This window comes from Manis javanica, chromosome 3 (assembly GCF_040802235.1).
Source record: "Manis javanica isolate MJ-LG chromosome 3, MJ_LKY, whole genome shotgun sequence".
In the NCBI taxonomy this organism is placed as follows: domain Eukaryota; kingdom Metazoa; phylum Chordata; class Mammalia; order Pholidota; family Manidae; genus Manis; species Manis javanica.
Window position 1 is genome coordinate 178625351 of NC_133158.1, and position 111533 is coordinate 178736883.

At 45.9% G+C, this 111533-nt stretch overlaps 1 protein-coding gene and 2 long non-coding RNA genes across 14 annotated transcripts; 1 reads left to right on the forward strand and 2 right to left on the reverse strand.

Moving 5' to 3' along the window:
• Positions 1 to 13518: 13518 nt before the first annotated feature.
• On the reverse strand, positions 13519 to 17172 carry LOC118973895 (uncharacterized). 2 transcript variants are annotated; one of them, XR_012129557.1, is made up of 4 exons: positions 16828 to 17172; positions 16126 to 16239; positions 15187 to 15798; positions 13520 to 14325 (listed from the first exon to the last, which is right to left on the reverse strand). It is a non-coding gene; the product is annotated as an uncharacterized lncRNA (long non-coding RNA). The 2 variants fall into 2 exon arrangements; XR_005063416.2 differs by having other exon boundaries at positions 13519 to 15798; positions 16828 to 17168.
• A 5248-nt stretch (positions 17173 to 22420) lies between these two features.
• Positions 22421 to 88713, reverse strand: GASK1A (golgi associated kinase 1A). Of its 11 annotated transcripts, XR_012129560.1 has the most exons (7): positions 72797 to 82428; positions 45876 to 47147; positions 34442 to 34596; positions 33710 to 33779; positions 31784 to 31931; positions 29657 to 29730; positions 25408 to 25496 (listed from the first exon to the last, which is right to left on the reverse strand). XR_012129560.1 is itself a non-coding variant. In XM_073232462.1 (5 exons), exons 1-5 carry the CDS (start codon positions 88391 to 88393, stop codon positions 22706 to 22708), a joined length of 1713 nt encoding a protein of 570 aa, XP_073088563.1. In that variant the 5' UTR covers positions 88394 to 88713; the 3' UTR covers positions 22421 to 22705. The 11 variants fall into 11 exon arrangements, 6 of the variants coding, with proteins under 6 accessions (XP_073088563.1, XP_017495459.2, XP_073088566.1 ...); XR_012129559.1 differs by having other exon boundaries at positions 33710 to 34596; positions 72797 to 82427; XM_073232462.1 differs by lacking the exons at positions 29657 to 29730; positions 31784 to 31931; positions 33710 to 33779; positions 34442 to 34596; positions 72797 to 82428 and adding exons at positions 22421 to 22916; positions 23547 to 23650; positions 88391 to 88713 and having other exon boundaries at positions 25374 to 25496.
• A 156-nt stretch (positions 88714 to 88869) lies between these two features.
• LOC108383475 (uncharacterized) lies at positions 88870 to 104332 on the forward strand. The gene is made up of 3 exons (XR_001849789.3): positions 88870 to 88929; positions 103143 to 103283; positions 104193 to 104332. It is a non-coding gene; the product is annotated as an uncharacterized lncRNA (long non-coding RNA).
• The last annotated feature ends 7201 nt before the right edge of the window (positions 104333 to 111533 follow it).

Here is a 111533-nt window from a genome sequence, read left to right on the forward strand (position 1 = left end):
GGTGACAAGACAAGCCCTACTTTGGTAGTTGTAGGGGCCACTTTGGCTTGAAGCCCCATAGGAGCCATTAACTTTTGAGCTAACCCACAGTTACAGTTCCAGGGATCCCTCAGGGTCATGCCCAGTTACAGGAATTCTCACACTCGGAAGCTGACAGCTGTGCAGTCCCACCAGATATTCCATTCTTCAGTCCAGATGTCATTTATCAGAGGGCATTTTTACCATCAGCAGTTTTGCTGTATGCCATACCTGACATACCACATTTATCTGGTTTCTGTGGAAACAACTGGAAAGTTAACCCAAGATCAAATTTGTCCTTAGAGAAGGAGGAAGAGTTTTAGCCTTTTCTTTATAAGAAGACCCTGATGCAGGCCTGACTCTTGTGACAGACAGCAGGAAAGAGGGTAGAGTCTCAGGCTGTGGCTTAGTTCTGTGAGGCTCGTGCCAGGCTGGCCAGGACTCATCTGTGAGACAGATGTCCTGATCGCTGTGCTTGTCCCATGGTGGATTCAAAGCGGGGGTGAGTGGCACATTTCATAGTCACCAGGTGCCTCCATGACATGCCTTCTGCTTAGAATATCCTTCTCGTTGACTGTCCCCTCCATCTACCACCATCTCACACTGCCGTGTTAATCCATACATAAAGATTTGTTTCAGTCAGAAGTCTTAGATACTGCTGGTGTGTGGGTAAAATGGTGTAACCACTTGGAGAACCATTTGGCAATTTCTTCTAATGCTGAACATGTAACTACCCTGTATCTCAGCAATTCCATTTCTAGATACATACCCAAGAGACGTGGGTGCTTACATCATCAAAAAGACACTTATAAAATATTCATAGCTCTAGCCAAAAACTGGGAACAACCCAAATGTCCAAGAACACGATGTAAAGGACACAGTAATTAAAAGAGAAATGGACCACGGATATATGCAGCAACATAAATCTCACAGACATAATATTGAGTGAAAGAAGCCAGGCCAAGAGAATATATACTGTATGATTCCATCTACATGAAGGCCTAAAACAAGAGAGCAAATCTAACACCCAAAATATATAAAGAGTTTATGCATGTCAACAAACAAAAAGCAAATAACGCAATTGAAAAACGGGCAGAGGATCTGAACAGACACTTCTCTAAAGAAGAAATTCAGATGGCCAACAGGCACATGAAAAAACGCTCCACATTGCTAATCATCAGAGAAATGCAAATGAAAATCACAATGAGATATCACCTCACACCAGTTAGGATGGCCACCATTCAGAAGACAGACAACAACAAATGTTGGCGAGGATGTGGAGGAAGGGGAACCCTCCTACACTGCTGGTGTAAATGTAAACTAGTTCAACCATTGTGGAAAGCAGTATGGAGGTTCCTCAAAAGACTAAAAATAGAAATACCGTTTGACCCAGGAATCCCACTCCTAGGAATTTACCCTAAGAATGCAGGAGCCCACTTTGAAAAAGAAATATGTACCCCTATGTTTATCGCAGCACTATTTACAATAGCCAAGAAATGGAAGCAACCTAAGTGTCTATCAATAGATGAATGGACAAGTACCAAATGATTTCACTCATCTGTGGGTCATAAGAACAAAGCAAAAACTGAAGGAACAAAACAGCAGCAGAATCACAGAACCCAAGAATGGACTAACAGTTGCCAAGGAGAAAGGGACTGGGGGTGGGGGGCGGTGGGAAGGGAAGGAGAAGGGGAATAAGGGGCATTACGATTAGCATACATAATGTAGGGGGTTGGGGGCCACAGGGAAGGCAGTATAAACAGAGAAGACAAGTAGTGATTCTATAGCATCTTACTACGCTGATGGACAGTGTATGTGGGGGGAACTTGATAATGGGGGGAGTCTACTAACCATAATGTTGCTCATGTAATTGTACATTAATGATACCAAAATTTTAAAAAATTTTAAAAAGAAAGCAAATCTATAGCAATAGAATTCAGAATCGTGGTTACTGGGAAGGAGGGAGAGGCTGAGATGGATGCAAGGGGACTTGGGAAGTTGGAAATGTCTTGGTCTGAGTGGTGGTTGCACAGGGGCTAGCCAGGTCAGTAGTCATCAGCTTACCTTGAGGTAAGTGTGCTTAACACACTTTGCAATGTGATATTATGCCTCAAAAAAGAAAAACTTGGCTTAAGGGGTAACTTATAGAAATTCTAGTGTTTGTCTCCTGCATCTCCATGGTAATTAGCCTGCCACATCCCCTGAGCCCCAGCTCTGCTGCCCTGTCATGGCCTCCTGGAAGGCACCCAGGTCCTGCACAGAGTTACCCCCAAACTGGAAGCTCAGTGTATTTGTATTGGGGTATTTGTGTCTGGAGGGAGCTCCATGGGTGATTCATTGGCTCGGTGGAACAATGGGTTTCTGCCTGTGTTCAGATCGTTTTCTACAATTTGAAATCCTACTTCATGTGAAACTTTGTTCTGGTTATTTTTTCTTTTAATGTAACACAGATACTTTGCCATGTCTCTGAACATCATTCTTTGAAAACAAGATTCTGGTTGGCTATGGAATAATTCCCCTGTGTGGACTCACTATGATGTCAGTGACCTTTCCCCAGGTTCCAGCATCTGTTTAGTGGCAGGAGCCTGGCTCCATGGCGAGTGGCCCAGCTCAGGCCACCCTCTGGCAGCACTGAGTATTAAAAACTCTTCTTTTGTTGCTTTTTTTAAAAAAATATATTTCTTTTATTGATGTTTGTGAATTTATGTTGAAATGCACAGGTCTTCAGTGTAGAGTTCCATGAGCTTGACAGGTTACTTCTGTGTCTCCCATATCTCCTACAAGATGTAGATTATTTCCGTCATATGCATATTTGCAGGTTTTTAAATTCCAGAAATGTAGTAGGCAAGGACTGCTTCTTTGATAAGGCATAGGAGTTAGTATAACACATTTGACATTAAGGGTATTAACATTTCTTGATCCATTTTAAATCATCACGTTGCCCCATCCGAGAGTCAGGTGCAGACTGGCAGGAGAGCCTGTGGGCTGGGGCCTGGAATGCTCAGGGAGCTCCTCTGGGAAGCCCACCACTGTAACCAACGGCCCCTAGACCACATCCCCAGAGCCCTGGGTGTCCTCTGCCCACCGTGAGTCAGCTCTGAGGATACCTCACTGGCTGTAGATGTGATGGCAGCAAGCCAGCACCAGGCCTAGAGGTGAGCAGTCACAGAAACCCCAGCCTGCAGCAGACACCTCAGAGGTGGTCCTTAGCCCATCTCTGGCCACCCCCACTGGGCCATCCCAGTGTGGACAGGCTCTCCAGGTGCACCCGCCCACGCCCCAGGTGTTACTGGACAGCGCACGTGGCCCCACAGCTGATGGAGGGCCCCTGCTGTCAGTGCCCCCACCCTCCAAGACAGCAGGGCAGTTTCAGGTCCCCATCAATCCTCTTCTAGATGTGGGGTAGGTGGACAGGGGGCAAAATCCTGCCACCACCATTGGGCTCTGCAAGGTGTGGCCCTGCACCCTCCCTGTCCACAGAATTGACAGTGACGGCCTGGCCAGGCCCCCATGGCTGGCAACAGAGGCCGAGAACCAAGGCCGCGTCAACATGCAGGAAGGTGCTGGGGGTCTCCCCTTGGGAGCTGTGCTGGCCGCGGTGCCCCAGGACGTTCACAGCAGCAGAATAGGGCTGGTGACAGGCAGCTCAGGCCACGGTGAGCCTGCAGGGCCAAGTGGGTGGGCCGGGTGAGTTCCTTAAAGGGTTGTGGTCTTAAGGCTCCTGTGATTTTTATGTTTACATTTTTTGTGTGTGGGGGTTTTGTTACTTTGATACATGAATTTTTTAAAGCCAAATTCTAATTAACACTTTTTAAAAATCCCTCCATTCTAAATGTCAGTACAGTCAGAAAGCTGTTTCTATGTATCTTTTTAAAAATGACTTTCATTTCTCTTCTCAAAAAAAAACTCCATGAAGTCACACACAACTAATTTAGAATTTGAGATAATGCCATCCTGGATTTGGGAATGAAAAGTACAAAAAGTGCAAAAAGATGTCCTTGCCTTCTGGGAGCTAACAGCTAGTGGAAATCATCAAATGATCTGTTTTTGAATTTTGTACTGTCAAAATTCACAGACTCAGGTCAGCCTTTTTCTAGAATGCTAAGATTTAACAGAGAAAAATATAGGGCATCCAGTTAAACTTGAATTTCACATAAATGTTTGGCAACACCACGCAGTATTTGTCAACACTACCCTTTTTCAATTAGTGTAAAATGGGAGAAGGGAGATTTGTTGTATAACCACGAGATTAATAATCCCCCCAACCCTCCCATTCCACGTGGAAATGCAGAGACACTACTAGTGGAGGAAAGAATCTATCATCCTCGACTGCAGTAAGATATAGCAACAATACCAAATACCAGCAAAGGTACAGGGAAAGAGGATCTCTTGCATACATTGGTGATAGGAATGTAAAGTGGTACTCTGGGAAGAGTTAGCAGTTTCTGAAGAAATTACACATATACTTACCATATTACCATGAAATTGCATTCTGGACATTTACCCCAAAGAAATGAAAATTATGTTCACACAAAAACAAGTGCATGAATGTTCAGAGCAGCTTTAATTGTAACCAAAAGCTAGAAATAACCAGATGTCCACCAGTGACACTGTGCCCACTGTAACACATCTAACCGTGGAGTACTACTCAGGAATGAAAAGGAACAGGCTCTTGTTGGTAAAGGCAGCAACTTGGGTTAATTTGAAGGGCACTGTGCTAAGTGAAAAAAGCCAGTCTCAAAAGCTTACATACTACGTGATTGCATTTATAACATTTATATATAGGTACATAACATAATGTATCTCTGTAGAGATAAGAAGAGATTTTTACTTGGCAAAGATTAGGGATGGGAGACAGTAAAAGGGGTAAGCATGACTATACAGGGGTAGCAGGAGGGAGATATTTGTGGTGTTGGACCAGTTCTGTATCTTGAACACTGTGATGACTAATGAATCTCTGCACGTGATAAAATCATGGAGCCATGCACATACATTATGCCAGTGTCAAGTTCATCACTTTTTTTTTTTTTGAGAGCGCATCTCTCATATTTATTGATCAAATGGTTGTTAACAACAATAAAATTCAGTATAGGGGGATCAACGCTCAATGTACAATCATTAATCCATCTCAAGCCTAATTCTCGTCAGTCTCCAATCTTCTGAAGCATAACGAACAAGTTCTTACATGGTGAATGAATTCTTACATAGTGAATAAATTCTTACATGGTGAACAGTACAAGGGCAGTCATCACAGAAACTTTCGGTTTTGATCATGCAATATGTCAAGTTCATCATTTTGATATTGTACTATAATTATGGAAGATGTAACCCTGGGGGAAAATGGATGAAAGATATACAAGGAACTCCCTATACTATCTGTATACTATCTTTGCAACTACAGTTGACCATTTAGCAGCACAGGTTTGAACTGCATAGATCCACTTATATGTAGATTTTAAAAACAAATACAGTGAATAGTTTTTTGGAAATTTGTGACAATTTGAAAAGCCATTTTCTCTATCTTAAAGATTATCATATTAATATAATAAGTATATATACATGTACAAAATATGTGCTAATCAACTGTTATCTGGTAAGGCAGTAGGCTATTAATTAAGTTTTGTGATAGAAGTTACATGTGGATTTTTTATTGTGCTGGGGGGTCAGCACCCCATCCCCTGCATCATTCAAGGGTCAACTTTACTGTGAATTTATAATTATTTTTAAATAAAAGGTTTTTAAAAACTCTGGCAGGGCCAGAGGAGTGGGCTCCAGGCTAAGCCTCAAGGAACAGTTCTGAGAACTCCATAGTCTTGGAGGTGGAGGCTGCTGCTGGAGCTGTGAGTTCAGGAACCACAAGTTGATCTGGGGTCCAGGGACCAGGGTGCTGCTGTCACTCTCACAGCTGAAGCCACCATCAGAACCACCTCCTAGGCATCACAGCGCTGGTGACACAGTCCTGGGGTTGGAGCTCAGCACTACCTCTGCTGCAGCTGCCTCCCAGGACCTGAACTTGGAAAATGACACTGGAAGCTGCTGCAGAAAACCTTTCATCTATACCACTCTGCCTGAGAATTGAAAATAGCAGAAAGGCAAAGGAAGACATCCTTCCCCTCACCTCCTTCCAACGCTCCCATGAGTGCATTTAGAATCTCACTTGCATCGCGAGCCCAGCTGCAAGGGAGTCCAGGTAACAGCGTGTGTAGCTTGTCAGCCTTGGCAGTGCAGGAAGGCTTCCTAGAAGGAGGATGGTGTGGGACTTGGGCAACCAATCCCTGACATCCACCACAGTCACCCATCAGGACTAGATGTGTCTTTGTATGGGGACAGAGCTTCCAAGTTGCAGGGCAGAGAAAGAATACAACCATTCTTTCCCCATGTGAAAATCATCCAAGATGCCTGGATCCTACCCCACTATATGTGTGAGAACTTGTTTTAAATGAAAGCAGTAGTCATGACAATAAGGCAATCAGATACCAAGAAGCATTTACCTGATTTCCCTTTACACACTGGCCAACCTGCTCCTGCTCTGTGCACCCAAGGGGATGCACGGTGCACCACTCACCTGGAGACAGAAATTGAGGCCCTTTCCTGGCATTATGCAGGGTCTGCAGTATATATGACACTTTTGGAAAACGCTAGGAAGACATACACACAAGAAACTTGAAAGAACTCCTCATATCCATCAGTTTTAACTGACTTCACTTCTGTGCCTCCCACCCTCCAGAACTCTCTGCACTTCTGCCTGCCCCCTGGGAATAGGGCATGGCTGTAATGGACCTCTCTCTCCACCTTCTTTCTCCTGGCCTCCAGCCCTCAGAATGCCAACAGTTCCCCAGGAGTCTTGTAGTAGGAGTGGATCCCACAGTGGGGTTTTATTTTATTTTTTTGTTGTCTTTTGTGTTTTTTTTTAATTTTGGTATTATTAATGTACAATTACATGAGCAACATTATCATTACTACACTCCCCCTATTATCAAGTCCCCACCACATACCCCATTACACTCACTGTCCATCAGTGTAGTAAGATGCTATAGAATCACTACTTGTCCTCTCTGTGTTGTACTGCCGTCCCCGTATCTCCCCCCACTACATTATGTGTGCTAACCATAATACCCCCTTTCCCCCCTTATCCCTCCCTTCCCACCATCTTCCCCAGTCCCTTTCCCTTTGGTAACTGTTAGTTCATTCTTGGGTTCTGTGAGTCTGCTGCTGTTTTGTTCTTTCAGTTTTCTCTTTGTTCTTATGCTCCACAGATGAGTGAAATCATTTAGTACTTGTCTTTCTCTGCCTGGCTTATTTCACTGAGCATAATACCCTCCAGCTCCATCCATGTTGTAGCAAATGATAGGATTTGTTTTCTTCTTATGGCTGAATAATATTCCATTGTGTATATGTACCACGTCTTCTTTATCCATTCATCTACTGATGAACACTTAGGTTGCTTCCATTTCTTGGCTATTGTAAATAGTGCTGCGATAAACATAGGGGTGCATATGTTTTTTTCAAACTGGGCTGCTGCATTCTTAGGGTAAATTCCTAGGAGTGGGATTCCTGGGTCAAATGGTATTTCTATTTTTAGTTTTTTGAGGAACCTCCATACTGCTTTCCACAACAGTTGAACTAATTTACATTCCCACGAGCACTGAAGGAGGGTTCCCCTTTTTCCACATCCTCGCCAACATTTCTTGTTGTTTGTCTTTTGAATGTTGGCCACCCTAACTGGTGTGAGGTGATATCTCATTGTGGTTTTGATTTGCATTTCTCTGATGATTAGCGATGTGGAGCATCTTTTTGTGTGCCTGTTGGCCATCTGAATTTCTTCCTTGGAAAACTGTCTGCTCAGCTCCTCTGCCCATTTTTTAATTGGCTTATTTGCTTTTTGTTTGTTGAGATGCCTGAGCTCTGTATGTATTTTAGATGTCAACCCCTTATGGGATATGTCATTTATGAATATATTCTCCCATACTGTAAGATGCCTTTTTGTTCTATTGATGGGGTTCTTTGCTGTAGTCCCACTTGCTCATTTTTGCTTTGGTTTCCCTTGCCTGGGGAGATACGTTCATGAAGAAGTTGCTCATGTTTATGTCCAAGAGATTTTTGCCTATGTTTTTTTCTAAGAGTTTTATGGTTTCATGACTTACATTCAGGTCTTTGATCCATTTTTAGTTTACTTTTGTATAAGGGGTTAGACAGTAATCCAGTTTCATTCTCTTCCATGTAGCTGTCCAGTTTTGCCAACACTAGCTGTTGAAGAGGCTGTCATTTCCCCATTGTATATCCTTGGCTCCTCTACCATATATTAATTGAACATATATGCTTGGGTTTGTATCTGGGCTCTGTAGTCTGTTCCATTGGTCTGTGGGTCTGTTCTTGTGCCAGTACCAAATTGTCTTGATTACTGTGGCTTTGTAGTAGAGTTTGAAGTTGGGGAGCATAATTTCCCCCACTTTATTCTTCCTTATCAGGATTGCTTTGGCTATCCGGGGTCTTTTGTGGTTACACATGAATTTTAGAACTATTTGCTCTAGTTCATTGAAGAATGCTGGTGGTATTTTGAAAGGAATTGCACTGAATCTGTAGATTGCTTTAGGCAGGATGGCGATTTTGACAATATTAATTCTTCCTATCCATGAGCACTGGATGTGTTTCCATTTATTGGTGTCTTCTTTAATTTGTCTCATAAGTGTCTTGTAGTTTTAAGAGTATAGGTCTTTCACTTCCTTGGTCAGGTTTATTCCTAGGTATTTTATTCTTTTTGATGCAATTGTGAATGGAATTGTTTTCCTGATTTCTCTTTCTGCTAGTTCAGCATTAATGTATAGGAATGCAACAGATTTCTGTGTATTAATTTTGTATCCCACATTTTCCTGAATTGAGATATTAGTTCTAGTAGTTTTGGAGTAGATTCTTTAGGATTTTTTAGGTACAGTATCATGTCATCTGCAAAGAGGGACAGTTTGACTTCTTCCTTGCCAATCTGGATGCCTTTTATTTCTTTGTGTTGTCTGATTGCCATGGCTAGGACCTCCAGAACTATGTTGAATAAAAGTGGGGAGAGTGGGCATCCTTGTCTTGTTCCCTATCTTAAAGGAAAAGCTTTCATCTTCTTGCTGTTAAGTATAATGTTGACTATGGGTTTGTCATATATGGCCTTTATTATATTGAGGTACTTGCCTTCTATACCCATTTTGTTGAGAGTTTTTATCATCAATGGATGTTGAATTTTGTCGAATGCTTTTTTAGCATCTTTGGAAATGATCATGTGGTTTTTGTCCAATTTTTGTTGATCTAGTGGAGGATGGATGATCTTTCTGATGTATTTTTTAATTCAGTTTGCTAATATTTTGTTGAGTATTTTTGCATCTATGTTCATCAGGGATATTGGTCTGTAATTTTCTTGTTTTGTGGTGTCTTTGCCTGGTTTTGGTATTAGAGTGATGTTGGCCTTGTAGAATGAGTTTTGGAGTACTCCCTCCTCTTCTACTTTTTGGAAAACTAAGGAGGATGGCTATTAGATCTTCACTAAATGTTTTATAAAATTCAGTAGTGAAACCATCTGGTCCAGGAGTTTTGTTCTTAGGTAGTTTTTTGATTACCAGTTCAATTTCTTTGCTGGTATTTGGTCTATTCAAATTTTCTGTTTCTTCTTGGGTCAGCCTTGGATGGTTGTATTTTTCTAGAAAATTGTCCATTTCTTCTAGGTTATCCAGTTTGTTACCATATAATTTTTTGTGATATTCTCTCATAATTCTTTGTATTTCTGTGGTATCCATAGTTGTTTTTCCTTTCTTGTTTCTGACTTTATGTGTGTAGACTTTTTTTCTTGATAAGTCTGGCTAGGGGTTTATCTATTTTGTTTATTTTCTTAAAGAACCAGCTCCTGCTTTCATTGATTCTATTGTTTTATTCTTCTCAATTTTATTTATTTATGCTTTAATCTTTATTATGTCTTTCCTTCTACTGACTTTGGGCCTCATTTGTTCCTTCTTTTGTAGTTTCATTAATTGTGAGTTTAGACTGTTCATTTGGGATTGTTCTTTCCTGAGGTAGGCCTGTATTGCAATATATTTCCCTCTTAGCACAGCCTTCACTGCATCCCACAGATTTTGCAGTATTGAATTATTGTTGTCATTTGTCTCCATATATTCCTTGATCTCTGTTTTTATTTGGTCATTGATCCACTGATTATTTAGGAGCACATTATTAAGCCTGCATGTGTTTGAGGGCTTTTTCATTTTCTTTGAGTAATTTATTTCTAGTTTCATACCTTCATGATCTGAGAAGCTGGTTGGTACAATTTCAGTCTTTTTGAATTTACTGAGGTTCTTTTTGTGGCCTAGTATATCATCTATTCTTGAAAATGTTCCATGTGCGCTTGAGAAGAATGTGTCTCCTGTTACTTTTGGATGGAGTGTTCTGTAGATGTCTGTTAGGTCCATCTGTTCTAATACATTGTTCAGTGCCTCTGTCTCTTTATTAATTTTCTGTCTGGTTGATCAGTCCTTTGGAGTGAGTGGTGTGTTGAAGTCTCCTAAAATGAATGCATTGCATTCTATTTCCCTCTTTAATTCTGTTAGTATTTGTTTTACATATTTAGGTGATCCTGTGTTGACTGCACAGATATTTATAATAGTTATATCCTCTTGTTGGACTGAGCCCTTTATCATTATGTAATGTCCTTCTTTATCTCTTGTGACTTTCTTTGTTTTGAAGTCTATTTTGTCTGATACAAGTACTACAACTCCTGCTTTTTTCTCACTATTTGTTGCATGAAATATCTTTTTCCATCCATTTGCATTTAGTCTGTGTATGTCTTTGGGTTTGAAGTGAGTCTCTTGTAGGCAGCATATATATAGGTCTTGTTTTTTTATCTATTCAGTGACTCTTTGTGTTTTGATTGGTGCATTCAGACCATTTAAATTTAGGGTGATTATTGATAGGTATGTACTTATTGCCATTGTAGGTGTTAGATTCATGGTTACCAAAGGTTCAAGGGTAATTCCCTTACTATCTAACAGTCTAATTTAACTCACTTAGTATGCTATTAGAAACACAACCTAAAGATTCTTTTTTTTTTCCTCCTTTTTCTCCCTCCTCCATTCTTTGTATGTTATGATTCATTTTCTATAGTCTTTGTCTATCCCTTGGGTGACATCTATTTAGCCTTAAGAATACTTCCATCTATAGGTGTCCCTCCAAAATGCACTGTAGAGGTGGTTTGTGGGAGCGATGACAAGTAGTGCGGGCTTGGTGCACCTGATCTATGGCCTTGCAGAGACTATAAGGGGAAAATATGGGGGAGAGAAACCGGTGCATGGCTTCCGGCCCAATGTATAGAAACTGATGAATTTTGGATATGATATTTCTGCCTTGGGCTTGGGGGAGGGCAATTCGTCCCCCAAGATATATCCATCCCTGATCTCCCAACATCCCCCCTTGATGTAGTAGCAGTCTCCGTTCATCATCGGGGTATTGGAGCAATAGAGAGGGGGAAAGAAACAGCACACAGGGTTGCCCCAACTTGGATGTTAATTTTTGGGACATGGCATCTGCCAATGCATTACCTCTGGTTACTGGATCGTTTCCAGTGTGATGTCCCTTACAATGCACAATGGCTACTTCCTTGGGGTCCTGTAGGGCCTGTAGCAGGTGGCTGATAGCCCTGCCGTTGATGATTGGGGTTCCCTTAGTGGTAAGGAAGCCCCTTTCCAAATTTCAGCATGAGTGTGTGTAACTAGGAAGGCATATTTAGAGTCAGTATAAATTGTGGCCCTCTTCCCAGCTGCCAGCTGTAACGCCTGGGTAAGAGCCACTAATTTGGCTTTCTAGGAGGTGGTCCCAGATGGGAGTAGGTTTGCTTCTATCACCTGTGACAGAGTCACCACTGCATAGGCCGCCCTTCACACCCTGTTATTCCCCTTCACCAAGCTTCCATCTATGAAAAAGGTCAAGTCAGGGTCCTCATGAGGCACGTCTTGTAGGCCCTCTCTAGGTTTCCTAAGAGCCTCTATAATCTCTACACAGGAATGAGTGGGCTGATCCACCTGATCGCTGACAGGAAGCAAGGAAGCTAGGTTAAGGGGTGGAGAGACTTGTAGGGTTACCTGCGGATGCTCAATGAATAGAAGATGGAATTCTTATACTCTTCAAGGACTCAAGGAGGCCAGGGATTTATGACTCAAAAGATCCTGTAACTGGTGTGGGGAATACACAGTAATGGGCTGTTGGAGAGTTAATTTCAGGGCTTCTCGGGCCAAACTTCCCGCAGCTGCCAGTGATTGGAGGCAAGGCTGCCACCCCCTGGTGGTGGTATCCAACTGTTTGGAGAGAAAGGCAACGGGACAGCACCCCAGCCCCACTGGCTGTACCAGCACTCCGGTGGCCACCCCTGCCCTCTCTGCTGTATATAGGGTAAAGGGCTTAGTTAAGTCAGGGAGCATCAATGGGGGGGATGAGAGCAACACATCCCACAACTGATTGAAAGCAGAAGCTACCTCAGTGGATGAAGTTAGCAGCCCAGTAGGAGTCTCTGTGGCAGCCGCATAGAGCAGTCTGGCCAGAAGGGCAAAGTTAGGCACCCAGTGTCTGAAAAACCCCACCAATTCTAGAAAGGATAGTATCTCGGCTCCTGAAGTAGGTGGCAGGAGAGTTTTAATCACAGCTGTTTGGTCCGCCGTCAGGGCTTTAGTGGTGGGAGTTAGAGCCAGCCCGAGGTATGTAACTTGGGGTAGAGGCAGCTGTGCTTTGGCAGGAGATACTCTGTATCCCATGTCTGCCAGGAAATTAATAAGGGATGTGGTGTCCAGGACTGAGGCCTCCTTTGAGGGGCTGCAAAGCAAAAGATCATGCACGTATTAGAGGAGAGTACTCTCACCTGTTGAATGTCGCGAGAGGTCCTCTGCCAGGGCCTGCCCAAAAAGATGGGGGCTATCTCTAAAACCTTGAGGTAGAACTGTCCAGGTTAATTGTCTAGACCAATGGGTGTCAGGGTCCTCCCACGTGAAGGCAAATAACGGCTGCGAGTCTGAGTGGAGAGGTATAGTGAAAAAGGCATCTTTAAGGTCTAGTACAGTAAAATGAGAGGTACCAGAAGGGACTTGAGACAGAAGAGTATATGGGTTAGGCACTACTGGGTGTAAGGGAATAACAGCCTCGTTAATTATTCGGGGTTCCTGAACAAGGCGATATGCTCCAGAAGGCTTTTTTACCGGCAAGATGGGAGTATTGCATGGAGAGTTAGTCAGTACTAAAAGCCCCTGCAAGAGCAGACGATTAACAATAGACTGTAGTCCCCTTCAATGAGCCTGCAAAATAGGAAATTGAGGCCAAGAGGGGAAGCGGGATGGGTCTTGAAGGCATATTAAAACTGGGGTGTGGTGGGTTGCCACCACAGGGGTGGAGATGTCCCACACGACCAGATTGACAGCAGTCCAGAAGTCGGGAGACTCAGGTTACCGTCATCTAACTCTCCTTCACCAACCAAAGCAATGAGGGAGTTTCTGGCATCCTGTAAGCATTTAAAAGGTGGGAGGGAAATAGAGGCTCCTAACTTATAGTGCAAATCCCATCCTAACAGGGGGGTAGGACAGAAAGGCATGACCAGAAAGGAATGGGTAAACAGGATGCCTTGGAAGGTGCAGGCCACCAGGCCCATCTCTAAAGGCTTGGAGAGGGTTCCCATGACCCCAACTATGGAGACCTTGGCAGGGTTCAAAGGCCCTTTAAAGAAGGGGAGAACAGAATAGGTAGCCCCCGTGTCCACCAAGAAGGAGATGGGCTTACCCACTACCCACAGCTTGGCTCTGGGCTCGGCAAGGGTGATCGGGGTGTCCAAGTCCAGGTGTCTTCAATCTTCAAGGATGCCCAGCAGGTCTGAAGGGCAGTCCTTTGAGGGCGTCTACCCCCTGCGGAGCTCTGCTGCCAGAGGAGGACCACCCCCAAGTGGACAGTCTACTTTCCAATGACCTCGCTTACCGCAGCTGGGGCACGGTCTCGTCGGTCTGTGTGGTTGGTTGGAGCACTTCCATGCCCAGTGCCCTCGTTCGCCACACCGAAAGCAAGGGCCCGGAGGTTTGAGTCGATCTTCAGGGACACCCAGATGATCTCCAAGAGCCGGCCACAGAGCAGCTGTTATGGCAAGAGTCTGTTCTGCCATTCGGGCAGCTGACCTCCTCTCGTTCTCATCCTCTCAGGGGTCTGGGGACCATCCTCAGCCTTTTTCAGCTTGTGCCTGATGTCGGGAGCTGACTGAGTTATAAAATGCATGGCCGGGAGAGAGGAACCTAACGCTGAGGCCGGGTCAATCTACAAACCAGAAGAGAAGGGGAACAAGATGGTGGAGAAACTGGAAGAGAAGGGGAACAAAATGGTGGAGAAACCAGAAGAGAAGGAGAACGAGGTTGTGGAGAAACCGGAGGAGAAGGGGAACAAGATGGAGGAGAGAAACATTGAGGAAGGGAGCTGGCCTCCGCGGTGGGCCTGGAGGAGCAGGAAGGGGGGTAGCCGAGATCCTCCGCCGAGTCCATCAGAGAAGAGCCTCCCAGTCATAGGAGGGGTAGAGATCGGTGGTCTTTGGCGGAGGCCTAGGCTAACAAAACTTGGGAAGGAGCACACTTAACACACATATCTGGGCGGGTGCACAGAGTCCAAAAAGCCTGCACATAAGGGGTTTCACCCCACTTTCTACTCCGGTGGCAAAAATTAGTTAAGTCGGTGAGGAAGCCAACATCGAAAGTTCCCTCAGGGGGCCAGCGAGACTGGTTGTCCAAGGGATATTGAGGCCCAGCTTGAGAGCAAAGGAAGACCAGCCTGTTTGTGAACTTCCTGGGACAAACAGAGCAGCCAAATTAGAAATGAGACACCGCAGTGGGGTCTGAGCCTCTGCTTTTGAGGGCTGGTTCTCCATGTCTGCGCCACTCCCCAACTAATCCCACTGAGAGGAGCACCCAGCATCCCAAGCATGCCAAGTCAGGGGAGACGTCCTGGGAGCCTGGGTGAGGGACATCTCCCACACTGCAGGGCCAGGGGCGGGCCGGATGCCCACAGAGGGTGGGGGGGATGCCCAAGGGGCCGGATGCCCCCACCTGGATATAGCTATGATTTTGGACGGACCAGGTGAAATGGAGTTAGGAAGGGAAGCAGACCAGGGGAAACTGAGGGACTCACCAGAAAATAGTCCATGCAGCAGAGAGCAGGCTGAGGTCCCGGGTCAGGGAAGGAGGGGTCAGGGCCACCGGTGGCCAGTTGGTGCCCCCACTCACACTCTCTCCCGGGTTTCGGTACCAAATGTAAGATAAATTCTAGCCAAAATAAGCAGGCAAAGAGAGGCAACAAAGGGCCAGGCAGTTTATTTGAACACAATTCCCGGGCAAGGTTTCCCAGTCTCCAGAAATGGAGGCTGGGAAAGTTACACTCAGCAGGGCAGGCAGCAAGTTTTTAAAGAAAGCAGGGGTAGGGGGAGCAAAGGTGTACAGTGGCGCAGGGATTGGCTCGCCTAGGGTACGTGGGGTCTCTCATTGGCCTTTAGCCAGGTACTGGAAAGTTACCACTACTCTTCTAGTTTGGGGGAAGGGCTCTAGTTAGGAATGTTGTCCGATCAGGCTCTGGAATGTTGTCAGACCGGAACGTGTTGGTCTCTTTGCCTTGTTTGGTGAGGCCTGAGCTTGTCCAGCAGGCTCACCTCTTCCCCTGGTGCTCCCAGCCTTACAATTTGATTCAGTTCTTATGGTATAAACAGCCTTGTTTTTGAATGTTAACATCTTCTCATGTCCAGATAAGCTGATGATGAATGTATAAAAGAGCTACAGATTAGAGTTTGAGAACCACTGTTAATAGGATTGTTTTATTAAAATAAGTGTTAGTTTATGCCTCTAAATAATTTCAGTACATAAAAACTGAGTATCTGATAGAGCCCGGACAGGAGCACCACCATTTTGAATAAGCCCACCTGCCGTCTCAGAGAGACCTGAGAGTCATCTTACTAAGGCTAGGAGCATTTTCCCAAGCCGCAGGCCCGCCTTTTCCCACAAGCCCACCCCGCCCCTCACAATCCTGGCCATAAAAAGCCTCTTAGCCTGTAGGGGGCGCCTTCTTTGTTCTGCTCACCGGAACAGACAGGTCCCTCTCAGGTTTGGACTGTTGAGTTCGCGTCCCTTCTCTTCCTTTCATCTGGCGCTGAAATCCGGGAGCGGGAGCCGAGAGCAGGGGCAGTTCTGCAGCCTGGGAGGCAGTGGGCAGGGGCAGCTGGTCCCGGGCCGACTCCCAGATCCCGAGGGCCTTCTGCGTCACGTCCCATTTCCCTCCCGGCTGCACCCCACACCCCTCACCCCGTGAACTCCAGCTGGGGACCACCCTGCCAGACCTCGATCTGCACACCCACCATCAGGCACTAATCCATCGCCGTTCCCAGGAGGGTGGCTCTGGCCTCGTCGGGTTTTTCTTGGCTCCCAGAGAAGGCCGACCCACCGACCCCCTTCCCTTCTGTGTTTAACCTTTCGTTCTCGCCCGTCCTCTGTGTTCTGCCTTCGAGAACACCGGGACAGAGGGGGGCGCCTGCACTCTGACTGGGGGCTGCCCCCTCTCAGCGCACAGGACAAGCCCGTCCGCTCCGGGAGACCGTGGACTCTGGGGGCGGTGGGGAAGCCGGTTGCAGGGAGACGTCCCGGCGGCCTGTTTCCTGACCTCGGCCACTTTCCTCGCCCTCCCTCCATGGGCAGTTCTCCCCCAGACACTGGGGACATCCCCCTCAGCAGTCCCCTATGGAGTCTTTCCCAGTTGGAATTAAAGGGAGACATTAAACCAAAAAACCTGATGCTTCCTCCACTTCCGTGTGGCCCCAGCACACACTGGTGACAGGCCGCGCTGGCGAGCGGAGGGCGCGTTCAATTTCCAGATGCTCCGAGATCCCGGTAACTTCCTCCGAGGCTCCCTGTGTCCAAGCCTTCGCCATCCTCCGCCGCCACCCTCCCTTGGTTCCTCTCTTCTCTCTTCAAATTGTTCTCACTGAACAAACCCCCTAAGTCTTCCACCGAACAAAAACTCTCTAAAGTTCTCACCGGCGACCAAAACTCCCCTCCCCCTCCCCTGACAGCACTGTGCCTTTACCCCTGTTCCCTCCGTGGACGAGCTCGACCCTCCGTATTCCCTTCCTCCTCCTCCTCCCCAACAGCCTCAGCAAAGTCCGAATCCCGCCCCGCCGTGGGCCCCCCCGAACACCCCGCCCCCTCCTCCTCTCTGATACCCTCGACCAGGCCGCCTCTTCTAACCCAGCCCCCTCTCCAAACCCGCCCTTCCCATGCCCCAGACACGTTCCTGCCCTCTCTCCTCCCTCCCAGCACCCCCCAGGCCGCTCCTCGCCCTCTCCCGCCCCTCCAGGAGGCAGCATGCACTGAAAGGCCCGTTCACGTTTGCGTCTCCTTTTCACTTAATGATCTGGAGTGTACCGAACAAAAGATGGGGTCCTTCTCAGAAAAACCCATTGAGTTCAGGAAAGAGTTCCTCCGCATTACTCAAATGTATGACCTCACTTGTATGACCTCACTGGGGGGAACATTCACCTCATCCTCACATCTACCCTCACGGATGACAAGAGGGAATGCATCATGCTGATGAGTTGCACCGCTAGCACCCTGCTAATCATGCTCCAGCAGCTTAAGCCGTCCCCAAGTAGACATACAACTTGATGACTCTAGAACAGCAAGTCCTGACCAGCCCTTTATGAACCGCCTTCCAGAGGCCATGGTCAAATACGCAAACAAAAGTCCTAACCTTCCTGAGTGTCTTTTTCTCCTACACCCCCACTTCATTTCCCAGTCTTACCCAGATATTCATAAAAAGCTCCAAAAATTAGAAAATGGACCCCAAACACCCCAAAAAGAGCTTGTAGACCTTGTCTTTAAAGTTTTCAACAACTGGGATGAAAAACAAAAAACTAAGAAAGAAAAAGAGGCTAAAACAGTATCAGATCTGGCCTTACTAGTTCGACCTCCCGCTGACAAGCCTGCAAAGGTTCCACCCCACACCCACCTAGCAAAGTGTTTTCACTGTGGCAATCCCAGCCACTGGGCAAAATGCCCTAATTCCAGGCCTTCCTGCAAAGCCATGTCCGAATAGCAGAAAATGGGGTCACTGGAAAATGGATTTTCCCCTAGGGAAGTCAGCCCCTCCCTTGAGTTCTCTCCCTCCAGGCGACTGGACACACCTAGAGAGGACATGGTGGCCCTCAGGCCTTATCTTCAGCGACCCATTGACACTGCCCAGGTCCCAAGGCCCCCTCCAGGACGACACCAGCAGATCCACAGGTAACAGTGGTGGTAGCCAGAAGGCAAGGTTCTTTTCTGGTTGACATGGGGCCAACCTCTCTGTGCTTACTGAATATTCGGGATCTTTGCTCCCCTCCTCTCTGTCAGTTGTTGGGATGTACGGCTTAGTAGAAACACCAGCCCAAACCCCTCCTTCATGTTGTTCCTTGGGCCATGTTACTTTCACTCACTCCTTTCTGGTAATCCCCCACTGCCCACCCCACTTCTGGGAAGGGACATCCTCCACCACGTGGGGGCGTCCTTACTCATTCCCTCACGTCCCTCGGAATCCTCCCTCATTTTCCCATTCATACCCCCTAAAGAGACCTGATAATATTCAATGGTGAAACTCTAGAGGTGTTCTCGTTAAACCAGGATTAAGGTGAAGATACTTGCTGTTACTGCTATTATTCAACTTCCCTCCAGAGATCCCAACCAAAAAAAATAATTGAGGTTATTCATACACATACAGATGTGTACACATATTTGTGAAATAAAAATGCAAAATCGTCACTACTTGAAAAGATTATTTTCTACCTAAAACTCTAAGATATACATTGAAAAATCTATTGAGAAAAAAAAATCAAGAAAAATAACTCATTCTCAGTAAAAGTAAAAATTACAAACTATCTTTAAAATGAGCTTATCTTTTGAAGAAAACTTTAAAATATTACTGGAAGTTATCAAAAAATAAAAATAAGCAGATTGATAAACCATGTTTCTCCCTAAATGAGAGCACTCAATATTGCCAATAAGTCAGATACCTACTAATTAACCTATAAATCCATTTCAATCCCAGCGGAAACAGCAATGGGATTCTGAAGACTGGTTGGGAGGAGGGATGGCAGCTTCATAGAATGACACTATTAAAGAAAAAAAAAACTTAAAGAATTAAAGTAGAATAAAAGGATGAGAACTTGCCCTACCATATAGCAAAATAATAAAATAACTTTAAAACAGTGTCACGTTGATGCAGAGACTGAAAAAAAATATATCAGTGGAACAGAAGAGAGTTCACAGATGGACCTGGGCACATGAGAGTTTAGTTTAAGGTTTTCATAGTCAGTGATTCTGTAACATCTTTCTACATTGATAGACAGTAACCACACTAGAGGGGCTGAGGATTTAATAATATGGGTAAACTGTTAAGCCACTGTGTTGTACATTTGAAACCAATATAAGATTGTATATTAACAATACTTCAGTAAGAAAAAGAGTTTCATATCAGTAGAGAGAGTAGGCTATTGAATAATGATGTTGGAGCAGCTGACTGCCGGGGGCCATGCTGCTCAAGCTGTGTAGCGAAGCTCCAGCTGGAGGAGACCCCCACAAAGCAGGAGCCTTTGCAGCTGGCTCCCCCTATTACCCACCTGGATTTGGTTATTCTCCATTATACTATTGGCTTTGCTTTTGCTTGCATTTTTGCCAAAGACTAAGCTAACCTTTGCTAAGCAGCATGGAAAGGAAGAGAACATAAACTTCCCAGAAGCTTTTTGGGACAGTGCTCCTGAAGAATAGAACACACAGAGGCCAGATGGTGATCTTGGCATGGAATACCAAAACCTGCAGTCAGTTAGTCAAACATTGACCGCCCCATCCCCACCTAAGTGGGAATGCCCCCCTTTTACTTATAATGCTAGTGAGATTAGTGATGAAGAGTTTTATAGGAAAATTAGAGAAATAGAATTATGAGAGATTACTGAATAGAATAACCCTGACACTTGATCAATCTTCTCATGTTTTCTTCCCTCTGCTACTTCTATAGTTTTTCTTCTTCCTTCCTAATTACAGCCCTTTACTAGAATTCATGCCTATACGTGAAATTACCAAGTACCATAATTCTTTCAAGTGGTAAAGATACCTCAACACAAGTGCTGGGCCTGGAAGCCATGGAGCATAAATCTGCAAAGAAGTGAAAAGCTAACCTTTATGAAGAATATTGCTTCTTTCTCACTTACCAGCTTTACATCTCCCTGTATGACCCCAGAAGATGGCTGGTTAGCCAGAGACGGGTAAGATTCCTCAAGGGAGGAACAACCTAAGACAGGCACAGTCACAGGGGGGCTATCAGGTGAGAAAATGGGGGCCAACAGAGTTGAGGCTTAGAACCTCACCCCCCAAGTGTTGAGAGAAATTGTCTGCACCAGTGGATGTTTTGTTGCCCTTGTCTAGCTTGGATTAATACCTAGTCTATAGGCAAGGACCTGATCATCTACACTTGCCTTCTTACAGCACTAAATCAAGCTTTTTATCTTTATCTTGCATCTACCCACAATAGAATAAATATTATGAGGGGATAAAGTGTACCCATTGCATTAAAAATATAGATGATGATACCTGCCTAGCTAACTGTAGCAGTAGGTGACCTATATTTCACCCTGAGCTGGTAGACTCCATAGTCACTGCTACATACTGCATGCTTCTGCAGTCACATGCACTACTTAGAAACTGCATTGCATAGAAATGTAAAACACGATAGAGTACATGTTTCTAGGAAAAGTTTCAGTCAAGGAACAGAAAATGATCACCTGTCTAACACTTGACCAACCATGAATAGATTAGAAAGAAGAAGAAAAAAAGCTTGCCTATACCCATTAATCAACTGCCTATACCAATTAATCAACAGAACAATAAAAAATCATATCCTTGTGCAAAATGGTATAAAAAAAGCTGTCATCGGCACTTTGTCGAGAGACCACCTCCATCTGACTCTGTGTCCTGTCTCTCTGTGCGCCAACTCCGTCTCATCCTTTCGGGCTTCACACCCCCTGCGGGAGCTGGACTCCAGCAGCTGACTATCAATTTGGGGAAAAATAAAACTTCAGTTAGATCCTTACACCATTCTTAAATATAAATTTTATGTGGATTTACAATGAATGTAAATGAAATATATAAATACTAGAACAAAACAGGAGATTATTTCAATAATCCTGAAATAGTGACAGCCTAAGAAGGCATGAAACTCAGATTTGAAGGGAAAGATAAACATTTGACTAAATGAAAATTAAAAAATTAAAATTTGGCACTTAGCAAAAAACCTCCATAAACAAAGTCAAGAAACAAATGACAGGCTGGAAGAAAAGATTTACAACACAACTAATAGGGAAAAGATTGATTACAGTAATTAGAGTCTAAGATCTCTAACAAATTAAGAAAGAAAGAACAAACAACTAAAATGAAAAAAACTTCACAGAAAGTAAAATACAAATGATTAGTAAATGAGTGGAAAGATAACATCATAAGCTATTAAGGAAATGCAGTTTTAAAAACAGGTTTCCCTATCAGATGAATAAAAGCAGAAAGTCTGTAGCAAGTGTTGGGTGAGGTATAGGGAAAACAGTCCCCTCCCCTCTTGGTAGGGGTATAAATTGACACCACCGTTTGGAAGGGCAATTTGGCAGTTTCTCTCAAAATAAAGAATACACACCCTGTGATGCAAGAAAATCTAGCCAGCAGAAATACTTGCACATCATGCAGAGATGTTCATGGCAGCATTGTTTGTAATTGGTGAAAATTTGGAGCCACCTAACTGTTCAAAACAAGAGTAGCTATATTAAATATGACACCTCCCTGCTTTGGAATTCCACACAGTCATCAATAAGAATTGAGTCAATCCAGATGGCTGATACAGCATATAGTAAATACAGTAGTGTAAAAATAGTGATTTGACAAACAGATGATCCTACTTTCATGTTTTAATTTGCATGTAGTGTGAATGTGAATAAAATACACACCTCTACGTGTTACTGGGATTTTCACTTTATCTTCATATGACTATTATTTATGAATTTGTTTATAGTATCAGGTATTGCTTTTCTAACTCTTAAAAAAAAGTAACTGAATAAGAATTGAACATTTAAAGCTGTTAAAGACAAAATGCTTATAGTGTTTCATTTCTTAGACCTGAGTCTACTTTCAGCCAGAGCAGTTCTGAGCCAGAGGTACAATTCTATGAAGATCCTTTATCAGGCTCATCTTGTGTATGTGGGTGGGCATGCATACATGCCATTTACATGTACACACACACACACACAGTTGTCCAGCTCTGCATATGCAGGTGGGATGCACAATTTTACAGTTATCTGAAGCAGTTCATAGAACATTCTTGAATGCATTTATTGGTGCAAGGGAGTAAATAGCCAGAACTGAGAAGTTAGAAAGGAATGTGGTGATACTGAAAATCCACAACCACCTTCACCATTCCAAGCAGATGACACATGCCATGACCTTCACGGTGCCCTTCTGGTTTCTAGCTTGTCCCATTTGTCTTGATGATGGGTGAACCCCAGGAAATGTGACCATCAGGATGGGTGGCAACCCACTCAGGCTGTGTTGTGATGCGCCCCACGAGCGAGGAGAGCGCCCCGCCTGGGCAGTGGCGCAGCTCACAGGTCTCCATCCCTGAAGAGCGTCAGGTTGTGCTTCCGGATGTATCCTAGTAGGACTTGTGCCCGCCGCTCCAGGGTCTGAAGAGCCTGCTTCAGCCCCTGTTGCCCGCCTTGGCTTTCCCAGAACACCGGGTCCGTCTGCAGCGACTTGAGCAGCATATTCTGTAGACACCCTGATGCAAGAATCTTCACAACAGACTCAGGAAACCTGGAGGAGGTCCCCCGAGCCCCATAACAAAAGGAAAAGCAGAAGTGATCTCAGAGTTCCCACAACAGGGGAAGCCAGATGGCCAGAATGTGTGCACCTGGGAACCCTGGCAGAGTCAGCCTGCAGGGTCATCAGGAGACCCTTCCTCCTCTGATGTGAAAGCAGGCAAGGGAGAGAGCTGTCAGATGGGGCCCATCCTACAGAGAAGCCAGGAGAGTCAACTGCCATCCTGGGGGAAATGCCTGCTGCTCTGCTTGGAAAGACCAGAAAGAGCCTAGGAAGGATAAGCTCCCTGACAAGAGGAAGCAGGGTTGGTAGGCTTCCAGGCTAGCCCCCCCAGCGGGGGCAAGGGAAGGCCTGGCCTGCCCATACCTCAGCTGGGCAGCTGGTGGTCTGTGGGGCCAGGAGGCCCTCGGTATTGGGGGTGGGGCCCTCCATCCAGGAGTTGAAAGGCCTGCTGGCTGTATCCCCTCTCAGCTTCCCCAGGGCACTCCACCACTCCTGAGGCTCAGATTCAACAACTTTTGTCTTATGAGCTACCGACTTCTCAGGAGCCACTGAGTCCCATGATCTACAACAGGATCATCAAGCCTCAATCCCTGAACCTCTACCCACCCCCTTGACCCTCACCCATCTATGCCTTTCAGCAGCCGAAAGTTCAGCTTGTCCTCAGGGTGCTGAAGGTTGCCAGCATTATCGATGTAGACCAGATGGGAAGGATCGCTGTTCCGGACCTCAGGCAAGAAGATGGAGAGAGAGGTGGGTACAGGTACAGCCCAGCTGCTGCCCATGGACTCCATCAGGGCTGAAGGGCCTTGGAAGCCCTGAGTTGTGAGTCCCACAATCCACCCTGATACTTGCCCAGATGGTCCCTGAGCACTGGGCAGTTAGCTCCCTGTATGCTGGTGCTGTGCTCAGCACCTCCAGGCACCATCTCAGTGACCTTCCCAACAGCCTTAGAGGTGGGCCACTAGTGTTAAACCCATTTTACAGAAACAGAGGCACAAAGAAGTTTGGTAATTTGAATATAGTCACACCGCTAATAAGAAGCTGGCTGGTGCACCAAGCCACAGCACCATCCTATGACATTGCAAGGCAGAGGGACTGGTTTCTCTTCTGGTGGTTGCAGGGGTGAGGGCCTGGGGGAATTGGCAGGTACAGAGGTAGCCCGCCGATCTGGGCTGCTGCTTCAGGGTGCATCACGCATACACACACTCAGATGCATGCTAAGCCTGTGCCCCACGCCTGGGCAAATCCCCTGAGCATCACCGAGAGCACGCAGGACCGACCTCCCTCCTCACGTAGTACTGACACTCCATCCCCATAGGAGAAGAGTTTGGTGCTTCCTAAACCTCCTCAAAACTAAAATCAGCAACAGGGAATTCTCTCACCCCTTAGAAATATGGTGTGATCGTGAACGGGAGGCCATCTCTCCCAGCTCCCTACTCCTACCCCTATGTACACTTGCTATTCCACTACATTCTCCAAGATTCCACGGTAACTTCCCATAATTCTCTCCAGCAAGCTAGGCTGGCTTGGTCTCCAGGACCCCAGCTTCCCCACTTTCTGCCTCTTCTCCCACCTCACCTACACACACATCAGGTATCATCTATTTCTTAAAGCATGATGATACCCTTCTCCAGTAACTGTCCTACGGGATCTGTGAAATGGCTGCCGCCAGAAGTAAGTGATGGATGTAAAAGCCTTAAGTCCCCCAGGGGTATTTGCCTTTTACCAGGGAAAGAAGAAATGGCTCTGGAGGCAAGGGCTGGAGAATTGTCACCACCAGCTGCAGCCTGCCTGAAATTCATCCCGGGCCGCCATGCTGAGAGCTAGCCTCCCAGAGCACTGGCTAGGGTGAGGCGGTGGGGACCCTGGGCCCCCTGGAGAAGACGGAGAAGCCCTTCCCTAGAGCGGCACCTTGTGCAGGAAAGAGAGCTATTCTGCCACACCAGCCCTTCTCTCTGATGGCCCTGGCACATCGCTTGGGCTCTCGTTTGAACAGGAGGTAGCACAGTATTTCTCTGATCAGCATCGGCCTGGAGCCATCAGGGTCCAGAGAGGGATCGCTGCCACTGCCACCAACCACGTGGCCCTGGAAGCTCCCTTCCTTGCTGCAGACCACGCTCCACATTTACTGGCATGGTGAGGACAGCTGGCTGGACACATCGTTCTCATGCACTGCTTCCAGGAGCCCCAGGGGCTCCCTGGAGTCTTGGGGACAGTGAAATTGGTGAAAATGGCTCCAGCCCCCACCCCGCACCCACCTCAACAGCTTTCTCAAAGCCCCACTTTCATCAGTTTTAGGTATCCTGGCTTCCTGGAAACATTACTACAGGGTTCTGCTGCCTGAAAGAACCACATTGGGAAACCCCAGTGCCAGAAGATCTCTGACATTAACAGCATCTTGTGACAGAGACAGGAAGGCCTGGGTCTCGGGTGACAGGGGGGACGCACCAGGATGTGGACCAGTCGCAGCTCGCCTGGGTTCTGGCATTTCTCTCGGAGCCTCTCTTCAACACACGGGTCGGAGGGCTCGGGCTCAAAGCCGCAGCAGTAGCGGTCTAGGCGGTCATGGACCTGCGGGGATACCAGTTCTCTGAGGGTTGTGGACGGTGCCTGCCCCCGCCAGGCGCGCTCGCAGGCCGCCTGACCCCAGAGCCATGTGCTGGCGGCAGCCCTCCTGCCCGCCGCCTGCTCCGCTCTGCTACTTCTCCCGCGGTGATGGGCCTTCTGCCCAGCCCCTCTGGCCGGCCTGCCCTGCACACCAGGAGCTGTTCACTCACGCCCCGGGCCAGCACGGGTCTCCGCCAGTACCCCCTGTTCAGTGTACGCCCTGCTCCTGGACTCTGGCCTGGAGCAACGGAGCCACACGCCACTGGCCTTCAGGCTGCCTGGACCACCCCCTGGACTCCGCTTTCCTCAAGCAGGAAGGCACTGGGGATTCCTCCCCTCTGGGGTGAGAGCCCCTCACTGGCTGTCTCCAGGGCTCCTGGTAGGCAGCCTTCCCTTTCAAGCCTGAGTCAAAGTTGCGGAAGAAGAAGGCATTTCCCTTATGCGCTCATTTTCACTGGGTGCCTTAAGTGGAAATCTCAAGTGCAACGTCAGATCAGTTCTGAGGAGCCCTGCCTCCCGTCCTCTGTGTACACACGCACATAACACACACGGCATTTTAGAGTGTCAGAGGATTCCCATAACAGCACTTGCCACTCACCTGCTCCAGGAGCTTTCTTCGAAGGAAGGGGTTACAGCCTGCAGGGCAGGAATTAAGTAGAAATGTTGACCCACCCCAGCCCTGACCTATGTGAGGATGTGATCTGCTGTGTATATCAAGGACAGAGGGGTCAAGGAAGGAGAGGCCCAGAAACAGAGGTGGCAGAGACCTCTGGAGGAGGCAGGGAGGGTCTTGCTGTGGGGAGAAAGACAGGAAATGGTTAAGAGCGGAAGGGGAAGGTGGTCTGGAAGAGGCTGGGAGCTGCCCGGAAGTGGAGGAGAGAGAAGGCAGGGTGGGCCGCAGAGAGGCCCCGTCACCCAGGCGGCGAGCTGGAGAGGGTGCTCTCTTTTTCCTCTTGGGAAGGAAACTTGCTTTGATCTAATGCCTTGGAAGTGCTACGGCAAGGTGAGATCTAAGGACGGCCGGGTGTGGGGGGACGCCCTGTGCATGGGACAAGAGGAAAAACCCATTTGTTGCTGTGGAAGGAAGGAAAGGGAGGAGGCGGGTAGAGAAGTGAAGCAGGAAGCAGCAGGAGGCCACAGCGGGGTGTGAGAGGTGCCCTTCGTGACCCCCCTACCTTCCAGGGAAGGTGCTGTCCTCATGAAATGCTTGGTGGTCCTAGGGGAAGGGGCTGAGCTTTGAGTTCAGGCTGGGTGTGGGGCAAATCAAAACAGTACTCATGGCAGGAGGTACAGGAGGAGTCAGCTGCCTGGGGTTCGTCCTGTCCTAGGAAGGGCTCCAGACCCTCATGGGTTGTGGGACCAGGGGTTTGAATCATCTCCTTAAATCTCCGGGTGGTGGCAAAGTTGCAGGAGAGGAAGGCCTCAGGGCCCCCTGGGCTGAGTCACTCAGGATGATGAATCACACGGGTGCCTCTCTCAGGATGCAAAATGCATCCAGCTCCTGAAAGAGCCTGTGTGGAGAAGACCCAGCACAGAGGCCCAGGGTCCACCCTTGCCATCCACTTCAGGAGGCCTGAGAAAACCACTGGAGAGCAAGGTGCCAGCCTGGGAGCCTAGAAACCAGCGCCAGGCAACATGCTCTGCTTGGGGCAACTGTCTGGACCAAGCCAAAGGGCCCAGAGTCAGGGTAAGGGTGAGGGCAAGTCAGGGAGGAGAGAGCACCGTGCAGGAAGCCAGAGGGTACCAAGCTGATGATGAACCCCAGAAAGGGAGCATCTGCTCCATCTGTCAGTTCTCAGGGGCGTCCTGTGATTTGCTCTGCTGCATGCTGGGCTCTGGCAGGATCTCAGACACCCTCTCCCGTGGGGGTGGGGTGATGCAGAACAGCCAGGGCTTCCCCTAAGCAAATATGGCTGTCATTTTGATCCCATAAAGCAATGACCCAGTGTCTCTCCCTCAGAGATGATTATGATGACATGGTATAAGAAGAATGTATTTGGTCTTTGTCCCCATTCCTGGCAGTTCCTAAAACCTTTGGATTTTCCTGACAGATAGAAGTATCTTTTGTTATTCATAATAAGCCCCTTTGACCATATCTGAGTTTATGCTAGTAAGGTGACTCAGGGGAACCCCTAGATAGCTTCAGGATGGGGGCTGGTCACCAGAAAGACCAGTGAATTGAGGTAGGGAACTTTTAGCCCGCCCCTCAGCTCCAGGAAGTGTAGGGGAGCTAGAGATTGGTTATAAAAACTCTCCAACAATGAGATTTGGCGAGTTTGCAGGTTGGTGAACACACTTGTGTGCCAGGAGGGTGGTGCACGCCCAACTCTACAGGGACATAAGTTCCTGTGCTTGAGACCCTCCTGGGTCTCACCCTATATATACCTCTTCATCTGGCTGTTCATTTGTATCCTTATAATAATAAACCAGTAAATGTAAATAGTGTTTCCCTGAGTTCTGTGAGACAAGCAAGTCATCAAAATACAGTCATACAGCTCCAGATTCATTGCCATGTGGTCAGAAGTACAGGAGGCCTAAGACTTACAATTGGCATCTGAAGTTGGGGCAGTCTTATGGGACTGGACCGTTTAACCTGTGGGACCTGACACTGACTCCAGATGGTTAGTATCTGAATTGACTGTTGGACACCAGTTGGTGTTGGAGCCTTGGTTGGTATCAGGAGCAAACATCACTCAGATGATCACCACCACTATTACTGCCATCTCTATTGCGTTCACTCCTCACTGGAGCATTGCAGGGTAGACATTATTGTCCCCATTTTACACATGGAGGCCTCATTATTATCCGCATTTTACACTGACCTCAGACATGCCCAGGGTCATAAATGAAAAAGCAGTCCAGCTGAGATTTGGATCAAGGTCTGCCTGCCTCTCTGTTATCCTGCCTTGCCTGAAGATCAGGAAGAATGAGCCAGTTACAGAGGTCAGGGGAGGTCTTCATCATTACTCAGCATGGGACTAATTAATTTGGCTTCAGCCTTGGTAACAAAGACTGGAGAATACCTTCTAAAACTATGAAGGAGGAAAAGGAAGAATGGGGAGACTCAGGGCCCATCCTCCTCAGTGACAAGTGCGGAGGCCGTGGTGGGCGTGGTGATGTTTGGATGGTCCCTATCTGTCTTCTGTGGTCACTTCTCAGCCAACCTGGGCAGTTCGGCTTTTGCCAGCACCACCATCCTATTTCCTCTTTCCACTTGCAGCCAACCCCTCTCCACACAGGGGTCGGGGGACACAATTTACCAGGATGCAAACCCCACCAAAGCCACTCTCAATCCACTCAGCCCCAGTTCGACGTTGGCCAATAAAAGGTCTTGTTCCATTTCCATATCCCTTTGTAGGAAAATTCTCATATGTTCTAAAGAAATACAAAGTTGGCTTACTTTAGCACAAATAAGAATATACCTATTGTTCAATCAACCCTCAAATCCAGACATCCAGAAATGAGACCGTGTTAAACAGTCCCACCTATTGTCCCCAAACATTACTTTCTCTGTTTTACAATAGTCAGTCATGGAAAATCACTCCTTGGGCCTAGACTGCCACCCCAAACAGGCTGAGGGCATGTCTATGAGGCCACAGCAGGTGGTCCAGGGGCTGTGGGCCAAGGACATCCAAGGGCACTACTGGGAAAGGCACGTTAGCCCAGCCACCAAAATGCGCAAAGCCCAGCGGGCTGGTCCAGCTTGGCCAGGCTCCTGCAGCAAGCCCATTAACCGGCCCCGAGGTAGACCGCCACTACTTTGGCCACCTGGACTTCAGGTTATCACAGTCATAAGTAACAGAAAACCCTGACTGAAATGGCTTTAACCATAACAAAAATTAAGATTCTGTACAGCAGGAAGTCTTGAGAATAGGGCAGGCTGGGGAGACCTAGCAGCTCCTCATTGTAATGGTGAGGACTCGGGTGCCTTTCTGCTTTCCACTCACACCCACAATGTTAACAACATCCCAGTGCTGTCTCAGGAAGCCTGCAGGTGGCCACTGGGGTGGGGGTGTTTCCTTATTCGTGTCCAGAGAGGAGACAAGAGAACAGGAACCTCTCCCCACCTTGGAGTGACGCCCTCCCCTCCAGCCTGATCAGCCCTGATGGGGACATGCGCTCACCCCGGCCTGGGGAAGACGGTCATGCTCTGATCCTTGAATCCAGGAACAGGCGGAAGGTGAATCACATAAGGGTTCTGTGTAGAAAGAGTGCAGAGTGACCAGCTGGTCCGCTGCAGCGCCAAAGCCCTGTCTCACACTACCAATAAAGGTGTTGACTGGGATGGAGCTAAGGACAGAACCTTGCTGCGTGCCACCAGAGACCCCAGCCCTCCAACTGGTTTTAAATCTACCCGAAGCCTTTCTCACACCCCCTGTATTTCTCCATAGAGTCCTTGAACTTAGGGAGATCCTACCCCAAGCTTTCCTATACATCCCATCCTTAGAGGAGCCACCCCCAAGGCTGCCCACACAGTGGGTTAGTGCAGAGGTTGGCAAATGTTTTCTCTACAGGACCAGAGAGTAAATATTTTAGAATTTGGAGGCCATAGAGTCTCTGTCACAACTAGCCAAATTTGCCTCTTTAATGCATAGTGTATGAATTACAGATAACATGCAAACAAATGGGAATGACTGTATTACAAAAATGTTATTCATATTCACCACAAATGAAAAAAATTGAAATTCGTATACTTCAAATGTGCCATAAAATATTATTCTTTTGATCTTTTTCAACCACTTAAACATGCTAAGACCATTCTTAGCTCATGGGCTCTACAAAGACAGGGAGAAGGGTAAATTTGGCCTGCACAGTGGGCCCTGTTTGACACCCTAGTTAGGAGCCCAGATGGACCTGTGGCTGAGTTGTGCCTCCAGTACGTTCTAGTTATGTGACCTGAGGAAGTTATTGAACCTCACTGCACCTCAGTTTTCCCATCAACAAAATGGGGTGATGATATTCCCGTGGGGCTGTGCTGACACCCACATAGGGTGATGATCCCTGTAAGCAGGGGGTGGTTGCTATGGAGAGCCCACAGTTATGCCAGCTCTGGGAGGGACAGACCCAAACACCTTGAGGAATTTCGGTGGTCTCCCAGCCCCCAGGAAGCTCTGGCCTTACCCAATGCTACAAGCCAGAGAATTGGAGTTTGAAACAAGGTAAGTGCTACAGAAGAGAGTACCCCTCTCATGTACATGCAGGTCTGGTTTCTGGAATGTGGGCATACCTGTGAGACAGGCACCCACCTGTTGATTCTTGTGGCTGGGAGAGTAAATACCAGAGCAGGTCTAGCAAGACTGAAATACAATGACTGCTCTGCATCTGCTTTATCTGGATGCACAGCCAGCCAAGGAACTCCTTCCTCCTGCCCAGCCCTCCCAAGCCCGTCTCCCTGCCACTCTGTGCAGGCTTCAACTTGCAGCAGTGTTTGTTTCCAGAGGAAGCTACAGGAAATAATGGCTTACACTCCTGGCTTCCCAAACTCTGTAACCATTTGGATGTTTAACAGGAAGGGCCTGACTGGGCCCAGTTGCCAGTTTGATTATTTTGTCACACCTTCTGGTTAGTTTTTTCCACCAAAGAGAAATTCAGCCTACACAGCAGCAGACTAGCAGCCAAACAAAACCAAGATTGAATTTCATTTGCTTCAGGGTTTGATTCTTTTCACTTTGTTCAAAAAAATGAGACATAACCAAAAAAAAATGATGCAAACCTTTGCAGTTTTGGTTTTCTGACCAGCACAGAAATGTTGCATAATCCTGATTTGAAGTCGTTCACTTTCACTTGAGCAGTTGTAAAGCCCTTACTTTGTACAAGGTAAAGCCACTTACTAAGGCCACTCTGAGTGCTTCACACACCCTGTCATTAGCTCTTCCAGCAGCCATGAGATAAATACCGTTATTACCCCCATTTCAAAACTGAGGAAACCAAGTCACAGAGGCTGGGTAATGTGCCTAAGGGGGTCCCACAGCAAGGAAGTGGTGCCCGGACACAAACCAGGGCAGTATGGCCCCGACCACTGAGTCGGACTCTGTGGCACTCATGTGTTCTCTGGCATCAGAGAGTCCAAGCTTCTCACTGGTAAAGATAAAGACATGGCTCAGTCTGATGCCCAGCACCCAGCCCTTGTTTAGTACAGAGACATAGTTGAGGTTTTTTGAGTCAAAGAATGGATGAGAAGCACATGGCTGGCTGACAGCGAAAGGTTTTGGTGTTGTGGGTGAAATTGCAGTATTTCCAAAATCTCTCACCTGGCTTTAGGGCATCTCCATACAGTGGGTGTTTCCAGGAGGTGGAGAGTAGTCATCCATCTCGATATGAATAGGTAATTATCAGGGCAAGGGGGCTTATCTGGACTAGAGAGGTTGGGTGGGGGGGGGTTCTTCTGCAGCCTGGTCACTAGAGAACATGGGAGCAGAAATGGATAACTGATTGTAAGAAATAAAATTTATTTCTACCTTTGACTAATTTCAGTTTCAAAGGTATTTTGCCCTAGGATTTTCCTCCTAGAGTTACATCTGGTGGTAGTCAGCAGGACCTCTGAACTGGGATTCTGTCTACATGGGTGTAAGATAAATTCTAGCCCGAATAAGCAGGCAAAGAGAGGCAACAAAGGGCCAGGTAATTTATTTAAATACCCCCGGGTGAGGTTCTATGGCCTTCTTGCCGGAGGCCAGAGAAGTCACGCCCGGTTAGGGAGGTGGGGCCCTTATAAGGGATTAGGAGGGGGAGGAGTGGGCAAGCTATCCTAAGGGGTGTTGAGAGGTACGATTGGCTAAAGGTGACATAATAGTCAACTAGAAACTTTTTTCTTTCCAAGAGGGAGGAGGCTGACATCCGGGTCCCAGTTGGCACATCAGGATGGAATTCAGGGAGAGCTGTCCCCTTTCCATATACGGCACGGACTTTGGGGTCTGGTCTGTTCTCCCCCTATGGTATCTCTCTGCTCTGTTTGCATGTCCTTGTTTTCCCTTCTCCAGCCTAACATTCCAGCCTTTTGGTCATAATGGGCGATGACTCAATCTGGCTACTTCCGGCTGACAAGGGGCGTTTTGAGGGTTTGAGGCTGGTATTAGGCTGAAGGAGGGGGTTCAGTGGGAAGAGATGCATAATGGTGAAGTAACATCTGGTTGGTGGCGACTTGGGTCATCTGGGTTAGCTGCTGTTGGAGGAACCTGGGGACACAAGGGGCAACTAAGAGTAAACCACAAACTGTTATTAAGGTGCCCAGTAAGGGCATTTAGCCAGGCTGTTATGGAGGACTGGAATTCTGGATCGAGTTTACATCTCAATGTATTGGGACTAGTATTGGGATTTAGTATAGATAAGACTGCATTATTGAAACAATACTTTTCTCTAAAATCACCCTTATTTTTATTAGAAGTAGCTAGATTAAGAAAAAAATTAACAGTTGGCTTTATTATTTGCATAAGTACAGCAAGAAGAGCAATTGATTACATAGGCTCTTTTAAATATGCTTTCCTGGAACTTTTTGTAAGGAATTTCAGATTGAACTTTTAAGGGCCTCTTGAGGCCAGAAAGCCAAGCCAGACTTGCGATCAGGTTGTGCCTGCAGTACCTGTACATTTGGGTGAATTCCTCTCTTCTTGAGGTTCCTGCACCTGCCAGGAAGTGACCTTCCTTACTCACCTGGTAAGGCTGCTGGAAACTCTGTAAGCAAGGTACCAGGCCAGTTTTTCCAAGGGGCTTTGTTGGCTCCATAAAGTCAATCTTAGTTCCTTAAAGCTGTCTGTTCATATCTGAGTTTACACAGGTGTCTCTCAGGTATGACGTTCCAGTCAAAGCCTTGGTAGTATAACCAGGGTTTTTAATTGGTCCTCTTACAAGGAATGAAGGTTCTTATTGAACTTATGCAAATAAACATACTGCCATGAAACATAAAAATAGTCACTGAGAGTTTTTAAATTCTGGAGGGATCAGGCTGAGAGAAAGATAAAGTTTCAATTCTGCTTATAGAGACAGTCATTTACTAAACTGTTGTCAGCTTAAGAGAAAAAGCTTAAAACACTTTATCAACAACATTTGAAACAAAAAGCCACAAAACCATCTTCTTTAGCTTACTTAATTTTATGTAACCAATACCTGTTCTGCTGAAATCTAGTTCTTTACTAGTGTAGGAATAATAAAACAGTGACTATAAATGGCAAAAGACTTACAAATGACTGTGGTTAAAGATCTGATGAGAGCTTACTGTAAGACAGTTGACATAAGGAAATTCTGATATTTCTGTAACACAAAACATTCAGTAACAGTTTAGCATCATTCTTTTTGACAGTGCTTTCCAGGTAATTAAGCAGGTAATTATATATCAGATAAATAAGCCAAATTAGCTAAATACTTTCTCCAATGAGAAAAAAATTCCTCTGACATGTTCCAGGGGCCCTCTGGAAAATATCAGAGTCAACTAGAGGCAAAAGCACCTTTTTTGAATTTGATTTTGGGAAGTTGTTAAAAGAAAGTTTTAAGGCACTTGCTTAAATAGGATTATAGGTTGCTATGAAGCAACACTTATCCAATTAACTAGAATGACAACAAAGTACCTCAAAGGCAAATAAAGGTTGCAGAGTTGTTATCAAAGTCTTAAAAGATTTAGTAGATAACATTGACTTAAATGACTTTAGGTAAACTTAGGCAGCTGATAACAACAAGGACATGCACCAACCCCCTCCCCCACCCCCGACTCCCCGCCAAACTCAAATTTGCACCCATGCTTAACATTTTCTACTAGATACTCTGGAAGTTCCAGAATGCTCAATCTTCACAATCGCTTGTTTTTAAAGAAAATTTTTTTCATTTATACACTTAGACACACAAACGTACAAACTGAGATACAACGACTACAGTCAGCAACACTTTTTTCATAAAAACATATACACAGATAGACAAACCGATACAAAGACTTGAGTCACTGATATCCTATTGCCGTCTCTCTTCTCAGCTTCTTGTCTGTGGCTTCTGGAACTAGAGGGCGGGAGGGGCGTGTTCCGGTGGGGGAAGAGGGCGGTGAAGGTGGAAGGAGAGGGGGGTGGGGTGGTGCAGCCACCTGAAGAGGAGAGCAGGACAATGGCATGGTTGAGAATGCAGGAATTTAAGATGGAGGTGACACATGGGAAGACAAAGGACTTAGAGACGGTGGTGGAGAGACGGGGAGGGGATCACAAGCTGAGGGAGGCGGGCGACTGAGGTTTTCTGGCGAATCTGAACCTGAGTTATAGAACACTTAACATAAAGGTTTTGACAGGAGTGCAAAGTCCAAAAAAACCTGCACATGTGGGATTTCATTCTACTTTCTGCTCTGGTGGCAATAATTAGTTAAGTCGGTGAGGAGGCTAAAATCAAAAGTTCCCTCAGGGGGCCACCGAAATTGGTTGTCCAAGGGATACTGAGGCCCGGCCTCAGAGCAAAGGAAGACTAACTTCCGTTTGCAAATTTCCCGGGACAAACAGAGAGTAGCCAGATTAGAAATGAGACACCACAGCGGGGTCTGAGCCTCTGCTTTCATGGGCTGGTTTCCCATGTCTGCATTCACTTCCCAAAAAAATATCCCGCTGAGAGGAGCACGAAGGGGGCAAGATAAAAGCCACGGCCTGGCAGGACTTGAGCATCCCCCCAACCACAGCTCCCCAGTGGGAGGAAAGGAGTCGGAGCAGGGAGGGAGTATAAGCCCAGGACTGCTAAACAACCAGCTCTAGTCATCTGCACAGGTCTACACATGGCATGGTGTGCTGGATATTAGGGAAATGGAACAGTAAAACCTGCAAGCGGGTCCCTGCAGTCGGCTCCACTGGGACAAAAGAAAAGCAAGTGCTTTTTGAAAGTCTTAAAGGGACAGGAGCCTCACAGATGGATGGAAGTGTCCCGGCACACTTGGCCCAGCTCCTGGGAATCCCGGGGAAATTCAGGTGCTGCATTCCCCTGGAAGGCAGCACAGCTCTGAAGCCCCTCACAGTGATAAACAGCCTCCCATCCATTCCCCCTCCAGTGCAGCCCTGCCATATCAGGGGAGCAGCCAGAGAGCAGCCGTGCCCACAGCAGCTGCCCAGAGCCATCTCCGAAGCTGCCGAGGCCAGAACCAGAGGCCCTGCCAGTGTGCACAGACAGAGGAAGCCAGGACAGGGTGCCATGGGTCATGATTCCCACAGGAGAGCACACCTGGCATGCCTGCCCTCCCCACAGGGCTCTGGGGTGCCCCGATGGCTGCTCCACCCACAGTGGCTCAGGAAATAAAACTGGAAGCTGCTCCGAGGAAGGCAAGGTGACCATCAAGCAGGAAGGGGCTTTTTCCTCCCAGCTAACACACAGGCCAACTGCCCACAACCATCTCTATAGCCATGAAAAGGCAGAAGAATGTGATGCAGTCCAGAATCACCCAGACAACCCCTGAGAGGAAACCTGGAGAGATAGATTTAACCAATCTTCCTGAAAAAGAATTCAAAATAAAGGTCATAACCATGCTGATGGACCTGCAGAGAAATATGGAAGAGCTAAAGGATCAAGGTAGGTGGGAGAATACAGAAACAAAATAATCTCTGAAAAGACTTAAGAGCAGACCAGAGGAGGTGCCAGGGGCCGTTAATGGAATAGAAATCAGAGAACAGGAACACAGAGAAGCTGAGGCAGAGAGAGATAAAAGGATCTCCTGGAATGAAAGAATATTAAGAGAACTGTGTGACCAATCCAAATGGAATAATATTCGCATTATAGGGGTACCAGGAGAAGAAGAGAGAGAAAAAGGGATAGAAAGTGTCTTTGAAGAAATAATTGCTGAAAACTTCAACAAACTGGGGGAGGAAATAGTCTCTCAGACCATGGAAGCACACAGAACTCCCAACACAGTGGACCCAAGGAGGACACCACCAAGACACATAATAATTAAAATGGCAAAGATCAACTACAAGGACAGAGTATTAAAGGCAGCCAGAGAGAGAAAAGATCACCTACAAAGGAAAACCCATCAGGCTATCATCAGACTTATCAACAGAAACCTTACAGGCCAGAAGAGAATGGCATAATATATTTAATGCAATGAAACAGAAGGGCCTTGAACAAAGAACACTATATCCAGTACAATAATCATTTAAATATGAAGGAGGGATTAAATAATTCCCAGACAAGCAAAAGTTGAGGGAATTTGCCTTTCACAAACCACTTCTACAGGATATTTTAAAGGGACTGTTCTGTATGGAAGCATTCCTAAGGCTAAATAGATGTCACCAGAGAAAATAAAATCACAGCAAAGAAAGCAGACCAACCAAATACTAACTAAAGGCAAAAAATAAAATCAGCTACTCACATAAGCAGTCAAAGGAAACACAAAAGAGCACAGAATAAAACACCTAACGTATAAAGAATGGAGGGGAGAGAATAAGAAGGGAGAGAAATAAAAAATCATCAGACTGTGCTTATAATAGCTTAATAAGCTTGTTAAGTTAGATGGTTAGATAGTAAAGAAGCCTGCAATGGCAATAAGTACATATCTTTCAATAATCACCTGAAATGTAAATGGACTGAATGCACCAATCAAAAGACATGGAGTAACAGAATGGATGAAAAAACAAGACCTGTCTATATGCTGCTTACAAGAGACTCACCTCAAACCCAAAGACATGCACAGACTAAAAGTGAAGGGATGGAAAAAGTTATTTCATGCAAACAACAAGGAGAAAAATGCAGGTGCTGCAGTACTAGTATCAGACAAAATAGACTTCAAAACAAAGAAAGTAACAAGAAATAAAGAAGGACATTACATAATGATAAAGGGGTCAGTCCAACAAGAGGATATAACCATTATAAATATATATGCACCCAATACAGGAGCACCAACATATGTGAAACAAATACTAACAGAATTAAAGGAGGAAATTGAATGTTATGCATTCATTTTAGGAGACTTCAACACACCACTCACTCCAAAGGACAGATCACCAAACAGAAAGTAAGTAAGGACACAGAGACACTGAACAACACACTAGAACAGATGGACCTAATAGACATCTACAGAACTCAACACCCAAAAGCAACAGGATGCACATTCTTCTCAAGTGCACATGGAACATTTTCCAGAATAGACCACATACTAGGCCACAAAAAGATTGAAATTCTACCAACCAACTTCTCAGATCACAAAGGGATAAAACTAGAAATAAATTGTATGAAGAAAGCTAAAAGGCTCACAAACACATGGAGGCTTAACAACATGTTCCTAAATAATCAATGGATCAATGACCAAATTAAAATAGAGATCAAGCAATATATGGAGACAAATGACAATAACAGTACAAAGCCCCAACTTCTGTGGGACCCAGCGAAAGCAGTTCTAAGAGGAAAGTACATAGCAATCCAGGTCTATTTAAAGAAGGAAGAACAATCCCAAATGAATATCTAAAGTCACAATTATTGAAATTGGAAAAAGAAGAACAAATGAGGCCTAAAATCAGCAGTAGGAGGGACATAATGAAGATCAGAGAAGAAATAAATAAAATGGAGAAGAATAAAACAATAGAAAAAATCAATGAAGCCAAGAGCTGGTTCTTTGAGAAAATAAACAAAATAGATAAACCACTAGCCAGACTTATTAAGGGAAAAAGAGAATCTACACACATCAACAGAATCAGAAACGAGAAAGGAAAAATCATGACACAGAAATACAAAGAATCTTTTGAGAATACTATGAGAATTTATATTCTAACAAGCTGGAAAACCTAGAAGAAATGGAAAACTTCCTAGAAAAACACAACCTTGCAAGACTGACCAAGGAAGAAACAGCAAATCTAAACAGACCAATTACCAGTAATGAAATTGAAGTGGTAATAAAAAAAGCTACCAAAGAGCAAAACCCCCTGGCCAGATGGATTTACCATGGAATTTTATCAGACATACAGAGAAGACATAATACCCATTCTCCTTAAAGTTTTCCAAAAAATAGAAAAGGAGGGAATACTTCCAGACTCATTCTATGAAGCCAGCATCACACTAATACCAAAACCAGGCAAAGATCCCACCAAAAAAGAAAATTACCAACCAATATCCCTGATGAACATAGATGCAAAAATACTCAACAAAATATTAGCACAGTGAATTCAAAAATAAGTCAAAGGATCACACACCATGACCAAGTGGGATTCATCCCAGGGATGCAAGGATGGTACAACATTTGAAAATCCATCAACATCATCCACCACATCAACAAAAAGGACAAAAACCACATGATCATCTCCATAGATGCTGAAAAAGCATTCAACAAAATTCAACATCTATTCATGATAATAACTATCAACAAAATGGATATAGAGGGCACATACCTCAACATAATAAAGGCCATATATGATAAACCCACAGCCAACATCATACTGAACAGCAAGAAGCTGAAAGCTTTTCCTCTAAGATCAGGAACAAGACAGGGATGCCCACTCTCCCCACTGTTATTCAACATAGTACTAGAGGTCCTAGCCACAGCAATCAGACAAAACAAATACAAGCAATCCAGATTGGTAAGGAAAAACTCAAATTGTCACTATTTGCAGATGACGTGATATTGTACATAAAAAACCCTGAAGACTCCACTCCAAAACTACTAGAACTGATATTGGAATACAGCAAAGTTGCAGGATACAAAATTAACACACAGAAATCTGTGGCTTTCCTATACACCAACAATGAACCAATAGAAAGAGAAATCAGGAAAACAATTCCATTCATAATTGCATCAAAAAGAATAAAATACCTAGGAATAAACCTAACCAAAGAAGTGAAAACTACAAGACACTCTTAAGAGAAATTAAAGAGGACACTAACAAATGGAAACTCAGCCCAGGCTCTTGGCTACGAAGTATTAATATTGTCAAAATGGCCATCCTGACCAAAGCAATCTACAGATTCAAAGCAATCCTTATCAAATTACCAACAGTATTCTTCAATGAACTGAAACAAACAGTTCTAAAATTCATATGGAACCACCAAAGACCCTGAATAGCCAAAGCAATCCTGAGAAGGAAGAATAAAGTGGGGGGATCTCACTCCCAACTTCAAGCTCTACTACAAAGCCACAGTAATCAAGACAATTTGGTACTGGTACAAGAACAGAGCCACAGACCAGCAGAACAGAACAGAGACTCCAGACATTAACCCAAACATATATGGCCAATTAATATATGATAAAGGAGCCATGAACATACAATGGGGAAATGACAGCCTCTTCAACAGTTGGTGTTGGCAAAACTAGACAGATACATGTAAGAGAATGAAACTGGATCACTGTCTAACCCCATACACAAAAGTAAAGTCAAAATGGATCAAAGACCTGAATGTATGTCATGCTACCATAAAACTCCTAGAAAAAACATAGGCAAAAATCTCTTGGACATAAACATGAGCGACTTCTTCATGAACATATCTCCCTGGGCAAGGGAAACAAAAGCAAAAATGAACAAGTGGGACTGTATCAAGCTGAAAAGCTTCTGTACAGCAAAGGACACCACCAGTAGAACACAAAGGCATCCTACAGTATGGGAGAATATATTCATAAATGACATATCTGATAAAGGGTTGACATCCAAAATATATAAAGAGCTCACACACCTCAACAAACAAAAAGCAAATAATCCAATTAAAAAAATGGTCAGAGGAGCTGAACAGACACTTCTCCAAAGAAGAAATTCAGATGGCCAACAGACACATGAAAAGATGCTCCACATCACTAGTTATCAGAGAAATGCAAATTAAAACCACAATGAGATGTCACCTCACACCAGTTAGGATCGCCACCATCCAAAAGGCAAACAACAACACAAGTTGTCGAGGTTGTGGAGAAAGGGGAATCCTCCTACACTGCTGGTGGGAATGTAAATTAGTTCAATCATTGTGGAAAGCAGTATGGAAGTTCCTGAAAAAGCTCAAAATAGACATACCATTTGACCCAGGAATTCCACTTCTAGGAATTTACTCTAAGAATACAGCAGCCCAATTTGAAAAAGACAGATGCACCCCTATGTTTATTGCAGCACTATTTTCAATAGCCAAGAAATGGAAGCAACCTAAATGTCCATCAGTAGATGAATGGATAAAGAAGATGTGGTACATATACACAATGGAATATTATTCAGCCATAAGAAGAAAACAAATGCTACCATTTGCAACAACATGGATGGAGCTAGAGGGTATTATGCTCAGTGAAATAAGCCAGGTGGAGAAATACACATATCAAATGATTTTACTCATCTGTGGAGTATAAGAACAAAGAAAAAACTGAAGGAACAAAACAGCAGCAGAATCACAGAACCCACGAAAGGACTAAAAGTTACCAAAGGGAAAGGGACTAGGGAAGGTGGGTGGGAAGGGAGGGATTAGGTGGGGAACGAAAGGGGGCATTATGATTAGCATGTATAATGTGGGGGGCATGGGGAGAGCTGTACAACACAGAGAAGACATGTAGTGATTCTATAGCATCTTACTACACAGATGGACAGTGACTGTAATGGGGTTTGTCACGTGGGACTTGGTGATGGTGGGAGTCTAGTAAACATAATGTTCCTTATGTAATTGTAGATTAATGATACCAAAAAAAAAATCTAGACAGAGACTGGACGAGGGTGAGCTGGAGAAGCGGAGGGACGCAGCCTCCACCAGGGTGGGTGGGGCACACGCACCCTCTGAGAGCATGCGCCTCCTGCGGTGTGTGCACCATGGCCACTCCCTGGCCTGATTAATTTGTTTTCTGTTGCGGAATAACAAACACCAGGAGCTTAGTGGCTTAAAAGTACACATTTACTACCTCACAGTTTCTGGGGGTCAGTAGTCCACCAAATTTTTGCCAGGTTCTCTGCTCCAGGTCTTGCCAGGCTGAACTCAGTGTCAGCCATGGCTACATCTCATCTGTAGCTCCTCCTAAGCTCATTCAAGTTATGGGCAGAAAGCATTCCTTGCGGTTGAACAACTAGGTCTCCAGGGACTTCAGGGTCTTCCTAGAGGCCCCCTTTCCTACAGGCAGTTCATAGTATGGCTGTTTACTTTTTTGCCAGCAGGAATATCTCAGCTGTGTCATCTTCATTGAAAGACTCTCATAATAAAGTCAGGCCCACCCAGGACATTCCGTTTTGATTAACTCAAGGTTGACTGACTGGTGACCTTATCACAGCAGTGATATTCCACCATATTCAGAGGTCCCACCCATACTCAAGGGTGGGCTAAATGCTATAGGGGTGGAAATTTGGGAGACCATCTTAAAATTCTGCCCATCATACCTCACCCTAATTGAGGTCCCACTCTTAAATATATGTAAAGATGCTCAATGTCACCTCTAAATACCATTGTCCAACCAGGAATCACTCTTTTCTAGCTGGATGCACCATCTGTGAAATGGGGAGGAATGCAGCTCCTATCCTGGGTCTGTTGCAGGACTTAAATGAGGTCCTGTGTTAAATGAGGTTTGTATCAGGCAGACAGGTGTAGGCACATCATAGAGGGCAGCTACTCTTAGATTTAGTGTCTCTGGCTGGAAGCCAGAGGTGTCCCATATGGCAACAGATCTGGGCTCCTCATTAACTGATGGAACACCTGATGTCCTAGGGAGACTGAGCCAGAGGAGGAACACATGGACTGAAGCCATAAATTTTGACTCAAAATAAGGAATGCACACAAGTTCACAAATGACTGAAAGGGATTTCCCAGGAAGAGAATGAATAAATACCACCCAGAAGAGACTCAAGAAATTATTTTTCCAGAGTCAGTTAAGTACAGTAAAGAGTGCCAACGCCATGTACTCTCGGGCCAGACTGACCTGGATTACATCCCAGCAGAGACACTTAAGGCTGTGCCCATGGGCGCGTCCTTAGACCTCAGTTTCCTCATCTGTAGAATGGACCTGAGTACTGTCTGCTTTCTATGGCTGTTAGGCATTAACACATGCAAAATGCTGGAACAATGCCTGATGTGGAGGAGGTCAGACAATGTTAGATATTGTCACCTGTCCTGAAAGTTCATTCCTACCAGAAGACAAGGGCTCAGCAAGTGGTTGCCATGTTGTTTTCTACCTCTGTGATTTTATTGAGACCCCTAACAAAATGTAGAAAGTCTTGAGATTCTTTTTGATCTAGAGGAAGTGGTACTTAAGGAATCAGAACACAGCAACACCTGGACAGGAGGTCATACAGAGACCCAGAAAGTTCATACACTCATTTGCTCATATATTCATTTTCTCATCCATTCATTTGCTCATTCATTCATTCACGCATCCATTCATTTGCTCATTCATTCACTCACGCATCTATTCATTTGCTCATTCATTCACTCATGCATCCATCCGAGTAAGACCAGTTTCTCACTGATCCAGTCAGGAGCGATGGGCTCTCTGTTGGTTTTACTCCTTCCTATGACACAGCAGCAGGTGGGGTGGGAGGGCACCCACTCACTGTCAGTACTTCACCTTTCTTAAAGAAACCAGTTCGTTAATTGAGAGCGCTGCACTGATTGTACTGGGCTGCCATAATGCCGACGTTTCTGACTTGTCATTCATTCTGAGGAGCAGATGCCATTAGTATCCCACCACAACCTCCTGGTGTTTGGCTGGCCAGCACGGGGCAGGCGGGGTTGGTGGGGCAGGCTGCAGCACCAGGATCTCACCACCCTCACAAGCAGTCTCAGCCAATGACAACTGGGGGTTAGTGGGTTAGCAGCCCAGCTGCTTTGCCCTTGGATGAGATAATCTGATGCATGTTCTACACACTCCCTCAAAGGTCTTAGCAGGATTGAGCCCCAGCAGCCCACAGCAGTGTCTGGAAACCATATAGAGTGTATGCGGGTGTATGGTTCATGTGAATCGTGTGCACACATATGTGTGACTATGGCACGTGTGGTCATATAAAGTTCATAAGTGTACTGTGTTTGGGGCGTGTAGCTGATTTGGATATTGTCCAACAAATATTTGCTTCTCTTCCCCTTCCTCTCTGGGCAGAGCCTACTTTCCATTCCTTACATTGGGCTTTGCCATTGACTCACTCTGGCAATAGAATACTAGCAGAAGTGACACTGGCAGAGGCCTGAGACGTGCAGCTCAGCTGAGCTCTTGGGTGCCCTCCATTCCCTATGAGGAGAGTTTGTACAGTAGTGTTGTCCCCAGCCCAGGCTCCACTGTCCAGTGGGTAATGAAAAGCAGACCTGAACCAACCCACTGCTGGGAGCCAAGCTCAGTTCAGCCCAGCTGAACCACAAACCTTGGAGCAAGACATAAGGAGCTGGTATTCTAAGCTTTTATGAAAGAGTTTGGAGAGGTGTGTTATGCAGCATTATTATAGCAATCACTAACACAGAGTGTTATATGGGATTTGCAATGCATGGGGTATGATCTATTGGGAGCACAATAAATGTGTATGTGTGCAGTGTTTGTATATTTTGTGTCTGGGTAAATGGTGTGCACATGTGTGTGACTATGCTGTGATACACAACACAAAAACAAGGGTTTATACTGGATAAAACAAAACAAACAAGCAAGCATGCCACAGAGAAGCTGCAAGTGGAAACCACACCCAGGCCCCAGGCAGGAGGCACCTTGGGTTCCGGGGCTGGGAAACCCACATTCTGAAGCCCTGCCTCTCTCCAACTTGCCAGTGGCTTCTAGGAAGGCAGCATCAGCCAGACAAGGGTGTTTGACTTGACTGATGTTCAGCAAACCAGGGAAGAGGTGGCTTTGGAAGGATCCCACACTACAACTCCAGAAGATGGACAGAGGGGCTCTGTCTGGGGCTTTGCAAGGAGGTGCTTCTGATCACAAGGTCTCGGGGCATCCTCACAGGTCCCTTTTTCCTGCCATCATTCATGACCAGCTTAATGGTGGCTCTGTGATAAAGAGGGCAGGCTCTGGAGTCAGACCACCTAGGCAGTGTCTTGGCTCCAGCAGCCAACCTTGGGCAAGTAACTTAACCTCTCTGAGCCTCAATTTCTCAACTTTAAAATAGGGATAAATGAAGTGTATCACTTATAAAGTTGCTGTGAGGATTGCATGAGTCAATTCCTATAAAGCACTGGGACAGTGCCTGCTTATTACTAAGTGTACACCACCTACCAGGCACCATATTAAGTACATTACACAAATGAGCTGCATGCAGAAACCACACAAGGGCAGTGTTATCACTGACATAGGCTAGGCTCCCCCAGAGACAGACCTTAAGACAAAGATTCAAGGGGAAGCAGTTTATTTGTGAGCTAATCCAAAAACACAAGCAGGGATCAGGGAAGTAAACAGGTGGGTAATGGAGACTTAGTCCTGGCAGGGACTCTGAGAGACACAGAGCACAGGCATTAAGGAGCCACCCCAGCCAGGGAGCTGAGCCTTTTACCACCAGCTCCTATCAGTCACTGCAGGCTGTTCCTGGAAGTAGCATGACCAGCCTTCCCTGTTTGCCCAGGACTATAAGTCTTGTGGTCTGGGAAGCCCCTCCATTCCAACCAGATGTCTGGTCCCACTATCTGGATTGCATTAATTCCTAAGCACCCAGCCTGTCGCACACAGGGCAGGGCAGACTCAGGGCCCAGTGCAAACCTGCAGATGCATGTGCTGGCAATTAGGAGCTGCTGCACATTAAATGGGGATGATGTAAGGACACCCAGCCCCATGGTGTGAGAGCAATGAAGCTCAAGCAAAGTAACCTGCTCAGTTTCATACAGTGGGGAGCAGCCTGGGGCAAGGGGTTCAAGCCCAGGTACATCTGATGCTGAAGCCCATGAGGATCACAAGGCTCCATCTCCTCTTTCCACAAAGCAGCCACGGAGACACAGAGCAGGGAAGCTGGAAGCACCACAGGAGACCAGCTGGGCCCGTGACTGGAAACAAACAGCCACACACTGACACGAACCAGACACATGTCAGACAATAAGGAGGCAGGCCTGTGGCCAAACAGAGAGCACTGTAGCCTCTGAAGGGGCAGCGGGCACTCAGCTCAGGCTGCTTACCACACACGGGAATGGAGGCCTAGTCAATGTTTCAAAGGAGGCCGGATTTTATGGGGAATCTCCAAAGTATTACATATTGTCTACGAATTTCTAAAACATATTGTGAAACAACCACATGTGGAGCAAATAATGGTATATCAGCCCCTGGCCGCTGGTTGTGGTCCTGAATCTTGTCCTACAGCTCATCCACTCACCCTAGTAGATGAATCTAAGGGCTAGCACACCACTGGATTAAGAAAAAGGCAGAAAAAATAACAGAAACAGGTGTTGGTGGTCAAAAGACAAGGACTCAGGGGAGACAGCCACCACCCATCCTCATTAACCCTGAATTTCCCCTCTCTGCTACTCTCCACCCTGCTGCCCACGCCCAACCCCACCTACCTGCAGCAGGAAGTCAAAGAGTGCCAGACGTGCCCACTCGGTGTGCTGGATACCTAGGCCTGGGGCCTGGCCCAGCCAGCTGCAGCCACGGGCCAGCAGGGCCTGGTACTGCAGCCAGCCCAAGGCCAGAGAGTTCTGGTCATCCTCCGGGTCACCCAGGTGCCGCACATCGGGTGCCCACCAGATGACAGGCCTTGCGCTGCCATCTGTGTAGCGGTAGGGCAGCAGGGAGCTGTGGAAGCTCCGGGCCACCGCAGGTAGGCTCCGGTGAAGCCCCAGCACACGGTCCACATGGAAGGACAAGACCTCGGACAGGTCCCCAGGCCTCTTGATCAGACCACAGAGCCCCTGGGAGCAGAGCTGGCTGAGCCCAGGAGACACGTCCTGAAGGGCACCCTCCGCAGAGAAGCTGACTTGCAGCACCTGCCCATGGCCGGGGACCCTGGCTTTGCCTACTACCTCCCCATGTGCCAACAGCCGGAGGGTCTGCATGTCCTGCTCTGTGAGCCATGGGGGAACCTGCCCAACAATCCTCAGGCTGGTCGACAGCCCAGGGGTCTCAGCTTCACACCAGATGGATCCTTGCAGCTCCGCAACAGAGCCAGGCCATTGACGAGTCCCTGCAGCTGGAGTGGGACTTCCTGCTTGTCGCCTACCTGTGAAGTCCCTGTTCCCAGCTCCTGACAGATCCCTGCCTTCCACTGGATAGGCCCAAGTGGTCTGTCCAGCAGTAGATCTCCAAGCCTGTAAAGCTGCCATGTCACTCCCTGCTAGGGGGTTGACCAGGGTGCTGGTCCCATTCTGTACCTCCCTAGTGAGACTGCCGTGCCAGGGGGGATCCAGGGCTTTGGCTCCAGGGCTCCTGACCTCCTCCTCCCTCAGGAGCACATGACGCCAGGTACTGAGTTGCAAATCTCTTAGAGACGCCAGAGTAATATCCCTCCTGCCCCTTCTTGGATGTCTGCCATCTCCTCCTGGGGACTGCCTGCTTCTGCCCACTCTCCCTCCATGGCCTTGCTCCTCTGTGCACACCAGGATGGAATTCCTGGGCAGGTTTCTTGCCTGCTGCCTGCGGCCGGGGCTCAGAGCCTGCTGGCTGTGGGGACTGGGGGCGCTGGTTATCCCCGGGGGCTCCTTGGGACCAGGGTCCAGGCTGTTGGCTGGATGCTGTGCAAGGAAGCAGGTGACAGCCACCACGGACAGAGTCATCAGGACGCCAAATGCCATCACCCACCACCTCTTGCCACGCAGCCTTCTCCAGAGCCACGACGCCTGGAGGATGAGATAGGAGAAGAAAGTCTGAGACCTGGGAAGTGCTAGCCCCAGCCCATGGAACAGTGCGGACAATGATGAAGAAGCATCTCGGGTGGATGAAGAGAGGAAAGAGCAGAGTGGACAGAGTAACACAAGAGAAGATGAGGCAGCCGCAGCCTGTGGCTCCCCTGCCTCATGGCTGAGCCTGCTTTGCCTTCTGGGGAAGCTTTCGCTGATGTCTGCAGGCAGGTATGGGCTTCTCCCCCTCCAATAAGCTGCCATGCACCTCTGCCCTCTGAGCCCCGTCAGGGGTTCTTTCCATACTGGTCCCCCTCTTCATTTCCACGAGATCCCGGGCCCACTCTGGCAGACCATAGCTGCCTCCCAAAGCCACTCCTCCTTTCCTGGGCACGTGGTGCCCAGCCTCCCTTGCAGCCAGGCATGGCCACGGACTACATCCTGGCCCATGGCACAATTTGCCATACCCACTTGCTCAAAAGGAAGTTGGCTGCCCTGGCCTTTCTCGGTACCCAGGTGTGGAGGCACCAGCTCAGCATGTGTTGGCAAGGACAGTCTGGTGCAGTGATTTTTAAACATGCTGTCCTGGACCAGCTGCACCGCGTCACCTGGGAACTTGTCAGGAAGGCACATTCTCAGGCACCACCCAGAACTACCCGGGTCTACAAATAGGGGCCCAGCACCTGTATTTTAACAAGCTCTCCAGGTGACTGATGGTCAGGCCTGTGGAGCCACGGGAAGGGGCTTAGGAGCCTGCACGACCACATGGGAGCAGAGTGGCCCAGAGCTGCTTAAGCCACTGTACTGTGGAGTCCCCGTTTCTGTGAGCCGGAAGCGCTGTCTCCACCCCTCAGCACACCAAGCAGCTGTCCAGGCACCTGACCCCTGACCAAAGCTGGTGGGGCTGCTCTGGATCCTGATCCACACTGGGCCAAATAGTTCCTCAGTCCTGGGAACATGGGCTTGTGACATGTTAGGAAGTCTGGTTGGCATGTTCTGCTCATGAATGAGAAGGGCATATGGCTGCCTGGCTGAAGACGACAGCAGCGGGCCTTGAGTCAGTCGCACAGAGAAAATAGAAAGTTGCCGGCAAACCGGAAACAGAAACAGGAGGGGGTGCCTTGCCCACTTCCTGAAACTTCTGGTTCAGGCTCCGAGCCTGACCCCGGGGTCCTGCGGCCGCTGGCTGGGGCTGTGAGCCTGTGCAGCACCCACGCAGAAGCCCGCTGCGCCTCCACTGGAGGTGGGGACCCAGGCTGCTCCTGGGCGGGAGACCAGCAGGCCCGACGGGAGATCTGCACTCCCTCCCCCGGAGGTAAAGGGAGCCTCCTCACTCTCCCTCAGTCCCCACTCAGTCAGCCCTTCCCTCCGGTCACGTGGCCTGGAGGAGTGGGCCCTGCCCACGTTTTCTCATTTCTCTGTGCTTTCAGCCTCTTTTTGGGCCAGTGGCAGTTTCCATAGGAACCAAACATTTCTCTCCTCAGCCTATTGCACACCAGCAGAGAATCAGAAGGAAGAGGCAGGACCCAGTTACAGCCCAGCCCTGAAAATTGCCCCAACCCAGCCCCTCCCTCCCCCTTCTCCTTATTTCCTCCAGTCCCTCCACCCTGGCTCTTCCTCTGTCCCGCCTCCCCCACCCATTCTCTCTCTCCAAGCATCTCTGGTCCTGGTGCAATAGTCTTTTGTTCTGGTGTGCCAGTGTGTGGTAGAAAGAGCCCCGGAGAAGGAGTCAGCAGGCTGCAGGCGCCCGGGTTACTCAGTCTCCAGACTAGCTTCCTCATCGTCATGGGGTTGGGTTGGACGAAACAAGCTTTAAGGCCTCATTTGCCCCAATATCCAGTGATTCTAGCTCTTGGTGAATAGTTGGGTGGACTGATCCATCGGTGCGCTCTCCTGGGCCTCCGCTTACCCCTCCTGCTCATGATGATTTGATATACAAATACATTGTGAAATGATCACCACAATCAAGTTATTTGACACATCCATCACTTCAAATAATTAGCTTTTTTTGTCTGTGTATGGTGACACAGAGAGTGGTATCTCTGCAATTTCAAGTGTATAATACAGTATTTTTAACTAGAGTCACCACACTGTACATTAGATCCTCAGTACTTATTCATCTTAAAACTGGAAGTTTATGCCCTTTGAGCAACATCTCCCTATTCCCCATCCCATCCCCTAGCCTCTGGCAACCACCATTATATTCTCTTTTTCTATGAGTTTAGCTTTCTTTAAAAAAGATTTTCTATACAAGTCATACCGTACAGTATTTGTCTTTCTCTGTCTGACTTATTTTACTTAGCATAATGTCCTCCAGGGCCATCCATGTTGTAACAAATGGCAGGGTTTCCTTTTTGTATGGCTGAATATTTCATTGCATATATATATATACACACACACACACACACTTTCATTATCTCTTCATCTGTCAATTAGGTTGTTTGCATATTTTGGCTGCTTCGATTGGTGCTGCAGTAAACATAGCAGGGTAGAGATATCCCTTCAAGATACTGATTTTATTTTCCTTCAGATATATACTCAGAAGTGGGATTGCTGGGTTATATGATAGTTCTAGTTTTTAATAGTTTTTAGTTTTTTGAGGTTCTCTCCACATCCTCACCAGCATTTGTTATTGCTTGTCTTTATGGTAACAGCCATTCCAGTGCACGTGAGGTCACCTTTCTTTTCTTTGAAGACCAGCTTTGTTCCTACAATACATCTCAGTGTTGGCTGTTTTGGGTCGGTTTTTCTTAAAGTGCAATATGCCTTGTTAGAAAAGGTAGATTTAAATACTTAATTTCATCAAAGTTTGCTTGGACTAAACATTAAATTTTTTTTCCATTCCACTATTTTATTTTCTTCTCCAGGCTCTTCAATTATGTATCTGTTGGATTTCCTTTTTCTGCCTTATGTGTCTTTCATCTTCTCTGTAATCCTTTCTATTTTCATTTCATTTTATTCACTTTTCTTATTTCTATATTCTGTCTGGCTTATTGTGTTTAACCCAATAATCTTTCACCCTTGTGTACTTTCTCAATTTTACCTAATTTCTGTTAATTTTGACTTTTCCCTATTTCTTTCCAGCTCATATTTCACTTCTTGTGATCATACATTTTTTTCCTGAGTCCTTACATTTCTCTTTTGTGGTGTTTCTTCCTAGAGGGTATTTTTTCATCTAAGTTTAAACAACTCATTGTGAAATGCCAGCTCAAAATCTTCACCTGTTTCAGGGTGACATTCTCAGGGGATCGGCCCTCATCCATTCATGAACTTGCTGCTCTGTCTCCTTTATTCTTACAGTGGCTCTGTATGGGTGCTGAGCTCTTAAGAGTTGGACCAGTCCACAGAAAGAGGTTCCTAGAGGGGGGCAGGTTGGATCTGAAATCAGCCGGCTTTCCTAAGGCAGATGCTGCTGCTTCTCATCTGCCGCACAGCCAGGCTGCTCCCTGCAAGTCTGGCTTCTGAGCATGGTCCTTCATGCATCAGCCCCTGGAGGAGAGGCGGCTCCCCCACCACAGTTAGCCTTCTAGGAGTCAGACGGGGAGGGTGGGATCACTAGGTCACTTAGGGGGTCTCTGCTTTATCACTTACTCACCATCTCCCCAACCTCCAAACATGTCCCTCCTATTTCCAATCTGCTGAAAGGCAGTACCATCTACCCAGATACCCACAGCAGAAATCTGGACCTAATCTCCATTCCACCCTTTCCTCTGTCCCATACATCCAAGTCTTGCAAATTTTTCTCCTGTACCTCCCCTAAACCTGAATAGTTCATTTCTCATCGGCCCCTCTGTGTCTCTGCCTGGGCCCAGGCGCCCTCTTCTTTACCAGGACACTGACTGGCCTTTTCACCTCCACTCCTGCTCCTCCACGATCCACTCTCCACACACTGGATCCTACCCTTCAAAGCCTCTTTGGAGAAAGTCTGAATGCCTGAAGTGCTCAAGCATACTGAACTCCTCTAGGTTCCTGGGCAGTGCCAGACCTCCTCTGTGTCCTCACTTTATACATGCTTCTCCCTCTGCCTGGAACATTCCCGCCCCCCTGTTTCTCATTCTTTAGGTCTCAGCTTAGTCACCACCTCCCTGGGCCGCCTGCCACAGAACCCTCTCGGTGGGTTAGGTGCCCTGGCCACGTGTTCCTCCCTGGACAGGCCTTGCGTTTGATCATTTAATGTCTGTCGCTTCTGGGACAGATTGGCCCACACAGCCAGGGCACTGACTCGCACGCTGTGGCATCTCGGGACTGTCACCATCCCTGGAACACATGCAGCTCTAGGACAAAAGCCCTCAGACAAGAGGGGTCATCAGGGAAGTGCAGACCCTGCTCCGTGGCCTTGGGGCGCTGCGAGTCTGCTGGTGAGAAAGGCCCCCTGTCTACAGAAGATGCTTCTTCTGCCCCATGTTATGGCCCCCTTAGCCCCCTACTGATGACCACTGCCCCCACAGTGGACAATCCCCCCCGCACACTGCCAGCGTCCCACCTCAAGTGCCTAGATCACTCTCTGCTTTCTTGAACACCTTTGTGACAACCTCTGCTGATTAGGGACAAAAGGCAGTGGATAAATGCCCAACCTCCATCCTTCAGAGGGACAATTCTGAGAGGTTTCCCATATGGTTCCACAGAATTTTCCCACCTCTTTTCTATAAAACAGGTGGTCTTTGTCACCCCTAAGATGCCTTTATCTGGTGATCCTTTTGTAGTGATATTCTAAATTTATGTCCTGATTAAATATTAAATATATTGTTAATTTGGTCTCTATTACTATTTAAAACACACACACACACACACAGATGAGCATAGTGGAAAACCCAAAAAATACTAAGAGAATCAAGCAAAACGTGAACATCTTCCCCTCCCCAGAGGACGCCACAGTCAACAATTTGGATGTACACCTTCCTTAACCTGTTTTTTTCCTTTGCATATGTCATGGTGTATTTTTAGATTCCTGCAATTGCCATAACAAATTACCACAGACCTTATGTCTTAAAACAATGGAAATGTGTTAAATATCCATTTTGCTGAGCCAAGTCAGAGTGTCAGCAGGGCCGCACTGCCTGTGGAGGCTCTAGGGAGCCCGTCCCTAGCCTCTTCCAGCCTCTGGTGGCTGCCGGCGTTCCTTTGCTGTGGCTGCCTCTCTTCAGTTTGTGATCAAGCCTCCTCCATTTCTGTGTTTATCAAATCTGTCTTTGCTTCCCTCTTATTAAGGATACATGTGATGGCATCTAGGGCCTACTTGAATAATGCAGAATAAACTCCCATCTCTATATCCTGAATTTATTCAGATATGCAAAGACCCTCTTTCCCAAGGTTCCAGGTTTACAGGTTCCAGGGATCAGGATATGGATATTTTGGAAAAGATTGCTTTTCAGTCACATAGTGATTATTTTTACCACAAAGGAGATGATCATTCCACAACTAGCTTTGGTTGACATAACAATATGTCCTGAAGCTTTTTCCAAATCTGTCTACACAGAGTTACTTATTTGCTGCTGCATAACAGTTCACAGTGGGAATATACCGTAATTTCTTTACTGGTTACTCTACAGGAAGAATATTTAGATCATTTGCAAACGTTATTACAGCAATCTGCACCGCACTGAAAACACAATACATGGAGCTCTGGGGAAATGGTGAGGTTCTCTCTAGAGCAGACGCCAAGAGGTAAAGCTGTTGGGTCCCACTCCTTAGTAATGTTAACTTTTTATTATCACCTTTAATCCTCACAACATATAGGGAAATGGGGGTTATTTCATTCCTGTTTCACAGATGAAAAAGCTGAATGGACGGTCCAGAGTGCTCACATTTGCCCAGGGTCACACTGCTGGCAACAATACCAATATTTTTAATTAAAACTAAATTAAAGGAGAAATGGGCATGGACAAAGAAATCTGTTTGGGTGGTTTTTTTTCTTTCTAAAAAGAAAAATATGTTTTCAAGTTGGATTCATAATCTGTATTCTCAAACTTTTGGATACCATCTGGGAAAAATAAATAATCTTTTTAAAGTGTTTCAAGAAGACAGACTGCTTGATGCTTCTCTCACCCTGCCTTGCTTTATACAACCTGGAGAGAGTGGACAATTATGCAGTTGTACAAAATAGCCACAGGCAGATGTCCCCACTAGGGCCACCCAAGTAAAGCTTTGGGAAAAGAAAAGAAGCTTTGATCAAACTGAAAAAACACTCTCTGAAGAGAAATACTCAGCTGCAAAATAAGGAGGACATTAGAAGAAGAGATGGGAGTGATGCATCATAAACTAGGAAGTTTGCTCATGGGCCCCAGTTGACCGTATCACTTTGCACTTGCCAGCTGAACCCACCCCCAGTTCTCCACCTCCAAAACACGCAGTTTTTCCTGCCCTGCAATGATGGTGGCGGGAGGGAAGGAGAAATGGTGTGTGCCTCACGTCTAGTTCTACAGCTGTTCTGTTTCCCTTCCCCGCCTCAAATCCCCACCTCCCACATTTCCCCCAAGACGCCCCTTGACTCCTCAGAGAAGATGCCCAAGGACCAGAAGTCACATCCACCCACAGCTGCAGAGGAGGAGGAGGAGAAAGGGGATAGCAGAAAAATAGGGGCTTTGGGGAAGACACCGCTGAGTTCCGATCAGCTTCTATCCCTCTGAGCTGTATTATAATGGGGCAAGTTAACATGATCTCTCTGCCCCATTTCCTCATTTATAAAATGGGGGAGAATGAGAAATTCCTCTCTCCAAGGATTGGCATGAAAAATAAATGAGTCAAAATATGTAAAAGGCTCAATACATGGTACATTTATCTGTTCCCACCTCTACCTCCCTTGGATCTGAAAAATACCTACCCTCCTCCTGGTTTAGGCACACTGTAATGCCAGAGCATAAAAATAGGGATATTTGGTAACACAGCTCAAGGCAGAGACAGAAAGAGAAACTTTCCTCATAAAAGCACAGGTGTGAGCCAGGAGGAGGCCACCTTGGTAGTCAGATAGGTCTTGTGCTGCAGGCTCCATCCAAAGATATGCAGGACAGAACAGACAGCATCGCTTGGATTAAAAGCAGGTGGGAAGGTGAGAGAAAGGGTGGGAGGAAATGTGTCGAGGGGCTAAAAGGAAAAATCTGAGATGTCGATAGTGGTGGGGGGAGGTTCCCTAGTGGCTATGGGAAGGGAGAGCCGGCCTGTGAGAAGCCAGGGCGGAGCACACTACGGACAGAGACGCATCCAAACCCCCTGAGGCTGCGTCCACACAGGGCATGAGACAGCCCTCAACATGACGTGAGGGGCGGTGTCTTTGATGGCGTCATTTGCTCACTAGGCCTCCTCCCTCCTCACCTTGCCAGGGTTTCGCTGAAGACGGAGGACACCTCGCCCACTGTCTTTGATCTTGGCCATGTGACTGCTTCGGCCAGTGGGATATATGTGGACATAACATGCGCCACCTAGTGCTGGAAGCTTTAAATAAGCTTGTGCGGTTTGAGGGGTGCACGCCCTAGAGGAGGCGTCTGGAGCTGGGCAGAACCCAGTCCCCAGCAGCAGCCCTATAATCAAGATATGTGTGTCTATTGTCACAAGCCATTGAAATTGTGAAGTTGTTTGTTATGCAGCCTTATCACAGAAACACCTAACTGATAAGGATCCTTTGGTGATTTTTGTGGGGCTGAATGTGTGCCCTTGGCCAGACAGCAGTCGGGCAGTTTAGTAATAAAGTGTAACACCTTCCCTTGACTAGTAAGGGCATAGTGCTGTCACTGTAGATGGGCTCAGGCTGTGGTGACAATGGTACACCCTGGCCACAGATGTGTCCTGTGAACCAGTTTCCCCCATAAATGGGAAGATGGCATGGAGGGAGCCTTATGGCAAATGGGAGCCAGAGAGGGCTTTTGTAGCCTTTTTGAAAAATTCCAACACAAACTGGTAGTTCTTATACAGAGGCAGTTTGAGAAGCAGGGACACTTGGAGAAAAGGACCCCATCACAGTTGGTACTGTAACAGCCAGCAGGAGACTTTTTTTCTTATTTCTACAGGGTACAGCAAAGGAGTGCTCTTCTATTTTGGGAAAATCCAGCCAGGGTTTTGCCTCACTTTTGGGTACTAGGTCTCCCTTCCCACACCACCTCCCAGAACGCCCTGCTGTAAACCCTGACACCTCTGTGCTTAACAGCTGATTCACACTGGCTGCTGCACACAGACCAGGTGGCAGAGACAGAGGAAAAGCCATCTTTTCTTCACTCCCAGATGTCAAAAAATGATATAAAAAACCTGGTTCTCCACTTAACTGCCATGGATGATGGGTTGACAAGTAGGCAAGGAGGATGGAGAGCAGACAGAGAGCACACAGTCCGCTTTCCATAGAGCAGACAAAGGAACAAAGTGCTTGGAAAGTGTTTCCTGGTGGGAGTTTTCTGGGGGAAAAGGAGCAGCGGGAAGCCTCATGATCTCATGATTGTGTGTGTGTGTGTGTGTGTGTGTGTGTGTGTAATACACATCGAGTTTGGCTCGGGTTCTGGAGTCATTACTAAAGGTGTGACAGCCCCTTCTGTTCTGTCCCCCAACCTCTGCCCTCTTCTAAGCAGCCCCACTAGCTGGGTACAGATTCATTACTATTCAGACTCAGTGAAATTGGCAGAGATTTTGGAATTTGGAGTTTGTGTTCCATTTTTAAAATATCAGTTAAATAATTGTCAGAACAGAACTATGGCTGGGGTATGAGGAAATACCCAAGCATACTTTCAGAGGGCTGGATTAAAACCACATGGCAGCCCTGTGAGTAACACTGCAGGCTGGGCCTGGCCAAACTCGGCTTCCCTCGGCTGAACCCAGAGTCAGGCCCTTGGCAGGAGCAGCTGGGCAGGCACAAGCCTCTGGGGGCACAGGCAACGGGCACTGCTCGTTAGCACCTCCAGCACACAGCGTCTCTCTCCCAGCCACATCTGCTGGGTCCTGGGGGGCTGGAGCTCTCTGTTCCTCTGTGGGCAGAATCCCAGGCTGCCTGTCTCCCAAGCCACCACCCATCCAGGCTGCCCTGGAGAGCAGTGATTTTCCTTCCACATTAGCAACTTCACAACCAGAAAGGGCTTTTGCCCTTATAATTTCTGGCCCAGTCAATTTCCAGGGGCAAAAAAATAAAGGAATGATAACTAAACGTTTAGTCCATGTTACTGTGTGCCTGGGACCGTTTGAAAAACTTCACTTCTATTAACTTATTAAATCCGCTTGTCAGTCTTACCAGATAGGGGTTATCCCATTTACAGGTGAGGAAACTAAGGCACAGAGCCTCAGGGCAGCCCCGCCTCGGCAGCAAGGGCCGTCCCAGGCCAGGAGCCCAGGCAGTCTGGCTCCGGAGCCAGTAACCTAATGACTGTGCCGTCCTGGGAAGGGTCCATGGCTCAAAGCTCTTGTCCCAACCCTGATCCCCAAAGATTGTGGTGTCAGGGGGCCCACTTGCTCTCAAAGGAGTTTACCTCTTTGGCATTGGTCAGTTCATCTGTAAAAGGCAGCCTTTTTGCACTGGGGCAGATTGAAGGAAAATAGAAACGTTCTCAGCTGCATTTCTTTTTATTTCAAACTGAAAATAACTTTATTGTGTCTCATGTTCTATTTTATTAAATAGAAGAATATCAGTGAGAAAATGCCACTATTTGACCCACTGAAATTTGGGCAAACATGAGAGGTAACATAAGAAGCAGATTTCTAATAATGTTATCCTCAAACTGGGTCTAGAGCTGGATCTCAAAACCAGGCAGAGTCTATGCCTCCTGCTCCTTGCAGAACCAGATGGTGTCCAAATTCCTTTCAGCTCAAGCATTCTCAAGACTGTAGCCAGGAAACTGAACATAGCTGACTTGAGAGGTGAGTACAGCAGATCCTACTAACAACAGCCACTCAGGAGCACTTCCCATGTGCCAGGCACTCCAAACCCCACACTGTTTGTACTAATATGACACTTCTGCAATGGGAGAGATCAGGATGTAGAGAAGGTCAGTGGCAGGCAGGATTTGAATTTTTCCCAAAGCCCATGCACTTTTCACTCCACTACAGAAGGATGAAGGGAGACTCGAAAACCTTGGAAGACACAGGTGAGGTTAAGGAGGCTAAACGTGAGAAGGAACCAAGGCTGCTGCTGCCTCTTTCAATAGTTTCCTATGGCTTCAGGAAGGGCCAGCCACTGGTGCATGCTGAGTCCAGGCGGAGGCCAGCTCAGATGCAAAGGGCAGTACACACACTGAGTTCCAAGGGACAGAGAAGAGTCATCTTGAAAAGGATAATCTCTTTTCATCTCCTCCTCAGCCTTCCTCAATCTGCCCAGGTAAAAGCACTCCCTGGCACATTTGAAGAAAAGCACTTTGAACAGGTAAAGGCACTGCAGAGATTTGGCCTTGGGGGATCTATGGCAGAGAAGGGGGCTGAAGCTTCAGCACGTGGTAATTTGAAGTTCTGCTGAGGCTCAGACTTGGCTCTCATTTACCCCCCCAGTGAGTCCGTGGCTATCTGCCCCGGTTCTGCTGCTCGGCTTCCATCGCCTAACTGCAGGGATGCAGTGACCTTGTGACGTTACAGACATTTCCTTGGTGAACAAATGGCAATACTAGTGCTGGAAATGGAAATGAAGACCAAATGAAATCTTAGGCAGTGGTGGCTCTCAGTCCAGGGGAAGGAAAGATACAGGGAGAAGAGCACCAGAAAGTACAAGCTTTAAAAACAATACACTGAAGAATGTTAAATTTAGGGATGGCAGAAATCTACTATCCAAATGAATTTTCCACACCCTCATGAAAATAAGAGCAATTCAAGAAATTCAGCAAAGGCTTCAGCCAAAATAAAAATTATTTTTCAAAACAGTAATAGAAATTGAACTTTTAACTCTCTCAGTCCACTTTGCTGCATTTTATTTAGAACATAAAATTCTATAATGTATTTTCAAACTTGGGGATTTGGGATAGCCTCAGGAAATGGCCCTTGCAGCATCAGATCACTTATAGCATTAGATTAGGACACTGCCTGGCAGGAAGAAGGCTTTTCCGGGTACACCTGAGCATGGCTTTGCCTGTTCAGTCTCCTTGGGTCACTGTAGTGGTTTCTGTAATTGGCAACTGAATTGCTATCTACAACTGCCCAAAATTCAACAAGTAACTGGCTATCACCCCAGAATGGAGGACACTGGGAAATCCATGTAATGCCAGGCACAACTGAGACCCTCAGGACACCAGTGTGGGGGAGTCAAGGTACCCTGGGCCAGCAGGCAGGTGGCCTCCTCCAAAGGGACAGTGGAGGGCTGAGGCAGAGAAGATTCTGCTGCATGACAAGTCTACCTTTTTTCTTCTGAGCATCCCCTGTACACCAGGCGCTGGGGCAGGAAACAGTGACACCAGTGTGAGGAAGCCTTGGCCCTGCCCGCAAGCAGCTCACTGTCTCATTGTAAAAATGTGAATGATGCAATCATTTCCTGTGACTCAGTTTTGGCTGCCCCAAAGCTCCCCACCAAACTGCCTTGCCTACATCCAGAACATTTATCTTCCCAAACTTGAAGGGTTTCAGCTGGCAGAGGATGGAAAGCCAGAGAGTGGGGCTGCCACTTCTTGAGGACTCCACCACAGTCTGATAACATCTCATATTTTTTAGCGTTTTTCACTATTATTGCCAGAAGGATGTTGCCTCCAGACATCCCCACAACAACCCTGGCAGGGAGGAAGGAATCTCATCACACCTGTTTTACAGATGAAGAACTGGAAGCTCAGAGAGCATCTGCTCAAGATGACACACCAACCAAATAGAAGAACCACAATTCCAACTCGTATCTTCAGCCTCCAGAGGCAGCACACAGGAGCCAGTCCAAGGCCTGGGGATTTGAGGATGCATGAGGGAGGGACTGGCTCAGGCCCTCAGGTGCTCGTCCAGAAACATCACCAGTGCTCCCAGCCGATGGGGCGTGGGGGTAACTAGTGTCAGCAGAAGGCTTTAGAAGACCTGAGAAATACCTGAGTCTCCCTGTTCAGTACATGAGCTGCTACCATGAGACAGAGGGCTTATTACCCTTTGGCAAACGCAGCATCTGAAGGACATGCTGGAGGACACAGAGGAGCGGCGAGCCAGGTCCACCCCAGCTCTGCCACGGACAAGCACACCACTGCACATCACTTTCCTCGTCAGAAAGCTGGGTATGATAACAGTCTGACCTCCAAGAGCTGTTATGAAGATTCAGTGAGTTTTAATATATGTAAAGCTCTAAGAACAGGGCACTGCATTTACTTTTATAGTGCATCCTTATTTAATTAGAACCATCATGTAAGCCCAGGATTACCAAATCCCTGAGGCACCTCATGACCCAGCTCTCCTCTAGTTACTAGGCCATGCCTCACTGTCCCCATCCAGGGACAGCTGGTAACAGGTAAAGCTGCAGCACTCTGAGACGGGGTTCAGAGGATAAGGCACCAGGGCGTCACAGGGACTGATGCCAAGACATGTCCTTGGAGCCACCACCTGCTCGAGACCAAGAGAGCGGCCTCTGACCCTGGGCTCTGCAAGCCCAGGGCGGCAGGCTCTTTCACATCAACTGTGGAGAGGGCTAAATACTCCTGAAGCGATGGTACACAGCAGGAGAGAAGGGCTCGGCCATGAAATGCCTTGAAGATGGGCTCTCGAGAGAAAACAATGCTACCTGTGGAATCTGGGATAGAAAAATTTAATCTTTAAGTTTCCTTCAGCAAGTTTATCAGATGGGCAGTCTCTGGGATGCATGGAAATAAAGTATCCTGCAGTGGGGAAACTCATGCGGCATAAAGCCCTCCAGCAGGAGGTGTGGGGCTGAGAGAACCAGGGAGGAACTAGGCAGCCAGGCCTTGGGACGTAGACAAACCATCCCTGGGGTGTGGAGGTCCTCCTTCCCAGAAACTTCACGACAATGGCTGTGGCCAGCATTACGGGGCATCTCCTGTGCCAGGTACCAGACTCACCACAGCTCATCTGCTCCCTGCCACCTCCCTGTAAGGAAGGCATCATCATTCACATCAGGCATCAAGGAAACTGAGGCACAAAGGCCTTCGGTCACTTTCTCATGGTCTCACAGCTAAGTTTCCAGAGAGAAAGGAATAAACCAAAACAGGTTTTATACAAAGTAATCAAGAATCAGAATGGCTTTGGACTTCTTTATTGCAACACTGAAGACTAGAACATAACTGAGCAAATCCCTCAAAATCTAACAGAAAATGACTTCTGGCTTAGAATCCTATTATCAGCCAAACTATCAATACAGTGTGAGGGTAAAAAAAAGGAAACTTCAGGCAAATAACATTTCTAAATGTTTTACTCCTCATGCCTCATTTCTAGTAAACTATTGGATAAATTAGTCCACCAAAACCAAGGTATGAACCAATAAGGATGAAGACATGGATGTGGAAGACAGACCCAACACAAAGGAGAGGCAACAGCACCATCCAGACACTGGCAAAGGTGAACCCCAAGGAACAGCTGCACGGCAAACCCTGGCACCACTCAGTTCAGAAGGGCAGGCTTCCAAAGAAGCAAAACTGATATGCAGTTCAATCTATTAAAAGGAAGTCCATTTGGTGATAAAAATATGAAAAACCAAAAAACAGAAAAAGATAGCTATTAACTACAAAGAAACACAAAGTTGCACAGGCAGGAAAAGTGATCATAATGTAATATACTGAAGTATTACATATTTGTGCATCCAGCGCCTGGCACAGGAGGTTCTCCATGATCCGCACCCATCATCAAGGAGTCCGCAGGAGGGAGGGCCTCCGGGCCTGACATGCAGCAGGCTGGAGCAGGCCCCAAGGATGCCCAGGCCTAATCCCCAGGACCTGGGGGTAAAATACCTTACATGGCCAAAAGGATTTTGAAGGGGTGACTAAATTAAGAATCTTAAGCAGGAGAGATTTTTCTGGACTAGCTGGTTGGGCCCAATAAATCACAAGTATCCTTGTAAGAGGGAAGCAGAGAGTGAGAGAACTAGAGAAGAAAAAGGACATGTGATGACTGAAGCGAAAGGAAACAGAGTCGGTGACAGAGAGGATGCTCTGCCTCTGGCTTTGAAGACGGAGGAAGAGACAAGCCAAGGAATATAGGTGGCCTCTAAAAGATAGAGAAGGCAAGGAAACACATTCTCCCCTGGCACTTTCAGAAGGAACCAGGTTCCGGAACAAACCCGGTTTGTTTCCCAGCACCTTGACTACAGCCCAATAAGACTCATTTCAGACTTCTGGCCCTCAGAACTGCAAGAGAATAAATTGGTGTGGTTTTGAGCCATCAACTTTGTGGCAATTTGCTAGAGGCAACTGGAAACGAACACAGCCATGAACCACTTTCATGTGATGGGGATTACATAAACAAGGAATAACCAAAATTATTGTTTAATTATATTGGGAAGGATGAGAGTAGTGTGTGTATGTGGGGTGGAGGTGGAGGACAAAACCTAGTCCTAGTCACCCACAGAGTGAAGTTAATAAATAATGGTCAAAACTGAAAACAGTGTGAGAAGCACTGCTTAGCTTTCCACTCTGTCACTTTTTATAGATGAGGAAAAGGAAAGCCAGGGAGGCTGCGGCCATGTCATCCAAGGAGCTACCTTCTCCTGAGAAGGGGGAGGGTGGGTACGGGGGCTCATGCTGATGATCCCTCTTTAGCTGGTGTAGGTTTTGTGCCTTAATTAATTAATGAAACATCTCACAGGTCAACCTGACACCTGGGGGAACTGACAGCAAGTAGAATGTCTAAGATCTCCAGAGTGTTATCTGCTAGCAAGTAAGTCATAATTGGCGGTCACTCTGAGCTCTGTACCTCTCCTTGGCCCACTGAACAATGCTCACCAGAAGTCACCTGGCTGTGTTTCCTACAGCTTCACCCAGACATCTCTCCTCAGTGGGGACATGCTAAGCACTACAAGGCCACCTTGGTAAGCCCAAGAAAAAAGGCCTCTGTCACTCATTCTTCCCCCCCAAATGCATGAAGCCTTCTGAAACTTCTTCTAGATATGAGGTGGGCAGAAAGAGCAGCTTCAGAATCCAGGCTACCAGAGGGCAGGTAAATGCAACGAAAGCAACTACCACCTACTAGACCCTTAACAAATACACAAATGAATGAATGAATGAACTGCATGTATTCAAAAGAGTAACTGACACAGTGGAGGGATTCAATCAACACTAGAGGGGAAATCACCTTCTTTGGACCAGTAGTCTCAGAAGAGTTTGATGACATACCTTATTGTTAAAAATTTTGAACACATCCCTCCAGTATTTATAAATTATTTTTCCAAGTATTACAAATTATAAGCAGATAGTGTTACATGAATATGTTCATTATAAAACATAAACAAAAAATGAACAATCATAGAAGGATTGGGTAAAATAAATACAGAAGTTCTGGTATTGCAGGCCTTCTAGTTCCCTGCTGACGTGAGCAAGCCCCACATGGAAACCTTTGATGTAGAAACATTCTGCCTTCACACACAGGATGACTGTGGTGGGGAACAATTTCAGTTGGCATTCAACTGCTATGTTTTTTAAAATACATACTTACCCACAATGAACTAAAGGTAACCTGAAGAGGTTATGAGACCGTAGTCTTTATTTGGTCACTGACTTTAGTCAATATTTTCTTGTGTAAATTAGGAGAATCACCAAGATTGAGGTCAAAGCCTAAAGACCCTTCCCAGAAATAAACAAATCAAATGGAGTCCAGGTATATCTGAATAAGGAAATTAGAGTCTCAACTTGTAGTTCCCAAATGTTTAGAAATGCAAATCAGAGGAAAAGGTCAAGAACAAGGAATGTGGGAATTGTTGAGCTTGACTTTCAAGACTAAAAGAACTAAAGAATGAGACTTTGTTGTGAGCAAGTGTCTGTCTAACTCAGCACTAATAAAACTATAATCTAACCACATACAAAATTTTAAGTTTTCTGGTAGCTACATTTAAAAAGGGGGAAAAAGCCAGGTGAAACTTGAAAGGAAAGGAGCGACACATAGCAGCAATTCACCGGAGAGTTCCGCTTTATTAGGGAAAGGTGCTGGGTTATATAGGAGGGGGCATGAATTGATTGAGGTGTCACTTCTACGGGGCTGGTGGCTGTTGGCTAGGTGCTGGGATTGGGAGAGGGGCGAGAGGTGATTGGGCTTCAGGTGGCGCCGGCGGGAACTGAGGACCCCGAAGAGAAGCCGGAAGTTTGCCATCTTACTGGTGGGGACCCTTCAAAACTGATTTTAATAAATTTTTATTTAGCCAAATACATCCAAAATATTATCATCTCAACATATCAATATAAAAATTATTAATAAGATACTTTCCATTTTTGTAGTAAGTCTTCGAAATTTAATGTGCATTTCACATACATAGCAGAAACTAGCTGTATTTCAGAATGTGGCTGGTGGCTACCATATTAAACAGCACAGTTATAAAGTAAGGCATAGATCCTTGGAACCCCAGAGCCCACAGAGTGTTTGAGGAATGCTAGCTTAAAGGATAAACAGCACCAGATCACTTGGGCCAATACGACAGTAGAAACAAACACAAAGGCAAGCCCTTAAAATTGTAGTACAAGTGGAATTCCAACTTATGCAAGAGTTATATTCTAATAGTACAAATTAAGCAAAAACTAAAATCTCTTAAGAAAGAAATGGATACACATCAGTGTTTCCTCCAACCTTAGAACAGATGTTGAATCTCTGTCTTAACAAAATAAAACCACAGTTGGCAAATTCTTGTAGCACACTCAGTGTCTGATACTATGGGTCTTGAGAAACACATCAGAGCATCTAACAAGGGGTTCTGGGAGAGGAAGATTTGCACACAGACCTACCTAGCTCCGTGCACATTTGGAAGGAGATTAGCAATTTTAACATCAGATTTCTATGTTGTGTGGTTTCTAGTCATAAAAAGAGTCTAAAAAGGAAAGGAGGGTATGTGACCATGGAAAAGGAGGCCAGGGAGCTGCCTCAAGTGCAGCAGGAAACCTTGAAAAGACAAAACCAACAGGGTGGTTGAGGAAAGAGGCACCAGCCTGACCCCTGGTACGAGAGAGGTGCCAGCCAGAGCCTCAGGGTATGAGGAAGGAGCAAGCCAAGGACCCAATTGGCAGGAAGCCTTCCTAGCCCTCCAAAATTCTCCAAGGCAAGCTTGGTTGCCCTCCCGTTGTCCCATCAATCTGAAAAAGTACTGCTGCCCAGAGGTCCCAGCGTCAGCTCTCTAACGGCCCCCCCCCACCAGAGGCCCACTGTCCCCGCCCTCACTCTTCCCTCCCTTGAGGCCTCTAGTTTCTCACTAGGGCTCCAGGCAAAATCAGGTGCTTCTGGAAGTTGGGAGCTATACCTTGAATCTCCACTCCCCTCTCTTGGAAGGGATAAAATCACTCAGCATTCCCCCGTCTGCAGCTTTGTTCTCACAACTGATAAACAAGCACTGCTTCCCTGTCCACATACTTGCTCTGAGCTGCTCAGCCGGCATAGCACAGACCAGTATTTTATAATATCTGGCTCCTTTCCCCCTGTTCTGGCTTCCTGCCCTGGTCTGGCCAAGCCAAACCCATTTCAGGCTGAATATAACCACATGCTATTTGGATTGAGTCACATCCAGCAGTAGAAAGATTGAGCCCTCATCCCAGATTATGTATCACAGAGTTCCACCAAGAAAAGGAGCTGGAAAGGTCACATTCCTCTCCTCTGTGTCACAAAGTGGAACTTCTCTCAGCATGTGACCCAGGGCAGGCTTTCTGGACTAGTCCCAGGATGCCAGAGCCCCTGTGGGACAGAGGGCTCCCAGGGGGCGGCTGGTGCTCGCAGGCTCGCCACACTGGGACAGCCGGTGAACAGGTGGGGGGTGTGGGGGCGGGCTGGGGGGGAGGAAGAAGAGCGAAGGAGAAGGCCTCCCAGGCAACAGAGCAGCTGGACTCCCCCCTCCGCCTGTGACAGGCATCTGCTGGTGCCTCCACCAGGGCACCATGGGCCATGGCATCCTAAGGGACAAAATTTTCCCTGTCTTCAAGAAAATAGAAAACTTAGTTCAGGAAATGGATCTCGTGCAAGACTTTAAAAGGCAAAAACAGCAAGTAGGAGAAATTAGTCTTCAGTGCCCTCTATGCCCCATCCTGGCCTCAAATGCAGCTAAGACTAAACTGTCAGTAACAGTAACTGTGGGATGATTATAGGTAATCTCATGGGAGTGGCACTCTAAAGCAGTACGTGAGAGAAAGGCAGTATTTACAGAGTGAATACACGCTTCTCCTGTTTGCATTCTTGAGAGCCTGAGCTTCAGCTTATCCATCTATGGGGACTTTACAAAAGGATGTTACAAGAGATACAAAGAGTTAGACCAATATCTCCTTCTGACATGGGAAATAGAATCATGTGGAAATACATGGACATGTAGGCATGGCTGTTGTCTTGAGAGATTTCCCAGATTCCTTCATCTGTTTAGCATCAAGGGCCTAGCCTGGAAAATCTGGTTGATTTGGTTCAGGGGCCACCAGTTTGAGACCCCTGGTTTATATCTCTAGGTCTCTTCCATGTCTGAGATTCTTCAGCTCCCTGTGTTTTTCAGAGCCAAAGTGGAACTTGATTGAAGAGCTATAAGCATAACACACAGCAGATATTTGTTAAATAGCTCATAGCTATTGCTTTGCCTTGTTTTGCTAGATAGGAGTGGGAAAGAACTTGAAGGTCGCATTGATCTCATTCAACCTCTAGGAGCACACAGCCCTGCCTGAGCTCACAGGCCCAGGCCAAGTGATGAGGGCGAGAAACTCCTGGTCGTCAAAGCAGAGGCTAAATGACTCCCATGGTCATTGAATAATGCCACCCAATCTTTGGAGTCTGGGGAGGTTATTTTATGTGGAAAAGAGATTTGCAGATGTGATTAAATTTACACCGAGCTGGAGACATTACCCTGGGTCCCTTGAGTGGGCCCTGAATGTAATGACAAGTGTCTTTATAAAGAGGGAGGCAGAGAGAGGTTGGGCTGCAGAATAGGAGATGATGTGGCCATGGAAGCAGAGGCTGGAGTGATGTGCTCTGAAGATGGAAGAAAGGGCCACAAGCCAAAGAGTACAGGCAGCTTCTAGATGCTGGAGAGGGCCAGAAACGGAGTCTCCTCCAGAGCCTCCAAGAGGAACCAGCCCTGCTGCACCTTGACTTTAACCCAGGGAAACTGATTTTGGACTCCTGACCAGCAGTGAAAGAAGAAATTTGATAATCTGGTAATCTGTCACAGCAGCAAGAGGAAACTGATACAATCCCTACTCTGGCTGCTATAGAGATGGGCCATAGGCCTCCTTTAAGGTGTTTTTCCACTGCAGGAGTCCCTGGGCAGCAGGGGTTCCATGAGACCATGTCCAGCATGCCCACCGTGGGAATCTGAGCATCTTTGCCAGGGTGGACAGTCACAGGAAGCAGCCATGGAAGACCCAGTGGACAAACTCCTCCCCTGCACTGACACCGTGCAGCTGAAAGCTGATCCAGGCCAGGGGTTCCTAGTACCTCCATCCTGGGGTTGATTGGGTGTGAAGAGTACTGGCTCAGGGTGAAGCACTGGCATGCACTGCTCAGTTCAGAATGTGGCGCATATGCTGGCAGGGAGGTGAAGTGATTTGAAATGGAACAGCAGGCACATTGCCTTCCAAACTGATCTCATTTCCAGGAACATAAACCAGATTCAAGAAGGGGCCAGCTCTATCACCATGAGGGGTGAATTCAATCAAATTGTCACACTGTGGGTTGAAATACATTAGCAGTACCTGGGTCACTATCAGAATTTTTTTAAGAGATGGGAACAAAATAAGAAAAAAGAGAAGAGAGAAAGAAACCATCACTGAATCTCATAAGGGTATCATTTCCTGAAACTTTTCTTTCAGTTACGTGCACACACACAGTGAGTCACAGTGCAAATGTATTCCTAAGCACACTGGTAAAAGAAAGTTTGAAAGCCAATGGGTTAAGTGACTCTCCTAAAGGGAGTTGCAGGTATCAACAAAGGTATGGCTTGCAGAGGGTGGAGGTGGGCAGGAAGGAAAACTTTTGCCTCTCCTGCTGCAAGCAAGGACCCTTGGCTCATGGGGTTGCTCACCACGGAACCCCTCACCCCGCCCCAGAGAGGACAGTATTCCAGCCCAAGCTCCAAACTCATCCCTGACTCACTGCTCAGCATTAGAAGGGAGTGTGGAATGCGCAGTTCTGCACAGGGTCCTCAGTATATGCAACTGCCAGGTCTCTGTCCCAGGAAGAAAGTGACCCACCTGTCATCAGGAAGACAGTCCCTCAGGGTTTGTGCACATTCTCCAAAGAGGCTGCAAGTCTTCTGGCTCAGTATGGATGGCCCAGAGACCACAGGTGTGGGCTCACCCAGGGACTGAGCAGCCCACTTTCAAATTGTCCTGGAGGGGCACTCAGTCCCTGACCAGCCTCCAGAACAGATATGCTCACTATGACCCCTCTCCAGTCCCCAAGCTGTTTGACAAGCTTCATCTCTGGGCACAGAGGGAAACAGCAGCATACTGGGCTCAACTAATCATACCTGGGCTCAGAACCAGGCTGCCTAGATGCTGAGTTCAACCCCACCGCACCCCTGCTGTGTGAACTTGGGCCTCCGTTCCCTCATCTGTACCACAGCAGGAAGAACAGTACCTCCCTCACCAGGTGGTGTGTTCCTCAGTTCACCAGGCAGGTATTCCAGAGCCCAGCACTGCAGAAGAGAAACAGTGCACAAAACACACAACAGTCACTACCCTACCACAGTGACATTCTGGTGGGAAAAGAATGTGACTTGTCACTCATAAAAATAAAATCACTCCAATGAGTACCATGAGAGTTGTATAAGCTGTCAGAGGTAAAGCATTCAAAACAGAGCGTAACATACAGTCACACTACATCTGTGCAAGTATTGTTACTACGACTCTGATCCTAACTGTCTAGTGCTCCCAAGATGGGAGGAAGGTGAACGTGTGTCCTTTACACCACCCTCCCCGTTTAGCAGTTGCTCTGCTTCAGCTTCTACATTGATTACACATGGGGCTTCTGCAGCCCTGCTGGCCCTGCAGCCCTCTCCATCTCCATAGCTCAATCACCACCTTGTTCTAGCTCACAAGAGCACCAGTGTGGGGACACTGTGGGCCAGATGGGATGTTGGAGACCCTGACATTTGTTGGAAGTCCCCTCTGGCTGCCTTCATACTAACAGCTGTACATTCTGCTCTCAGGCCTGGGAGCAGGGCTGGGGCAAGGAGTGGGTGGGGATTGCTGCTGAAAAGTATAAAACAAATTTCTCTCTGGGCCATTCTGTTACAGCCTTCCAGAGATATCTACTCTGCTCAGAGGCTAGGACACAGCCCCAGAGAAGGGGTTGGGGGCAAGACTGTGTCTTCCAGACACACTTCTCCCTCCTTGTGACTGAACCCCTGATGACAGGGGAGGCCGAGCCGACTAAGACAAGGGAAGGACCCCCCACTTTGCCCCGCCCACCCCTGCATGCTCTACGGGCCTAGGAGGGAGTTTGTACATCAGGGTGCATGAGCCAGATCTGGCCTGCAGATGCGTTTTGTTTGGCCTGAAGTGTTTTCAATAAATTTGAGCCAATGTTTAAAAACCAGGATATTTCACATAAAAATCCAGATTCCCACTTCCTTGGAAAAGAGGAGGTTCAGTCACAACTTGTACCCATGTTCTCACATGGCTGGAGTAGAGCATGGCTCCCTCTCTGAATGACATGCTTGCCACACTTCACCACAGGCCCCACTACTCCCTATTGTCTCCCAACACTGAGGAGGAAGGACATTTGCCCTTGGGATCTCATTGGCTTTATTATTTTTCATAGATGACAAGCACCTCTTTGACCACAACTCAGTAAAACTTGAGAAAACAGAATAGATTGATTTGTTTTTTTTCATTATAGCTAGCCTACTTCATTACTTATGCCAAAAGCCTGGGCTCCATCCACACTTCAGTTTATACTTCTTTGTCCAGAGATGTGCTGTCCAATAAGAGAGCCATTCACATAAGATTATTTACATTTAAATTAGTTAAATGTAAATTTTCCATTCCTCAGAGACACTAGCCTAATTTCAAATACTTAGTAGCCACCTGTGAGTAGTGGCCGCCCTGGTCAGCAGCACAGAACAGAGTATTTCTGCCATCTCAGAACATTCTGTTGGGCAGCTCTGGAGAGATTTAAGTATCAGATGTGAAAGGCTGCCGACCCATGGGACCCGTGTTGAGCAGGTCCCCTGCGCCCGCACCGCACTGGGCTCGGGGAGGCCCACTGTCTTCCAGAGGCAGAAACTGCCCAACAAGGCAGAAAGCCACAGCCACAGACAAGGCAACGGACAGCGCCCGGCAGTGCCACAGGGACTGTCTCAGAGTCAGAGAAGAGGGTTAGGCCTCTGCTTTCATGATGCAAAGGAAATGCTCTGCTTGCCCATCACATGCCCCCTTGACTCAGTCCCAGGCATTCCCCTCGGAGGCTTCCAGAAACAGGACTCCCTCAGCCTACTCATGGGGATGCTGCTTCAGTCTGGGGTTCCACGCACATGTTTTGGAGGCTACCCCCAAACAAAACCCACAAAGAGAGTCAAGTTGGGCCCTCTCTGTCAGGGCGTCTCTGCCAGAACTGGCCTTCCCTGTCCCCCCCATGCAGCTCCAGCCCACCCCAAGACCTGTCTCTGCACGATATGACACTCCTGGGACACAGACCCTCAGGGCAATGTTCTATACAACAGACAAATTTCCAAGGATATTTACTTTGAACAGGAAATTTCCAAAGACTAGATAACAAAATGAAACGACTACATGTAAGTGTGAGAATTTTCAGGTCGACTGAGTGGAAAGACCATTCCATTTGTGGTTGGAGGGCCCACCTTGAAGTTCTTTATTTGTGAGCTGTGTGACCTGGTCAGTTCTCAGCATCGCTGATCCCTAGATTGCTCTACTGAACTCTAAAATGGGTTTAGTATTACCAGCCTTAACATTTGAAGGATTAAGGATTCAATGAGTTACTGGATAGGAAATTCACAAATCCCAATGCAAATATATGTGGTTATTAATATTAAGGGAACATTATCTTCCAACACCCAGCGCAGTGCCTGGCATATATTAGAAATTTGAGGAAAACGACTTTTAGTGATCCTGGAGTAGAGGCCGAGGAAATGCTCTTTCAGGCAAAAGGAGCTTTTGACATGCTTCCAAGATCAGAACATGCAGGTGAAAATCTACCAAGAGACAGGGGTGCTGAATGACTATTCTGGCCACCTAGTGAAGCCATGGATCTTTCTCAGGATGCTTTTTAATGCATAAAATAAAAGACATAGGATTACAAAGGCAATTAATTGCATTGAAGTATGGTTACGAAAACATTCTCAAAAATAAATTTATGATAGAATAATACATGCGCTTCTTAACACATTAAATAATAAGAGCTATCCGCACATCTAATAAATGCCCTTTAAAAGTAGTGGGAAGGAAAGACTATATTCAATGTCTGTTTCCACTGTCATGATATAAACCCTCTGTGATTCCTCTTAGTGACCGATCACAAGGGCTGCTAACATCCCTGTGGGCGGTGCCTGAGCTCATCACTGAAGAAACGCCCACTCCAGGACGACCCCATCCTACTCCAATAGGACCTTTACTGCTTCAGGAAAATAAAGACGTGATTTTACTTCAACCAAGTTTAATGCTCCCCTGAATTCTAGGTATGAACCATAGATCAAGAACCCTTAAACTAGGCACCTTTACCCCTACCACTTGATTGTATATTTCTCTGGCTCACCATTATAGGGATGGACCCACATGGCTGATACAAAGGCAGCCCATTTATAATATATATATTCTCACGCTCCAGAACCCTTCTGCTTGGGAGCAGGCAAGTGGGTACCCTTGGTCCAAGCCAGCCTTGATGCTCCTGCTCCCCATGGTGTGCTGAAGGATCCTACTAATAGTCCTAGAAGCCCTGCTGCATCTCCAGCCCCTTGTCTCCAGACAATGGGATCACAGCTCCCATTAAGTGAGCTCTCAGCATGAGCTGACGACTACTGTATAAAACGCTTCCTGCTCACTGCAGCATTGGGCATACAGCCCCACAAGGAGACAGTGCTGTCTTATGGGGACACTGGGGCTGCGAAGTTCAAGGTTTGCTGATTTGCCCAAGGGACTAAGCAGAGTTTGAATTCAGTTCTGGTTCAACTCACCCTCTGAACTCTTCATGTTTTAGAACTGCACCACGTGAGGAGTCATGACCATTACAGTCAACCTGTTCCCCCAGGGCCACTGTCAGGGAGAAGTGAAAGAGGAGCCAGGGGCCCTTCCGACTCTCAGACCAATGGCTAAACGGGGTGGTCTTCCTCCGTCAGTCATCTCCATCCCCTCCCCAAAGGGAAATGAAGGGATTTTAACTAGAGTTTCAAGAGAGAATGTTCCAAAAGGAAGGAATACAGTAGCGTCTTTGTGGAGGCAACAGGATCTCCAGAGCCCGAAGTGTGCATGTGGGGGGTGGGCAGTGGGGGGCAGAGCGCCTTGAGGGGGGGCAAGATGGAACCCTGGGGCTGCCTTTGTGTCGACTGGGACCAGGGCCTGCAGACAGGGCCATTGGGGAGGCCGGGGGCAGCTTGTACTGTCCAGGAGGCCAAGTCCGGCCAGAGGCCAGTCCCTGAGCCTTCCGCTAGCCAGGAGGCGCACACTGAGACCATGTGGACGGGCGACAGAGCCGCACCGCCGGGAGAAGGTTGCCTGTGTGTCCCGCCCACCCTGCTCCAGCACAGAGGTGGTCACCCGGATGGCCGGGGTCACTGGCCATCCCAGCCTCCAGCCCCCAGACTAGCTGCACCCCTACCTCCACTGGGCCGGGCATCCCAGGGTTTTGGCAGCACAGCACAAAGTCCCCCCCTGGGCCTGGGCAAAGCCTAGCCTGTTCCTCCGCCCCGCCTCCTTCCACCTGGCACGTAACAGGTATTCCCATCATCCTGGGGCCGGAGTTCACTCACCCCTTTTGGAAAGAGGGAGGAAGGGAGTCGTGGACCCTGTGATTCTGAAATCGTGACCCTCTGATGTTACAGGTTTGACTCTATTTGGATCTTCCCTTCCTACCCCAAACAGGGCACCTCAAGCAAGCAAGTTAAAAGCACTAAGGCATCTATTTAAATCATTTCCAGAACAAGAAGAAAGGCATGACCTCTGCCCCCAGTTTAGAGTCCAGATGGTAAATAGGCATAGACAATACCGCCCTCCTCTGCACCCAGTCGGTTTGGCGGGGGGTGTAAATTGCTTCTGTGTGTGTATGAAGGAGGCGGTTCCCATGGATAATCTGCATCCAGGAAACGTGCAGAATGAGGTACAAGAGACGGAACGTCTTGGGAATTCCTGGGTGCCCAGTGCACTGGAAGCCACCTCACAGCACTGGTGCAGAAGCAGCCCGCACAGAGGTAGGGCCGGCCGCAGGCCAAGCTGGGCGTGTTCTGCCGGTCGTGCCCCCCCGCAGGAGTACCGGGAGGCAGGGGCAGGCAGCGACCAGCAGCCAGGCCGGCAGACGACGTCGCCGCTCCGCCAGAGGCAGCACACCAGACTCCGCACCCTGCGTAGCCCCGGAGCCCCGTGCCTGGAGCGGCCGCTCCCAGGCGGCAAGGCATACCTGCCTGCCCGGCGCGAGGGCCCGAGGGCTGAAAGGACCACCCCGGCCGGTGCGCTTACCCTCCGAGCCTCAGTCTCCTCATCTGGCATCCATTCCTCTCTGGCTCCGACTCTCCTCTTTCTTCTCTCCCCGCCTCCCGTCTGGCCCCCTCCCCGCTGCTGACTCTGACCAGTGCTGACTCTGGAAAAATCCCTACCGCACCTGGCTCCTAGCCATGGAACCACGAGCCTACTGCTCGAGCCAAGATGGAAGGTTTTGAATCCTCCAAGTGGTTCTGGAAGAGGCTCTTTGCTCATTGCAAGCACAACACACCTGGAAGCAAACACCCTGGAAAGCCAAATAAAAACTGCCCACAAGTAAACAGCATGTCACACAGCTCTTTCCTGAGGCCACTTACAAGAAGCCCACGCCCATGCCCACAGCAGGTGGGAAGTTGGGCTGGGAGAGCTGGAGCAGCTGAAGCCCCTGCCCCCCACCAGCAGGGCCAGAGGGGGGCCTGGGCCAGGAGCGGCCTGTGTGCCTGCGCCAGCTGGCCCTAGGGCACCAGGGATGGCAGGCGAGGCAGCTAGGGCGAGGTGAGCAGCATAACTCACTTATTATTGCAATTATCTCTCTCCTATTTTTATTATAGTGGCAAAACCCAACCAGAGGATTAAAGGAGACATGTCATTTTGTGGTTCTTGTAAATAGAACATAAAAATCTATTTTATAGAATTAAAATGATGAGTACCATTTTTAAATAGGCTTTTTCTATATCATGGTCACTTGTAAGTGTGACTAGTTAAAGGACACCTTGAGGTAAGTAAAAATGAGGATAAGGAGAGAGGAGGAAGGCAGGCAGAGGTCTGACCAAGAATCTCGTCCACAGGGGCCAGGGGCCAGGGGTGCTGCCCAAGCATGCCCACCCCACCCCCAGCCCAGGGGCCCGTTCCTCCAGCTGTCCACCTGAGTCCCGATCAGCCCCAGACACCGCCCCTCCATTTCACTCCCTACAGTCTCCCCTCCCTCCAAAACTGCTCTAAAATGCAAATGTTCCCCCTCAGGATAACAACACAAAGCCCCTGTAGGGTGATGAGACCACTCCTAGACCAAAGCTGGGCTCTGCCTCCAAGCCCATTTCCAGGGGGTTCCCCCCAACTCCCTTCCAGCCACCTCTGACAGATCACTTTTCCCTCCAGGGCTTTGCACATGCTGTTCCCTCTGCTAGACTGTCTTTCCTTCTCATTATTATTTTTAAGTTTAAATACTGTAAACCTAGAATTTCTATGTAGAGCTTTGTAAGTTTTAACACATGTACAGAAACACCACCACAAGCAGGGTTCCCTCACTCCAGAACTGCCCTTTGTAGTCGCAGCCTCTCCATCCCCATCCCTGGCAACCATCACCTGCTCTCTGCCCCTAAGGTTTCATCTTTGCAGAATGTCATGTAAATGGAATTGCAGTGTATATAACCCTTTGAGATTGATGCCTTGCCCTCAGCATAAAGCCTCTGAGATTCCCCTGTGCAGCTGTGCATACCTGTCCTCTACTGCAAGGTATGGCTGCATCTCTATTAATCCGAGCTACAGTTGAGGGATATTTGGGTTGTTTCCAGTTTGGGGTGATTCTGAATAAAGCTACTATAAGCATTTGGATCCAGGCTTTTGCATAGACATGGTTTCATTCCTCTTGGGTAAATCCATAGGAACAGGATTGCTGGGTTGTATGCTATCAGTGTGCATGCCCACTGCACGGTGTGAGCACATCAGCTGCTCTGCGTCCTGACCAGCACTTGATATTGTCAGAGTGCTGGTTTTCAGCAATTCTAATAGATACATGGTGGCTTCTCTTTACTTTACTCGACAAAATCCAGACCCTCCTTAGACATGCCCTGTCCTGGAGCCTCCATGCACCCCCTCACTCCTTGGCTGGGGGCACCAGCTTCTCTCAAGCTTCATCAGAGCACTTAGCTCACAGGACAGGAACATTTCTTTGTGCTTCACTCTCCCCTGAACCTATCACCTGCTCTGACCCACAGACACCCAGGGAGCATCACTAGACTTCGCATGTTGGGGGCAGGATCTGTGTCATTTATCTTCATATCTTCTGCCTCAGCACAATGTCTGGCTTAAAGCAGATACTTTCTGAATAAACGATGGATGGATGGATGGATGGATGGATGGATGGATGGATGGATGGATGGATGAAGAGTAAGTCAGCAGGGAGAGAGAGAGCACTAAGATACACTTGTACAGAGATGGAGAATCCCCCTTTTGTGGACTTCTAGATGTACCACTCAAGAATTCCAGAGCCACCTGGGGTAAGACTCAGGCCTTGCCCAAAGAAGACACGTGTTCACTCAGGACCAGTCAAGGCCTAGAGACCAAGCCCCTACTGTTTCCTCATCCTCAACATCTCCCTCTCTCTCCCCTTCACACTTAACCTCACCCCTGAATCCACCAGCTCTCATAAAGCACCTTCTGCCTTTACTTAGTGAGCAGTTCTGGGTCCCCCAGGCTGGGCACTCAGGAATATGGCCAGACCCCAGTACACTTCCAAGAATGTGTGTCAGTGTCTGGGGCAGGGGCGGCAGGTCTACACAGAGAAGGACAGCTTGAGGGTCGCCCACGAGCCATGCTCCTGCTTCACTCACAAGCCAGGTGGCTCTTCACAGGCAGACCTATGTAGACACATCTAGATGACACAGGGATTGCACCCCAAACTCCCCAGAGGGAAAGACTTCAGTGGTCACACAAAAATAAAACCAAGCCAAGTCAAGGCACCCAGGCCTCAGGGAAATCTGCCACGCTGTTTCCTCATTGGTGCCTTGGGAGGGAGAGCTGCGCCTCCCAGGTCTGTTCTCAGTGCACGGCCAGCATCTTTGAGGCCCTTGAGGCCCACATGGAGTACTTCTCTCCCGCTGGCTCCTGAAACAGCTGAGGAACTCTTTTCTTTGTGAGACCTAGTCATCCCCACCCCCAGCCCAGCGCATTTGAGCTAACTTCAACTTGGGCTGGCTGAGGTCAGTATTGCTTAATTCCCTCTGCTCACCAGCCAGCTCTGAGCAAGCAGGCTCATGAATGCAGCAGGAGCTGCAGTTCCAGAGGGTGCCCACAAAAAAGACGGTATCAAATTCCCTGCAGGCTGAAAGCCATGGATCCTAGTTCTGATTCTAAAGCCATTTTAACCTCTTCTCTTCTTTGGCTGAGGCTGAGAACCTGAGGGGCTCCCCAGACCTTTGGCAGGGCGTTCTGCAGGAGCATTCCTGTACTGGACCTTAGCCCATGCTGGGTGGGGCCTGCATTCACATTCAGCATTCAGGCTGAATCTCCTGAATGGACATCTCCTGCAGGCTGGCTATTTCCTGCCTCTTCAAAAAAGAGATTCAAAGGAGAAAACTGTTTTAGAACAGACTCTGTCTACAGTTGACCTTACTTAGGGAAGAATTTCACGAACACCCCATAATAGGTATGACAGAAATGCACCCGTGACTTCCATAACATTTGTTGTATGTTCTGACAAAAAGAAAACCTAATTTTGTGGGTTCTCTGCACCCCCATTCTTATAGCAGCTTTGGAGCACCAAGTGTTTTCACCTCTAGATTCCATTATAGGCCTGATATCTTAATGACCGCTATATATATCATAACCCCATTTACAGATGATGCCTGACATTCAGAGCACTGAATTGCTCCCCCAGAGCCACACAGTAGCCTATTCTGGCACAAGCCTCATTCTTTTCTTTGACTTTTCTTTGCCACTCCAAGCTGTGCCAAGTACCTCAGTATATGAAGTAGGACCTGCATGGGGGTGGGAAGGAATCCAGAGACCTGGGCTCTAGCCCTGTTCTAAGTGACCCTAAGAAGGTCATACCCCTTCTCTGGCCTCAGTATCTTTACCAGGAAATTCTCTTCTCAGTCTTATCCTACAGGGATGTCAGCTCTTGGTTCTCTCAAGGAGAGCTGATGTGGGAGCCCATTCTCTCCATAGCTGCTTGCCTGGCCCATGGCACAGAATGAAGGCAGATAGAGGGAACTCCAACAACCACCCTCTGGGCCCTTGAGAGCAGTTGCTATATAATCTTTAATAAATTTGTTCTAGTGAGCTTGTCTGATTTCCACTTAGCTAGGCACTCAGACCCCCATTTGCACTGATAATCAAAAGGCAGCCACACACCATGGAAAATAGCCCCATAATGGAAATGACCTAAAGTCCATAACCAGAGAGATGAATATCAAAATCATGGTACTGAGCATTAAAAGTATGCTTATAAAGATTTTTTGAAGATGTAGACATGGAAACATGCTTTGATAACAAGTGAAATAAAACAAATCAGACTGCAAACCACATGGTTCATATAATCTCAGTTTTTTAAAGAATACTTAAAAGGAGAGATTAAACATGGCAGTGTGAGAGGTGAGATAGAGGCCTCCTCCTAAAACCACACATGATACAAAAATATAATCAATACAACTAATCCTGAAAGAGCAACAGGAAAGAAGGCTAGGCCAGACTACATACACCTGGAGAAGAGAACAGACCTCACAGGACAGGGTAACATACCAAAGCCTTGATCCAGCGGGACACAAGCCCTTCCCCCACCCCAGCTCACTGGCAGGAGGAAGAGAAACAGAGCAGGGAGGGAGTGGAGGCCTAGTACTGCTGAATACCCAGCCCTGGAGATTTGCTCTGGGAGCAAGAACCTACATTGCATGGAGTTCTGGAAATTAGTGGGGTTGGAAAGCTAAGACAGGCAGAATACCTGGAGAGACTGAGATTCCAGCTGCTTGTGGAAAATAGGGATCCACATACTGCTGTTCTGGTACAAAAGAAAAGCAGTCTAAGAGACTTCCCAACACTGAGGGGGCTGCTAAAGGGGCTAAGATGGAACAGAGCTTACTGCTCAAGAGAAAGGAAAGGTGGACAAAATTGTCCAGGTGCACTCTGCCCAGCAGGTTGGGAACTTTCAAGAGTTTAAGGTGCTCCATCCCCCTGGCTGGCTACACAGCTCCAAAGCCAGCACCATGATACGCACCCTGATGCGCCTTCCTCCCAGCCAGCCCGCACCGGATTGTAAACCAGCAGCCCCTGCCCTGGCATCAGGCCAGCTGGAGGGAAGCCCTGCCTACAGCAGCTACAAACACAAAGCATAAAGGCTTATACCTCTGCACTCAGCCCACTGGTTCTGGCAGTGGAAGCAGACACAGCAGCTGGGAAGCACGAAACAGCTCTTTCCTCACCCCAGGCACCAGAGCCGCTCCTCTGTGACCCCCAACATAGCTCCAGGGGCTGAGCAGCGACAGGGAGCAGAGCTTCTGGGCACTAGAGTGTACCAAATGCAAATATGAAACGTAAAGGAATCTGATTCAAACCAAAATCTCACAAACATCAGAAAAAGGGTCAAGTGAGACTGAATTAATCTATCTTCCTGAAAGAGATTTCAAAATAAAATCATAAACATGCCCATGGAGGTACAGGAAAATATTCAAGAATGCAGGAATGAATTCTGGAGGGAGATCCAATCATTACTGAGTAGAGTATCAGAAATGAAACATACAATGGAGGGATTTAAAAGCAGATTAGATATAGTGGAGGAGATGGTAAATGGAATACAAACTAGAGAAAAGGAATACAAAGAAGCTGAGGCACAGAGAGAAAAAAGGATCTCTAGGAATGAAAGAATACTGAGAGAACTGTGCGACCAATACAAATGGAACAATATTTGTATTATAGGGGTACCAGAAGATGAAGAGAGAGAAAAAGGGATAGAAACTGTCTTTGAGGAAGTAATTGCTGAAAACTTCCCCAATCTGGGGAAGGAGATAGTCTTCCAGGCCATGGAAGTGTACAGATCTCCCAACACAAGGGACCCCAAGGAAGGCAACACCAAGACATATAATAATAAAAATGGATCAAGGGAAAGGATAGATTATTAAAAGCAGCCAGAGAGAGAAAATGATCACATACAAAGGAAAATCCATCAGGCTATCATCAGACTTCTCAACAGAAACATTACAGGCCAGAAGGAAGTGGCTCGATATATTCAATGCAATGAAGCAGAGGGGCCTCGAACCAAGAATACTCCACCCAGCAAGATTATCATTTAAATTTAAAGGAGGAATTAAACAATTTCCAAATAAGCAAAACCTGAGAGAATTTACCTTCCACAAACAGTCTCTACAGTGTTTTTTGGAGGGACTGCTATAGATGGAAGTGTTCCTAAGGCTAAATAGCTGTCACCAGAGAAAATAAAACCACAGTAAAGAAAGTAGAATAATTAATTACTAAGCAGATGCAAAATTAAATCAACTACCCCCAAAGTCAGTCAAGTGATAGACAAAGAGTACATAATATGACACCTAATACATAAAGAATGGAGAAGGAAAAAAAAGGAGGGAAAAAAAGAACCTTTATGTTGTGTTTGTAATAGCATATAAAGTGAGTTGTGAGTTAAGTTAGACTGTTAGATAGTAAGGAAGTTACCCTTGAACCTTTGGTAACCACAAATCTAAAGCCTGCAATGGCAATAAATACATACCGATTGATAATCATCCTAAATGTAAATAGCATGAAGGCACCAATCAAAAGACACAGAGTCACTGAATGGACAAAAAAACAAGACCTGTCTATATGCTGCCAACAAGAGACTCACTTCAAACCCAAAGACATACAGACTAAAAGTGAAGGGATGGAAAAAGATATTTCATGCAACTAATAGGGAGAAAAAAGCAGGAGTTGCAAGACTTGTATCAGACAAAATAGACTTCATAACAAAGAAAGTCATAACAAGCACTCCTGCCACACCTGCTCACTGGTGGGAGGAGGAATATCAGAGCGGGGAGGGAGTGGAAGCACAGGACTGCTAAATACCAGCCCTAGTAATCTGCACCGGGAGCACAGACACACATTGCATGCTGTACTGGATATCAGAGAAATGGAAAAGTGAAATCCGAGACTGAGACTGCAAGCAGGTCCCCACAGCCAGCTTCCCTGGGACAAAAGAAAAGCAGGCGCTTTAAAACTCTTAAAGGGACAAGGGTTTAACAGGTGGACAAAATCTTCCTGGCACACTCAGCCCAGCATGCTTGGAATTTTAAGGAACTTCAGATGTCCTAACCCACTGGGTGGCAATGCAGCTAGAATGCCCCTCACAGTGACAAGCAGCTGGCTGTGCATACTCACTTCCTGCCTGCACTGCAAGCAAACCGGCTGACCTGCCATTGCTGCAGACCAGCCAGGGAGCAGCACCCCCGTCCCCACAGCAACCACACAGAGTCTTCTCCCAGTGTGCAGCTAAGCGAGCCAGACTCAGAGGTGCCCCCTGTGTGCAGCTGTTCAGCACAGGCAGAGGAAGCCAGCATAAAGTCTGGAAGGCACAAAGGGGCACCTTTTCCACAGGAGAACACACCCAGCATGCCTGTGACATCTGGCACTGTGCTGGGATATTCCAAGGACTGTCCCACCCATGGCAGCTCAGAGGATTAACCCAGAAACTGATCCCTGTGTGCGGTTAACCAGCACAGGCAGCAGAGAAGGGCAAGGTGACCAGCAAGCAAGAAGGGACTTTGTTCTCCCAACTGATACACATGCCACTCACCGGTGATCACGTCTATCTCCATAAAAAGGGAGAAGAACCTGGTCCAGTCCAAAATCACTTAAATGTGAGAGAGATGGCCTGGTGAGACAGATATAACCAATCTTCCTGAAAAAGTCATAACCATGCTGATGGATCTGCAGAGAAATATGCAAGAGCTAAGGGATGAATTCGAGAGGGAGATAACAGAAATGAAACAAACAATGGAAGGATTTAAGAGCAGACTAGATGAGGTACAAGAAACTATTAATGGAATAGAAATCAGAGAACAGGAATACAAAGAAGCTGAGGCAGAGAGAGATAAAAGGATCTCTAGGAATGAATAATATTAAGACAACTGTGTGACCAATCCAAACGGAACAATATTTACATTATAGGGATACCAGAAGAAGAAGAGGGACAAAGGGCTAGAAAGTGTCTTTGAAGAAATAATTGCTGAAAACTCCCCCACGCTGGGGAAGGAAATATTCTCTCAGACCATGGAAGCTCACAGATCTCCGAACACAAGGGACCCAAGGAGGACAACACCAAAACATATAATAACTAAAATGGCAAAGATCAAAGATAAGGACAGAGTATCAAAGGCAGCCAGAGAGAGAAAAAAGGTCACCTACAAAGGAAAAACCATCAGGCTATCAGCAGATTTCTCAACTGAAATCTTTCAGGTCAGAAAAGAATGGCATGATATACTTAATGCAATGAAACAGAGGGGCCTCAAACCAAGAATATTGTATCCAGCAAGATAATCATTTAAATTTGAAGGAGGGATTAAACAATTCTCAGATAAACAAAAGTTGAGGGAATTTGCCTCCCACAAACCACCTCTACAGTGTATTTTAAAGGGACTTCTCCAGAGGGAACTACTCCTAAGTATAAATAGCTGTCACCAGAGAAAATAAAATCACAGCAAAGAAAGCAGACCAACCAAATACTAACTAAAGGCAAAATAAAATCAGCTATCCACAAAAGGAGTCAAGGGAAAAACAAAAGAGTACAGAATAAAACACCTAACATATGAAGAGTGGAGGAGGAAGAAAAAGAAGGGAAATAATCATCAGACTATGTTTATAATAGTAGAAAAAGTGAGTTAAAGTTAAACGGTTAGATAGTAAAGACGCTACCCTTGAACCTTTCGTAACCACAAATCCAAAGCCTGAAATGTTAATAAGTACATATTTATCGATAATCACCCTAAATGTAAATGGACTGAATGGACCAATCAAAAGACACAGAGTAAAAGAATTGATAAAAAAGCAGGACCCATCTATATGCTGCTTACAAGAGACTCACCTCAAACCCAGGAATACAGAGAAGCTGAGGCAGAGAGAGATAAAAGGATCTCTAGGAATGAAATAATATTAAGACAACTGCATGACCAATCCAAATGGAACAATATTCGCATTATAGGGGTACCAGAAGAAGAAGACAGACAAAGGGCTAGAAAGTGTCTTTGAAGAAATTGAAGGGATGGAAAATGATATTTCATGCAACTAATAGGGAGAAAAAAGCAGGTGTTGCAGTACTTGTATCAGACAAAATAGACTTCAAAACAAAGCAAGTAACAAGAGATAAAGAAGGACATTATATAATGATATAATGATAAAGGGGTCAATTCAACAAGAGGATATAATCATTATAAACATCTATGCACCCAACAGAGGAGCACCTACATATGTGAAACAAGTACTAACAGAATTAAAAGGGGAAATAGAATGCAATGCATTCATTCTAGGAGACTTCAACACACCACTCACTCCAAAGGACAAATCAACCAGACAGAATATAAGTAAGGAGACATAGGCATTGAACAACACATTAGAAGAGATGGACCTAACAGACATCTACAGAACTCTACACCCAAAAGCAGCAGAATACACAATCTTCTCAAGTGCACATGGAACATTTTCAAAAACAGATCATACACTAGGCCACAAAAAGAGCCTCAGTAAATTCAAAAAGATTGAAATCAAACCAACCAGCTTCTCAGACCACAAAGGTATGAAACTAGAAATATATTATGCATGAAAAATGAAAAATCCCACAAACATATGGAGGCTTCACAACATGCTCCTAAATAACCAATGGATTCACGACCAAATAAAAACAGAGATCAAGCAATATATGCAGACAAATGACAACAATAATTCAACACTGCAAAATCTGGGGGAAGCAGCAAAGGCCATACTAAGAGGGAAGTATATTGCAATACAGGCCTACCTCAGGAAAGAAGAACAATCCCATATGAACAGTTTAAACTCAAAATTAATGAAACTAGAAAAAGAATAACAAATGAGGCCCAAAGTCATAGAAGGAGGGACATGATAAAAATTAGAGCATAAATAAATAAAATCAAGAAGAATAAAACAATAGAAAATATCAATGAAAGCAAGAGCTGGTTCTTTGAGAAAATAAACAAAATAGATAAACCCCTAGCCAGACTTTTTAAGAAAACAAGAGACTCTACACACATAAACAGAATCAAAAAATGAGAAAGGAAAAATCACTATGGACACCATAGAAATACAAAGGATTATAAGAGAATACTATGAAAATCTATATGCTATCAAACTGGATAACCTAGAGGAAATGGACAACTTTCTAGAAAAATACAACCTTCCAAGGCTGACCAGGGAAGAAACAGAAAATCTGAACAGATCAATTACCAGCAACAATTTGAACAGGTATTCAAAAAACTAGCTAAGAAAGAAATCCCTGGACCAGATGGCTTCATCGCCGAATTTTATCAAACATTTGGTGAAGAACTAATACCAATTCTCCCTAGAGTTTTCCAAAAAGTAGAAGAGGAGGGAATACTTCCAAACTCATTTTATGAGGCCAGCATCACCATAATACCAAAACGAAGCAAAGACACTACAAAAAAAGAAAATTACAGACGAATATCCCTGATGAACATAGATGCAAAAATACTCAACAAAATATTAGCAAACTGAATTCAAAAATACATCAAAAAGATCATCCATCATGATAAAATAGGATTTATTTCAGGGATGCAAGGATGGTACAATATTAGAAAATCCATGAACATCATCCACCACATCAACAAAAAGAAGGATAAGAACGACATGATCATCTCCATAGATCCTGAAAAAACATTCGACAAAATTCAACATCCATTCATGATAAAAACTCTCAAGAAAATGGGTATAGAGAGCAGGTACCTCAACATAATAAAGGCCATATGTGACAAACCCACAGCCAACATTTTACTTAACAGTGAGAAGCTGAAAGCTTTTCCTTTAAGATCGGGAACAAGACAAGGATGCCTACTCTCCCCACTTCTATTCAACATAGTTCTAGAGATCCTAGCCATGGCAATGAGACAACACAAAGAAATAAAAGGCATCCAGATTGGTAAGGATAAAGTAAAACTGTCACTATTCACAGATGACATGATATTGTACATAGAAAACCCTAAAGAATCCACTACAAAACTACTAGATCTAATATCTGAATTCAGCAAAGTTGCAGGATACAAAATTAATACACAGAAATCTGTTGCTTTCCTATACACTAATGATGAACTAGCAAGAAAAAGAAATCAGGAAAACAATTCCATTCACAATTGCATCAAAAAGAATAAAATACCTAGGAATAAACCTAACCAAGGAAGTGAAAGACCTATACCCTGAAAACTACAAGGCACTCTTGAGAGAAATTAAAGAAGATACCAATACATGGAAATACATCCTGTGCTCAGGATAGGAAGAATTAATATTTTCAAAGTGGCCATTCTGCCTAAAGCAATCTACAAATTCAATGTAATTCCTATCAAAATACCAACAGCATTCTTCAATGAACTAGAGCAAATAGTTCTAAAATTCATATGGAACCACAAAAGACCTCAAATAGCCGAAGCAATCCTGAGAAGAAAGAATAAAGCTGGGGAAATTACACTCCCCGACTTCAAGCTCTACTACAAAGCCACAGTAATCAAGACAATTTGGTACTGGCACAAGAACAGACCCATAGACCAATGGAACAGACTAGAGAGTCCAGATATAAAACCAAGCATATATGGTCAATTAATATACTATAAAGGAGCCATATATATGGAATGGGGAAATGAGAGCTCTTCAACAACTGGTGTTGGCAAAACTGGACAGCTACATGGAAGAGAATGGAACTGGATTATTGTTTAACCCCATAGATAAAAGTAAACTCGAAATGAATCAAAGAGCTGAATGTAAGTCATGAAACCATAAAACTCTTAGAAGAAAAAAAGGCAAAAATCTCCTGAATATAAACATGAGCAACTTTTTCCTGAACACATCTCCTTGGGCAAGGGAAACAAAAGCAAAATGAACAAATGGAACTTTGTCAAACTAAAAGGCTTCTGTATAGCAAAGGACACCATCATCAGAACAAAAAGGCATCCTACAGTATGGGAGAATATATTTGTAAATGACTTAGCCTACAAGGGGTTAACAACCAAAATATATAAAGAACTCATACACCTCAACAACTAAAAAGCAAATAACCTGATTATAAACTGGGCGTAGGAAATAAACGGACAATTCTCCAAAGAAAAAATTCAGTTGGCCAACAGGCACATGAAAAGATGCTCCACATTGCTAATTATCAAAGAAATTCAAATTAAAACCGCAATAAGATATCCCTTTACACCAGTTAGGATGGCCAGCATAAAAAAGACTAAGATCAACAAATGCTGGCAAGGATGCAGAGAAAGAGAAACCCTCCTACACTGCTGGGAATGTGAGCTAGTTCAACCATTGTGGAAAGCAATATGTAGGTTCCTCAAAAAACTGAAAATAGAATACCATTTGACTCAGGAATCCCATTCCTAGGAATTTACCCAGAGAATACAATTTCTCAGATTGAAAAAGACATATGCACCCCTATGTTTTTTGCAGCACTATTTACAATAGCCAAGATATAGAAGCAACCTAGGTGTCCATCAGTAGATGAATGGATAAAGAAGTGGTACATGTATGCAATGGAATGTTATTCAGCCATAAGAAAGAAACAAATCCTACCATTTGCAACAACATGGATGGAGCTGGAGGATATTATGCTCTGTGAAATAAGCCAGGCAGAGAAGGATAAGCACCAAATGATATCCCTCATTTGTGGAGTAAAACAATGAAACAAAACTGAAGGAACAAAACAGCAGCAGACTCACAGACTCCAAGAAGAGATTAGTGGTTACGAAAGGGGAGGTGTGGGGGAGGGTGGGTGGGAAGGGAGGGAGAAGGGGATTGAGGGGTGTTATGTTTAGTACATATGGTGTGGAGGATCACAAGAAAGAGTGTAGCACAGAGAAGGCATATAGTAAATTGTGGCATCTTACTACACTGATGGACAGTGACTGCATTGGGGTATGGGGAGGGACTCGATAATATGGGTGAATGTAGTAACCATATTGTTTTTCATGTCAAATCTTCATAAGAGTATGTATCAATAATACCTTAAGAAAAAAATTGTAATAAAAAAATTATAATACTCAAAGTGTAGAAACTACACCAAAATGATAACTGAGGTTACCTATAGAAGTTGGCAGTATGGTTGTTATGTATATAAGTGCATGCGTGTGTGTGTATAAATCAGGAAGAAAGTTTTTTTTAAGAATAAGGAAGAAAAAATTTTTTAAGTTGTCAGTAATAGTCTTAGCTTCTCCTATCAGTGTTTTTTCATCCAAGTTCGGGGCGTGTGACACACAGCAAGTCTCCCACCAGGTCATAAGGAAAGGTGGCAGGTGTCTCAGTCTTGGCTCTAGAAACAAGCATGCCAAGCCCTGGCAGAGACCCATGTGCCCTGCAGGATGATCAAAAATGTCCTCACTTTTGCAGAAGTACATTTAAGGATTCCAGACTTTTAGTTTATATTTATATAGCCCAGCGTTTCCCATTTTATGTACCTTGGGTCAGTAATACGACAGCGTGAAGGAATTCCTGGATAAAGGTTACCATATTCAAACAAGTTGGGGGAAGTTCGAACGTATCTCAGTTTTAACAAATTAAAAGGAGTTTCCCCATGGAAGGATCCTCCAACAGGGGCATATAGCATGCATGATTACCCAGATGAAAACCTATTTTGGGCCTGTCTCAAGGAATGGCAATTCTACAGATCTGGGGTGTCTGGGGAAGTGCAATCGTTATCTCTTCCACCTTCTAGTCTGTGGTTCTCAGTCCTGGCTCCACACTGGGATCACCTGGGCAACCTTAAAAATATCCCTCAGTCTGGGTCTTGCCCTGAATTTGGTCTGGGATGCAGTCAGAGCCAGGGCTGAGGACCACTTCTTTCTCACACACTCTAAGTTGTCTGCACTAAGAAGAGGTCACCACCAGGTTGGATCCAGCCATTTTTAAAGTTAAATGGCACCTTGAAGGACACCTCGTTTAATCTGGGCCCCAGACCTCTGGACCACAGGATCCCTCGTTCAGGGGAAGAAGCAAAGGAAACTCAAATCTCCAAGGCCACTTTGCTACCAGAGGTTGCCCATCAGGGCCTTCTCCCTGGCAAGGGGACCCTGACACACTGAGAGCCTGGCTCCAGTCCTCGTCGATGCTATCTCAGACGGAGGGTGAGAAGCCAGGGGACCGCTGGCACAGGGGGATAGGAAGCCTGCGCTGGCAGTGGGCAAACACACGCATGCGGTCTGAGGCTGTCGGTGCAGAAGGCAGGGCCCTTCTGTCCTCTGGTGCTCCACCTCCACCACAGGAGGGCTGAAAGACTCCGCCAGACACAGGACCTTTAAGGCCGAGTGTGCCGGCCCTCTGGGTGGATGGCCTTGGCCCCTACTACTCTCTTCTGACAACACTCCTTCCTGTTCCTGAATGGGGAATTTTATAGTAAAAAATCCACATGTTCTGGTTCTACATCCTATACATTTAATCGCTCCTCTTTTTCAACCTTAGGATTCCGGTAATTCTTTCTCTTAATCATCTTTGAGGAAAAAAGAAAGCCTATGAGGATTGGAGAGGGTGTTATGAGGAAGAGGGTGAAACACACACACACACACAAGCACGAACAGACCCCTAGTCTCATAGGTACCCTTCCCTGAGCCCCAGCTCCAGTGTCCCAGTCTGGACACTGCCAGCACATCCTCGCCTACAGGGAACTGTTCTCCCAGAGACCCTCCAGCCCACAGAGGACTCTAGGCACTCTTCTAAATGCCAGACTAACGGCTAAACGCCCTGAGAGATATCTCCAGTGAGATTCAATCTGCCCTCTGTGCGTGGGAAGTGGGGAGGAAGCAGACAGGAGAACCCCTGTGGGTTCCCATCCGAGTGGCCAACGCACACCAGGGCAGGACAACTGACACACACAGGGCAGAACTGCAGGAGCAGATCGGCAGGGGCTGCAGGCAGCTTCTACCTGGAAGCAGAGCTAATCGGCAGCCAGTCCCTTTCCCCAGGCTGCACATGTGTTTTAGTTGAACTGCCTGGGTCACATTTTCAGAGTCTGTCTTTTCTGCTTGTTGATGTGCATGAGCAGTATCAGTGGAAAGGTGATGTTCACAGGGTCCCTGGCTTCATGAATGGCATCCCAGAACAACCAGCATCCCACAGCTGCCTTGTGGTCCTGCGAGGGGGGACACTCGGAGGCGGGCACTGGACCCCTCCTTACCAGGCCCGATTCAATTCTACCGTAGTAAATGTAAGGCATTACTTTTAATATTCAAACATGGCTAAGCTATAGAAGATAGCACAAAATTCATGTGCATTTTTCCGGGAAATAAAGTGACTTGAAAGGCGACTCACCCCTCAGAGGCTTTAAGTGCCCAACGGAATCCCTGCCCTGTGGACTGGATGGTGTGTGTCTCCCGACCAGTGGATTACCGCTCAGCCAGGGTGTGCGGTCCGAATGAAAGCCCTCCTATTACGGTCTTACCCGCCACCATAGGCAGCAAGCTGACTGCTGCCCCCAGCCCCTCAACCCGTTCTAGGTGCGGAAATGAAAGCCGCCGCCACCCCACGCACGCAAACTTCGGGGAACAATTCAGGTTCCCGGAGGCCGCGTAGGCTCCGCGCGCTCAGGGAGGGTGCACGCCGCCCGCGGACACCTGTCTGGCCCACCCTGTCCCCACCCACCATTCCTACCATGTCCCCCTGCAGAGCTGGACCCGCTGCTCGGCGCGCTCAGCCGGCTTGCCAGCTCCTCTCGCCGCCCCCAGGCCGCCGCCGGCGCCGTGTTTCTGCAGGCTTCCCCAGGCTCGGGTTTCTCTGACTGAAGGTCCAAACCTTCCTAGCGGCCAAGTGACCCCGCGACACCTCCGGGGCGGGCGATGCGCTCGGGGATGCTATGGGATGGGGCTGTTAGAGGAGGTCTGCGGGCCTGCGGGATCTGCGGTTTGCGGGAACCAGCCAGCAGCCCCCTCCCTCCGCGATCAGCTTAGGGACGCTTGCAGAGTTTGCAAAGCCCTGGCCGCAGGTCCCGGCCCAGCCTCACCACTTCCCCGAAAGCGCGGGAGGGGGAGCTCCTTTCACAATAAAAGCCCTGCCCGGGGCTCGGGCGACCGGAGGCGCCTGGAGATGGAGCCCAGGTGCTAGGAAAAGGCTGTCGCGCACGCAAGGTGATGCTCAGACTCCGGTGGCGAGGGACGCAGATCAGAGCTCCTCGCCTGGAGACCTCCTCCAAGGTGTGCTGGTGTCGGTGAGCCCGGGGCAATGCGGTGGGGGCTGAGGCGAGGACCGGAAGGAAGGGGAAGTGGGGGGAGTGGGGGTGCTGCTGAGGGTAGCCAGAACTACCGCTCTCCCCTGCAAAGCCTCGGAAAGACAAGTCTTCTTCACTGGCATCTCACCGCCTTATTTGGGCTCAGACCCCAAGGGTGGTTTGGAAGCAAATACAGAAAGAGAATCTTTTGACCACTTAAGGTCATCACAATGAACAGTTTGTCTCCTTGGGACCTAATCAGTGTTTAAGTCGCTGTTTTAAGCGGCTATAGGGAACCCTGTTGTGGCATGCTCTAAGGCTCTGCATGCTCTTTTCTGGAGAGAGGGCTGGGCTTGGAATCCAAAGCCCTGGAATTGGGGGCTGGCCTTCTGTTAACAGCTAAGTGACCCTTAACCAGTGCCTGAACATCTTTGAGACCTGTGTCCCTAAGAAACCCACTGTTTGGATCTCAGAATTCCTAAGAGCCTATAGGCAGGAAGATGGACGTGGGGGCAGAGGCAGCAGTAGAGTGCCCTGAGAGAATCTGGGAACTAGGCTTAAAAATTACCCTTCAAGATTAAAACCAACAAGAATCAGTATTAGATGGGCAGAAACTGGCATCTTCCCAGGAATCACCTGCTGCCAAATTCTTTGAGGTTGTCACTGATGGCAGTGTTCCTAAAGGGGAACAAAGATCCAGAGGGTCTCCCTATACTGAGTATGGGGGAGGGGGGCAGATCAAAGGGAAAGTGTATTTTCAGTCCTTATATTCCAGATGCTTTCCCTGGCTCATTTCATTTCATCATCACAAACAATCCTGAGAGAAAATTCTTATCACCATTTTACAGATGAAGACACTGTGGGTTAGAGAGTTGAAGTCATTTTCCTGAGGTTAGATGGTAAGTAGTTGAGCAAACCAAACCTATTTGCTAGATCATGAAAGGAAGAGAAAGAAACTGATAAGCCAGTACTGGGAGGCAGGAGGCAGTGCTGAAAACTGCAGCTCAGAGACAATAGAGAATTTGAGCACTGGGTGAGGGAGATGATGGAGGGGGTGGGGCAGTACATGTCCTAACCAACATTTGGGAGACAGCATGGTCTTTTGAGTTCCTTCTCTTGCTGTGACCCACATAAAGTGTACATTCTATGTTGTGACCCATTACACAAATTTACACAAACATATTTGCACAAATGTAACTAAAGCAAAGTTTTATAAAACATCATTACCTGTGATGTACCTCTCATATTTTCTATTCTATTTCATTTTAATGATCGTCTCAAATTACTAACTTTATTTTGTTAATGTCCAATAATAAGTACAGTTTGAAAAACACCATAGAGAGAGTAAAACAGAGATAATTCTTTAGATTAATGTTCTTAAAGGGTTTTGTGATGTTCTGCAAAATATATATGTTATATATAAAAATAATTTGAAAGGCAGGAATTCTGTTGGTAAAGCTGGAGAACACTGAGAACAATTGAACAGATTTTTTTTGCAGTAGGACCTGTCAGAGCCTTTAATGCTAATATGCATTGAGATTTCCTGAGACAGGAGGAAAGTGCCTAGTTCTTCCCAGGTTTGCTGGATTCAGAGTACTTTTCCAGAGGAATCAGCTCAGATGACTCAGGGGACACCCTTGGGAAAGTCTGCTCGAGGACCTGACCCAGCCAAGTGCAGTCACACAAGAACAGAGTCAAAAGTGCATATTCTGAGACCAGACTCCCAAACTCAGTACCATTTTGTTCACCTGATACTCTGCTCAGCAAGAAGGTGCCCAGGTGGTGAGTGTAGGCACTCCATTTGTAAATGAGCTGCCACTTTTATAACCTAGATTGAACATGAGCCATCAGGACTCCAAGAATGACCACAGCTGGGTGAGCAAATAAAACTGAGCTCTGGACCTGCCAAGCTGAGGACACCCCTAAACTCCACCTGCCCTTCACAGGATCCTGCCTAGAAAAACCAGCTTATCTTTGGTTACTAACTCCTAGTTGATGGTAATCCTTCCAGCTCCGAAAGCTTATAATTCAGACCACTGGTCCATATCATGCTACAGATGACCATTTTCTTCTCAAAAACATCCTCCTCCATAGAGTCATTCCCGTGCTTGTGATCGTGACCCAACATGTCCATAATGCTGACAGCTTCAACATGCATTTTTTCACTCCCTGTCCCACTGTTTGCTCACTCTCCACGCTTTCATCCAGGGAACATTTGACATGCACCCTGTGTTTGGTGTTAATGTCAAGAACAGGTAAGAGGTACCACCACATTAGAAAGCTGTCTGGGTATCTACTAACGCCAAGTATGCATGTGCCCTGTGACCCAGCAAATCCCAGTCCTGTACACAACAGAAATGCCTACACCATGTTCACCAAAAGCCATGTACAAGACAGTTCACAGCAGCATTATTGCTGTGGTCCCAAACTGGAAACAACCCAGATATCATTAACAGCAGGAATAGTAAGTAAACTGCAGTGTATTCACACAGCGGAGTGCAGTGGAAATTCATGAACACCACCACACTCAAACATTCTACAGAAGGAGAGGCGCTGGCCATGCAAAAAGGCCCCGTGTATGATTCCATTTCTACAAACCACACAAACAGGCAATGCTAATCTCTGCTGAGAGAAGGCAGCTGGGTGGGTACTGGGGGGAAGGTCGTGACTGAGGAGACTTGAGGGGGCTTTGTGGGGCTGCTGGTGTTTTGTTTCATTACAGATGAAACTTGATCAAGCTGTAAGACTTGCAATGTGTGCACCTCTCTGTATATATGTTAAACTTGTATATATGTTAAATTTTAATAAAAAGCTACATAAAGCAAAAATTAGCACATACTGTCTCTAGCCTCAAAGGACTCATAATCTATACCAGCAGGCTCCAAACGTTTTTGATGATTCATCTCAGCAGCAATACAATTTGAGTATATCCTTCACTATGGGCATTACATATTTATAAGTACTCAAGTGTATCATCTTATTATTTACCTATTACAAAACATACAATGACTGGTAATTGTAGGTCTGCTTTTGTTATGTAGCTGTATTCCTATTATGTTAATGTGTGTACACAATTTAATCAGTAGTTTGTTAAAACCTATACATGCTTATGTTACTCTACAAGAAGATATGTCAAAGAAATAATCAATCTTCCCATGTTTTCTTCTGTCTGCTACTTCTATAGCTTTTCTTCTTCCTTCCTAATTACAACCCTTTAGTAGAATTTGTGCCTCATATAGAAAATTACCCAGTTTCATAATTCCTCCAAGTGGTAAAGATACCTCAAGACAAATGGTGGGCATAGAAGCCACAGGGTATAAATCTGCAAAGAAGTAAAAAGCTAACCTTTTCAAAGAATATTGCTTCTCTCTCACTTACCAACTTTGTATGGCCCCGGAAGATGACTGGTTAGCCAGACACGGGTAAGATTCCTCAAGGGAAGAACAACCTAAGACAGGCACAGTCGCAGGGGGGCCATCAGGTGAGAAATTGGGGATCAACAGAGATGAGGCTTAGAATCTCACCCCCCCTGTTTTGAGAGAAAGCTTCTGCATCTGTGGATGTTTTGTTGCCCTTGTCTAGCTTGGATTAATACTTAGTCTATAGGCACAGACCTGATCATCTACATTTGCCCTCTTACAGCACTAAATTATGTTTTCTACCTTTATCTTGCATCTACCTACCACTTCAGCATTTTATTAAAAAAAAATACAGGAGAAATGTGGGATTCACATATAAATCAAGTATAAAAATCAAATGGATAATCATATCTGACTTGATTGTTTATAGTTCATGATGCATGATCAAAACCGAAAGTTTCTGTGATATGACTGCCCTTGTACTGTTCACCATGTAAGAACTTATTCACTATGTAAGAACTTGTTCACCATGTAAGAACTTGTTCGTTATGCTTCAGAAGATTGGAGACTGTTGAGAATTAGGCTTGGGGTTGATTAATGATTGTGCATTGAGTCCCCTATACAGAATTTTATTGTTGTTGACAACCATTTGATCAATAAATATGAGAGATGCCCTCTCAAAAAAAAAAGTAGTTAAAAGGTGAAGAGGGGAGTCTGGTAAACAAAATGTTCTTCATGTAACTGTAGATTAATGATAACAAAATGAATTTTTTTTAAAAAAGTAGTTAAAAAAACATACAATGACAACAACAAATTTGGAAGGGTAGGATTAATACTGTTCAGTGGATATAGAAATTGTAATGTCTTCTTTCCACACCTTAGGGAATCCTCCTATACAGTGTTTGGGTGCTTAGACCTCATTCAGTGAGAAGACAAGGGGCCAGTCTGGTGGGACGGACCAACAGGTGAACATTCAGTGCAATAAAAAGTAAGCAGGAGAAGATATGAGAGCTGCCAAGAAGTAGATCTCCTACCTTCTTCTCCCCACCTCGGGCACTTCCCGAACCTAAGGCCTGCCCCTGGGGGCAGAGCCTTTCTGCAGAGCTGCCGGGAGTGCAGGCAGCACCTGGTACTTGAGGCTGAATCTTCAATCAGACTCAAACTTGTAAGCTTTGAACACCTGATGTGAGCAAAAAAAAAAAAAAAAAAAAAGCATCATTTTAAAGTTTTGCAAGAGGTGGAGATTTATACCTTTGGGTCTAACTATTCTTTTCTTCTAGAAAAACAGATCTCCCTTAAACTCCACTCCCCTGAACTACACACACACACACACACACACACACACACACACACCATACATACGCATATGTACCAACAGAGCTCTTAGTCATGCAGAGCTCTCTGCTGAAATGGAGATTTCTTAAACTTTTTTTCCAAGAAGCTGAATTCTGTTCATCACTGGAGCTGTTTGCCAACTACCTGTAGTGCCTCGTCTTTCAGACTTGTTAGTAGTCTATAGGTCTCCACCCCATTTGAAGCTGGGTGTGGTCACATTACTAGTTTTGGCCAATGAGATGTAAGTGGAAGTGACATCACTTTCTGAGTGGGAGCTCTGAGAGCCAGTGGTGACGCTCCTTCTCTTCCATGGCGACTGGAAAGTGTGCATCAGGCTGGCGTCTCCATCAGCCTGGGTCTCTGGGTGTCTGTGATGAGCAGAGCCTCCATGAGCCCTCACTGGATTTGAAAGTAAATGAAAAATAAATTTGTGCGTTAAGCCATTCATATTTGAGAATTATTTCTGTAGCATAATCCATCCTAATCACAGGAATAAAATTACTTTTGAGAAGAGTTGCTTGAGGTGAATCATAAATCAGATTGTCACTGCGCTGCTCAGCACCTCCGCTGCTCCACCCTCCTCAGAACAAAACCCCAAGCCGTCCAGGCTCCGGCGTGGAGTCCTCCCTGCTTCCCCGACACCGCACCTGCTATCTTGCCCTCACTCTCTGTGTTCCGGGACACGCTCTCCTCCGTATTGCCCTTGCATATTCTGGGCACTAGGCCACCTCAGGATCTCTGCGCTTACTATTTCCATGGACTGAAATGCTCTAGATCTCCCTATGGTTTGCCCCCTCATCTCCTGAAGGTCTTTGCCTGAGAGTTATACCTCCTCAGTGAAGCCTTCCCTGACCTTAAGACTACGCTCCCCATTCCCCTTCAGCTTTATCTTTTACTGAACTAGACAGCTTCTTGAAAGCTGTATTAAAGGGTTTTGAATTTAGCTAACCAATAAAACCCACCTTCCTAGGAAACAGCTATTCATGTATTATTTCTTCCAAATTTTTGACTTAGCGTTCTGCCCTGCAGTTGCGGGTAGGCCTCTGGTTACACAGTGGACCCTGCAAGAAACATTTAGCTGAAGGCAGTGGGTGTTAGTGATATATTTCTTTTATTTCTTTTAATTTTTTATTAAGGTATGATTGATGTACACTCTAATGAAGGTTTCACATGAAAAAACAATGTGGTTACTACATTCACCCATATTATCAAGTCCCCACCCACCCCAATGCAGTCACTGTCCATCAGTGCAGCAAGTTGCCGGAGATCCATTATGTCCCTTCTCTGTGATACACTGTTCTCCCCGTGAACTCCCACACCATGTGTACTAAACATAATACCCCTCAATACCGATCTCCCTCCCTCCCCACACGCCCTCCCACACCCCTGCCCTTTGGTAACCACTAGTTCATTCTTGGAGTCTATGAGTCTCCTGCCATTTTGTTCCTTCAGTTTTGCTTCATTGTTATACTCCACAAATGAGTGAAATCATTTGGCATTTGTCTTTCTCTGCTTGGCTTATTTCACTGAGCATAATGTCCTCCAGCTCCATCCATGTGTTGCAAATGGTAGGATTTGTTTCTTTCTTATGGCTGAATAGTATTCCATTGTATATATATATATATATACCACATCTTCTTTATCCATTCATCTACAGATGGACACTTAGGTTGCTTCCATATCTTGGCTATTATAAATAGTGCTGCGATGAACATAGGGGTGCATATGTCTTTTGAATCTGAGAAGTTTTTTCTTTGGGTATATTCCAAGGAGTGGGATTCCTGGGTCAAATTGTATTTCAATTTTTAGTTTTTTGAGGAACCTCCATATTGCTTTCCACAATGGTTGAACTAGCTTACATTCCCACCAGCAGGGTAGGAGGGTTCCCCTTTCTCCTCATCCTCACCAGCATTTGTTGTTCTTAGTCTTTTCAATGCTGGCCATCCTTACTGTTGTGAGGTGATATCTCATTGTGGTTTTGATTTGCATTTCTCTGATGATTAGTGATGTGGAGCATCTTTTCATGTGTCTGTTGGCCATCTGAATTTCTTCTTTGGAGAACTGTCTCTTCATATCCTCTGCCCATTTGTTAATTGGGTTATTTGCTTTTTGGGTGCTGAGGTGTGTAAGTTCTTTATATATTTTGGATGTTAACCCTTTGTCAGATATGTCATTTACAAATATATTCTCCCATACTGTAGGATACCTTTTTGTTTTGTTGATGATGTCCTTTGCCATACAAAACTTGTTAGTTTGATGTAGTCCCATGAGTTCATTTTTGCTTTTGTTTCCTTTTCTCGAGGAGATGGGTTCAGGAAAAGTTGCTCATGTTTATATTCAGGAGATGTTTGCCTATATTGTCTTATAAGAGTTTTATGGTTTCATGACTTACATTCAAGTCCTTAATCCATTTCAAGTTTACTTTTTTGTATGGGGTTAGACAATAATCCAGTTTCATTCTCTTGCATGTAGCTGTCCAGTTTTGCCAACACCAGCTGTTGAAGAGGCTGTCATTTCCCCATTGTATGTCTATGGCTTCTTTATCATATATTAATTGACCATATATGGTTGGGTTTATATCAGGGTTCTCTAGTCTGTTCCATTGGTCTGTGGGTCTGTTTTGTGCCAGTACCAAATTGTCTTGATTACTGTGGCTTTGTAGTAGAGCTTGAAGTCAGGGAGCATAATTCCCCCTGCTTTATTCTTCCTTCTCAGTATTGCTTTGGCTATTCGAGGTCTTTTGTGGTTCCATATGAATTTTAGGATGATTTTATCTAGTTCATTGAAGAATGCTGTTGGTATTTTGATAGGAATTGCATTGAATCTATAAACTGCTTTAGGCAGGATGGCCATTTTGACAATATTAATTCTTCCTATCCATGAGCATGGGATGTGTTTCCATTTATTGGTATCTTCTTTAATTTCTCTCATGAGTGTCTTGTAGTTTTCAGGATATAGGTCTTTCACTTCCTTGGTTAGGTTTATTCCTAGGTATTTTATTCTTTTTGATGCAATTGTGAATGGAATTGTTTTTCTGATTTCTCTCTCTGCTAGTTCATTGGTAGTGTATAGGAATGCCACAGATTCCTGTGTATTAATTTTGTATTCTGCAACTTTGCTGAATTCATATATTAGACCTAGCAGTTTTGGAGTAGATTATTTAGGGTTTTTTTATGTACAATATCATGTCATCTGCAAACACGGATAGTTTAACTTCTTCCTTGCCAATCTGATTGCCTTTTATTTCTTTGTGTTGTCTGATTGCCATGGCTCGGACCTCCAGTACTATGTTGAATAGAAGTGGGGAGAGTGGATATCCTTGTCTTGTTTCTGATCTTAAAGGAAAAGCTTTCAGCTTCTCACTGTTATGTATAATGTTCGCTGTGGGTTTGTCATATATGGCCTTTATTATATTGAGGTACTTGCACTCTATACCCATTTTGTGGAGAGTTTTTATCATTAATGGATGTTGAATTTTGTCGAATGCTTTTTCATCATCTATGGAGATGATTATATGGTTTTTGTCATTCTTTCTGTTGATATGGTGGATGATGTTGATGGAATTTCGAATGTTGCACCATCCTTGCATCCCTGGCATAAATCCAACTTGGTCATGGTAGATGATCTTTTTGATGTATTTTTTAATTCAGTTTGCTAATATTTTGTTGAGTATTTTTCCATCTATGTTCATCAGGGATATTGGTCTGTAATTTTCTTTTTTTGTGGTATCTTTGCCTGGTTTTGGTATTAGAGTGATGCTGGCCTCATAGAATGAGTTTGGAAGTATTCCCTCTTCTATTTTTTGGAAAACTTTAAGGAGAATGGGTATTAGGTCTTCACTAAATGTTTGATAAAATTCAGTGGTGAAGTCATCTGGTCCAGGAGTTTTGTTGTTAGGTAGGTTTTTGATGACCAGTTCAATTTTGTTGCTGGTAATTGGTCTGTTCAGATTTTCTGTTTCTTCCTTGGTCAGCCTTGGGAGGTTGTATTTTTCTAGAATGTTGTCCATTTTTTCTAGGTTATCCAGTTTGTTAGCATATTATTTTTCATAGTATTCTCTAATAATTCTTTGTATTTCTGTGGTGTCCATAGTAATTTTTCCCTTCTCATTTCTGATTCTGTTTATGTGTGTAGACTCTCTTTTTTCCTTGTGAAGTCTGGCCAGGGGTTTATCTATTTTGTTTATTTTCTCAAAGAACCAGACCTTGCTTTCATTGATTCTTGCTATTGTTTTATTCTTCTCAATTTTGTTTATTTCTGCTCTAATCTTTATTATGTCCCACCTTCTACTGACTTTGGGCTTCATTTGTTCTTCTTTTTCTAGTTTCATTAATTGTGAGTTTAGACTGCTTATATGGGATTGTTCTTCTTTCTTGAGGTAGGCCTGTATTGCAATATACTTTCCTCTTAGCACAGCCTTGGCTGCATCCCCCAGGTTTTCCAGTGTTGAATTATTGTTGTCATTTGTCTCCATATATTGCTTGATCTCTGTTTTTATTTGGTCATTGATTCATTGGTTACTTAGGAGCATGTTGTGAGGCCTCCATGTGTTTGTGGGATTTTTCATTTTCTTTGCTTAATTTATTTTCTAGTTTCATAGCTCTGTGATCTGAGAAACTGGTTGGTACAATTTCAATATTTTTTAATTTACTGAGGCTTTTTGTGGTCTAGTATATGATCTATTCTTGAAAATGTTCCATGTGCACTTGACATGAATGTGTATTCTGCTGCTTTTGGGTGTAGAGTTCTGTAGATGTCTGTTAGGTCCATCTGTTCTATTGTGCTGTTCAGTGCCTCTGTCTCCTTACTTATCTTCTGTCTGGTTGATCTGCCCTTCAGAGTGAGTGTTGAAGTTTCCTAGAATGAATGCATTGCATTCCATTTTCCCTTTTAATTCTGTTAGTATTTGTTTCACATTTGTGGGTGCTCCTGTGTTGAGAGCATAGATGTTTATAATGGTTATATCATCATGTTGGATTGACCCTCTTTGTCTCTTGTTACTTTCTGTATTTTTAAGTCTATTTTGTCTGATACAAGTACTGCAACTACTGCTTTTTTCTCTCTGTTAGTTGCATGAAATATCTTTTTCCAACCCTTCACTTTTAGTCTGTGTATGTCTTTGGGTTTAATGTGAGTCTCTTGCAGGCAGCATATAGATGGGTCTTGTTTTTTTATCCATTCAGTGACTCTATGTCTTTTGATTGGTGCATTCAGTCCATTTACATTTAGGGTGATTATCGATAGGTTTGTATTTATTGCCATTGCAGGCTTTAGATTCATGGTTACCAAAGGTTCAAGGTTAATTTCCTTACTATCTAAGAGTCTAATTTAACTCACTTAAGATGTAGTTACAAACTCAACCTAAAGGTTCTTTTCTTTTTCTCCTCCTTTTTCTTCCTCCTCCATTCTTTACATATTAGGTATCATAATCTGTATTCTTTGTCTATCCCTTGATTGACTTCGGGGATAGTTAATTTAATTTTGCATTTGCTTAGTAATTAGCTGTTCTACTTTCTTTACTATGGTTTTATTTCCTCTGGTGACAGCTGTTAAACCTTTGGAACACTTCCAGCTATAGCAGTCCCTCCAAAATACACTGTAGAGATGGTTTGTGGGAGGTAAATTCTCTCAGCTTTTGCTTATCTGGAAATTGTTTAATCCCTCCTTCAAATTTAAATGATAATCTTGCTGGATAAAGTAATCTTGGTTCCAGGCTCTTCTGCTTCATTGCATTAAACACATCATGCCACTCTCTTCTGGCCTGTAAGGTTTCTGCTGAGAAGTCTGATGTTATCCTGATGGGCTTTCCTTTGTATGTGATCTTATTTCTCTCTCTGGCTGCTTTTAATAGTCTGTCCTTATCCTTGATCTTTTCCATTTTAATTACTATGTGTCTTGGTGTTGTCTTCCTTGGGTCCCTTGTGTTGGGAGATCTGTGGATCTCCATGGCCTGAGAGACTATCTCCTTCCCCAGATTGGGGAAGTTTTCAGCAACTACCTCCTCAAAGACACTTTCTATCCCTTTCTCTTTCTCTTTTTCTTCTGGCATCTCTATAATGCAAATATTGTTCCATTTGGAAAGGTCATACAGTTCTCTCAATATTCCTTCATTCTTAGAGATCCTTTTTTCTCTCTGTGCCTCAGCTTCTTTGTATGCCTCTTCTCTAGTTTCTATTTCATCTATTGTCTCCTCCACTGTATCCAACCTGCTTTTAATACCCTCCATCATGCTCTTCAGCAATTGGATCTCCAACCTGAATTCATTTCTGAGTTCTTGGATATCTTTCTGTACTTCCATTAGCATGTTGATGATTTTTATTTTGAACTCCCTTTCAGGAAGAGTTGTAAGGTCCATGTCATTTAAATCTTTCTCCAGAGTTATATTAATTTTACTCTGGACCAGGTTCCTTTGGCATTTCATATTTGTATATGGCGCCCTCTAGTGTCCAGAATCTCTATTCTGGAGCTGCTCAGCCCCTGCAGCAATGTCAGGGGTCGCAGGGGAGCGGTATTGGTGCCTTGCGGGAGGAAAGAGCTGTTCCCCTCCTCCCGGCTGCTGTGCCTGTCTCCACTGCCTGAGCCAGTGGGCCAAGCACACAGGTATAAGCTTTTGCCCCAGAGCAGCTGGATCTGGATCCCTGCTTTCCACAAGTGGCTGGAATCTCAGTCTCTCCAGGAGTTCTGCCTGTATTAGCTTTCCAACCCGGTAGTCATGCAAGTCTCATGAAAGCACCATGAAATGTAGGTTTGTGCTCCCAGAGCAGATCTCCAGAGTTAGGTATTCAGCAGTCCCAGGCCTTCCACTCCCTCCCTGCTCCATTTCTCTTCCTCCCACTGGTGAGCTTGGGTGGGGATTGGGCTTGGGTCCTGAGGAGCCACAGCTGGTACGTTACCCTGTTCCATGAGGTCTGCTCTTTTCTCCAGGTGTATGCAGTCTGATGCCGTCCTCTTTCCTGTTGCTTTCTCAGGATTAGTTGTGCCAACTATATTTTCTAATTGTATACAGTTTTAGGAGGAAGCCTCTCTCTCCTCTCATGCCGCCATCTTTAATCCAGTGTGTGATATATTTCATTGTTTCTACCAGGGGGCTCTTCCTACTTCATCAGGAGTGAGTCTCTCTTTACTTTCACCAGTTCTAAAGACTCAGATTTCCAATTTGCTCTGATGATGTTTTAGGGTTCCTTAGAAACTGGTACCCCCAGCAGCTGCCTGGCGGCCCACTCTTTAATATGGTTCCATGTCTGGCTCCACCCCAGTTTTACTGAATCAAAATTTCCAAGGCTTGAGAACCTGTATATTTTTTAAAGACCATATTTAATTCTAAAGCGCAGCCAGAGTTGAGAAACTAAACTAAACTGCTGAACTAAGAAATTCCTCTTTCTTGGCTCCCATGTCCCAATGGCTGTTCCAATTGATTCTGGAATCTTTCTTCTTTAATCCATTCTCACTGCCACTTCTGGAAGAAAACTTTTGTCTCACTCACAGTACTCTTGAAGAGACACTCCCCAAATGGTCTCCTAGGCTCAACTTCTGTTCCCTTCAACTCATCCTGAATTTCACATCACTGCAAAACATAAATATGGACCTGCCACTTGCCTACTCCCTACAACTCTGAGGATTAGATGCAAATTCCTCTGTGGCTTTCCAAGTCCTTCAAGGTGTGACTTCTGATGACCTTTTCAGGACTCTGTTTACATTTCTAAACCTTCTTACGTCCAGTTTCTCCCCTTTATTGATACACTCGTATTTCTAACCTAACATATCTCCACTCCCACCCCTCGGCCCCTTGCCCCCACCCCCGAATCCTCTCTAGCCTGCAGACTGAGCACAGCACACTCCCTGAAGTCACTCTGTTGCAAGTATAATCCGTTGTCAGTCTCACTTGTGGGGCTTGAACTCCCAGAGGAAGGGACCCTCCTGGGCCTCTACCTCCATTTGCACAGTACTCAATAAGTGCTTTTGAACAAAACAATAAGACAAAGACTGGGACATCCTTATCTACTGCTCACAAAGCATGGGCACTCAGTAAAGCATCTCTGCCCCCAGCTTCTGGCTCTTCATCTGGACTGTCATTCGTGTCCAGCCCCCTTCCCTGGGTTCCTGCAAACATGTAACGTGTTCAGGTAAGCTCCAGTGTCCAGACCAGGGCCCCCTTCACAGTAAACTTTAAAAAACATTTGTTGAATTCATGAATGAATAATGAGAAAGCAACTTCCTTTTTGTGGCACAGAATGCTAAAATCCAGTTTACATTTTTTTTCTTCACTGTGGGGAAGTCGGGATTCCTATGGCCAGGATCCTCACTGAACTTAAACCACCTGATGATATAACTGGCCTGCTGCTAGGCTACCGCTTCCACACCTTTAGGCAATAAGCCATTATTGTGCTATACAGAGAGCTCAGCCCAGTGCTCTGGGTGGAGGCAGAGATCCTAGTGCTCGACTTACCGCGGGAGAACAAGCCAGGTAATAAACCCTTTCACCCCAAAGAATATTCTGCTGTCAATTTCTTTGGTCACATTGAATCCATAGCGAACTTGCCTGAGGCTGAAACCCATTGGCAAGACATTCACTCACAGACCTCCTATATTTTAGGGGTCAGCAGTGTACTCAGCCAAGAAACTGTAGTTCATATCCTCCCTTGCAAAAAAGGGATAGCTGATGAGAAATAATGGCAGTTATGGAATGGGGGCCACAAAAAGCTCTTGAAGGGGGCTGGGTCATTTAGATTATTGTTCAGCAAATATCCACCCCTTCCTCCTGCTGTGAGCAGAGCATGTATCTTCGTTTCCCTGCTGCTGGGCTGGGCCATGGGCTCTCATTCTGGTGGGCCACCATGTAAAGAACAAGCCCTGGGTAGGCACTACCCCAGTCCAAGCCCTAGAATGAGGCACATGGAGTAGGCCCATGTCCAGCTCACTGCTTGGAGCCAAGCCCAGCTAACCCACAGGAGTGAGCGCAAACACTGTGGCTGAAAGCCACCGGGCTTGGGAGAGGTTCGTTACACAGCATTATTGTGGCAAAAGTGAAGGGCCAAGTAGAAAAGTCAAGCTCTTAGCCAACCCAGGACAAAAGGGTTTCCAGACCAAAGAAAAGCCATATTATACCCCCCAAAATTCCATAGTAATATGATATATAACAAATTATTATACATGTATGTCTTATTACTTCAACATGAAAATATGGAAATAGGTGTTCTTTTAAAATTATGTTATGTTTTATTTACTTTTGTTTCATAATTGGTATTATTTAAACAAAACAAAGTAGGACTAATTAGCAACAGTAAGTAGTAATTACAAATATATGTAAGAAAAATATAACAATATTTTTGTTTCCTCAGATACAGCAATTTATTTAAACTCTTCTTTGAATATTTATATAGATTATATTGCATATTCTTAACTTCGTAAAAAGAAAACAAATGCAATAAAACTAAGTAAACAGATACTACCTATGTTTAATAATAAAAAATAATGCTATGTTTCTGTCTGTGCCGTGACCCAGCAGGACACACTCACCCCTCCGGCTCCCTCTCCCGGAAGCGCTTCTCTGTGCTGTCTGCGGGCCTCGGGACGCCCTTCCTTCATGCAGCGGTAAAACCGAGCGCAGTAGACTTCACTTCCACCTGTAACTCTGCTCTTACCAAGTGTATGTTTCATTGATTCCTACTGGCTGGCTGATGTGATGATGTCAGGGTAAATACCCTCTCAACAACAGCATTAGGCATACTTAGGATTTTATTTATGAGTCTTTTTTGTAAACCTGTAACAGCAGGCTCACAGACTGGAACAAATTAGTTTCCAGCTCTCCAAAAATGTCCACTCACTCTGTATCTACAGGATTTTTTTAGACCAGTTGTTTGTCAATCTGGTACTGTGCATCTATAAATTCATCAGATGGGCTATCTCTCAAATGTCCATAATTTTAAAACACTCTGAAGTTCCTTGATGTCATTATAAGTTAAACCCCTCCTTTTCAGGGAAAATGGTTTTAAAACACAGAGGTAATTTAAGGTTGAGAAATTAAATTATAAATAAGTTACAGTTTTTAATAAAGAAACTGAGAAAGTCCCATTTAGCCTAACTGCCCTTTTTGGGGGATACTTTTCAGAGTTTTAAAGCAGCCTTACTTCCAAAAATCAAGTCATTTTTTGCTGTATAAGTTTTTGTTGTCACCTATACGGCACATCAGCAGCCTCAGGTGTGGTCAGATCATCGTTTATCCTTTTTCAGGCTTCTGGTGACTTCTTCAAAGATCATCAAATGTTTTGGAGAAACAGCACATTAATTGTTTCACTATAATCCTTTTCTCCATTGTCATCCTCAATATATTTCCAAATTAAAGAAGGTCAGTGTTATGAATTGAATATTCACGTCTTCCCAAAATTCGTATGTCAAAGCCCTAACCCCCAGTGTAGATGTATTTGGAGATGGAGCCTCTGAGGAATTAATTAGGTTAAATGAGGTCATATGTGGGGCCCTGATCCAATAGGAATAGTGTCTTTTAAGAAGGGCCATCAGGGAGCTCACTTGCCTCTCTCCCCGCATGAACATAAAGCGGTCGCGTGAAAGCACAGAGAGAAGGAGGCCGTCTGCACTCCACAAGAAGGACCCCCACTGGGCACCGACCCTGCGGGCACCTGGACCTTGGACTTCCAGTCTCCACAACTGGGAGAAAATAAATTTCTATTGTTTAAGCTGCCCAGTCTATGGTGTTTTTTTATGACAACCTGAGCAGATTTTAAAAAGACATCCTTGTTCTATACTTTGAAAACATGATTTTGTGGCAGGCCAACATTTTAATATATTTTTTATGACTGGCAACAATAATAGCTATCTTACAGGCACACATCTAAGGAAGTGCTTTGCACTTCTATAAAGTCAAATATCTCATTAAGTACTTCTGCAGGTTTTGAGGAATTGAAAAGTGACCAAAAACTTTCATTATAAAAGCCTCAACATTCACAGGTGAACAAATCATTTCCAGCAATGCAGGGTACAAAGCATACAGACCACTTAGCTGGAAAGAGCCTTTCTTTTTCTTTGCTAAGAAGTTTATAGACTGGATGAAATTGGCCAAAATTTACATTTGCACTGTCTGCTGAACATACAGATTAATGCGCAAAGTCTAATTTGTACTTTGATAAGACATCGACAGTCTTTGATGTTTTCTGTAGTTGTATTAAGATCTTAATGGAAATCAAGAAAATGATTTGAAACTTCAGTTCTTCAATCAAAGAACCTAATGGGTAGGAGCAACATTTTTTGTTGCCATGATTTGATGCATCACCTACCATACTGTAGGAAGTATTGATGCTGGGGTTCTTGTTCACGAAGCCGAAGAATGAGCTTCACAAACACTCAAGGTAGGAGAGCAAGGTACGGCTTTTATTTAGAGATAAAGTGAGAGAATAGAGTTCCTGGCTCATGCCAGGAGGGGACAAGAGAGCCCGTAGTGGTGCGTTGTCTAGGGGGTTTTATAGGCAGTTGAGGATTTTTCGAGAACATGAAAAAGCTTAGGGGTGTGGACTTGTTAAGTGGTCCCTGAATATTTAGAATTAACTTAACACAAGCAACTTCTTCTGTTGATTTCCTCCTGAGATACCAGCATCTTGGTCTGGGGGCATATGAAACAAGGCCACCTGCTCAGCCCCCAAGGTGGGCTGAGGTATTGTTTGCTAAAGAGTAAGTGAAGAATTTCTAACGTCTTAACTTCTTGGGTATTAAAATGCAATCTTATCTTTAAGGTGGAATCTTTCTTGCCTTTTACTGTGTTGTTTATGCCTGGGTTTACTTGCTAAATTGCCAAGTTTGCAAAATCACTTCATCAGATCTGAAGGAGGAAAGACAGCACAGAGGCCTGGGCCTTTTAGTGTGCTAAAGTGAATCTTACACATGATTATAAATGGTTAGCATAATAAAACATTGCTACTCTTCTTTATCTGGGGAACATTAACTGATCTCACTGAAGAATGATCTTAGAACTTAATGTTTAACATAGAGTTTTAGTGGGGGGGGGTCTCCTTGCATGTAGTTACATTGCTCTGACTGCAAATATCCCACCCTGCCCTGCCCCCTCCCAAGGCCCTCACCCTACTCTGACTACATCTATTGTCCCTGTCTCAGTATGATTATTGATAAGATCTGACAGAATCAGCTCTACCCTGTAAGAGGACAGCGCATCTGTTATCAAATTTCCCCTTTTTTTTTTACACACAGGACATTTTAGTTACAACCTCTGAGTCAGGAAATGTAACTTTACCCAGTTCCATAGAACTGTCAAGGAAAAGATACAAGTGTGTGTGTTTGCTCATGGGGCGCACCAAAGCCAGCTCAGTGGCTTCTGTTTTCCACTGGGCCTTGGTGTCTTTTGGGGAATGCAAGACTAGAGGGACTGGAGGGAGAAGGGTGAAGACAGTGCCAGTGGAGCAGAGACAGCACCAAGTAACTCTGCCGTATGGGGAAAGAATGAACAGCTCTTCCTGGATTCCAGTCCCATGACATGCCGACTAACCCCAGATGCAGACCCCCTCCATCCGGAAGGAGGAGACCTCTGGCTGTCCATCACCCAACCCTGAGCCAATAAAAAACTCCCCACCTACCCCTAGGGTGACCCACTTCCCCCTCCCTTCCCTATTCTCTTAAAAACTCCCCACCTCCTGTCCTGGGCGTGACTTCCCCCGGCCTGTGATAGCCAGACCGGGGATCTCGCCTGGGAATTGCCCTCAAATAAACTGCCCGGCCCTTGTTGCCTCTTGTTGTGTTAGGGTCCAGGCTTCCGAGGCTTCCCCAGAGAACAAACTACACAGGCATAGAGATGTAAATTCAAGCAAAGTCTTTATTCAGCCAACTAGTTGGGGTCCAAGTCAGCCCGACGCAGCGGGTCTCAACAAGGACCCCGAGCACTCAGAGCCAAGGGTTTATATAGCAATTTCAAAGCACTTAACTCATAGCAATTTTCTATAACTATACATTATTCTTGCAAGACATATATCCTGGGGTTAAGCAAGGGCAGGGTAAGACTACTCCTCAATGGTTAGGGAGGTTCTGCACGATAAGCTTGGTATGTAAGATTTACTGACCAAGGTTAGCTGACCAAGGGTCACAGCTGCCCACCACCCGGTGCTCATGATTAACTTGTTTTTCAAGGCCTTACCCAGTTCCAGTTTTTCTTTCTAAGTCACATACTCAGAAAATGGCTTCTAGGCCTTTAAGATGGCTATGCTTATGCTAACCTATTTCTATTCTTACAGTTGCTTTGTCGCCTGCTTATTTCGGCTAGAATTTATCTTACAGGGAAGACAAGAGCAGAACAAAAACATTTTAAAAGTCACCTTTTGATTGATTTAGAGGTATTGTTTCCCTGTCTCATCCTAGACCTGTGAGATTCAGTCTTTCCTCTCCTCTGCTGTGCCCCATCCCAAATTGTTTTCTCCATGATGGACAGTGTGCTCCAATCGGTTGTATATGGCCTTCCATCTGTCATTAAAATCAGTCATTTAGCCTTCTATTAAGGTAGTGCCAGGGTTATTTTGGCATTGGTATCATCATTCTCATTTTCTCTATCTGAACTCCTAGAAAACACGGTTATGATAGTCACAACATCAAAAATTAAACTAGCACTATCTCAATACAAAGTCTAATAGTTAATCCACAGGCAAAATAAAAAATGGACTGCTAATGCTCATAATTACAACACACTTTAACTTGGACACTTAAATCACATCATTTGAATGATGCTACAGTGAGTGTTCCATTTTTGTGAGCCACAAGTCATGGTTGCCAACATCAATGGTCAGAAAAAAAATAAGCAAAAGCAACTACAAAGGCAAATCATCTATGCCATGTCCATTTGACACTAAAAACTGTGTTCCTTTCAGCTCTAATTTTTGGGTAGCCATGTGGGTTCTATACTTTCCCCCGCATCCCTCTGTACCCATAGCCAAATACTGGGACTTTTTGTGTCCTAGGAAGAGGCTTCCTGGGGTGCTGAACTTTCAGTGCTAAAACTGGGACTAAGCAAACGGGGAAGTTAGCCACCCTTGCCTAAAGGAAGCTCAGGGTATAGATGAGTCATATCCTCTTCCAGAACGGATGGATTCAGCTAGCCACTAACTGTACTTACAGAGCATCCACAGTGACCAGAGCCTTTCACATACATTTAATTTTTAAAAAATATTTACAATAGCCCTATGAAATAGCTATTATAATCTCCATTTTGTAGATGGAGAAATAAGGCTCAAATCTAGGCCCCACCACTTACCAACTTGGGGAAAGTGAAAATGGATTTTTGTTCTTGCTTGGCTAGAGAAGAACCATATCTGAGTAAATTCAGGGTCAGACACACAGGCAAAGATAGAGTTAGGTGACCCTGAGGGATTGGGAATAGGGCCTGCCAGTCCTATTATCCTTCACTGCCTCCAGATGATTTGTTTTGTTCCTGGAACATTAGTATCTTGTTTTATTAACAGTTGCATCCTTATGCAGTAATCCTTAAACTTTTTCCCAAATGGCAGACCAGAGAACATTTATACCCAAAGCACATGACTGGGGATGAAGTCTTAAGCCACCTCACAGCATGTAATTTTTTCATCACAATCCTTTATGTACATGTGTTTGTTCCAATGTAAAGGTAATTAAAACATGGTTTAAATAAAATTACTGCTCCAGAAAACAGTAACTGTGGGCAAGCCATTCAACATTCATAAGCCTACATTTCTTACAAAAGCAAATACAAAATGATGCCTTTCTTCTCTGTTGCACAGTCTTTGTGAGAATTAAGAGGTAATAACTTCCATAAGACATATTCGTTAAGTTTGTTACTATTTAGCCAAGGATCCTTGCTTAGTTCATGGCCATGGATAAATGAACAGTGACAATGATAGTATTTTTTTTCTGGAATTCTAGTTTTTCTGGAACACTAGTTCTCACTTATAAAATAATCATGGCACAGACAAGCAGGACATAAAACATTTAAAGTCTTAGTCCCTGACCAGCCCAAAGAGTTAAGATCATCAGTATCTCTTGTTCACAATTACTTATTCCATACATATTTATCTTTGGTCCAAGTGCAGGCAACAAGGTAAGTATTGACTATTTCACTGAATATTAAGATCTATTATCTCTTCACAACTACGGATCTTAGAGACATTATAATGAAGAATATAACTCCATTATTGATGTTTGATCACTGACAGCTTTCATGCTCCATCCCTTTCTCTTCTCCTGTTGCCCCACACCTGGACAGGCCTGTAAGAAGCACTGCAGGCCCCCAAACTGGGTGCCAGTGGGAAATCCAAACCATACTACAGGTGCATGGGGGGCCTCACCCCAAGCCTGCTCCCTGCACAAAAATAATACCCAGGTGGCCAAACAGCATATGAAATGGTATTCAGCATCATCAGTCATTGGGGAAATATAAATTAAAGCCACAACAATCTACCTCTCTAATGCCACCAGAATGACTAATATTAAAAAGAGTAAGGAGGAAGAAAACATGGAGGAACGAAGACTCTCATAAATTGCTGGAAGTATACAAAGCATTACAATTTTGAAAAATTTTGTCAGTACCTACTAAAACTAAACATATGCCTAATCTATGATATAACAGTGCCACTCATATAGTCATTATCTAATATAAATCTATATAAATGTTTATATCTATAGGTAGGTGGGTGGGAGGGTAGTTAGGTGGGTGGGAGGGTGGGCAAATGGGTAGGTGGGCAGGTGGGTGGGTAGGTGGGTGGGTGAGTGGTGAAGGGCCCACACCAGTAAGATGGCAAACTTCTGGCTTCTCTTTGGGGTCCTCAGTTCCCGCCAGCGCCACCTGTAGCCCAATCACCTCTCGCCCCCCTCCCAATCCCAGCACCTAGCCAACAGCCAACAGCCCCGTAGAAGTGACACCTCAATCAATTCATGCCCCTTCCTATATAACCCAGCACCTTTCCCTAATAAAGCAGAATTCTCCGGTGAATTGCTGCTGTGTGTCGCTCCTTTCCTTTCATTGGTGCCAAAACCCGGGAGATGGGACACCCCAACTGGGCCCCGTCTTGCCCCCGACACCAGCAGCAGCTTGCCCTCATCCTCTTTTTCCGGTGCTGGCTCATCACACTCACCACTCCTCTCTGGCCTTTAGGTAGGTTTTCACCCCAGAGTGGGCCACTCTTCCCCGAGCTATTGCAGTGCCATTGACCGTGATCGTCCGGCAAGGCCCTGACGCTCAGAGATGAGGAGGGAACTCTCCCCGCCTCAGGCCTTCACGGCTGCAGCGGACCCTCAGGCCCCTCCTCTAACAGCCATAAATCCCCGCCTCAAGCCTTTACAGCTGCGGCTGTGACAATCAGGCCCCTCCTCCGACAGTCATAAATACCTGCCTCAAGCCTTCACGGCTGCGGCGGACCCTCAGGCCCCTCCTCCGGCAGCCATAAATCCCCGCCTCAGGCCTTCACAGCTGCGGCTGTGACCCTCAGGCCCCCCCTCCAACAGCCATAAACGAGGTGACTCCTTTGCGGATGAGAATGCTCCTTTCCCCCCCTCCTTCTGTTCCATCCACCGAAATCCGTTCTGTCTGCCGAAAATTCCTAGTGCTAGGTGCCTCGTGACTCTGGCAAACTGCCTTCTTAGGGAAGTCTGGGTGACGACCCACACTTCCTAAGAAATTCCAACTCGTATATGAGATTCCGCAGACAACCAAGGATCATCGGGGACGCCTTTTGTCTCCTTGCTGTCTGCTTCCAGTCCGAGGATCTCCGTTCGTCTTCCCCTGTTTGTCTCCTTCTCTGTCCTTTAGCCATGGGAGCCTCCTCATCCCTCCCTGAAAGTTCACCTCTTGAATGCCTGCTTAAGCATCTGGCTACCCTCTCCCTGACACCTGATATAAAACCAAAACTTCTCCGTAAATATTGCTCCCAAGATTGGCCGACATACCCCCCAGACAATAACAACCAATGGCCTGCAGGGGGAATTCTTGATCCTAACATCACTCGCGATCTTTTTAACTACTGCCAGCGGCTGAAAAAATGGAAGGAGATTCCCTATATCAAAGCTTTCTGCTTCCTCCTCCCCCAACCCCCTCCCAAGTTCTCCTAGCCTGCAAGCCACCGCCCCCACAGAAGCCTCCTGTTCACTCCCTTCCCCTTCTTCTCCTACAACAGCCCTTCTCCCTTCCTCCCCAACCATCTCCTCCCCATCTCACCTCCTCCAACTTCATTCCCTGCAGATTAAGCCTGAGCCTTTCAGCCCCCCCTTTAACTAGGTCCCAGGGGCGTCCTCTGTCTTTGCCCTCATTACCTGTTTCTCCTCTGTTAAGGACCGCCTTTGTATTCTCACATGTTTGTAGGGAGAATGGGAAAGCACCTTCCCCCATGTCTGAATGCAGCATAGGAAAGCACAAGCTAGAGAACAACCGGTGCAGTCCTTAGAAGTTATCTGTCCACAAAAACATATCTTACCCTCGAAGATGAGCCAAGACTCCTCACTCTGAAAATAGGGAGACCTTGAAGATGTGTAGAAACACCACCCCTGCTTCTAGCTATGCCCTTCCCCCACTTGTCGATGTGGCAAGAATGGAGAACAAAGAACATTCTGTTTACACATTCCATAAGCAATTAACTGGAGCCCTGCTGTAGCTCAGTTAGTAGAGCATGGGACTCTTAACCTCATGGTCATGAGTTCAAGCCCAACTAGAGTGGCAGAGGCAAGCAGCTGGGCTGCTAGCTGGCGACATGTGGGTCTGATTCTATCTTTCTTTATTTTCTTTGCCCCCCTTCAGCACTTCAGGACCTGCTCGACTAGGTGCGGCTAGACCGCGTCACTCCCCCACAGACTGAGCCAGAACCCTTCAGTCCCCCTCAGACTCAGTCCTGAGAGCCTCCCAAAATTATCGCCCCCCCCTCGGGGA

Coding starts and splice junctions, on each gene's coding strand:
- GASK1A (XM_017639970.3), bottom strand. CDS start 73,033: ATGAGCAAAGAGCCTCTTCCAGAACCACTTGGAGGATTCAAAACCTTC. Junction 25,497..45,875: donor TCTTTGACTTCCTGCTGCAG/GTAGGTGGGGTT, acceptor GTATCCCCGCAG/GTCCATGACCGCCTAGACCG. Junction 22,917..23,546: donor CTGCTGAAAGGCATAGATGG/GTGAGGGTCAAG, acceptor GACCTCCTCCAG/GTTTCCTGAGTCTGTTGTGA.